General features: G+C 38.0%; 1 protein-coding gene and 1 pseudogene across 1 annotated transcript; one reads left to right on the plus strand and one right to left on the minus strand.

The window, feature by feature from the left end:
* Positions 1–2,304: 2,304 nt before the first annotated feature.
* CR1L (complement C3b/C4b receptor 1 like) lies at positions 2,305–66,507 on the plus strand. The gene is given in 13 exon segments (XM_061383789.1): positions 2,305–2,604; positions 13,774–13,883; positions 13,885–13,943; positions 14,377–14,408; positions 31,477–31,549; positions 58,181–58,466; positions 58,612–58,709; positions 63,233–63,316; positions 63,319–63,400; positions 63,478–63,588; positions 64,701–64,786; positions 66,224–66,332; positions 66,334–66,507. Coding segments are annotated over 13 exon segments (1,587 nt in total). The 3' UTR covers positions 66,491–66,507.
* Positions 66,508–75,059: 8,552 nt separating this feature from the next.
* On the minus strand, positions 75,060–75,902 carry LOC133228275 (chromobox protein homolog 1-like; annotated as a pseudogene).
* Between the last annotated feature and the right edge of the window lie 68,277 nt (positions 75,903–144,179).

Raw genomic sequence — 144,179 nt, forward strand, 5'->3', positions numbered from 1 at the left:
GCTGGGATTCCTTGGCTTGTGGTGGCATCACTCTAACTCTGCTTCAGACATTGCCTTTTCCCTCTCTGTTCTGCTGCCTTACTCTTATAAGAATCCCTTTGATTAAACTGCCCACCAAGATAATAGAGGATAACCTCCCCACCTCCAACTCCTTAAGTTAATTACACCTGAAAAATCCTTTTGCCACATAAGGTTACATAGCACAGGTTGTGGGGAATAGGACAGGGGCATCTTAGGACATTCTTCTGCCTACCACACGTCCCCACTTCTCTCATCTTTTAATTCTTACTTGTCCCTCCCCCGTACTTCTTATTTCAATAAACACCTTTATCATTCATTTTGAATCCTAAAGCTAACTATTGATTCTCTTCTTCTTACCAGTAACTTTAAGAAATTTGCCAAAATCCAATGCTTGAGCAAATTTTGCTCATTCTATCTCCAATATCTTTCTTTTTATTTTATTTTTTAACTTTACAATATTGTATTGGTTTTGCCATATATCAACATGAATCCGCCACAGCTATACACGTGTTCCCCATCCTGAATCCTCCTCCCTCCTCCCTCCCGTACCATCCCTCTGGGTCGTCCCAGTGCACCAGCCCCAAGCATCCAGTATCGTTCATCGAACCTGGACTGGCGACTCATTTCAGACACTGATGTATAGAACAGTCCAATATCTTTTTTAATTATCTACTTTAATCCCAGTCATGTTGCAGCTGCTGCTACTGCTAAGTCACTTCAGTCGTGTCTGACTCTGTGCGACCCCATAGACGGCAGCCCACCAGGCTCCCCTCCATCCCTGGGCCCCATAGACGGCAGCCCACCAGGCTCCCCCATCCCTGGGATCCTCCAGGCAAGAACACTGGAGTGGGTTGCCATTTCCTTCTCCAATGCAGGAAAGTGAAAAGTGAAAGTGAAGTCGCTCAGTCGTGTCCAACTCTTAGCGAATCCCAGTCATGGTTACCACCAAATATCATCCTGATGATGGTAAAAGCCTCCTTCTTGGTATCTCCATCCACTATTCCTTTATTCCTATCTAGTCTCTAAACTACAGGCAAAATCATACTTTTTTAAATTTATTTTTTTAACTTCTTATTTTGTATTGAGGTGAAGTGAAGTAATAGTTACTCAGTCGTGTCTGATTTTTTGCGACCCCATGGACTCGTCCTGGCCAGAATATGGGGTGAATAGCCTTTCCCTTCTCCAGGGTATCTTTCCAACCCGAACCCAGGTCTCCCGCATTGCAGGCGGATTCTTTACCAGCTGAGCCACAAGAGAAGCAGAAGAACACTGGAGTGGGTAGCCTAACTCTTATCCAGGGGATCTTCCCGACCCAGGAATCAAACCAGGGTCTCCTGCATTGCAGGCAGCTTCTTTACCAACTGAGCTATCAGGGACATAGCCAGTTAGCAAAGTTGTGGTAGTTCCAGGTGAACAGCAAAGAGACTGAGCCATGCAAAGGGACTGGATACATACACATGTATCCATTCTCCCCTAAAGCCCTCTCCCATCCATGCTGTCCCATAACATTGAGCAGCAGTTCCATGTTCTATACAGTAGATTCTTGCTGATTATCCATTTTAAATATAACAGTGTGTACATGTCCATCCCAAACGTCCTAAGGATCCCTTCTCCTGCTCTAACCAGAAGTTTCTTCTCTAAGTCTGTGAGTCTTTTTCTGTTTTCTAAGTTCATTTGTATCATTTTTTTAGATACCATACATAAGGGGTGTCATATCAGAATCATACTTTTAAAAATGCAAATTTGATTAAGTCACTCTCTTTCAAAAGAACTTTCAATGGCTTGGTGTATCTCAATTCAACATAAAGACATTGGATTTTCATTTTCTGTACACTGTACACGTTGCCTGCAACAGTCTCTTAGGCAGAGTGCAGGCATTTCTTTAGCTGACCTACTACCCACGTGGATTCTTGAGAAGGGAAAAATCGTGCAGGGGTGTATGAAAGCGAAGCTGTGAGAATCCACCGCTTTTGTCCCTAGCTGCCCATCCTCATACATAGAACACGTCAAGGAGCTGAAAGCTCTGCCTAATTTTCTTTCTGTACCAAGATCTCTAAGGTGTTCCTTGGGAGCGAGACTTGTTAGAAACAAGGGAAACCCGGAGTAAACAAGACCTCGCTCACCAAAGGGAAGTTGTGGTCAACAGTTTTCTGGGAGGAACCTTCGCTGCACTTCCCAAACCTTGGGAGTTACATCCGGTGTGTGGTCCTTTTCTCCGCGGCCCTTTCCCCGACTTCGATTTTCTCCGAGACCGTCTCTGGTTACTAGAGGCGCTTGGGACGGATGGGAACCTCTGTTCCGTGGAAACGGGACCCTCTCCGGCTGCCGAAGCCCCGCTCTCCGGCTCGGGAGGAGCCCTGCGGGCGGTTCTGGCGCTACTCGCGCGCCGGGCTGCCGGGGGTGAGGTGCGCGCGGGCGCGTTGTCCTCGCTGGCACCCGCGTCGAGAGTGTATCTTTCCAAGGGCTAAGCGCGCGAGAAGGCAGGTCGGCTCTGGGACTCCCCGCTGTGTTCCGGCCTCCTGGTGGCACTGCTCCACCTCTCTTCGTGGGGCTTATGCTGTGCTCAGTGCAGATGATGACTGGGTGCCGCACGGAATTCCTTGCGTTTACCTTATTTGTACAGAGACTGTCTATAGCAGAATGTGGCGAAGGTCATAGGGAAAGAAAAGGGTGTTGGGGGATTCAACTGAGGTGAGTTCTAACCCTTGAAACATGTTAACTGTGAGGAAAATTACTCCTTGTGTTTCTTCGTCACCCATCTCTGCACCTCATGGAATTGCTACCTGACTGGCAGAGAGCCTGTCAAAGTTTTAACACGGTGCCTGCCACTTAATATCTATCCTCATTACTTCAGCCCTTCCTACACGAGGGTGTTTGAACAAGCAGACCCGGGGTGCCAATTATCACCTGCAAAGTGCTCGCATCTGGTTCTATTCACTCCCCATTCAGCACCCTAAACAACCACTGTCATCATTAACATGCATTTACTGAGCACCTGTGCTAAGACAAATGCCAGGTGCTTGGGGTTAGAAGACCTAGCTGAACTGCAGAACCCTCACTCAGTGTAATGACTGCAGGTAGGAGTGGAGAGTAATATTTACATATTGTCCCAGTTTAGTCAAGTCATTTACAACAAAACAAAGCCTATTATAAGTGTTATGAAAATTTTGAGGTGGTGTCCTCTCTTCTTTCCTTTCACTTCAAATAGGCAAACAGAGATTAGAACCCTTCTTATTTTTGGCTTCCCTAGAAGTCTTCTTAGTTGGGTCAACTCATTCAAGTGGACATCTTGGTTGAAGTGACAGTCTTTTTCTTTTTTGTCGAGCCTCTTCTTGACAACTCAGTTTGCTCTTTGTCATCGCTAGGCATTTTGCATTCAGTATTTGATCATGCCTTCCCTTCTAAGAGAGTAAACTAAGTTTCCACAGAAATTGTTATTAATATTTTATCTCTTTAGATGCCATAGGCTTCCCTGGTGACTCAGTAAAGAATCTGCTTGCAATGTGGGATACCCCAGTTCAATCCCTGGGCGGGGAAGACCCCCTAGAGAAGGGAATGGCAACCCACTCCAGTATTCTTGCCTGGAAAATTCCATGGATAGAGGAGCCTGGTGGGCTACAGTCCATGGGGTTCTAAGAGTCAGACTCGACTGAGCAACTAACGCTTACTTACTTAGATGTCATAAAGAAACTGTCAAGTGAAGAAATGGGGTAAAACCTAAAGCTTTATTTTCAGAAGAGTAGCATGCCAAGAAATTTAAGCAATCTGTATTTAGAATTTTTGTGGACTTTGTGGGTACCCGGTTCCCATCTTATTGAAATGTTGTTATAGCTTGTCTGTGTTTATTAAGTTTAGCATCGTAGTACACTCCCAGATACTATTAATTGCAAAAAAATTTTTACTAGGATTATTATAATAACTTCAAAGTGTGAAACAGCCTAAACTATCTAGCAATTTACTTGCTAAAAGTAATTTAGAAAATGCTGATGGAATGCTGACAGTGTACACAGCACTTTGGAGTTTGTAAGAAATGGAAGAGAGAGCTGTGCCTTCAAGATGTGTGCATAAAGTAGGGTGGTGGGATTTTAGGACATCTGAACTAAAAGGCCAGGGTTCTGGTTTGTCCAGCCTCCGCTATCTACTAGCTGGAAGCCTTGGACAAGCAAGTCAGTAACATCCCTGATCTCCAGAGTCCACATATATACAATAAACATAATTAATATTCTGCTATCTGAGAGGGTTAGTGTGAAAGTCAGATGACTTACTGTATGTGACAGTGTTTTGTAACCTGAAAATCCCCACGGGGATCTACAAAACCATGACTAAAAAGTCATACAAGAGTCTGAGGGCCTCGGAGTGATTGAAAAGGGAGAGATCTCAGCTTCAGTGATCTTAGGCTTAGTGGAAGAAGCATGGCTTTAACAGCAATTGAAGAGTGAATAAAAAAAAAAAATGTAAAGGATGTTTCATGAATATATTTATTTTAGGTAAAAATTAGCATAACACAAACCTTGCTAGGACTGTGTTGAAGATAGAGCCGACTCTAGTGCCCTCACTTGGCCCTCAGGTCAGATCTCACTGTTACCGTGTTGTGTAAAGATGTGGGGTAGAAAGGAGTTGGCTTTCTATAATTCCTGACTTGTTTCAGTTTATATATGCTCAGATGAGAAGATTTATGCTTGTGTTACCTGGTTTTATCTAATATAACTTTCACAATTGGACAAGTAACTTCAAAATTTTCCTATATAGAGATAATGAATAAAATAATTCTAATAGGGCCAACTCAAACAAGCAATTGAATGACATGGCTGACTGTCCTCTCCACACAGACATTAAGAGGAAGAAATCCTGTTGGTTTAATCACGATTGACCAAAAGTTGACAAAAATGAAAAAAATCTAGAAAGAATTAAGGAGACAAGTTGAAATATAGCTTTACATTCAATATATATTATATAGCATATATAATTATTATATATAGCTTATATAATAATTGTAAATAACTTGCATAATAATTGTATATAATTATTGATATTAATATAATTAAGTTATATTAGTATAATTAAACATAGATGTAATAGCTTTATTATGTCATATAATATATTATAATTTAACATCTACTATTGACTTCTTATAGTTTGTATACATAGTTTATATATAACATGTTAATCTATATAATGTATATTATGCATACTAAATATTATATATTATTTAATACCAAACTATACCAAAGTAGATATTATATTATACCATCTAGAAAATACAATATATATTATGCATTATACCAAAGTATGTGCTGCATAATATTAAATGTTATATAGTACACCAAATGCATAGCATATAATATACATCATAAAATATATGAATATATTTAAATATAAAATAAATAAAAATGTTTAAGTGCATGCTCTTTTTTTTTTAAATAATAGAATTACTTAAGTAAAACATTTTCAGGTCCCTTTATAAAGAGCAGAATATGAGGAATGAGGAAGAGAGTATACTCTAGGTTGACAGCTCATGTTTGAACAGACATGAAAGAAATAATGGGTAGTTTGTGCTTATAGTACAGAATAAATCAACCTGGCTTAAGTAAGTTTGAATCAGGTGTATTTCAAAGTGGACAGTGACACCCAAGACAAAAATAACAATGAAATGACACTATACACCCACTTCTGCTACTGCTGCTAACTCACTTCAGTCATGTCCGACTCTGTGTGACCCCATAGACGGCAGCCCACCAGGCTCCCCCGTCCCTGGGATTCTCCAGGCAAGAACACTGGAGTGGGTTGCCATTTCCCTCTCCAATGCATGAAAGTGAAAGTGAAGTCACTCAGTCGAGGCCGACTCTTAGCGACCCCAGGGACTGCAGCCTACCAGGCTCCTCCGTCCATGGGATCTTCCAGGCAAGAGTACTGGAGTGGGTTGCCATTGCTTCCTCCATACACCCACTAGAATGACTTAAATTTCAAAAACTGACTATACCAAGTATTAGCTATAAGGTAAACTGTAGTTATCAAGCATTCTTCGTTGTTAAAAGGATACAACCACTTTGGAAACAAAATTTTGACAGTTTCTTAAAACGTTAAATACACATATATCTAAGTATTTTACACCTAGGTATCTACTCAAGAGAAATGAAAGCATATGTTCACATAAAGACTTGTTCAAGAATTTTTATAGTGGCTTTATCTGTAATAGCCAATAACTAGAAACAATACAAATGTCCTTCAACAGCTAAAAGGGTAAACTAAATTAAGGTGTATTTTTACAACTGAATGTTACTCAGTAAACAAACAAAACCACTTAAATTTTTATGTGTAACAATCCAGATGATTTGCAAGACATTTATGCTTTGTGAAAGCTAGATAAAAATAAAAAGTACAAACTGAGTAATTCAGTTTATCCAAAATTCTAGGAGTCAGATCAACTTGTGTAACAGGAAGCAAGTTGGAATTTGTCTAGAGAAGGAGATAAAGAGATGAACGGATTACAAATAAACATTGGAAACTGTAGATAGATACTGTGATGGAAAAGTTTGTTGTCTTGACTGTGGTGACCATTTCATAGTGTATACATATGTCGAGTCAACAAATTGTATAGTTACTGTATGTAATATAGCTTAATGCATGTTTGCATGCATGCTAAGCTGCATCAGTCATGTCTGACTCTTTTTGACCCCATGGGCTGTAGCCCACCAGGCTTCTCTATCCATGGGATTCTCCAGGCTAGAATACTGAAGTGAGTTGATTGAACCGGCATCTCTTTTGTCTCCTGTATCGGCAGACAGGTTCTTTACCACTAGCGCCACCTGGGAAGCCCAATATATACTAATAAAGCTATAAATTTTTTTTTTAAAACTATGGTAGATCTTGAGCTTATAGAGTTTATATAAATATGTTTGTTGTAGGAACAAGCCCTAATTTGAGGGATTGACAATGAAGAAGGGAAAAGAAACTAAATCAACCTTTCTCAGATTCATATATTCCTTTTTATTTGGGATATTATCCAAGTTTTCAGGCTTCCGTGATAGCTCAGTTGGTAAAGAATCCGCCTGAAATGCAGGAGACTCCAGTTAGATTCTTGGGTCATGAAGATCCAATGAAGGGATAGGCTACCCACTCCAGTGTTCTTGGGCTTCCCTGGTGTCTCAGCTGATAAAGAATCTGCCTACAGTGTGGGAGACCTGGGTTTGATCCCTGGGTTGGGAAGATCCCCTGGAGAAGGAAAAGGCTATTCACTCCAATATTCTGGCCTGGAGAACTCCATGGACCATGGAGTTGCAGAGAGTTGGACATGACTGAGTGACTTTCACTTTCACTTCATCCAAATTTTCATTTTTAGTTATTATATATACTGTGCCAGAACACAGGTGAATTTTAGGTAATTAAAGGAAGGGTCATAGCAAACACCCTCTTCCAACAACACAAGAAAAGACTCTACACATGGACATCGCAAGATGGTCAACAACAAAATCAGAGTGATTATATCCTTTGCAGCCTAAGAGGGAGAAGCTCTATACAGTCAGCAAAAAAAAAAAAAAAAAAAAAAAACGACCAGGAGCTGACTTTGGCTCAGATCATGAACTCCTTATTGCCAAATTCAGACTTAAATTGAAGAACATGGGGAAAACCACTAGACCATTAAGATATGACCTAAATCAAGTCCCTTATGACTATACAGTAGAATTGAGAAATGGATTTAAGGGACTAGATCTTATAGAAAGAGTGCCTGATGAACTATAGATGGAGGCTCATGATGTTGTACAGGAGACAGGGAGCAAGACCATCCCCAAGAAAAAGATATGCAAAACAGCAAAATGGCTGTCTGAGGAGGCCTTACAAATAGCTGTGAAAAGAAGAGAGGTGAAAGGCAAAGGAGAAAAGGAAAGATATACTCATTTGAATGCAGAGTGCCAAAGAATAGCAGGGAGAGATAAGAAAGCCTTCCTCAGTAATCAATGCAAAGAAATAGTGGAAAACAACAGAATGGGAAAGACTAGAGATCTCTTGAAGAAAATTACAGATACCAAGGGAACATTTCATGCAAAGATGGGCTCAATAAAGGACAGAAATGGTTTGGACCTAACAGAAGCAGAAGATATTAAGAAGAGGTGGCAAGAATACATAGAACTGTACAAAAAAGATATTCACGACCCAGATAATCATGAAGGTGTGATCACTCACACTTACCTAGAGCCAGACATCCTGGAATGTGAAGTCAGGTGGGCCTTAGGAAGCATCACTATGAACAAAGCGAGTGGAGGTGATGGAATTCCAATTGAGCTATTTCAAATCCTACAAGATGATGCTGTGAAAGTGCTGCACACAATACACCAGCAAATTTGGAAAACTCAGCAGTGGCCACAGGACTGGAAAAGGGCAGTTTTCATTCCAATCCCCAAAAAAGGAAATGCCAAAGAATGGTCAAACTACCACACAATTGCACTCATCTCACACACTAGTAAAGTAATGCTCAAAATTCTCCAAGCCAGGCTTCAGCAATACGTGAACTGTGAACTTCCAGATGTTCAAGCTGGTTTTAGAAAATTCAGGGGAACCAGAGATCAAATTGCCAACATCCTCTGGATCATGGAAAAAGCATGAGAGTTCCAGAAAAACATTTCTTTCTGTTTTATTGACTATGCCAAAGCCTTTGACTGTGTGGACCACAATAAACGGTGGAAAATTCTGAAAGAGACGGGAATACCAGACCACCTGACCTGCCTCTTGAGAAACCTGTATGCACGTCAAAAGCAAAAGTTAGAACTGGACATGGAACAAGAGACTGGTTCCCAATAGGAAAAGGAGTACGTCAAGGCTGTATATTGTCACCCTGCTTATTTAACTTCTATGCAGAGTACATCATGAGAAATGCTGGGCTGGAAGAAGCACAAGCTGGAATCAAGATTGCCAGGAGAAATATAAATAACCTCAGATATGCAACTGACACCACCCTTATGGCAGAAAGTGGATAAGAACTAAAGAGCCTCTTGATGAAAGTTAAAGAGGAGAGTGAAAAATTGGCTTAAACTCAACATTCAGAAAAGTAAGATCATGACATCACTTTATGGCAAATAGATGGGGAAACAGTGGAAACAGTGACTGATTTTATTTTTCTTGTCTCCAAAATCACTGTGGACAGTAATTGCAACCATGGAATTAAAAGATACTTGCTCCTTGGAAGGAAAGTTATGACCAACCTCATTTCAGTTCAGGTCAGTTGCTCAGCCATGTCCGACTCTTTGCGACCCCATGAATCGCAGCACACCAGGCCTCCCTGTCCATCACCAACTCCCGGAGTTCACTCAGACTCACGTCCGTAGAGTCAGTGATGCCATCCAGCCATCTTATCCTCTGTCGTCCCCTTCTCCTCCTGCCCCCAATCCTTAGTTTAAAATGTATGTAGAATTTAAATACATGATAATGATAGAACAAAAGACAGGCGGGGAGTAAATGAAGTTAACATTTTCTGTGATTCTTGCATTGTTGGGGAAATTATAACTGTTAATTACCTTTCCTATGTTAAGGATGCACATTACCTTTAAATAACAATAAAATAAAATTATTAGTATACTAACAATTTAATAATAAAGAGAAATGAGTAAAATAATAAATATAATTAATAACAAGAAGGCACCATAGAAGAAAATAAAGAACATAGAAAACATAGGACAAATTAAAAACACATAGTAAAATGATTGCTAGAATCTCAAATATATCAATAATTATATTAAATATGAACAGACAATTCTATTTTAAAGATGAAGATTGTCATAGTACTGCATTTCCAAAACTGTGGACTGAGGTGCCATGGGGGCTTTTATAAATTCACAAGGGGCCTATGGAATATTTTAAATGTTCAGTGGAAACACAGCAATATTTGATATCTCTCACGTATTTTGCAAACTGCTAGCTCAGAGTAACTCCCAGTTATGTTAGATTGCAGGAAGTTCTATTGGATGATGTCAAATCTTTGCAAAGCTGGGTTTTCAGCAATGACTGTGATAAAGAAAAAGTACCAAGTGAAAGTTAATCTGGAATCAGAAATTAAATGATGGTTTGCAATCTGATTTCAAGGTTTGCAAAGCTGAGCAGCATTTGACATTCTGTTATTAAGAATTATGGGGGGCACAAGACTTACTGAGCTGTTTGGGCCTAGTTATTTAGTAAATAAACTGTTAGGTATTTTTCCTTTGGCTAGAAATGACATGAAAAAATTACTAAGACTCTAAGAGTGCTGTGAACTTATTAAGTTTGGGGAGTCTATCATAATTAAAAATAAAAACTATAGAATAGCACTGACACATGTATATTACCATATGTAAAATAGATGACTAGTGCAAGTTTGATGTATGAAGCAGGGCACACAAAGTTCGATGTATGGTGCTCTGGGACAACCCAGAGGAGAGGGTAGGGAGGGAGGTAGGAGGGGGTTCATGTTAGGGGGATTCATGTGCACCCGTGGGTGACTCATATCAATATATGGCAAAAACCAGCACAATATTGTAAATAAATTATCCTCCAATTAAAATAAGTAAGTTAATTAAAAAACAAAAAAAAACTATAGGGAATTCCCTGGTAGTCCAATGGTTAGGACTATGTGCTTTCGCTGCCTGGGCCCATGTTCAACTCCTGGTCGAGGAACTAAGATCCCACAAGGCATGCCAACCAGCCTGCCTAAATAAATAAAAAATGAATAAAAGTAAAAATGAAAACTATTTGTTCCATATAAAACAAAAATAATACACATGTTCAGAGACAGAATGAAAGAGAAAGTTGCTCATTCGTGTCCTACTCTTTGCAACCCTATGGACTATACAGTGCATGGAATTCTTCAGGTCAGAATAGTAGAATGGGTAGCTTTTCCCTTCTCCAGAGGATCTTCCCAATCCTGGAATCTAACCCAGGTCTTCCACATTGCAAGAGAATTCTTTACCAGCTGAGCCACAAGAGAAGCCCCAGAGACAGAATGAATGAATATAAAAAGATGGAAAAGTATGTTATGCAAAAATGAACCAAAAGAAAGCTTATTTGACAAATGTGGCATTATGACAATCTTCATCTTTGAATTATCATTCTGTGTTTATATTTAAAACAGTGATAGGAACTTCCCTGGAGGTCCAGTGGTTAAGACCTGACCTTCCAATGCATAGGTGTGAGTTTGATTCTTGGTTGGCAAGCTAATATTCCACAAGCCACATGGCCAAAAAACCGAAACATAAAACAGAAGCAGTTCAGTTCAATTCAATTGCTCAGTCGTGTCCAACTCTTTGTGACCCAATGGACTGTAGCATTCCAGGCTTCCCTGTCTATCAACAACTCCTGGAGGTTGCTTAAACTCATGTCCATAGAGTTGGTAATACCATCCAACCATCTCATCCTCTGTCGTACCCTTCTCCTCCTGCCTTCAATCTTTCCCAGCATCAGGGTCTTTTCCAAGGAGTCAGTTCTTCACATCAGATGGCCAAAGTATTAGAGCTTCAGCTTCAGCATCAGTCCTTCCAGTGAATATTCAGGACTGATTTCCTTTAGGATGGACTGGTTTAATCTCCTTGCAGTCCAAGGGACTCTCAAGACTCTTCTCCAACACCAGAGTTCAAAAGCATCAATTCTCTGGTGCCCAGCTTCCTTTATAATTCAACTCTCACATCCACATATGACTACTGGGAAAACCGTAGCTTTGAGTAGACAGACCTTTGTTGGCAAAGTGATGTTTCGGCTTTTTAATATGCTGTCTAGGTTGATCATAGCTTTCCTTCCAAGGAGCAAGCATCTTTTAATTTCATGGCTGCACTCACCATCTGCAGTGATTTTGGAGCCCCCCAAAATAAAGTCTGTCACTGCTTCCACTGTTTCCCCATCTATTACCCATTAAGTGATGGGACCAGATGCCATGATCTTTATTCTGAATGTTGAGTTTTAAGCCAACTTTTTTACTCTCCTTTTTCAATTTCATCAAGAGGCTCTTCAGGTTTTCTTCACTTTCTGCCATAAGGGTGGTGTCATCTGTGTATCTTAGGTTATTGATATTTCTCCTGGAATCTTGATTCCAGCGTATGCTTCATCCAGCCCAGCATTTCGGATTATGTACTCTACATGGAAGTTATATAAGCAGGGTTACCAATATACAGCCTTAATGTACTCCTTTCCCAATTTGGAACAAATCTGTTGTTCCACGTCCAGTTCTAACTGTTGCTTCTTGACCTGCATACAGGTTTCTCAAGAGGCAGGTAAGATGGTCTGGGATTCCCATCTCTTGAAGAATTTTCCACAGCTTTTTTTCTTTTTTTTTGTGATCTACGCAGTCAAAGGCTTTGGCATAATCAATAAAGCAGAAGTAGATGTTTTTTTCTGGTATTCTTATGTGGTTTTTTTTTTGATGATTCAATGGATCCATTGAAAACAGAAGTGATGTTGTAAAAAATTCCATAAAGATTTTAATAATGGTCCACATTAGAAAAACAAAACAAAAAAAAATATAGATATGTTGTTGTTCGGTCACCAAGTTGTATCTTACTCTTTGCAACCCCATAGACTGCAGCATGCCAGACCTCCCTGTCCCTCACCATCTCCCTCAGTTTACTGAGGGTTAAATCTGTAAACTTGTTTTTTGTTTGTTATTTGCCTTACAAGTAAAGTATAGAAAATATAATTTGAGGCAAGATTCATTACTAGAGATAAGGAGATATATATTGTAATAATAAAAGAGTCTATTTACTAGGAAATATAATTTTAAAATATATAAAGGTACATCACTATACATATATAAAAACATTAAAATATGTATAGTAAAAAAAAAGAGCAGAGTTAGAAAAATAAGAAAAATGTACAATAGATGGAACATTATCTGGTACAATAAGCAGACACCCACAAATCAGTAAGTATCCAGATGATTTAAACAAATATGATTTTGCCTCACTGATACACCTACAGCACTGCACCCATTATCGCAGATACACAGTTTTTACAAATATATACACATACAATTGTCTCATTTGATCATATACTAAACCATAAAACAAACTCAATTAACCTCAAAGTTTGGTAATAAATATATATCTAAAGACATTTCCTCAAATGTGTGTAAATTCTGCAAAACTATTCTAAGTAAACCGTGGGTCAATGAAGAAACAATGGTCATTATCAAATGTTTAAATTGAAAAAAAACACATTATAACTCATGGAATACTGTCAAACTGTTAAAAACACTGCTTTCTTTGTTTAGAAACTATGAACAGCTGAAAATTTTAAAAAGTCTGAGTAATTGTCTCAGAGTGTTAGTATCTCTAACACTCTGGCTCAGTGTTAAAGAATCTTCCTGCCAATGCAGGAGATGCTGAGTCCTTGGGTTGGGAAGATCCCCTGGCATAGGAAATGGCAACCTATTCTAGTATTCTTTGTGGAAGATTCCATGGACAAAGGAGCCTGAGGGACTACATTGCGTGGTGTCGCAAGAGTTGGATGTTACTGAGTGACAGAGCGCATGCACACAGACACACGCACACATGCCTGAGGTTTTAAGGTATAGTAACTGAGTCCAATATTTAAAATATGCATTAAAATATTGCTTCATATTTGTTGAGTTTTGTCTACAAACTAAGTGCTGAAATTTCTTTGTGCCGAATCATTGACTTGGCAACAGACTTTCAACAGTGGTTACTGCTATACCTATGAAACACACTGGAGAGAAAAAAAGATAAAGTATACTAGAAGTTTCTCCACTAACTTTGATGTCACTGTGGTCTTTCTCTCCAGGTCAATGCAAAGCCCCAGTGGAGCCCCATGCTTACAGAACTGATGGACAAAGATGAGTTTCCTGTTGGAACAACTTTGAAGTATAAATGCAGCCTTGGTGATTATGGAAGTGTTCTCTATCACCTGCCTACAAAACTCTATCTGGCCAAGCCCTGAAAACAACTGTACATGTAACAACTGAATACAGGGATTTCCTTTATCTCTATCTGGATTGAGAACTCCTCTGTATCAGTCAGTAATCCTTAAGATCTGATCAATTGTTCAAATTTTGAAACGAAGACACAAGTCTTGGTAACTTTGCCTAAAGTATAATAGATGTGAGATTTATTTTTGTAGATTGTATCTTCCTACTGCTTTGAGTCCCTATCATGCTCATTACAAATTCATTTCACAGGAAATGACCATCAGAAGGCATGACTGAGGGAAAATTTGCTAGGGGATGTCCCATTTATACAACTGAAACTAACTAATGAATGACTCAGGAAAGGAAGAAAAAGTGTAGGTGGGGAGAGAATCCCAAACTTCAAGTCTTTCGATTTATATTGGTTGAATTACAGAGTCAGCATTTTAGTAATAAAGTTTACATTTTTTTTTTTTTGACAGGCAAACAATATGAGGATGAGACAGATCTGGAGGTGAGATCTTTTTGAAAACGATGGGTGGAAGGTACCTGATTCTGAGGCAGTCTTGTGAGTTTCCTCAAGGTAGCAAATCTGTGGAACTACAAATGCCCTTCAGTAATCTATGGCCAGGTTGAGATCTTATGTATTATTAGAAGTTCAGAGTATTTTACACCCAAGTTCCCATGTTCTGCTTCTTTCCCATAGGTAAATCATGTGGATCTTTTCTAGAGCCCATAAAGGGCAAAATGAAGATCAACAAAGTCACTTGGTTTGGATCAACTTTTAATTATTTTTGTAATAAAGGGTGAGTTGGCAGTAGCATTGTTTTGGATAACAGTTCTAGAATTGTAACAGTAGCCTCTAAATAATAGTCTCAGAGTCAAACTACTTATTCACTCAAAATATAACTTTAAGGTTTCTAAGTAGAGGTGGTGACTTGAACCCAGGCATTTAACTACCCTTGGCAATGACTAAACAAATATTTGAAAAAAATAGGAAAAACCTGTATCCAAGATAGAAATTAGAGGGGTGAGGATAGTCTTTTCATACTGAATTAAGGTACCTAAAGCAAAGTGAAACATTCACTAGATGAGATTGACCAGCATTCTAAAAATATAAATGAAACAAACATACCTACATTCTTAAAACAATAAGGCTTAGAAATGTTGGAATCAGGAAAAAGTAGGAAAGACCTCTTTATTTGGGATGATGGAGCAGATGTGATGGATGGGCTAATCTTAATTGTTCTAGCACCCCTACAGAAGTGTACACTATGCAGGTATCATGCAGCGGACATACTCTTGGCTTATTGCTGCAGGAGACAACCAATTAAGGAAAAAGAAGGAGGACCTTATATCTTAAGTTCTGATCTGCTTTTATTACTTATTGCTTACTTACAATACATACAAAATAATATAACTGAAACATAAAAATAGTAATAAAATGAAATGAATTTCAGTGCATATGCCACCAGCCTTAAAAACATCACTAGTCCCTTTGATTACTAAGTACTTGAGTACTATGGAGAAAAGGAAAGATATACCCGATTGAATGCAGAGTTCCAAAGAATAGCAGGAAGAGATAAGAAAGTCGGCCTCAGTGATCAATGCAAACAGATGGAGGAAAATAATAAAATGGGAAAGACTAGAGATCTCTTCAAGAAAATTAGAGATACAAAGGGAACATTTCACACAAAAATGGGCTCAATAAAGGACAGAAATGGTATGGACCTAACAGAAGCAAAAGATATTAAGAAGAGGTGGCAAGAATACACAGAACTATACAAAAAAGATCTGAATGACCCAGATAAGCATGATGATGTGATCACTCACCTACACCCAGACATTCTGGAATGCAAAGTCAAGTGGACCTTATGAAGCATCACTATGAACAAAACAAGTGGAGGTGATGGAATTCCAGTTGAGCTATTCCAAATCCTAAAAGATGATGCTGTGAAAGTGCTGCATGAAATACACCAGCAAATTTGGAAAACTCAACAGAGGCCACAGGACTAGAAAAGGTCCGTTTTCATTCCAATCCCAAATAAAGGCAATGCCAAAGAATGCTCAAACTACCACACAGTTGCACTCATCTCACATGCTAGTAAAGTAATGCTCAAAATTCTCCAAGCCAGGCTTCAACAATACGTGAACCATGAACTTCCAGATGCTCAAGCTTGATTTAGAAAAGACAGAAGAACCAGAGATCAAATTGCCAACATCCATTTGATCATGGAAAAAGGAAGAGAGTTCCAGAAAAACATCTACTTTGGCTTTATTGACTACATCAAAACCTTTGACTGTGTGGATCACAACAAACTGTGGAAAATTCTGAAAGAGATGGGAATACCAGAACACCTTACCTGCCTTCTGAGAAGTCTGTATGCAGGTCAAGAAGCAACATTTAGAACCGGACATGGAACAATGGACTGCTTCCAAATCAGGAAAGAAGTACATCAAGGCTGTATACTGTCACCCTGCTTCTTTAACTTCTATGCAGAGTACATTATGCGGAATCCTGCATTGGATGAAACACAAGATTGAAGCACAATCCCACAAGATTGCTGGGAGAAATATCAATCACCTAAGATATGCAGATGACACCACCTTTATGGCAGAAAATGAAGACAACTAAAGAACCTCTTGATGAAAGTGAAAGAAAAGATCTTTTTTTAAAATTTATTTTATTTTATTTTTTAACTTTACAATATTGTATTGGTTTTGCCATATATCAACATGAATCCGCCACAGGTATATACGTATTCCCCATCCTGAACCCTCCTCCCTCCTCCCTCCCCATACCATCCCTCTGGGTCTTCCCAGTGCACCAGCCCCAAGCATCCAGTACAGTTCAGTTCATTGTTTCAGTTGTGTCTGACTCTGCAACCCCATGGACTGAAGCACACTAGGCTTCCCTGTCTGTCATCAACTCCTGTAGTTTACTTAAACTCATGGCTATTGAGTTGGTGATGCCATCCAATCATCTCATCCTCTGTTGTCTTCTTCTCCTCCCGCCCTCAATCTTTCCCAGAATCAGGGTCTTTTCAGATGAGTCAGTTCTTCTCATCAGGTGGCCAAAGTATTGGAATTTCAGTTTCAGCATCAGTCCTTCCAATGAATATTCAGGACTAATTTCCTTTAGGATGGACTGACTGGATCTCCTTGCAGTCCAAGGGACTCTCAAGAGTCTTCTCCAACACACAGTTCAAAAGTATCAATTTCTTCAGCGCTCAGCTTTCTTTATAGTCCAACTCTCACATCCATATGTGACCACTGGAAAAACCAAAGCGTTGACTAGACAGACTTTTGTTGGCAAAGTAATGTCTCTGCTTTTTAGTAAGCTGTCTAGGTTGATCATAGCTTTTCTTCCAAGGGGCAAGTGTCTTAATTTCATGGCTGCAGTCACCATCTGCAGTGGTTTTGGAACCCCCCAAAATAAAGTCTTTCACTGTTTCCATTGTTTTCCCATCTATCTGCCACAATGTGATGGGACCAGATGCCACGATCTTACTTCTCTGAATATTGAGTTTTAAGCCAAATTTTCACTCTCCTCTTTCACTTTCATCAGGAGGCACTTTAGTTCTTATTCGCTTTCTGCCATAAGGGTGTTGTCATCTGCGTAGCTAAGGTTATTGATATTTCTTCCAGCAGTCTTGGTTCCAGCTTGTGCTTCCTGCAGCCCAGTGTTTCTCATGATGTACTCTCCATATAAGTTAAATAAGCATTTTGACAATATACAGCCTTGATGTACTCCTTTCGCAACTGGAACCAGTCTATAGTTACATATTCAGTTCTGACTTTTGCCTCCTGACCTGTATACAGATTCCTCAAGAGGCAGGTCAGTTACTCTGATATTCCCATCTCTTTAAGAATTTTCCACAATTTGTTGTGATCCATACAGTAAAAGGCTTTGGTATAGTCAATAAAGCCAGAGTAGGAGTTTTTCTGGAACTCACTTGGTTTTTTAATGATCCACCGGATGTTGGCAATTTGATCTCTGGTTTCACTGCCTTTTTAAAATCTAGCTTAAACATCTGAAATTTAACAGTTCATGTAATGTTGAAGCCTGGCTTGGAGAATTTTGAGCATTACTTTACTATCGTGTGAGATGAGTGCAATTGTGTGATAGTCCGAGCATTCTTTGGCATTGCTTTTCTTTGGGGTTGGAATGAAAACTTACCTTTTCCAGTCCTGAGCCCACTGTTGAGTTTTCCAAATTTGCTGTATTGTGTGCAGCACTTTCACAGCATCATTTGAAATAGCTCAACTGGAATTCCATCACCTCCACTAGCTTTGTTCATAGGGATGCTTCCTAAGGCCCACTTGACTTCCCATCCAGGATGTCTGGCTCTAGGTAAGTGATCACACCATCATGATCATCTGGGTTGTGAAGATCAAAGTTGGCTTAAAACTCAGCATTCCAAAAAGTAAAATGTTGGCATCTGGTCCCATCACTTCATGGCAAATAGATGGGAAAGCAATGGAAACAGTGACAGATATTTTATTTTCTTGGGCTCCAAAATCATTGCAGATGGTGACTGCAGCCATGAAATTAAAAGATGGTTGCTACTTGGAAGAAAAGCTATGAGCAACCTAGGCAGCATATTAAAAATCAGAGACATTACTTTTCCAACAAAACGCTATGGTTTTTCCAGTAGTCATGTGTGTATGTGAGAGTTGAAGTATAAAGAAAGCTGAGCACTGAAGAATTGGTGTTTTTGAACTGTGGTGTTGGAGAAGACTGTTGAGGTCCATTGGACTGCAAAGAGATCCAGTCAGTCCATTCTAAAGGAAATCTGTCCTGCATATTCATTGGAAGGACTGATGCTGAAGCTGAAACTCCAATACTAGGCCACCTGATGTGAAGAACTGACTCCTTGGAAAAGACCCTGATGCTGTTAAAGATTGAAGGTGGGAGGAGAAGGGGACAACAGAAAATGAAATGGTTGGATGGCATTACTGACTAGATGGATGTGAGTTTGAGTAAACTCTGGGAGTTGGTGATGGACAGGGAAGCCTAGCATGATGCAGCCATGGGGATGGACAGTGTCAGACATGACTGAGCGACTGAACTGACCTGAACCTATATCTTTAATGCTGTGTGCTCTTTTCTATTTTCTTTCCTTCACCCTTCAAAACTTCTCCAAAAGTAACCACCATCATGAATTTTGTCTATCCCTTACATTTGTTTTCTATTTCTCTCATATGTAGTCCTAACCATTATATTTTTTATTATACATATTTTGAACTTTATATAAATGACATGATTTTGTATGTACTTTTATGCATCTTGCTTTTGATTTAATGATTTTTTTCTGACATTCATTCAGGTGATTGTGGTTAACTCATTTTCATTTAGATTGGTACTCTCTTTTACACATACAATTTATTTTTTTGTTCTTTTTATTAGATATTTGGATTATTTCTATTTTGTTTTGCTTTGTTTTGTTTTTATAAGCATCTTTGATATAAACTTTCTTATACAGGTTTCCTAGTGCAAATGGGCAAAAGCTTCTATAAAACAGTGGTTTTCAAACATTTTATCATGATCAACAACTAAAAATATATTTCTATAGTATACAAACACACATAGAGACACATGTATACCACATCACATACACATTTATATAAATTCAAAGTGTCACACAACTATTCAACATTAAACTAGAAATTTTAGCCAGGACAGTTAGTGAAGAGAAATAAATAAAAGGCATCTATATTGGAAAGGAGAATTAAAGCAATCTCTGAAATTAAGATAGTCTTTTGGCCTCTGTGGGAGAGGGAGGAGGGGGGGTGATTTGGGAGAATGGCATTAAAACATGTATAATATCATATAAGAAACAAATTGTCAGTCCATGTTCAATGCAGGATACAGGAAGCTTGGGGCTGGTGCACTGGGATGACCCAGAGGGATGGTATGGGGAGGGAGGTGGGAGGGGGGGGTTCAGGATTGGGAACATGTGTACACCCAAGGCCGATGTATGTTGATGAATGGCAAAACTAATACAATATTGTAAAGTAAAAAAAAAATAATAATAATAAAAGAAAAAAAGAAAAAAAAATAAAACTCAGGGGAAAAAAAAAAAAAAAGTCTGTGTTTGGAGGCCCGATCAAGATGGTGGAGTAGAAAATTTCTAAGCATGCCTTTTTTTGCTGCTGCTGCTGCTGCTAAGTCGCTTCAGTTGTGTCTGACTCTGTGCGACCCCATAGACGGCAGCCCACCAGGCTCCCCCGTCCCTGGGATTCTCCAGGCAAGAACACTGGAGTGGGTTGCCATTTCCCTCTCCAATGCATGAAAGTGAAAAGTGAAAAGGAAGTCGCTCAGTCATGTCCGACTTTTAGTGACCCATACCAAGGCTACAAATATATATAGAATAATTATCTCTGAAAACTAATGGAACAGATTGTCAACAACTGAATATATATATATATATATATATATATATATATACATGGTCACATTGAGATGCAGAGGAGGAGAAGAGATGTGATCTCATCAGAACCCACATCCCCAGTACAGTGACCCACAGCCAGAAGAAAATCACAACCATAGGGTTCCCCTCTGAGGAGTGAGGTGCCCAAGCCTCATGTTGAGCTCTGCAGCCTATGGCATCTGCACCAGAAAGAAAATTCCCATGGTGTCTGGCTTTGAAAGACAGCAGGCTTATGTTTGGGAGATCCAGAGGGCAGTGGGAGACTATTCTCTTAAAGGGTTCACTTGCTCTGAGTCCCACACAGACAGAGCAGCAGTTTAAAAATGCCTGGTTTTATAAGAAGGTGATTTACTGTCTAGTTTTAGGGCACTAGGGGATGTACCAGGGGTTCATGTACCAGGGGATGAAAGTGCTGGTAGGTGCCATTTTTCTCTCTCCTTCCATATAGCTGGCCCAGTGCTGGTAGGTGCCTTTCTGTCACTCTCCATAAACATAAGTAACACTGTGTGCCCTATCCCAACATTCCATTAAGAATCTGCTCTACCCAACCCTCCAGCTTCAATCAGTTTCTCTAAAGATGCTCCCACCCCATCCTACCCATTGCATGTCTCTGGTCAGGACAAGTGACCCTCCAAAGTGATTCACATTCTGGGGGCCTAGCCCCTCCCATCAGCAAGCCTACAGTAATTGCAACTAGGCCTCCCAGACACCTGGGCTGGGGATCAGTCCTTCCCACCAGTGTGTTTGTAGAAGTCATGACTTAACACAACAGAAGGATGCGGGTAACCCATGCAGGGGATAGCCTTGAGTGCCTGGCTCTGCTGACCAGGAGGGATTATGTCACTGGGCTCTACAGGACACCATCTACATGAGGCCACTCTTTTAAGATTGGCACATGTAGCCAATGTCCCTAATATATAAAAACAAATGCAGAGAGGTAGGCAAAATAGGAAACAAGGGAATACCTTTCAAGTGAAAGAGTAAGACAAAAGCCCAGAAAAAGAACTATACAAAATGGAGATAAGCATTTAGCAGATAAAGAGTTCAAAATAATAGTCATAAAAATGCTCATCAAATTCAGGGGAAGAATGGATGAACATAGTGAGAATTTCAATAAAGAGACAGAAAATACAAACAAGAAATATCAGAACTGAATAATACAATAACTGAAATGAAAAATTAATGAGAGGGACTCAATTACAGAATAGAAAATTCAGAACAAATCAGTGATCTGAAAGACAAAATAGTGGAAATAGACCCAAATTTGTAAAAGGGAATCATGTGATATGAAGGTATCATGTAGCGTTTCAAAGCATAAGCAGACTAGTATTTTTTAATAATATTAAATACTTATTGCATTTTATGTACCACAATAAATTTCATATTGATAAAATAAATAAATGTTATTATATATGACTCCTAGATAAAATTAAATAAAAAGGAATAAATGTGTCAAATTTAAGAATATTCCAAGTCAGTGGGTTGATCTCAAGCAAAGGCAGAATCCAATGAGAGATTAATAGAATTGAGACATATATTACTACTAAAAACAAATGAAATGGAAATGAAAAAAAATACATGGAAAGACCTTATAAACAAAACATGAACATCTAAATACAGAAATGATCAAAAGATACAAAGTGGCAATTAACAAAAGAAAAAGGTATAAATTGTCAATAGGTGTGGAAGGGTCTAGCCTTGCTATTAATAGAATACAAATGAAAATAACAATAGTATCCTATTTGACATACTTGAGAAATTTGTATGCAGGTCAGGAAGCAACAGTTAGAACTGGACATGGAACAACAGACTGGTTCCAAATAGGAAAAGGAGTATGTCAAGGCTGTATATTGTCACCCTGTTTATTTAACTTATATGCAGAGTACATCATGAGAAACGCTGGACTGGAAGAAACACAAGCTGGAATCAAGATTGCTGGGAGAAATATCAGTCATCTCAGATATGCAGATGACACCACCCTTATGGCAGAAAGTGAAGAGGAACTAAAAAGCCTCTTGATGAAGGTGAAAGTGGAGAGTGAAAAAGTTGGCTTAAAACTCAACATTCAGAAAATGAAGATCATGGCATCCGGTCCCACCACTTCATGGGAAATAGATGGGGAAACAGTGGAAACAGTGTCAGACTTTATTTTTCTGGGCTCCAAAATCACTGCAGATGGTGACTGCAGCCATGAAATTAAAAGACTCTTACTCCTTGGAAGGAAAGTTATGTCCAACTTAGATAGCATATTCAAAAGCAGAGACATTACTTTGCCAACAAAAGTTTGTCTAAGCAAGGCTATGGTTTTTCCTGTGGTCATGTATGGATGTGAGAGTTGGACTGTGAAGAAGGCTGAGCACCAAAGAATTGATGCTTTTGAACTGTGGTGTTGGAGAAGACTCTTGAGAGTCCCTTGGACTGCAAGGAGATCCAGCCAGTCCATTCTGAAGGAGATCAGTCCTGGGATTTCTTTGGAAGGAATGATGCTAAAGCTGAAACTCCAGTACTTTGGCCACCTCATGTGAAGAGTTGAGTCATTGGAAAAGACTCTGATGCTGGGAGGGATTGGGGGCAGGAGGAGAAGGGGATGACAGAGGATGAGATGGCTGGATAGCATCACTGACTTGATGGACATGACTCTGAGTGAACTCCAGGAGTTGGTGATGGACAGGGAGGCCTGGCATGCTGTGATTCATGGGGTCGCAAAGAGTCGGACACGACTGAATGACTGATGTGATGTGATCTGAATACAAAAGTATTTATTCAGAGCCCACAAATACTAAGAATAGCAATAAACAAAAGAGGAAAAATCCTTATGTACAGCTGCTATTGATGAAGTTCAGTGTAATGGGTATTGACATAACTTCTAATAACAGTACTGTTGTTATTGTTTAGTTGCCCAGTCATGTCCACCTCTTTGTGACCCCATGGACTGCAGCATGCGAGGCCTCCCTGTCCTTCACCATCTTCGGGGTTTGCCCAAGTTCATGTTTATAGCATCAGTGATGCCATCCAGCCATCTAATCCTCTAATGCCCTCTTCTGCCCTTGATCTTTTCCATGATCAGGGACTTTTCCAATGAATCATCTGTTTGCATCAAATGACCAAAACCCTGGAACTTCAGCTTCAACATCAGTCCTTCCAATGAATATTCAGCGTTGATCTCCCTTAACATTGACTGGTTTGATCTCCTTAGTAAGAGTATAAATTGATACAAATTTATACCATTTAGCACAATTTAAGCAATATATTTTTGCCAAGAAGTTAAACTTATCAGAAGAGTCTGTGTGTGCTGTGCTTAGTCGCTCAGTCGTGTCTGACTCTTGCAATCCCATAGACTGTAGCCTGCCAGGCTCCTCTGTCCATGGGTTCTCCAGGCAGGAATACTGGAGTGAGTTGCCATTTCCTTCTCTAGGGCATCTTCCCAACCCAGGAATCAAACCTCGGTCTCCTGTATTGCAGGCTGATTCTTTACCAACTGAGCTACAAGGGAAGCCCTTTGAAGAGTCTAAAAGAATCTAAAGGTTTGGAAAGGTTGGAAAATAACCTAATATTCACAATAGGGGATTGTTTGAGTAAATTGTGGTCCATTTTAGGTGATGGAATGGGCTTCCCTGGTGGCTCAGAGATTAAAGCGTCTGCCTGCAATGTGAGAGACCTGGGTTCAATCCCTGGGTCGGGAAGATCCCCTGGAGAAGGAAAAGGCAACCCACTCCAGTATTCTTGCCTGGAGGATCCCATGGGTGGAGGAGCCTGGTAGGCTGCAGTCCATGGGGTCGCAAAGAGTTGGACACGACTGAGCGACTTCACTTTAAGTGATGGAATATTATTCTGCAGTAAAATATTGGGGATTGATCATAGTATATTTGCTAGAGCTTGCAGGAAGGATTCCAATGAGCAATTCACATATTTTCACCACCAAATTTCTGGACCAACTGAGGAATCAGACAGACGAAGCTCAAATTATATCTTTATTGCTGAAAGGGATTGGTAGAGAATATAACTTTAGGTCAGGGATCAATGAACTAATTTTTAAAATCCTGCAATTAAATGTACTTTCCTGTTCTTGGGCACAGATGAATAACAGTCAGCTTCCCCCACCCACCCCCACTCACCACAGGGGTAGGAGAGGCACTTTAGCATATGGCTGGGAATGAACCAGAATGCATCCTCTCTGCAGGCATGAAGAGTGAGAGTGTGGTGCAAGATGAAGAAGTTTGAAATTAATTGCCCTTATCCTTCTCCCAAACTCACCAGTCTGAGAATTCATGATGGGCAGGTAGAGATAAAGAGAGAACCCAGGAGTATCAGTCTCAATGAGGCCCCAAAAGGAAATCTGAAGAGCAAATGTAGGTGTGCTACCCAGCAATATTGTATATAATGAAAACAGTTTTAGGATAGAGGTTATATTTAAAAAAGGCGCGACTCCAAACTCAGGACTAAGGCAACTCCAAACCAAAGCAAGGAGAGAAAGTTGCTTGTTATTTCAGAGGAGAAGGAGGAGAAAGACAAGTGAGGGATGGAATAAAATCACTGATGGCATTCACTTCCCAGGGTAACACTTTCTAAAACTCACCCAAAATGCAACAAAAATTCTTTGCACAAGTGGATTTGGGGGAGAAACCCACAAAGTCCTGGGTTTTGCTGCTAGATGAAATGTAGTACAGAACCCAAAGCCAGCAGGGACAGACACAGCAGAGTGGAAGCAGAAAGAAGTGTGGGAAAATAAGCCCTAAGACACACAGACATCATGCGGGTGAAGGAGGACTCTCCTACGGCTGTGAAATATAGGTCCCAGTCCAGTTTAACCACAACCACCTGACAGCTAACATTCATGTTACACATGTATTTCTTCACATAAGAGACTGAAAGAACTTCCTCTAAGTTCTGGACCCAAAGCACAGTGCACAGACCAGCAAGGTCAGCATCCCCTGGAAGCTTGTTAGAAATGCAAAATCTGCATACCCACTGAATCAGAATCACATTTTCACAAGATCCCCTGGTGATTTCCATGCAAATGAGAATTTTGAGAAGCTCTTCTCTAAACCATTAACTATGCTGAAAGAGAGATTTTAGGTAATTTTTTGTCATTACTGGAATTTTCTGTGTCTTTCACTTTTTTCTACAATGACTGATTATTAACTTTTATAGACGGTTTTTAAAGACCTGTTACTGAACTTCTAGTTCCAGCTTCGCTTTTCCCTGCTTCTCTCTCTGCATATGAATAAATACCCTGGAAACTGTTCAACATACAACCATAAGATAACCACAAAAGGTAGAAAGAAAGTGGGCTGGTTAGGGGCCCCAGACCTTAAAGAATGATCCTGTGGTGAGTTCCCTGGATTTTCCTTTTATCTCAAAAGATAAGTGCTATAGAAGACTGTAAGCCAGAATAGTCAACAAGCAGAGAGAAACAGAAGGCTACTCTCCCATTAAAGGACTGGAGGAGGGGAAGCTCAGCAGGGATGTAGTGAAGAAACCCATCCTTAGGGATAGCATTGGCCCAGTCTGCCTAGCACAATAGGGAGCAATCAGGGAGGGGGGAAGCCTGTCCTTCCCATATCCCACCCATCAGAAACAGCACATCTCAGTCCACCAGCAGCCATGTCAATAACAGAACCTGGGTGACTGACATATCTCATGCCCTACAATGGCCAACAGCAGTGAGTTTATTTTCTGCTTCCAATAGCACCAGAAGAACCTGGTTGGTGAGACCTAGACTTCAAGATAGCAGCAGGAAGACTCCTCCACTCACATCAGACATGCCAGAAGGCCCAGGGTGCCAGCCTTCTACACTGTAGCAGAAAACAGACCAGAATCAGTATCTCTTGACCCTACACCCATGGTAGTGTACCATTAATCCAGCAGCAGCAGATGAACCAGTCTCAGGGTCTCTTGATCCTCCACATGGTGGGAAAAAGCGCCCAGACTCAAGTCTCCTAGTCTTCCGCATACTAAGATGTTCCAGTCATGTCTGACTCTGTGCAACCCTATAGACTGTAAACTGCCAGGCTCCTCTGTCCATGGGATTCTCCAGACAAGAATACTGGAGTGGGTTGCCATGCCCTCCTCCAGGGGAACTTCCTGACCCAGGGATAGAGCCCGAGTCTCTTATGTGTCCTACATTGGTGAGTGTGTTCTTTATCACTAATGCCACCTGGGAAGCCCTAGTATTCTACCCAGCAGCAAAAAGCAGCCTCATTAGATGCTTCCCTCCCTTGGTGGCACCAACTCTGGTGAAGTGGGAATCCCACCCTTAGAAAGTAGCCAGAGAGCAGGCCAGAGAATTTACTCTCTATCTCAAGGTTTGAATATCCCCCATTCCACACCTAGCAACAGCAGGCAGCCCAGGGAAGCAGTTTTATTCTTACAGGCAGCATCAACAGAGATACACTGAAGATTTAAGTGGGAGCCAGAAAAATAAAGCAGATCAGAATACCATTGAGAGACTTAGAAAACTAAAGCTAAACTGGAACTAAATCTCATAAAATTAGTCCAGAATCTACACACTAACCTAAAGAAGATGGTTGCCTGATAAAATAGGTTTAAATAAGATCGAGAATCTTATAGTATTCAACATGTTTAGGATACAGTAGAAAACTGTCACATCAAGAACCAGGAAGCTCACAACTTGATTGATAAAAGATATCGACTGATGCCAATACCAAGATGAATTAGATGTTGGAACTATTATATATACTTTAAAGCAGCCATCACAAAATTATTTAAACAAGTTATTATAAACCCTCTTGAAAAGAAATCTTTGAAGCAACCAGAGAGAAAGGACACCTTATCTCTAGGGGAACTCCAGTTGGAATGAGAGTGATGGCATTTTCTTATCTGAAAATGTGGATATAAGAGGGATTTGGCACAACCTATTTCAGCTACTGAAACAAAAGAACTTATCAAATATGAATTCTATGTCTATAAAAAATGTCCATTGCATGCCTGAAAACTGCTATTTCTGCCTCTATCTCCCATGGCTTTGCCTCTCTATATATATTAACCCCATCTTCCTTCTGTGCCCAGATTTACCTCTTCTTCCTGAGGACACCAGTCCTTGTGGATGGGGCCTACCTAACCAAAGCCTTAACATATTACATCTGTGAAGACCTTATTTCCAAGTAAAGTCACATTCTGAGGTTTCAGGTGGACACAAATTTGGAGGCACACTGTAAAACCCAGTACAGACACAAATATATATTTCACTGAACAGAATATACACTTGGAAAGCAAGCACATGAAAAGATATTCGACTTCATTAGCCATTAGGAAAGTGCAGATTAAAACAACAGTGGGACAGCATTGCACATCTATCTGCATGAATACTACAAAAACAGTAAAAATACCAAATGCTAGCATGGATGTGGAGGAAACAGATGACTTATACATTGTTGATAGAAATTTAAATGGGAAATTCACTCTGGAAAACATAAATGAGCTATCATGAAAAGCTATCATGAAAAGAAAATGGAAGAAACTTACATGTATTTTCCTAAATGAAAGCAACTGATCTAGAAAGGCTAGCTACTGTATGGTTCTGTTTATATGACATTCTGGAAAAGGCAAAACTATGGAGTAATAATATGGTTTTCAGAGACTGAGAGTAGGGACGGATGAATCAGCTGAGCTCAGAAGTTTTTCGAGCAGTGAAACTAGTCCGTGTGATACTACACTGGTGAGCGCGTGTCACTCTACACTTATCCAAACCCATGGGATGCATAGCAACCTCTGAGTGAGAATGATGTATCAGTGTAGGAATGCACAGCTCTGGGGGAGTGAGTGAGAGTCGCTCAGTCGTGTCTGACTCTTTGTGATCCATGGACTATAGCAACCTCTGAGTGATAATGATGTATCAGTGTAGAAATACATAGCTCTGAGGGAGTAAGTGAGAGTCGCTCAGTCGTGTCTGACTCTTTGTGACCCCATGGACTATACAGTCCATGGAATTTTCCAGGCCAGAATACTGGAGTGGATAGCCATTCCCTTCTGCAGTGGATGTTCCCAACCCAGAGATCAAACCCAGGTCTCTCACATTACAGGAAGTTTTTTGTTTTTTTGTTTTTACCAGCTGAGCCATCAAGGAAGCTTGCACAACTCTAGTGGAGATGCTGAAAATGTGGGAGGATATGCATATGTCAAGGCAGGGAGTCTATTGTAAATCCCTGTACCTTCTGGTCAGTCTTCCTTCAACTGCTCTTAAAAATAGTCTACTAAAAATTGCATAGATATAAATGCACATGCAAGCATGTGCATTCATGCACACAAATTAATACAAATAAAACAATAAATATAAATAAAATTAATGGATCATATCTATGTCAATATCCTGGTTTTAACATAATACCATAGTTTTGCAAGATGTTACCAATGGGAAAAAATGAGTAGAGGGTGCCTGGGCTCTCTCTGTATTATTTCCTACAACTACATATGAATCTATGATTATCTCAAAATAAAAAGTTTTTCTTTAAGTTACTATGAAGTTGCTAAAGAGAGGTTCTTCTTACCAAAGATTTCAATGTCCTAATCTAAATAATTCACAAAGATTTTTTTTTTCTTATTTTTTTGCTAACTCATCTATCTGGTTCATGTATGCATAGATTTAGGACATTCTTAAAAAATAAAAAATTATCATTCTGAAAAAAAAATAAAAAAGGAAGTGACACAAATATTGAAAGGTCTCTCTGTTCTACTCTTGGCTCTATGTAGAAGATTATCAAATATCTAGACACATTTACTAACAGACTGCTTGTGGCTTCTGGCATTGAATTTGTCATGACTTTTCCTGAACCGTGGCTTAGCTGATATGACCCTACAACTCCCTCTTCCCCAGGTGACCCGAGAAGGTAGGATGGATGTAAAGGCTACAGACTGTTGAAATGGATATAAAAATTCTGGATTCCTCTTTTAAAAAGAAGCGTGAGTTTTACCTCTCTTTCTTTCTCAACATCATGAAAGGGAAGAAATCTGGCTATTATTTACTCACTTGTTTAATGTATTTTTGGGAGACAAATTTAGTACATGAAAACATTCTCTAAGGGTCCCCATAACCAACGAAAACAAGGTTACATTTTGATTCATTCTGTGTTCATTATGCAACACTAAACAATAGTAGTAAAAGGAGAACTGTGGACTCAAGTTAGAACTTCACCATTTTTATCCCCAATGTCATGATTAGAAAATAAAAAGAGCACTTTGAGAAATAATCTCTGTGAAGTCAAAAGCCAGAAGCGTCTCCGTGGTTTCTGCCTCTATGGCAAACAGATAGAAGGAAGGGCACACATAGTGGGAGGACTGCAGCCTTCCTTTCCTCCATTTGTTGTCTATTTGTGTTTCTGCGAATTAGCGGTGCAATTTAGAATATGTTCATTTCTGAAGATGTTCCGAAAGGCATTAAGAAACCTGAAAACAATCCTGAAGGCATTAATAAAGACAACACAATCACTACTTCAACGTAACAATGCTTCAGGTTTTTCCAAGAACTTCCACAGCTGTCACTCTTTTCATTTGATCTCTATTTGATCTATTTTGTTGTTTGAAAAAATTTTGTGCCATAGTCTCTTATATATTCATAAGACAATATTCTAAGCTACACCAAAGAAACACTTGACTGTTATTTGACACTATTTCTCATAACCTTTAGTAATATCCAATCTTATTCTCCACCAATTTTCATGAACAATGCAGCCCAACAGTCCATGAGTACACAGAATTTCAGTTGAAACAGAAATAAATGTCATCAGTTTTTCTAAATTGTATGGCAAGCTTTGAACACCTTTTGGCATACTAATTGAGAATTTTTGCCTGTAACGTTTATGATATGAAATAAGTGCTCAACTAATTTTATCTTCTTTGGATTTCCTTTGATTCTAATTTGATGAATCATTTATCTTAGATGTATATAAAAATGTGCCTTAACCTAATAAAGAAGAGATATCTAATTTAGAAGATCTGAAGAAGAAAATTTGTTGTTCAGTCGCTCAGTCATGTCTGACTCTCTGTGACCCCATGGACTGCAGCATGCCAGGCTTCCCTGTCCTTCATCATCTCCTGGAGCTTACTCAAATTCATGTCCATCGAGTCAGTGATGCCATCCAACAATGTCTTTCTCTGTTGCCCCCCTTCTTCTCCTGTCATCAATCTTTCCCAGCGTCAGGGTCTTTTCTAATGAGTAGGCTCTTCGCATCAGGTGGCCAAAGTATGGAAAGAGTCATCTCCTAGCTAGGTTGATAAGAAGTCCAGGGTTCCTGAGGAGAAGAAAGGAGTCCAGAGCCCTCAAGAAGGAGAAAGAGGTCTGGGGCTCTCAAGGAGAAAAGGACAAATGTTCTTTTCTACACTGTTTTGTCTTACTCAATATAACAATGTATCTTGCTTGAGGACATGTTTCTCCTTAACAAGAAATTTCTGACTAAACTTGTCATGTTAAAATGTATATTATGGAAGTGGGTCTGGTAAGATCTTTCTATCGTTCATTCTAATCTTGTTAATTTAAAATGTATGTTGTGGAAGTGGGTCTGAAAAAAGTATATAAGGCCTTGATAAGACTAGCTGGGGGCATTCTCCATCCCCCTTCTGATATCCATGTCAGAAGCTTTCTCTTTCCCTTTTCTTACTTTAATAAAACTCTGCTACACAAAAGCTCTTGAGTGATCAAGGCTGGTCCCTGGTCCTGAAGCTACATCTTCTTTGGAGATCATGAATCCAACATTGTTCACCTATCAGTATTGGGGCTTCAGCTTCAGCATCAATTCTTCCAATGGATAATCAGGGTTGATTTCCTTTAGGTTTGACTGGTTGGATTTCCTTGCAGTCCAAAGGACTTGCAAGAGTCTTCTCCAACACCACAGTTCAAAATCATCAGTTCTTCAGTGTTCAGTATTCTTTATGGTCCAGCTCTCACATCTATGCATGACTACTGGAAAAACCATAGCTTTGACTATACGGACTTTTGTCAGCAAAGTAATGTCTCTGCTTTTTAATACACTTTCTATGTTAATGTCCAAATAAAGGCATAGCATTTGGGAAAGTGATAGTACTTTGATAAATGGAAATTGTCTTTCTGAATTTTCCAAGATTGTAGTTTAAGCAGGATTAAGTGTTTATTTACAATACAGTATTCATTATTCTTTGTCTCTAGATACCGAGTAGAGTCAATCCTCTGCTGCACTCATCATCTCTGGCAACTCTGTCACCTGGGATAATGACCCACAGATTTGTGAGAGTGAGTTAAATATTCTTGTCCGTTACTTTACCAAGAGATTCTCAATTTTCCCCTGAAGTTATAAAAAATCTTAATTGATTTTTGAATCCTGTCAATCAGATAGCTGAATATAGTTATAATGGTCTCAGAAATACATGTGAGGTTCTGGCAACTGTTTTTCAAAGTACTTCTTTATTCTGGGTTGAGAGTTTCTGAACCTAGGGACTTAAATGCATAAAAGCCTTCAAATTTCATTTTCATGTCTATTAATTTGAAATTATGTTGGTTCTGCCAATCCCAGTATAATAACCATTCTGCATAGACAATTAGTAAAAAAACTTTTTTGAGTCTTTCTAAAACACTCGATTTATTTATAAAATTAAATTTTTTTTTTTTTTTGGTCACACCACACAGCCTGCAGGGTTATTGAACCAACCACGCCACCTGCAGTGGAAGCTTGGAGTCTTTTTTTTTTTTTTACACTTGTTCCTCATCCAGAACCCCTCTCCCTCCTCTCTCCCCATACCATCCCTCTGGGTCGTCTCAGTGCACCAGCCCCAAGCATCCAGTATAATGCAATGAACCTGGACTGGTGATTTGTTTCATATATGATATTATACATGTTTCAATGCCATTCTCCCAAATCATCCCACCCTCTCCCTCTCCCACAGAGTCCAAAAGACTGTTCTATACATCTGTGTCTCTTTTGCTGTCTCACATAAATTTTTAAACTGATACTCTCCAAGGCTGATGAAGCTATGGAGTAATTTGCTTTCATGTACCAAATGTTTAACACACTTTCTTGAAAGTCATAATGTAATATAAGCTTCAAAAATGAGCTTGTATTTTGATCTGCTACATAGAATTTATGTTGTTGTTCAGTCGCTAAGCTGTGTCTGACTCTTTGTGACCACATGGACTGCACACTAGGCTTCCCTCTCCTTCACTATCTTCCAGAGTCTGTTAAAATTCATGTCCATTTAGTTGGTGATGCTATCTATATAACCATATTCTCCTCTTATAGACTCTTTGCAACCCTTTTAGACTGTAGTCTGCCAAGCTACTCTGTCCATGGGATTTTTCAGGCAAGAATATTGGAGTGTGTTACCATTTCCTCCTTCAGGGAATCTTCCTGACTTAGGGATTGAACCCATGTCCCCTGTGTCTCCTGCATTGCAGATGGATTCTTTACCCTTTGAGCCATCGGGGGCCCTAGAATTTATACTTAGGAAATAAAGCAGATTGTAAATTTTTATTGCAGTATACATTATAATGGCAAGCACATTAAACTAACCTAAATGCATTTCATGGTTCAAATTATGGTTTGGAAATAACTACTGGAAGGAAAAAGACTTATTAAAAATGACTACAGAGAGTCCCCTAAGAAACATAAAATATCCATGCATAATTAGAAGAAATACCTCCATACATTGGAATTATATTCAGTCATAACAGAATATCATGAAGAAACAGTAATATAACGATGACTATAAAAGTAGTATATCTAGACCTATTTTTATATTTTCATCTCTATAATTCTGTAACTTTTTCTATATTCAACCCTGGTAAATGGCTTTAAGCCTCCTTGATGAAGGGTAGCAAGGAAACAACGGTATACGTTTTGGCTGTGTAGCATATGCTTCCTCAAGAAGAGCTAGTCAGTCTCCCATTTATTGAAGCTGCTCTAGGTCTCCACATTGGTCTCAAGTCTTAGAATTGGTTGACAAATAACTACCGCTTTCTTTTGTACTGATTCAATCAGACTTCTGTTCACTAGATCTAGATCTTCTCTAAAGCTCTAGTACTTTGGCCACCTGATGCAAAGAGCTGACACATTGGAAAAGACCCTGATGCTGGGAAAGATTGAGGCCAGGAGGAGAAAAGGTGGTTGGATGGCATCACTTCCTTAATGGACGTAAGTTTGAGCAAACTTCAGGAAATAGTAAAGGACAGGGAAGCCTGGTGTCCATGGGGTACCAAAAGTCAGACAGGACTTATTGACTGAACAACACCATCTTCTCTGCTCATACAAATCAAATAATACTTTAGACCACTATACATCTGCTTCAGTTTTAGAGATTCCATGATCAACTAGCCAATGCAAAGATCTTTGCAGGAAAATCATTCTGATTTCTCTTTCAATTGTCTCTGGTAGCTAAGTGCTACTACGTGACCTCTGTGATCCTGAAGTCCTTTCATCTCCATTGGATTCAGAGAACCTCATTTAGTAGCTACCATTCCCACTGTCATTCCTGTCCTACAGAGAATAGCCAGCACAGAGTTCCTCAAGAATGCTGAAACTTCTCCATAAATGAGTTTCCCAAAGCCTTGGATAAAAGGTCTCACTTTCAGCCTATGCGCACCGTGGAGACAGGGAGTAGATAAACAGGTCTCCATGGGGTCGCAAAGAGTCGGGCACGACTGAGCAGCTAAGCACACACATGCAAATGATAAATTCACTCTTGTGTTCCTAAGTCCCCATGCCACAGGGTGTCTTCCTCTGTGGTACAATGATAGTGTCCTGGTATTTCCGTTTCATTCTGTTAAGCCACATTCAAGCTAACATATTGAATTCGGAATCTCAATTCTTTTGGTGTATTTTGTTCTGCTCACAAGTCATAAGTGTTATTTCCCTTACTCTCCCTGGTCCTACCAAGGCTCAAATCTGGTTAAAGGACTAGAAACAGTGCAAAGAGGTAGGGGTATGTTCTGAGGAGAATTAGCAGTCCTTGCAATTTGGGTTGCCAGAGTTAGCAAATAAAATTACAAGATGCCCAGTTAAATTTGAATTCAGAGAAGCAACAGATATTTCTATAGTATAAATATGTGCAATGCAATATTTGGCATATACTTCTATACTTAGAAAATTTTCATTATTTTTTCTGAAATTCAGATTTAACTGAGCAGTCTGATTCCATAGCAATACTTCTTCAGGAAATAGAAAGCATGTCTCCTCAGACCAAGGAGGAATGGCTGCTCCTTCTAGTAAAGGAGGCTCAGTAGAATTTCCAGGTTCAAGGTGTTCAGTTTAATTAGAACTTTTCCATATATCTCCATCTCAATTTTCAGTCAATCCTTCTTCTAATCAATGGCCAAACTTTAGTGTAAGAAACTCTGTGAATTTGTGAATTCAATTTGTATTGCAATTCACTCCCAGTATTATGTAGTGTATTTGGTTTTCAAAAATCTTGGTCCTGTGGCTACAGGATACAAGTGTTTCTTTTTTTTTTCTTTAATAGAAAATTATTTAATTAGTATACATGTGTTCCCCATCCTGAACCCTCCTCCCTCCTCCCTCCCCACACCATCCCTCTGGGTCGTCCCAGTGCACCAGCCCCAAGCATCCAGCATTTTAGGGTAGATATAGAAGCTTTCCTATCCAAACCTTGAGCAGTAATTGAAAGCTTTATAACTCACCATTTTCTTTCTCTTAAGTTCTCTGATGCACTTAGAAGCAAGCAGCAATCCCATTATATGCCTTCCCTCAAATGTTATAGGACAGCAGCCACTTGGTCATCCCAAATCTTAATTCTGTTGATTGTATGTGTCAGTGGGTGTTGACTGAGGTGATTTTCTCCTACATTCCATAAACTACATGTGTGCCTTTTTCTTGGGCAGCTTTAATTCCTTTAAATCTAATTGTATCAAAAAACCAATCCCAGACTCCACTGTTACTCTGGGATAAATTTTGGTTCAAATATGAAAGCAGAACTATTATTCTTATTATGCAACAAGAGATTTATTATGGAATTAAACTTTATCCAGTTTCCTGAGGAGTTGGTCTAAAAAGATCAGAGGAGTCACTAACCAGCTGTCTTGGAGTTGAGGCTTTTAGCAAACTAAGCACATCTGACAGCTGGGATAGACCTGGGAAGAGGACTGGTGTAGAAATCTATGAAAGATTTTTGCTTTTCCTGATTACTGCTTCTGTAAGCTCACAGTGAAGCATCTGAGAGTGGGATGGAATCACTGTAGGGAAGCAGGACAGCAGTTGAAGTGAGCTGGGTGTAGAAGGAGAGCAAGGACAAATGGGAACCTGACCATTTGTTCTGTGCATTTATCCCCTTGCCTCCACTGACCAAGGACGACCTTCAGAGTGGAATGACTGTTGCTTCATTTCTGCCTCAGAATTTCATGCTGACTTCTAAAGCTCTAACCCCAATCTAGAACCTTCCAAACAAAGTAAGTCTGGGAAAACCAGCTCCAATTTGACCTGAATGACATTTCAGAAAAACACGAGATAACTGTAAGTTTCCTATTTCCCTCCCTCCTTTTACTCCTACTTCTTTCTTCTCTTTCTCTGTCCCTTCCTTCATTGCTCTTTCTTTCTGTTTTGCCGTTGCTTTACTTTCTTTCTTTTTTTTTTTTTTTTAAATTTTTGGCTGTGCCACATGGCTTCCAGGATCTTAGTTCTTTAACCAGGGATTGGACCTGGTCTCATGTCAGTGAAAGCACTGAGTCCTAACCACTGGATGTCAGGGAATGTCCCTCCTTTCTTTCTTCTTACCTTTTCTCTCTCTCTTTCTTCCCTTCTCTTCCTTTTGTCCCTTCTCCACCTTTTGTTTTTTCTTTCTTTCTGTCTCCTTCCTACCTCTCTTCCTTTCTTTCTTTCTTTTGCTAGGTAGGACTGCTAGTATGTTTCACACTGGTGGAATCCTTGTCTTGTTCCTCATCTCAAAGGGAAAAATTCAACAAAATAATTCATTATTAATCTGATATTTGTTGTAGGCTTTTTGTAAATAGCCATTTTCAGATTAAGGAAGTTTCTTTATATTTTATATTTTTCATAACATGTTAAAATTTTTATTTGTTATTTAATATGCTTTTGTAACACATATTATATATTTTTGATGTATAATTCACATATTAAAAAGCCTTTTGAAGTATCGAGTTCAATGATTTTTAGTAAAATCACATTTGTATAACCAATACCATTAATTTTAGAACACTTTTATTACTCTATCCTTAATATCTTTTAGGGAGATTAGACTGTAATTTTCTTTCTCATAATTTAAAAAAATCACATTTCAGTATTAAACTTATGGTAATCTCATAAAATCATCTTGTAATGTCCCATGTATTTGTTTTCCTATAGAATTTAGGTGAGATTGGCATTACTTCTCTTTTATTTATTATTTTTTTTAGAATCATCGTATTTATTATAAAAAGCTGTGTGTATACAAAAATCAAAAGGAGTTTACACTGAACATCTGTATATTTTTCGTTTAGATTCTACGTTTAAAAGTTTGCTAGATTTTTTTAAAAAATTATTTATTTTATTTTATTTTTTTACTTTACAATATTGTATTGGTTTTGCCATACATCAACATGAATCTGCCACGGGTGTACATGTGTTCCCAATTCTGAACCCCCTTCCCACCTCCCTCCCCATATCATCCCTCTGGGTCATCCCAGTGCACCAGCCCCAAGCTTCCTGTATCCTGCATCAAACCTGGACTGGTGATTCATTTCTTATATGATGCTATACATGTTTCAATGCCATTCTCCCAAATCATCCCCCTCCTCCCTCTCCCACAGAGTCCAAAAGACTGTTCTATACATCTATGTCTCTTTTGCTGTCTTGCATACAGTGTTATCATTACCATCTTTCTAAATTCCATATATATGCGTTGCTGCTGCTGCTGCTGCCAAGTCGCTTTAGTCATGTCTGACTCTGTGCGACCCCATAGATGGCAGCCCACCAGGCTCCCCCGTCCCTTGGACTCTCCAGGCAAGAACACTGGAGTGGGTTGCCATTTCCTTCTCCAATGCATGAAAGTGAAAAGTGAAAGTGAAGTCGCTCAGTCGTGTCCAGCTCCTAGCTACCCCATGGACTGCAGCCTACCAGGCTCCTCTGTCCATGTGATTTGCCAGCCATGAGTACTGGAGTGGGGTGCCACTTATACTGTACTGGTGTTTTTCTTTCTGGCTTACTTCACTCTGTATAATCGGCTCCAGTTTCATCCACCTCATTAGAACTGATTCAAATGTATTCTTTTTAATGGCTGAGTAATACTCCATTGTGTATATGTACCACAGCTTTCTTATCCATTCATCTGCTGATGGACATCTAGGTTGTTTCCATGTTCTGGCTATTATAAACAGTGCTGCAATGAACATTGGGGTACACATGTCTCTTTCAATTCTGATTTCCTCTGTGTGTGTGCCTAGCAGTGGGATTGTTGGGTCGTATGGCAGTTCTATTTACAGTTTTTTAAGGAATTTCCACACTGTTCTCCATAGTGGCTGTACTAGTTTGCATTCCCACCAACAGTGTAAGAGGGTTCCCTTTTCTCCACATCCACTCCAGCATTTATTGCTTGTGGACTTTTGCATTGCAGCCATTCTGACTGGCATGAAATGATACCTCATTGTGGTTTTGATTTGCATTTCTCTGATAATGAGTGATGTTAAGCATCTTTTCATGTGTTTGTTAGCCATCTATACGTCTTCTTTGGAGAAATGTCTATTTAATTCTTTGGCCCATTTTTTGATTGGGTCGTTTATTTTTCTGGAATTGAATTGGAGGCTAATTACTTTACAATATTGTATTGGTTTTGCCATACATTGACATGAATCTGCCTCGTGTGAACTCATGTTTCCCGTCCTGAACTCTCCTCCCACCTCCCTCCCCATACCGTCCCTCTGGCAATCTATAGCCTCAATGCAATCCCTATCAAGCTACTAACAGTATTTTTTCACAGAGCTAGAACAAATAATTTCACAATTTGTATGGAAATACAAAAAACCTCAAATAGCCAAAGCAATCTTGAGAAAGAAGAATGAAACTGGAGGAATCAATCTGCCTGACTTCATGCTCTACTACAAAGCCACAGTCATCAAGACAGTATGGTACTGGGACAAAGACAGAAATATAGATCAATGAAACAAAATAGAAAGCCCAGAGATAAATCCATGCACCTATGGACACCTTATCTTTGACAAAGGAGGCAAGAATATACAACAGAGAAAAGACAATCTCTTTAACAAGTGGTGCTGGGACAACTGGTCAACCAGTTGTAAAAGAGTGAAACTAGAACACTTTCTAACACCATACACAAAAATTAACTCAAAATGCATTAAAGATCTAAATGTATGACCAGAAACTATAAAACTCCTAGAGGAGAACATAGGCAAAACACTCTCCGACATACATCACAGCAGGATCCTCTATGACCCACCTCCCAGAATACTGGAAATAAAAGGAAAAATAAACAAATGGGGCCTAATTAAAATCAAAAGCTTCTGCACAACAAAGGAAACTATAAGCAAGGTGAAAAGACAGCCTTCAGAATGGGAGAAAATAATAGCAAATGAAGCAACTGACAAACAACTAATCTCAAAAATATACAAGCAACTCCTACAGCTCAATTCCAGAAAAATAAATGACTCAATCAAAAAAATGGGCCAAAGAACTAAACAGAAATTTCTCCAAAGAAGACATACAGATGACTAACAAATATATGAAAAGATGCTCAACATCACTCATTATCAGAGAAATGCAAATCAAAACCAGAATGAGGTATCATTTCACGCCAGTCAGAATGGCTGTTATCCAAAAGTCTAGAAGCAATAAATGCTGGAGAGGGTGTGGAGAAAAGTGAACCCACTTACAGTGTTGGTGGGAATGCAAACTAGTACAGCCACTATGGAGAACAGTGTGGGGATTCCTTAAAAAACTAGAAATAGAACTATACAGACTTTTTATTGAAGTTTAACACATATATAGTAAGGCATACAATCTTATTCATTCAGTTCAATGAATTTTTACACAGTGACTCACCCATGTAAATAGAATTCAGATAATATATAGAACATTATCAACAGCTCAGGCTTCCCCTATTGCCTTTTCTAAGTTATTATCTTTTCAAGGTAACTATTATTCTGACTTCTATCACCAAAGTTTAGCTTTGCCTCCTCTTAAGTTTTATATAAAAGGGATCAAAAAATGTTTATTCTTGTGTCCAGCTTCTAATCAGTGTTATACTTAGAGACTCATTCATGTAAGATTAATTGGATCTTTTCTGTTGCTCTATATTTCATTGTAAGAATTTAATTAATTTCTAAATTTAACTTTAAATATCAGCAGTTTTTTTTGCAAGTACATATGGAAATCTATATAAACTTGCAAATCTTTGTATATGTCCAAATCTATGCATGCAAAATGTACAAATTTTTTATATTTCTATATGTGGAATTGCTGAGTATAAACCTATTCAGTTTTAGTAAATACCGCCAAAAGATTTTATAAAATGGTTGTACAAATTTACACTCCTATCAGAAGCATATGAATTGTCCAGCTGCTCCACATCCTTGGAAACTATGATGAATGTGCATTCTAATTTATCACTCTTCATCTATTGAGATAATCACATGTTTCTCATTTATTGATATTTTCTATTGTACTGATTGATCATTAGAAAGCTAAAATAGAGTTACTAGAGTAAATCCATCTTTCTAATAATGTGTTATAAATGATTGTTGTGTATGATGTGTGTGTGGTTGCTAATATTTTTACTGCAAGATTATAGCATTGGATTAATATTTCAAATTTGTTAATAAAAATTCTATTTGACCATTATACTATCCTTTATAAATACTTCTACATTCAATTTCTTAATATTTTGTTTAGAAAACTTGAATTTATGTTCTCAAGAGATGTTGAACTCTAATTTTTTTTTTCTCTCTTTTAATGCCATTGTCAGTTTGGGGTATCAAGATTATGCTGGCCTTACAAAGTGTTTGGAAAGTATTCATTCTTTTCTCTTCTCTGGAATTATTTATATAACAATATTATTTTTCTTTATATCTTTGGAATAATTCAGTAGTAAAGTAATCTGGATGGGAGTTTTTGTTGTTAGGCTTTTAATTACTGATTTAACTTCTTCACTAGCTGTGATCTTTTAAGATTTTTAATATCTTATTTAATAAGTTATGATAGGTTGTATTTTTCAATGAATATATTTCATTTACATTTGCTAAGGTATTGGTATAATATTGTTTATTACAGCTTCTTATTATGCTTTAATAGCTATGAGATATGTAGTGATATTCCTACTTTATTTCTTGCTAATGACAATATTTAACGTTTACTTTTTCTTGATTATTTCTACTGAGTTTATCAAGATTTATTGAAAAACAACTTTTAATTTTCTATAGTGTATAATTATTTTCTATTTTATTGACTTATGATTTATTCGTTCCTTTCTGATACTTTTTTTGAGCTTAATTTGGTATTCTCTGTTCATTAATTCTTGATATACAAGCTTAGATACTTTTGTTTTTGACTCATTTTTTTATAAAAGATACATTTAAATATATAAATTTTTCTCAAAAATTTCTGTATTTGCATCTCACAATCTTTACATTTTCATTATCACTATATGAAAAAATTGCCTAATTTCCCTCTTGATCTCTTCTTCTATCAATAGTTTATTTAGAAGTCTGTTACATAATTTTCAATATACACAATGGAGATTTTTTAGTTATTGATATTTTTGTTTAATTCTTTGAAATTTATTGAAAAGTGTTTTATAGCCCCAAATATTAACAGTTTTGGAAAAAAGTTATGTATGCCCTAGAAAAGAAGGTGTAGTTGTTTTATGACATTTTCTATAACTGTCTCTTAGGGAAATATGATTTACTATGCTTTTTTTAGTATAGTAAAAATACTGTAACCCATACCTGTGAGTAGGCTCCTTAGACGCGGGCCCAACAGTTCTGTGTGGTCAAGCATTGAGCTGACCTAATTAAAAGCTCATTACACCAGCACATCCCCATTAACAGGCAGACCCATGTGCAAATCCTTCAGAGCAGGAGCTCTTTTTTTCCCCAGACACAGGGCCTGGAAACTCTGGCCAGTTAAGGGATCTCCACTTCTGTGACCATCAGTTTATAATATAAACCCCACGTTCAAGGAGCTGTGGCTGCGTGGGCGCAGGAGGGCCTAGAGGAGCTATCCCACATTGAAGGTCACGAAGGGCGGCGGTGACGAGATACCCCTCATCCAAGGTAAGGAGCAATGGCTGTGCTTTGCTGGAGCAGATGTGAAGAGATACCCCACGCCCAAGGTAAGAGAAACCCAAGTAAGACGGTAGGTGTTGCAAGAGGGCATCAGAGGCCAAACACACTGAAAACATACTCACAGAAAACTAGTCAATCTAATCATACTAGGACCACAGCCTTGTCTAACTCAATGAAACTAAGCCATGCCTGTGGGGCAACCCAAGATGGGAGGGTCATGGTGGAGAGATCTGACAGAATGTGGTCCACTGGAGAAGGGAATGGCAAACCACTTCAGTATTCTTGCCTTGAGAACCCCATGAACAGTATGAAAAGGCAAAATTATAGGATACTGAAAGAGGAACTCCCCAGGTCAGTAGGTGCCCAGTATGCTACTGGAGATCAGTGGAGAAATAACTCCAGAAAGAATGAAGGGATGGAGCCAAAGCAAAATGAATACCCAGCTGTGGATGTGACTGGTGATAGAAGCAAGGTCTGATGCTGTAAAGAGCAATATTGCATAGGAACATGGAATGTCAGGTCCATGAATCAAGGCAAATTGGAAGTGGTTAAACAAGTGATGGCAAGAGTGAATGTCGACATTCTAGGAATCAGCGAACTGAAATGGACTGGAATGGGTGAATTTAACTCAGATGACCATTATATCTATTACTGCGGGCAGGAATCTCTCAGAAGAAATGGAATAGCCATCATGGTCAACAAAAGAGTCCAAAATGCAGTACTTGGATGCAATCTCAAAAATGACAGAATGATCTGTTTGTTTCCAAGGCAAACCATTCAATATCACAGTAATCTAAGTCTGTGCCCCAACCAGGAATGCTGAAGAAGCTGAAGTTGAACGGTTTTATGAAGAATCTTTTAGAACTAACACCCAAAAAAGATGTCCTTTTCCTTATAGGTGACTGGAATGCAAAAGTAGGAAGTCAAGAAACACTTGGAGTAACAGGCAAATTTGGCCTTGGAATACGGAATGAAGCAAGGCAAAGACTAACAGAGTTTTGCCAAGAAAATGCACTGGTCATAACAAACACCCTCTTGCAACAACACAAGAGAAGACTCTATACATGGACATCACAAGATGGTCAACACCAAAATCAGATTGATTATATTCTTTGCAGCCAAAGATGGAGAAGCTCTATACAGTCAGCAAAAACAAGACCAGGAGCTGACTGTGGCTCAGACCATGAACTCCTTATTGCCAAATTCAGACTGAAATTGAAGAAAGTAGGGAAAACCACTAGACCATTCAGGTATGACCTAAATCAAATCCCTTATGATTATACAGTGGAAGTGAGAAATAGATTTAAGGGCCTAGATCTGATAGATAGAGTGCCTGGTGAACTATGGAATGAGGTTCATGACATTGTACAGGAGACAGGGATCAAGACCATCCCCATGGAAAAGAAATGCAAAAAAGCAAAATGGCTGTCTGGGGAGGCCTTACAAATAGCTGTGAAAAGAAGAGAGTGGAAAGCAAAGGAGAAAAGGAAAGATATAAACATCTGAATGCAGAGTTCCAAAGAATACCAAGAAGAGATAAGAAAGCCCTCTTCAGTGATCAATGCAAAGAAATAGAGGAAAACAACAGAATGGGAAAGACTAGGGATCTCTTCAAGAAAATCAGAGATACCAAAGGAACATTGCATGCAAAGATGGCTCGATAAAGGACAGAAAAGGTATGGACCTAACAGAAGCAGAAGATATTAAGAAGAGACAGCAAGAATACACAGAAGAACTGTACAAAAAAGATCTTCATGACCCAGATAATCACGATGGTGTGATCACTGACCTAGAGCCAGACATCCTGGAATGTGAAGTCAAGTGTGCCTTAGAAAGCATCACTACAAACAAAGTTAGTAGAGGTGATGGAATTCCAGTTGAGCTATTCCAAATCCTGAAAGATGATGCTGTGAAAGTGCTACACTCAATAGGCCAGCAAATTTGGAAAACTCAGCAGTGGCCACAGGACTGGAAAAGGTCAGTTTTCATTCCAATCCCAAAGAAAGGCAATGCCAAAGAATGCTCAAACTACCGCACAATTGCACTCATCTCACACGCTAGTAAAGTAATGCTCAAAATTCTCCAAGCCAGGCTTCAGCAATATGTGAACCATGAAATTCCTGATGTTCAAGCTGGTTTTAGAAAAGGCAGAGGAACCAGAGATCAAATTGCCAACATCCGCTGGATCATGGAAAAAGCAAAAGAGTTCCAGAAAAACATCTATTTCTGCTTTATCGACTATGCCAAAGCAGTTGACTGTTTGATCACAATAAACTGTGGAAAATTCTGAAAGAGATGGGAAAAGCAGACCACCTGATCTGCCTCTTGAGAAATTTGTATGCAGGTCAGGAAGCAACAGTTAGAACTGGACATGGAACAACAGACTAGGTTTCAAATAGGAAAAGGAGTATGTCAAGGCTGTATATTGTCACCCTGCTTATTTAACTTCTATGCAGAGTACATCATGAGAAATGCTGGACTGGAGAAACACAAGCTGGAATCAAGATTGCCAGGAGAAATATCAGTAACCTCAGATATGCAGATGACACCACCCTCATGGCAGAAAGTGAAGAAGAACTAAAAAGCCTCTTGATGAAAGTGAAAGAGGAGAGTGAAAAAGTTGGCTTAAAGCTCAACATTCAGAAAACGAAGATCATGGCATCCGGTCCCATCACTTCATGGGAAATAGATGGGGAAACAGTGGAAACAGTGTCAGACTTTATTTTTCTGGCCTCCAAAATCACTGCAGATGGTGATTGCAGCCATGAAATTAAAAGACACTTACTCCTTGGAAGGAAAGTTATGACCAATCTGGATAGCATGTTCAAAAGCAGAGACATTACTTTGCCAACAAAGTTTCGTCTAGTCACGGCTATGGTTTTTCCTGTAGTCATGTATGGATGTGACAGTTGGACTGTGAAGAAGGCTGAGCACCGAAAAATTGATGCTTTTGAACTGTGGTGTTGGAGAAGACTCTTGAGAGTCTCTTGGACTGCAAGAAGATCCAACCAGTCCATTCTGAAGGAGATCAGCCCTGGGATGTCTTTGGAAGGAATGATACTAAAGCTGAAACTCCAGTACTTTGGCCACCTCATGCGAAGAGTTGAGTCATTGGAAAAGACTCTGATGCTGGGAGGGATTGGGGGCAGGAGGAGAAGTGGACGGCAGAGGATGAGATGGCTGGATGGCATCCCTGACTCGATGGACGTGAGTCTGAGTGAATTCCGGGAGTTGGTGATGGACAGGGAGACCGGGCGTGCTGCGATTCATGGGGTTGCAAAGAGTCGGACACGACTGAGCGACTGATCTGATCTGATCTGATCTGATGCTTTTTTTTCTTTCCACTTGCATTCTCTGTTATTGAGAGGAATGTGTAAAATATATGTTACCTTCCTAGGACTGCCAAAACAAATTACCACAATTTTTGTTGTTGTTGTTCAGTTGCTAAGTCAGGTCTGACTTTTTCTGACCCCATGGACTGCAGCATGCCAGGCCTCCCTGTCTATCACTAACTGCCTGAGTTTACTCAAACTCATGTCCATTGAGTCGGTGATGTCATTCAACCATCTCATCCTCTGTCATCCCCATCTCTTCCCGATTTCAATCTTTCCCCGCCTCAGGGTCTTTTCAAATGAGCCAGTTCTTTGCATCAGGTGGCCAAAGTATTGGAGCTTCAATTTCAGCTTCAGTCCTTTCAATGAATATTCAAGACTGATTTCCTTTAGGATGGCCTGCCTTGATCTCCTTACAGTCCAAGGGATTCTCAAGAGTCTTCTCCAACACCATAATTCAAAAGCATAAAATTTTCAGTGCTCAGCCTTCTTTATGGTCCAACTCTCACATCCACACATGTCTACATGAAAAACCATAGCTTTGATTTTACAGACTGCTGTCGGCAAAGTAATGTCACTGCTTTTTAATACTCTATCTAAGTTTGTCATGATTTTTCTTCCAAGGAGCATGCATCTTTTAATTTCATGGCTGCAGTCACTGTTGGAGTGATTTTGGAGCCCAAGAAAATAAAGTCTGTCACTATTTCCATTGTTTTCCCATCTATTTGCCATGAAGTAATGGGACCAGATGCCATGATCTTCGTTTTTTTTTTTTTTTAATGAATTTTAATTGGAAGTTAATTACTTTAAATATTGTGATAGTTTTTGCCATACATCAGCATGAATCAGTCATGGGTGCACATGTATCCCCCATTCTGAACCTGCCTCCCACGTCTTCCCCACCCCATCCCTCTGGGTTGCCCTAGAGCACCAGCTTTGTGTGCCCTGCTTCGTGCATTGAACTTGCACTGGTCATCTATTTTACATATGGTAACATACACGTTTCAATGCTATCCTCTCAAATCATACCACCCTTACCTTCTCCCACATAGTCCAAAAGTCTGTTCTTTACATCTTTGTCTCTTTTGCTATCTTGCATATAGGCTCATTGCTACTGTTATTCTAAATTTCATTAATATGCTTTAATATACTGTATTGGTGTTTCTCTTTCTGACTTCACTCCGCATAACAGGCTCCAGTTTCATCCACCTTATTAGAACTGACTCAAATGCATGTTTGTTTGTTTGTTTTTTTTTTAATAACTGAGTGATATTCCATTATGTCCATGTACCACAACTTCCTTATCCATTCATCTGCCAATGAACATCTAGGTTGCTTCCATGTCCTAGCTATTGCAAACAGTGCTGCAATGAATGTTGGGGTGCATGTGTCTCTTTCAATTCTGGTTTCCTCAGTGTTTACGCCAACAGTGGGATTGCTGGGTTGTACGGCAGTTCTACTTCCAGTTTTTTAAGGAATCTCCATATTGTTCTTCATAGTGGATGGATTAGTTTGCATTTCCACCAACAGTGTAAGAGGGTCCCCTTATTTCACAGCATCTCCAGGATTTATTGTTTATAGATTTTTTGATGGCAACCATTCTGAATTGTGTGAGATGGTACCTCATTGTGGTTTTAATTTGCATTTCTCTAATAATGAGTGATGCTGAGTATCTTTTCATGTGTTTATTATCCATATGTATCTCTTCTTTGGAGAAGTGTCTGTTTATTTCCTTGGCCCACTTTTTTTTAGGGTCATTTATTTTTCTGGTATTGAGCTGCTTGTATATTTTGGAGATTAATTCTTTGTCAGTTGTTTCATTTGCTATTATTTTCTCCCATTCTGAAGGCTGTCTTTTCACCTTTCTAAAAGTTTCCTTCATTGTTCAAAAGCTTTTTAGTTTAATTATGCCCCATTTGTTTATTTTGTTTTTTATTTCCATTATTCTGAATGGTGGCTCATAGAGGATCTTGCTGATATTTATATCAGGGAATGTTCTGCCTATGTTTTCCTCTAAGAATTTTATAGTTTCTGGTCTTACATTTAGATCTTTAATCCATTTTGAGTTTATTTTTTGTGTATGGTGTTAGAGAGTGTTCTAGTTTCATTCTTCTCAGGTGATTGACCACGTTTCCCAGCACCACTTGTTAAAGAGCTTGTCTTTTCTCCATTGTATATTTTTGCCTCCTTTTTCAAAGACAAGGTGCCCTTAGGTGCATGGATATCTCTGGGCTTTCTATTTTGTTCCATTGATCTAAATTTCTGGCTTTGTGCCAGTACCATACTGTCTTAATGACTGTAGCTTTATAGTATAATCTGAAGTCAGAAAGGCTGATTCCTCCAGTTCCATTCTTCTTTTTCTAGATTGCTTTGGCTATTCGAGGTTTTTGTGTTTCCATACAAATTGTGAAATAATTTGTTCTAGTTCTTTGAAAAATATCCTTGTTAGCTTGGTAAGGATTGTGTTGAATCTATAGATTGTGTTGTACTCATTTTTCACTATATTGATACTTCCAATCCTTGAACATAGTATATTTCTAAATCTATCTGTGTCATCTATGATTTCTTTCATCACTGTTTTATACTTTTCTGTGTATTATTCTATATCCTGCAAAGTTACTATATTCATTGATTATCTCTAGTAGTTTTTACTTGGTATCTTTAGGGTTTTCTAAGTAGGGGATCATGTGAAATGGTGAGAGTTTTACTTCTTCTTTTCCAACTTGGATTCTTTTTATTTCTTTTTATTCTTTGATTGCTGCGGCTAGGAATTCCAAAACTATGTTGAATAGTAGTGGTAAGAGTGGGCATCCACGTCTTGTTCTTGATTTTAGAGGAAATGCTTTCAATTTTTTGCCATTGAAGATAATGTTTGCTGTGAGTTTGTCACACATGGCTTTTATTATGTTGAGGTATGTTCCTTCAAATTGCCAACATCCGTTGGATCAATGAAAAAGCAAGAGAGTTCCAGAAAAACATCTATTTCTGCTTTATTGACTATGCCAAAGCCTTTGTGTGGATCACAACAAACTGTGGAAAATTCTGAAAGAGGTGGGACCTGACCTGCCTCTTGAGAAATCTGCATGCAGGTCAGGAAGCGACAGTTAGAACTAGACATGGAGCAACAGATTAGTTCCAAATTGGGAAAGGAGTACATCAAGGCTGTATATTGTCACCCTGCTTATTTAACTTATATGCAGAATACATCATGAGAAACACTGGGCTGCAGGAAGCACAAGCTGGAATCAAGATTGCTGGGAGAAATATAAATAACCTCAGATATGCAGATGACACCACCCTTATGGAAGAAAGAGAAGAACTAAAAAGCCTCTTGATGAAAGTGAAAGAGGAGAGTGAAAAAGTTGGCTTAAAATTCAATATTCAGAAAACTAAGGTCATGGCATCTGGTCCCATCACTTCATGGCAAATAGATGGGGAAACAGTGGAAACAGTGACATACTTTATTTTGGGGGGCTCCAAAATCACTAGAGATGGTGACTGCAGCCATGAAATTAAAAGATGTTTATTCCTTTGAAGGAAAGTTATGACCAATCTAGACAGCATATTAAAAAGCAGAGATATTACTTTGCCAACAAAGTTCCATCTAGTCAAGGCTATGGTTTTTCCAGTAGTCATGTATGGATGTGAGAGTTAGACCATAAAGAAAGCTGAGCACCGAAGAATTGATGCTTTTGAACTGTGGTGCTGGAGAAGACTCTTGAGAGTCCCTTAGACAGCAAGAAGATCCAACCAGTCCATCCTAAAGGAAATCAGTCCTGAATATTCATTGGAAGGACTGATGCTGAACCTATAACTCCAATACCTTGATGTGAAGAACTGACTTCTTGGAAAAGACTGCAATGCTGGGAAAGATTGAAGATGGGAGGAGAAGGGGACGAAAGAGAATGAAATGGTTGGATGGCACCACCGACTCAATGGAAAAGAATTTGAATAAACTCCAAAAGTTGGTGATGGACAGAGAGGCCTGGCGTGGACAGAGAGGCTTGGCATAGACAGAGAGACCTGGAGTGGTGCAGTCCATTGGGTCACAAAGAGTCAGACATTACTGAGCGACTGAACTGAATTGAATTGATGTTCCTTCTATGCCTGCTTTCTGGAGAGTTTTTGGTCATCAATGGGTGTTGAATTTTGTCATAGGCTTTCTCTGCATCTATTGAGATAATCATATGGCTTTTATCTTTCAGTTTGTTAATATGGTGTATCACAGTGATTTGGGAATATCGAAGAATCCTTGCATCCATGCATAAAATCTCACTTGGTCATGATGTATGATCTTTTTAATATATTGTTGGATTCTGTTTGCTAGAATTTTGTTGAGAATTGTTGCATTTTTGTTCACCAGTGATATTGGCCTGTAGCTTTCTTTTTTGGTAGCAACTTTGTTTGGTTTTGGTATTAGGGTGATGGTGGCCTCATAGAATGAGTTTGGGAGTTCACCTTCCTCTGCAATTTTCTGGAAGACTTTGATTAGGATGTGTTAGCTCTTCATTGAATTTTTGGTAGTATTCAATTGTGAAGCCCTCTTGTCCTGGGCTTTTGTTTGTTGGAAGATTTTTTGTTACAGTTTTGATTTCTGTGCTTGTGGTGGGTTTGTTAAGATTTTCTATTTCTTCCTGGTTCAATTTTGAAAGGTTATACTTTTCTAAGAATTTGTCCATTTCTTCCAAGTTGTCCATTTTATTGGCATATAATTGCTTATAGTAGTTTCTTATGGGGAGAAGGAAATGGCAACCCATTCCAGTATTATTGCTTAGAGAATCCCGTGGATAGAGGAGCCTGGTGGGCTACCATCTATGGGGTTGCACAGAGTTTGACACGACTGAAGTGACTTAGCATCAGCAGCAGCAGCAGCAGCTGAGGTCTCTTATGGTCTTTTGTATTTCTGTGTTGTCTGTTGTAATTTCTCCATTTTCATTTCTAATTTTATTGATTTGGTTTTTCTCCCCTTTTTTCTTGAGTCTGGCTAATGGTTTGTCTATTTTATTTTTTTTTAAATTTTATTTTATTTTTAAACTTTACATAATTGTATTAGTTTTGCCAAATATCAAAATGAATCCGCCACAGGCATACATGTGTTCCCCATCCTGAACCCTCCTCCCTCCTCCCTCCCCACACCATCCCTCTGGGTCGTCCCAGTGCACCAGCCCCAAGCATCCAGTATCGCGCATCGAACCTGGACTGGCAACTCATTTCTTACATGATATTCTACATGTTTCAATGTCATGTAGACATTGAAATCTTCCCACCCTCTCCCTCTCCCACAGAGTCCATAAGACTGTTCTATACATCAGTGTCTCTTTTGCTGTCTCGTACACCAGGTTATTGTTACCATCTTTCTAAATTCCATATATATGCGTTAGTATACTGTATTTATGTTTTTCCTTCTGGCTTACTTCACTCTGTATAATAGGCTCCAGTTTCATCCACCTCATTAGAACTGATTCAAATGTATTCTTTTTAATGGCTGAGTAATACTCCATTGTGTATATGTACCACAGCTTTCTTATCCATTCATCTGCTGATGGACATCTAGGTTGCTTCCATGTCCTGGCTATTATAAACAGTGCTGCGATGAACATTGGGGTACACGTGTCTCTTTCCCTTCTGGTTTCCTCAGTGTGCATGCCCAGCAGTGGGATTGCTGGAGAAAGCCCAGAGATAAATCCATGCACATATGGACACCTTATCTTTGACAAAGGAGGCAAGAATCTACAATGGATTAAAGACAATCTCTTTAACAAGTGGTGCTGGGAAATCTGGTCAACCACTTGTAAAAGAATGAAACTAGACCACTTTCTAACACCATACACAAAAATAAACTCAAAATGGATTAAAGATCTAAACGTAAGACCAGAAACTATAAAACTCCTAGAGGAGAACATAGGCAAAACACTCTCTGACATACATCACAGCAGGATCCTCTATGACCCACCTCCCAGAATATTGGAAATAAAAGCAAAAATAAACAAATGGGACCTAATTAACCTTAAAAGCTTCTGCACATCAAAGGAAACTATTAGCAAGGTGAAAAGACAGCCTTCAGAATGGGAGAAAATAATAGCAAATGAAGAAACTGACAAACAACTAATCTCAAAAATATACAAGCAACTCCTACAGCTCAACTCCAGAAAAATAAATGACCCAATCAAAAAATGGGCCAAAGAACTAAATAGACATTTCTCCAAAGAAGACATACAGATGGCTAACAAACACATGAAAAGATGCTCAACATCCCTCATTATTAGAGAAATGCAAATCAAAACCAATATGAGGTACCATTTCACACACCATTCAGAATGGCTGCGATCCAAAAGTCTACAAATAATAAGTGCTGGAGAGGGTGTGCAGAAAAGGGAACCCTCTTACACTGTTGGTGGGAATGCAAACTAGTAAAGCCACTATGGAGAACAGTGTGGAGATTCCTTAAAAAACTGGAAATAGAACTGTCTATTTTATTTATCTTCTCAAAGAACCAGCTTTCAGTTTTGTTGATTTTTATTATAGTCATCTTCATTTCTTTTTCATTTATTTCTGCTCTGATTTTTATGAGTTCTTTTCTTCTACTAACTTTGAACTTCTTCCGTTCTTTTTCTTGTTGATTTATGTGTAAAGTTAGGTTGTTTATTTGATGTTTCTCTTGTTTCTTGAGGTAAGCATGTATTGCTATGACCCTCCCTCTTGGCACTGTTTTTACTGAATCCGATAGGTTTTGGGTTGTTGTGTGTTCATTTTCATTCATTTCTATGCATATTTTGATTTCCTTTTTGATTTATTCCATGATCTGCTTGTCATTCAGAAGCGTGTTGTTTAGCCTCTATATGTTTGTGTTTTTAATAGCCTTTTCCCCCCCCTGTAGTTGACATCTAATCTTACCACATTGTGATCAGAAAAGATGCTTGAAATGATTTCAATTTTTAAAAAAATTTACCAAGGCTAGATTTATGGCCCAGAATATGATCTATCCTGGAGAATGTTCCTTGTGCCCTTGAGAAAAAGGTGAAATCCATTTTTTTTAAGGGGGTGAAAAGCCCTGTAGATATCAATTAGGTCTAACTGGTCCATTGTATCATTTAAAAGCTCGTGTTTCCTTGCTAATTTTCTGTTTGGTTGATCTATCCGTAGGTGTGAGTGGGATATTAAAGTCTCCCACTATTATTGTGTTACTGTAATTTTCCCTTTCATACTTGTTAGCATTTGCATTACATATTGTGGTGCTCCTATGTTGGGTGCATATATCTTTATAATTGTTACATCTTCTTCTTGAATTGATCCTTTGATCATCACGTAGTGTCTTTCTTTGTCTCTTAACATGATCTTTATTTCAAAGTCTATTTTATCTGATAGGAGTATTGCTACCCCTGCTTTCTTTTGGTCTCATTTGCATGAAATATCTTTTTCCAGCCCCACACTTTCAGTCTGTATATGTACCTAGGTTTGAGGTGGGTCTCCTGTAGATGGCATATATAGGGGTATTGTTTTTGTATGCATTCAGCCAGTCTTTTCATTTTGGTTGGAGCATTTAACCCATTTACATTTAAGGTAATTATTGATAAGTATGATCCCATTACCATTTACTTTGTTGCTTTGGGTTTGTTTTTATAAACCTTTAGTCTTTCCTGTCTAGAGAAGATCCTTTAGCATCTGTTGAAGAGCTGGTTTGGTGGTGCTGAATTCTCTCAACTTTTAGTTGTCTGTAAAGCTTCTGATTTCTCTTTCATATCTGAATGAGATCCTTGCAGGGTAGAGTAATCTTGGTTGTAAATTTTTCTCTTTCATCACTTTAAGTATGTCTTTCCATTCCTTTCTGGCCTGAACAGTTTCTATTGAAAGATAAGCTGTTATCCTTATGGGGATCCACTTGTGTGTTATTTGTTGCTTTTCAATTTCTGCTTTTAATATTTGCTCTTTGTGCTTAATTTTTGTTAGTTTGATTAATATGTTTCTTGGGGTGTTTTGCCTTGGTTTATCTATTTGAGACTCTCTGGGTTTCTTGGGTTTGGTTGGCTATTTCCCTCTCCATTTTAGGGAGAGGGAAATAGCCTCATATATTTATTTCATGCCCTTTCTTTTTGTTTTCTTCTTCTGGGACACCTATGATTCGAATGTTGGGGCACTTAACATTGTGCCAGAGGTCTCTGAGGTTGTCCTCATTTCTTTTAATTCTTTTTTTTTCTTTTCCCTCTCTGCTTCACTTATTTCCACCATTTTATCTTCCACATCACTTATCCTCTCTTCTGCTTCAGTTCTTCTACTATTGGCTCCCTCTAGAGTGCTTTTAATCTCAGCTATTGCAGTATTCATTATTGATTGAATCTTCATAATTTCTTCCAGGTTCTTGTTAAACATTTCTTGCATCTTCTCAGTGCTTGTCTCTGGTCTGTTTATCTGTAACTCCATTTTGTTTTCAAGATTTTGGATCATCTTTACTACCACTATTCTGAATTCTTTTCAGGTAGACTTCCTATCTCCTGTTCTTTGGTTTGGTTTGTTGGGTTTTTATCATGTTCCTTAACCTGCTGAATATTTCTCTGCCCTTTCACTTTGTTTAGATTGCTGTGTTTGTGGTACCCTTTCTGCAGTCTGGGAGTTCATGGTTAATCTTAATTGTGGAATCTGCTCCCTGTGGGTGGGGTTGGATCAGTGGTGTGTCAACACTTTCTGTTTGGAGGAGCTTGCATCTGTGTTCTAGTGGGTGGAGGTGGATCTCTTCTCTCTGGAGTGCAATGAAATGTCCAATGGTGAGTTTTGGGGTGTCTATGTGTTTGGGATGGTTTTGGGCAGCCTTTCTCTTAATGCTTGGGGTTGTGTTCCTGTTTTGCTGAAGAATTAACATGGTGTGTCTTGCACTGGAACTTGTTGGCTCTTGGGTGGAGCTTGGTTTCAGTGTAGGTATGGAGACTTTTGAGTGAGCTTTTGTCTATTAACATCCTCTGGAGTCAGGAGTTTTCTGATGTTCTAAAGTTCTGGAGTTAAGCCTTCTGTCTCTGGCTTTCTGGCTTTCAGTCTTTTTCTTATAGTAGCCTTAAGACCACTCCTTTTGAAAAGGTTGGGTTGCCTTTCTGGGTGCCTGGTGTCCTCCACCAGCGTTCAGAAGCTGTTTTGTGGAATTTGCTCAACATTCAAATGATCTTTTGATGAATTTTTGGGGAGAAAGTGGTCTCCCTGTCCTATTCCTCTATCATCTTGGAACTGCTTCAGATCTTAGTTTTTTGAATGTTTAGTTTTATGCCAGCTTTTCCACTCTCCTCTTCACCTTTATCTCAAGGCTCTTCAGTTCCTCTTCACTTTCTGCTCTAAGGGTGGTTTCATCTGCATATCTGAGGTTATTGATATTTTCTTCTGGCAATCTTGATTCCAGCTTGTGTTTCACCCAGCCTGGCATTTCACATGATGTACTCTGCATATAAGTTAAATAAGCAGTGTGACAGTATATAGCCTTGATGTACTACTTTCCTAATTTGGAACCATCCCATTGTTCCATGTCCAGTTCTACCTGTTGCTTCTTGACCTGCATACAGGTTTCTCAAGAGACAGGTAAAGTGGTCTGGTATTCCCACTTCTTGAAGAATTTTCCAGTTTGTTGTGATCCACACAGTCAAAGCCTTTAGTGTAGTCAAATTTAATAGGTTAAAATGAAAATTTTGTCTCACAGTTCAAAATCCAGAAGTTTAAAATCAACATGTCAGCAAGATTGATTCCTTTTCCTGGGAGGAAAAAAAAAAAAAAAAAAATTGTCCTATCCCTCTTTCCCACCTGTGGTGGTTGATGCAATCCTTGGCATTCCTTCACTTACAGATATATTTCTCCACTATTTGCCTCCATTGCACATGCTTTCCTCTGTGTATGTCTACCCTTCTCTTCTCTTACAAGCTCACTTTAGATTGAAGATCCACTCTGTTAATCCAAGTTGATCTCATTTCAAGATTCTTTACTTAATTATATCTTCAAAGACTCTTTTTCCAAACAAATTCTCATTCACAAGTTCCATGGATTTGGACATGAAATATCTTTTTAGGGAGTTGCCATTCAAACCACTATGATTACTGAATATGACTAGATTTGTCTATCTCTGTTATTTTTCCTTCTTGCTGAATTGACTCTTTTATCATAATGAAATGTCCCTCTTTACCTTTCATAATATTTCTTTCATTAAAATCTATTTTTATAATATTAATATGGAAATATTGACCTTTCTTTTCTGATTTTGTATTACATATGTTTCAAATCTTTTACTTTCATCCATTCTTTGTCTTACATTTAAAATTTATCAGGGTATACCCTGGAAGTTCAGTGGTTAGGACTGTCTATTCTCACTGCTGAGAGCCTGAGTTCAATCCCTGGTTAGGAAACTAAGTAAGAGCTTGCAAGCTGCCCAGCATGGCCAAAATATAATTAAAAATAAAATAAAACTTATCTCTTGTAAACATCATATACTCAGATTTTGTTGTTTCATTCACTCTGAAAATCTTTGCCTTTAATTGAAATGCTTAGAATATTTCAAACTAATATAGTTACTTATATAGTAAAGTTTAAGTCTAGCATCTTGGTATTTATTTTTTGTTTAAGTTTTTCCTTTATTCTTCCTAACATTTTTAAATTAATCATTTTTATTACCCTATTTTTTCTCCTCAAGCAAATTTTGTTATTTTATTTATTTGTATATTTTATTTATTATCCTAGAGACTGCAGTATAGATCCTTGATTTATTATAATTGAATTTATCTTAATTATAACCTATTATAATTATATAATCTATTATAAATAATGATTTTACCACATCCCAAACAATGCAAGAACCCATAGCAATCTTAACTCCATTTATGTCCTCCTGCCATTTCCTACTATTTTTTACATACATTTTGTATCTCATGAGACATTATAGTTGCTGCTTTTATAAAAGTGGTATTTATTTATATTTATCCACATGTTAACTCTGTTATACTTCTTCCATATTGCATTTCTATCAGTTCTATGTGACACTATTTTCCTTCAGCCTAAAGAATAATTTTTAAGCATTTCTGTATTATAAGTCTTCTGGCAATAAAGGTTTTAAACATTATTCTAAGTATGATTCTTTGAAAGTTATCCTGTTTTCTGACTGCTTTTAAAATTGCTTCTGATATTTTACAATATTAATAATGCATCTAGGTAGGGATTTCTTTGTATTTGTTTTTTTGGGGTTTGTATTGTGTTTTGAATTTGTGGTTCGATGTCTTTCAACAGTTTTGGAAAAATCTCTATCATTATTTCTTCACATGTTGTTTATGCACTATTATCTCTCTCCCTTCATTGTGGGATGCCTTATTTTTCTATCTTAAACATGTGCTTATCCTTATTCCTCTATTCTACAAGACTGTTACTCTCCTGTCTGTATTTAGGTTTCTTTTGTTGCCCTGTGTTCTTGATGTTTTCTTCTATTCTAATTTCCAATGATTAAATTTTCAACTGTATCTAAACTGCCACTAATCTTATCCAAATTCAGAATTTCAGTTAACTGCATTTTATAATTGTAGAACTTCTATTAGGTTCTTTCAAAATTTGCCCTGTCACTTCAATTGTTTTTAATTTTTACCAAAAATTTCCATTTTGTGTATTTTATCCTTTATTATTAATAATGATATAGTTTTATAAAATCTGATAACAAAAATTCCAATATCTGGAGTACTAATGGGTCACTTTCTATTGTCAGTGATTGTGCTAGGTTTTGTTCTTGTTATTTTACTTGTTCAAGTACCTGGATACCTTTAATTGTGTATCAGGAATGATATTTGCAAGCTTTTCTGTAGAAATAAATTCAAGGTTTTGGATGACGAATTTTCTTCCAGAGAGGGATTTTATTGTTGCTGTTGTTCCTGCCAGGTACCTGGGGACCCTAGCAATCTGACTTTAATTCAATTTCAAAAACTAATTTTTCTGGGCCACCAGCACCTGAAGAATAATTCCAATAATCTTGAGTCACAGAGCCTGGTTTTTTAAAGTCTCAGTACATATCAAGAGATATTAATAAAATTTCTAATTTGAAGGCCCTGAACTGCAATTTTTGTCCTTTGACTCAAAGAGAAAGTGAAAGGCGCTCAGTTGTGTCTGACTCTTTGGGACCCCATGGACTATACAGTCCAGGAAATTCTCTAGGCCAGAATACTGGAGTGGGTAGTCTTTCCTTTCTCTAGGGGATCATCCCAACCCAGGGATTAAGCCCAGGTCTCCCACATTGCAGGCGGGTTCTTTACCAGCTAAGCCACAAGGGAAGCTCATGAATACTGGGGTGGGTAGCCTATCCCTTCTCCAGCAGATCTTTCCGACCCAGGAATGGAACTGAGGTCTCCCATATTGCAGGTGGATTCTTTACCAACTGAGCTTTCAGGGAAGCCCTGATATCAGGAAAGCCTTTGACTCAATAAGCCTATCAAATGCCCCCTCCTGAATCAACTAATTTTCCCAAGGGAAAAGCAGCTCAAATGCTAGATTCTTTCCTGGATTTTTATCTTCTATGAGACCATAGTCCCTCATTTGTTAGCACCCTGATACATATTTTATATTTTTACATCATTTCTAGTTTTTCTCCAGAGGTAAGTGGGAAATGGGTGGAGAGATAATTAATGTCAATTATTGAAAGTACCAGAAGCAAAGACTTCCTTAAGAATTTTCATTTTTAATTTTGTTTTAGAAATTTGGTTGATATTATTTACTCCAGTTATATAGTGTTAGAAAAATACAACTTTTTCCATGTCCTGTCATGTGTTATGTCCTACTTTTACATTTAAAACTGTGTCTGACATTTCTTGTAGGCTACTCTGTGGTCACTTTTACAGGTGTACACTATTATGAAATCAAACTTAGGCTTGATAAAATGAATTGGTAAGTTTTATCCTTTATATCTTGTGAAACATTCAAAATTACATTTAGAAGTATATACTACATGAAACTATGATATAACTTTTTTGTGAATTTTTTTTCTATTTTTACAATTTCTTGGTCTATACTATCTTTCTATATCTACTTTAGTGAATATTAGTAATTTATATTTCTATTTACATCATTTGGATTTTCAAAATATTCAGCATAGTCTACAGCTTCATAAATCTTCTCATGCTTACCCAAATATACTCAAATTGTATTTAGGCATGATGATGTAAATTAAAACTTTGTAAAAGCTTATCTAGGTTAGCAAAGATTCAAATCTAATAATAAAGGTAAAATAAAGATAGTTGCCATTTAGTGACTCATTTGATTTCTCTCAATAGTCATTTTAATTCACTGCTTTCCATTTCCCTAGGCATTCTTTGTGGGCCACTCCCAGGCATTACCAATGGAGATTTCAATAGCGCCAACAGGGAATATTTTAAGTATGAAACAGTGGTGACCTACCACTGCAATCTTGGAGAGAGAAGGCAAAAGCTGACTGACCTCATGGGTGAACTGTCAATATATTGCAACAGCGAAGACAATCAAGTGGGCATCTGGAGCAGACCTCCCCTTCAGTGCATTATATCTAATAAATGCACACCTCTAGTCATTGAAAATTTAATAAAGATGTCTGAGAACAATGGACATGAGTCTGAGTGAACTCTGGGAGTTGGTGATGGACAGGGAGGCCTGGTGTGCTGCGATTCATGAGGTTGCAAAGAGTCGGACACGACTGAGCAACTGAACTAAACTGAACTGAGAACAAAAGTTTTTTTTTTTTTTTTTATATGAAATCATGAGTTTTATGTGTCAATCTGGCTTTACCATGAAAGGACTCTCCATTGTTCATTTCCAGGCCCAAAATATGTGGGATTTGGAGCTGCTCAGTTGCTCCAGGGGTGAGTCTGACTGAGGCCATGAAGGTGCCTACAAATGACACGAGTTGTAGGAGGCTAAGGAGATTTGTTTTTGTCCCGGGGGGGGGAGATGTGTAATGAGCAGTGTGTAAGAGTACATTTTCTTGGGAGGAAACATGAAATAAAGCAGGTATGTGCATATGTGTACATGTTCAAACTCAGAAGCAAAGATAAATCAGGGCAAAGAATGCACAATCTCCTTGCGATTTTTATAAACAAATTTTCTGCACATATCACCACTGATACTCTCTATAATCTTTCAGTTACTTCTTCTTTTAAGTTAAAATAATATTTTTTTAAAAATGCATTAGTTACTCTTGAGTACTGTAAGTGCTAATACATAATGAGTCCTCTTGTTAAGCACCATTATGTAGTCTAAGTGAAGTGAAAGTGAAAGCTGCTCGGTTGTGTCCAACTCTTTGCGACCCCATGGACTATACAGTCCAGGGAATTCTCTAGGCCAGAATACTGAAGTGGGTAGCCTTTCCTTTCTCCAGGGGATCTTCCCAACCCAGGGATCAAACTCAGGTCTCCTGCATTGCAGGTGGATTCTTTACCAACTGAGTCACAAGTGAAGCCCAAGAATACTGGAGTGGGTAGTCTATCCTTTTCCAGCGGATCTTCCAGACCCCGGGACGGAACTGGAGTCTCCTGCATTGCAGGCAGATTCTTTACCAACTGAGCTATCAGGTCAGCCCTTGCACTTAATTCTTAAAATAAAGGCATGAGGTAATTAATATTCTTTTCATGTTTTACAGAGAAACTGAGTCTTAGACAGGTTAGATAACTGTTCAAGATTATTAAGATAGCAACTATGGGGCTGACTGTGGTTCAGATCATGAATTCCTTATTGCCAAATTCAGACTTAAATTGAAGAAAGTGGGGAAAACCACTAGACCATTCAGGTATGACCTAAATCAAATCCCTTAGGACTATACAGTGGAAGTGAGAAATAGATTTAAGGGACTAGATCTGATAGAGTACCTGATGAACTATGGACAGAGGTTCATGACATTGTACAGGAGACAGGTCTCAAGACCACCCCCAAGAAAAAGAAATGCAAAAAAGCAAAATCGCTGTCTGAGGAAGCCTTACAAATAGCTTTGAAAAGAAGAGAAGCCAAAAGCAAAGGAGAAAAGGAAAGATATACCCATTTGAATGCAGAGTTCCAAAGAATAGAAAGGAGAGATAAGAAAGCCTTCCTCAGTGATCAGTGAAAAGAAATAGAGGAAAATAATAGAATGGGAAAGACTAGAGATCTCAAGAAAATTAGAGATACCAAGGGAACATTTCATGCAAAGATGGGCTCAATAAAGGACAGAAATGGCATGGGCCTAACAGAAGCAGAAGATATTAAGAAGAGGTGGCAAAAATACAGGGAAGAACTGTACCAAAAAGATCTTCATGAGCCAGATAATCACGATGGTATGATCACTCACATTCACCTAGAGCCAGACATCCTGGAATGTGAAGTCATTCACATTAGGGCCTGAGGAAGAATCAGTACAAACAAAGCTCGTGGAGATCTTGGAATACCAGTTGAGCTATTTCAAATCCTAAAAGAACATGGTGTGAAAGCGCTGCACTCAATATGCCAGCAAATTTGGAAAACTCAGAAGTGGCCATAGGACTGGAGAAGGTCAGTTTTCATTACAATCTCAAAGAAAAGTAATGCCAAAGATTGGTCAAAGTACCACACAATTGCACTCATCTCACATGCTAGTAAAGTAATGCTCAAAATTCTCCAAGCCAGGCTTCAGCAATATGGGAACCGCGAACTTCCAGATGTTCAAGCTGGTTTTAGAAAAGGCAGAGGAGCCAGAGATCAAATTGCCAACATCTGCTGGATCATCAAAAAAGCAAAAGAGTTTCAGAAAATCATCTATTTTTGCTTTATTGACTATGCCAAAGCCTTTGACCGTGTGGACCACAATAAACTGTGAAAAATTCTGAAAGAGATGGGAATACCAGGCCACCTGATCTGCCTCTTGAGAAACCTGTATGCAGGTCAGGAAGCAACAGTTAGAACTGGACATGGAACAACAGACTGGTTTCAAATAGGAAAAGGAGTATGTCAAGGCTGTATATTGTCATCCTGCTTATTTAACTTATATGTAGAGTACATCATTAGAAATGCTGGGCTGGATGAAGCACAAGCTAGAATCAAGATTGCCAGGAGAAATATCAATAACCTCAGATATGCAGATGACACCACCCTTATGGCAGAAAGTGAAGAACTAAAGAGCCTCTTGATGAAAGTGAAAGTCGAGAGTGAAAAAGTTGGCTTAAAGCTCAACATTCAGAAAACTAAGGTCATGGCATCCGGTCCCATCAGTTTGTGGCAAATAGATGGGGAAACAGTGGAAACAGTGTCAGACTTTACTTTTTTGGGCTCCAAAATCACTGCAGATAGTGATTGCAACCATGAAATTAAAAGACGCTTACTCCTTGAAAGGAAAGTTATGACCAACCTAGATAGCATATTAAAAAGCAGAGATATTACTTTGTTAACAAAGGTCCATCTAGTCAAGGCTATTGTTTTTCCAGTGGTCATGTATGGATGCGAGAGTTGGACTGTGATGGAAGCTGAGTGCCGAAGAATTGGTGCTTTTGAACTGTGGTTTTGGAGAAGATTCTTGAGAGTCCCTTGGACTGCAAGGAGATCCAACCAGTCTATCCTAAAGCAGATCAGTCTTGGGTGTTCATTGGAAAGACTGAAGTTGAAGCTGAAACTCCAATACTTTGGGCACCTGATGCGAAGAGCTGACTCATTTGAAAAGACCCTGGGAAAGACTGAAGGAAAGATTAAAGGCAGGAGAAGAAGGGGATGACAGAGGATGAGATGATTGGATGACATCAACAACTCAATTTAAATGGATTTTGGTAGACTCTGGGAGTTGGTGATGGACAGGGTGGCCTGGCATGTTACAGTTCATGGGGTCTCAAAGAGTTGGACACGACTGAGCGACTGAACTGAACTGAACTATGGGGAGGACCAGAACCTAAGTCTACCTGATTTTAGAGCCGTGAAAACAAACAAACAAACAAACAAACTAGTCTATATATTTGAAGGAGTGAGGGGTTTAGTGCAGGCAGTAAGTGTTAAAAGGGCAAGAAGAGCTAAAGGAGGCAGGAAATGTTACCAGAGCTCAGAAACCTGCCATTTCCTCTGGACTAGAGCACAGGTGCCTGAAACTGTCAGTGAACAGGTATTTCCTTCAGCTGCTCATGTTGCAGAAGCCGCCACTGCTGCCAGAAGGTAGCTGAGGTTGCTGGAGCATGCAGTCATTGCCATTGCTGGAATTAAAGTTGCTGCTACTAAGAAAGAGCCATCAATTGCCACTTCCTGAGCCCGTCTACAAGAATGACTTCTATCATCTTCCTGCCTTTTAATTTAGTATATATGCCTTCAACTGTCAGCTTAACCAGGACACAGCTGGCAAGAAAGACAATCAATTTTAGCTTTCAGGATTGTAGCCTCAGCAGTCAAAGGAGAATGCAGAAGTGTGAGGCTTAGTCAACAGAGATTTAACAGCATGGTACTTAAATATCACACCACAGTGCACTTATTAATCAAGGGAAACAAGGGACTGATGAGCCCTGAAATTCGATATTACAACATCAGAGTATTTACAAAGTCCTTAAAGGGGTAATTTATTCTAGTGCAATGCCCCATTTTATTCTTGAGAAAGCTAAAGTCTAGGCTGAGAAACTGACCTGATTTAAGCCAAGCTGAAATGACTTTTCACGTTACTACAGTTTTACGTAATTTAAGAGATTCAAATGTATTCTGATTCTGGGTTCAAATCAACTGTATATAGAGACAGAGACTCAGATACGAATTATGGTATAGAATATGCAGCCTTATTGTGAGGACTGTAGGCTTTTCAGAAGATTTCACTCAATGATTCTCTTTTCATTGGAATGAAATGAATGGTTGAGGAGGACTTGGCTCTATAGAGTGCAGAAAGGAGACTGATTTTCTCTGCCAAAACATGGCAGGTGGCCACTGCAGAGTTGGAAAGAGATGTCTGAATTTTGTTGGTCACAGCATAGTGTGATAGGTGATTGGGCAACATGTTGGATGAGATTTGAGCACAAGCAATTCTTATTGCCAAGAAGGTGGATGTAAATTGGTGATGCCATTCTAGAAAGGAGGTATGAAGATATAAAAATCCATCAATCTAACAACTGTGTATTGAGTGAACAGTGATATCAATAGAACAAAATGTGGATGGGAACTGTCTGCTATGTCATTTCAGAAGTATACTTTAGGTGGAAAACCATGAACTGAGGATGTCTCAGTTCTAGTCACTGTGCTGCAATGTATCAGTTCTTTTAACAAGACTCTCTTTCTCTCTCTGTTTAAATTTGCCATCAATAAAATGTTAGTCTACCACAACTGTTAAAACTATAGACATATGGTTATGAGTCTCTTGGCTAGCTCATCAATGAGGAAAAGTTATTTTCACACAATTCAGAGGACTTTGTTTCTCTTTCTCCAGTATGTCAGCCACCTCCAGAAATTCTGCATGGTAAACACACTCCAAGCCACAAGGATGACTTTTCTCCTGGACAGGAAGTGTTCTATAGCCCAGCTATGATCTCAGAGGGACTGCTTCTCTGTGCTGCACATCCCAGGGAGATTGGGGCCCGGCAGCCCCCCAGTGTGCCTATACTCTCTGGTTTGCAGATCAGTCTCTTTGTCCCTCATGGGAAAATCTCATTCCTGGTGTTTTTTTTTTCCCCTAGTGAAATTTTGTGCTGACTTTCTGTACTAATTTCCTAATGGAAGTGTACTCTTTGCACTTAATTTCCACCTTGGAGCAAAAGTATCCTTCATTTGTGATGAGGGATGAGTGTGAGCTGATTGGCCTGCTGAACACTGAAAGTGAACTTCATTTAAAAAAGGGTTTAGTGTGATTTGGAAAAAAATAAAGGAAATATTCAGAGGTATTAAGTTTGGGAAGTGTATATGGAAGGTAAGAGTGAAGAACAGGTGGAACTAGTAACATGAGATATGAAGGAAAACCTGAAACATAAATTAAATGGCAAGTTCAAAAACACAAGTACAGCTACTAGTTATGAACATATATAGGTGACACATTAAGTGAAGAAATCATAGTCTCCAAGCATTAAAGAAAAAGAGCAATTTTCAGAGATCCAGAAAAAGATTGATATGTGGGAAAAGCTTATTAAAAATAACTGAGATCATTTAAGAATTATTTCAGAAATCTTTTAACCATCAAAAGTAAATTTTGTAGTAGGAGTGAAGGTATAATTATAGTTCTTCCAATCATATTTTGCCAGGGAAAATCCCATGGACAGAGGAGCCTGATGGGCTACAGTCCATAGGGTTGCAAAGAGTTGGACATGACTGAGTGGCTGAGCACACACACACTCAAGGGTTCAACATACATTGAGAATTTTGGAGGATTTTCCAATCTCCTTTCATTTTTGCTCCCAGGATATTCACAGTTACTCTTTTGTAGCCCAACATGCTGTTGTGAACTTTCTACATCACCACCACAAATATAGAGATAAATGAATAGTCATTGTTCTCTTTCCAGATGTTCTTTGCTTTATTAATCCAAACTGGCAGTTGCTTTATTAGCTGTTCCAGTGCCTACACTTGGAGGATGTTTTATTCTAACAATGACTATGAGACGATTTATCAGCATGGGATGCTAAGAGAGAGACTGATTTCTCTGAGTCTGGATCCAGGATCAAGGAGATGGCAGCTATGCTACAAATGCCTTCTTCATCTTTGGCTGGGTCTGTATAATGTGACCATTCAACTGTGCTTTGCTGTTATCCCTCACCATTCCGGAAGCTGTGACTTTTCAAGTCTGATGTGGTCTCCGCACCCCTGCCACCTGCTGGTTTCGGATCCTCAAAATGATGAGATTTTTGCAAATAAAATGGCATTTTGGTTGAAACTGTTCCCATATTCACAAATATTTACTTCCTTAGATTCCAATTAAAAGGCAGTTCTGCTAGTTACTGTGTCTTGGTTGGAATGGAAAGCCTTTGAAATAGCAGTGCTTCAGTGAATGTGCGTAGAAGGGATAACAGGGAAGGCCTATCTCTCCCTTTAATCTGTTTGTAACTTGACTCCTGGCCTCTCCAGTAGTTGTTTCTCTGTTTTCTAATTCTAATTATTGACAAGTATTTGCTTGTTTTATGAGTATTTTATTGTGATTCAATTTTTTGTAATTCACTTTCAAGTTCATCACATGTTTTGGGAACCATCTGACCAGGCTCTGCCATTTAGAATTCTTTGTTTAACATGATAAACCCTGCTGTAGTTTGCCTCTAAATCAGGAAAGATTAGCTAATGTGAAGCTTTGACCAATTTGTTATTTTCTTCTTTTTTTGTTTAATGTCATTGAAGTACTCTATGGTTTTTGCATTTGCTAATATACAAGTATAAAACATTCATTCATTTAATTCAATTTATTGAGTGTATACTCTGTGTTTGCTGTTCTTCCAGGCACTGGTGTTATAGCAGTGAACAAGAGGAGCAAACTCCCTGTCCTGTGTTATTTATACTTTAAGTGGAGAGGAGGCACAAGAAAGAGAAAAAAAAATTAAAGTAATTTTTATGGAGATGGTAGATCAAAGCAGTGCAGGAATAAGGGGAAAATGGGGAACAACATTACACAGGCTGAGCTGTTTGCTGCTGCTGCTGCTAAGTCACTTCAGTCGTGTCCGACTCTGTGCGACCCCATAGACTGCAGCCCACCAGGCTCCCGTGTCCCTGGGATTCTCCAGGCAAGAACACCGGAGTGGGTTGCCATTTCCTTCTCCAATGCATGAAAGTGAAAAGTGAAAGTGAAGTCGCTCAGTCGTGCCCGATTCGTAGCGACCCCATGGACCGCAGCCCACCAGGCTCCTCCATCCATGGGGTTTTCCAGGCAAGAATATTGGAGTGGGTTGCCATTGCCTTCTCTGGGCTGAGCTGTTTAAGACTCCTTAAATTTTCAGAACTTGCATCTAGGTAATTATGCTGAAAGATTCAGCAACAATAAGCTGATTATGAGTTTCCAATATGCAATGATTAGATGATTAGTATATGTGGAATATATATGCAGAAATCTTTCCTGAGAATGTAAGCTCCTTGGAAGACAAGGAATTTATCTATGTTTTTCGCCATTTTATCACCAGACCCTGATGAATGGCTTACACAGAATAAGTACTCAATTAATATACATTGAGTAAATGAATGACTTATCCTCCAAGAGATTCTTTTGCTTCTTTAAAAGTTTTGGTACTTAACTAAAGGTGTAAATTTCTCTATTCAGAATACTTAAAAGCCTGGACTATTCAGGACAAACAAATTCTTTTATATAGTTTTGATTAAAAATTGAGATTAAAATCTCAGTTGATCTAGTCCATTCTTTGTTTTTAGGTAGTACCAACCATAGCACCCTATGACTGCAGATTACCTCTGGTGAAAACTCTTCAATAAAACATACCTTTTACTTTCTTTCCAGAAATTTTATGTCCAAATCAACCTGATATCCTTAGTTGGAGACACAGAGGAAAACCTCTGGAAGCCCTTCCTTTCAGAAAAGAAGTAAGTTATATGTGTGACCTGCATCTAGAAAGGGATGAGCTTCAGCCTCACTGGGGCAAGCACCATCTGCTGCACCAGTGACAGTCAGGGGAAAGGAATCTGGAGAGATCCTGCCCCTCGCTGTGCACTTCCAGCTTACTGCACACTACCTCACATTCCAAAAGGCTTCAGAATATCTAAATAAGACTCTCCAAATTTTTGTAATTACAAGGTGGTGCTTATTTGTGCACTTGACAAAATTAAATGCCAAATCAATCATAAATAGTTTTAAGAGACATCAACATGTAAGATTCTGATGATCTTTGGTTTTAGTCACTCAGTCGTGTCCCTCTGTGACCCCATGGACTATAGCCCACCAGGGTCCTTTGTCCATGGCATTCTCCAGGCAAGAATACTGAAGGGGATTGCCATTTCCTTCTTCAGGAGATCTTCCTGACCCAGGGATCGAACTAGGCTTCCTGCATTGCAGATTGAGGAAGCAGGTGTTGTGCTATACAATACGTCCTTTGAGATGATTTTATTTATATATTTAACTTTATCAGGTGTTGGTTGCAGCATGAGGAATCTTTGTAGGGTCAGGTGGGGTCTTTTTCTGCTGTGCACAAGCTGTTTAGTTGTGAAGCCACGGCTCAATAGTTGCTATGCTTGGGCCCCAGAGCACAAGGTTTCAGTAGCTGTGGTATGCAGTCTTTCTAGTTGTGGCACGTGGGCTCCAGAGACACATGCTCAGCAATTTTGGTGTTCAGCCTTGTTGTTTCATAGTATGTGGGATCACAGTTCCCCAATCAGGGATGGAACCTGAATCCCCTGTATTGCAAGGACAATTCTTAACCACTAGACCACGAGGAAAGTCCATCTAATTATAATTAGAAGCAAAATGTTGTCAAAGAATAGGAACTGAAAGAAAATATCATTGAACCTAAATTGGGGTAAATTGACCATCTTCATAGATTTTGGAGAGAAACACAGACAAGCAGAAAACAAAGCATGCAAAATTGCTATATATAGCCTATTTGGCTGGAGAATGCTGTGCATTCCCTATAGAAATTGGGCTATGTTGTAAACTAAACACAAAGATTGTTTTAGCCAATATGGGCTATGTGTGTGCATGCTCAGTCATGTCTGACAGACTGAGCCAGACATTCTTCTGTCCATGTAATGTTTCAGGCAAGAATACTGGAGTGGGTACCCATTTCCTTCTCCTGGGGATCTTCCTGACTCAGGACCAGAACCTGAGTCTTTTGCATCTTCTGAGTTGGCAGGCAGGTTCTTTACCATCTGAACCAAATTCTAAGTGAATAGAAGGCTGACTTGCCTCTTGCTGCTGCTGCTGCTGCTGCTGCTGCTGCTGCTAAGTCGCTTCAGTCGTGTCCGACTCTGTGCGACCCCATAGATGGCAGCCCACCAGGCTCCCCCTTTCCTGGGATTCTCCAGGCAAGAACACTGGAGTGGGTTGCCATTTCCTTCTCCAATGCATGAAAGTGAAAAGTGAAAGTGAAGTCGCTCTGTCCTATCCGACTCTTAGCAACTCCATGGACTGCAGCCCACCAGGCTCCTCCATCTATGAGATTTTCCAGGCAAGAGTACTGGAGTGGGATGCCATTGCCTTCTCCAGACTTGCTCCTTAGCTTTACACTAATTTCAGATGTTGAAGTTTTCCTTCTCTGGTGAAAAGAAAAAACAAAAAACAAAGAAACATAAACTGAATGAGAATATGCAAAAGAGTGTATTTCTAAGGTCTGGAGAAGGTTTCCTAAGGTAATCAACACCACAAAGACATGAACGTTCAGAAAGTGAAGACAGAAGGAGAAAGGAAATTGTTGAAGTGACTCTTTCACATAACATATTCACTGCTGGAAATCTCTGAAAGAAAAGAGCGGTTCTCGAAAGAAACAGACCAAGAACAGACACTCAAGTCATTTTTGTCCTCACTCTTCTCCAGAAACACCATGGTTTCAACTTGGAGTTTCCTAATGTGCCTGTTTACAAATACAGAGACCTAGTTTAGATTCACTGAATTAACAGAGAGAGGCAATCATCTAAATTCTGAGATTTTTTTTTTTTTCACCAGACTGAGGGCAAAAGGAGGAGAGGGAGTTGGAGTATGAGATGGCTGGATGGCATCACTGATGCAATGGACATGAACTTGGGCAAACTTCGGGAGATGGTGAGGGACAGGGAGGCAAAGAGTCAGACATGACTGGATGGCAGAACAACAACAACCTGTACTGAGATGGCAGCCATAATTTTATCAGGGAGACTTTTTAGACTGGAGATCTGCCATACCATCTTCATATTCATTTGGTCTTTGGTAGTGGTGGTTTAGTCGCTAAGTCATGTCCGATTCTTGTGACCCCATGGACTAGGAACCTACCAGCCTCCTCTGTCCAGTAGGTTTTATTTATAAGGGGAAACTCCTTGAGCTAGAATCTAGTTATATCTAATATTCAAGTTCTAAGTTAAAAAAGAAACTGGCAATACAGATCAAAATATATCCTGTAAAGGGTAAATAAATTGAAATATATTGAAAATGAATCAAATTTTCATATTGAGGATAAGTATTTAATTATGTTGAAGAGAGGATAAATTGGTTTGCAAATCAGACAGAGTTGTCTGGGTGCAGAATTGTATCTAGCATAACTTTCACTCTATGAAAAAAAATTGAAAGGGAAGAAGAGGAGAGCTCAATAGAAACTAAAGGATAAATTATCAAAACAAAGTGGAAATGATTTCTATTTTTCAAAGTATATATATATTTTTTGATTTCCTGCTAAGTGAATACAAAATGAGTCTTTACTCATTGAGCCTAGAGCTATAAGCACAGGGTTTTAAAGCTAAAGCTAGACTTTTATTCAACATACATGTCAAACCATGTTTTCTTATAATAACTGTAGATTTGTTGTTGTTGGTTTCATTTTGAGGAGATATTTATTACCTCATTGTTTTGCAATGCCCTTCCTAGGAATCAGACCTAGAAAGCTAGTGATTGCTTCTAAGTTTCAGAAAATATCTTGAGTTCTGCATTCATGCTTATAAGCCCTCTACTGGTTTTTTTTTTTTTTTTTTAATTTAAATTTATTTTACTGGGGTTTTGATGCACTGAAGTACACAGACACCAAACCAAGTGGAAGCTGGGCAGAAACACTCTCTCTGTCTCCCTGAAAATGTGAAATATTGAATGGAAGCTGTCTTTTACAGTAAATGCTATAAATAGAAGGTCCAGATAGCAAAATAGACTTCCAGATAGTTTGCTTTCTAATGGATACATGCTAATGGAAATTTCCCTTCAAAGATTACAAGGACATTATCTTTCCAAAATAAAAGTTTATTTTGTGTGACCTCAAATCTAATACTAGAGAAAGAAGAATGGCATTAGATATCTTTTTTTAACTCTTATGTTCTTGAGTTTTTGGTCCCTAGGTCACTGTAATGCCCTAGATCATTTCCAATTTGCTAAATTGAATATCCAAACCAATGAAACTGAGTTTCCCATTGGGACATCATTAATATATGAATACTATCCTGGGTACCACAGGAAATCATTCTCTATCACGTGTCTACAAAATCTCACATAGTCAAGTGCCAAAGATGTCTGTAAATGTGAGTAAACCCATCACTGGAGTGTTCCCACGGTGTCAAAGTATCAATAAGATCATATATAATTTTTCCAAATTTTAGTGATAAGGCAATTTTGTCAAACATGGGCAATCAGGCAGATGTAAGAGTTGGTCTTACAGGTTATCTCTAATAATTGGTTGAAATGCTTATTTCATAAGAAAGTTTCAAGGAATATTTGCAGGAAAACTCCATTTGTTACAGGGAAATAAATAATGAATTACTCAAGATAAGGAAAAAAAAATATTTTAGGAGATGCAAACTGTTTGAATAACCAAGAAAGAAAAATTATACTGGTGGGACACAAGTCCACAAGTAACTTTATATTTTAATAAGAAATTAGAGGCAAATCTAGAGTGGAGATCTCTTTGAAAGTGATGCTTAGTGGGTGGCTAATTCTGAGGCAGTCTGGTGAGGTTCTGCAAAATGTAAAAAATCTACAGAACCATCAGAATTGCATGTGCTCTTCTGAAAGTAATAGTCAAATGGGAATAACTTGTTATACACTATCAAAAGTTCAGATTAGTCTGCTGCTGCTGCGAAGAGTCGGACACGACTTTCACTTTCAGATTAGTCTACCTGACTCCAATTCTGTTTCTTTCCCAAGGAAAATCATATTAAACTCCCATGAATGGTGTGGCTCACATAGATATAGACAGCTACTTGGATCCAGAGTCAATTTTTCTTGTAATAGAGGGTGATTTGCAAGCAACAGCTCTTGGTTCAAGAGTTGCAGGACAGAAATTCTACTTTCTGGGCATATCCCAGAAAGGAGGACTAGGCTGTTTCCATTTGCTCTTAAAAAGGTTGAAGACAGATTTTCAACGCCTAATTGAAATGAAGAAAGGTATGATAAGATCTGAGGAAAATTCTGTATCCTTGCCGGAAACCAGAGCAGTGCATACAACAAAAGATAGGTATTCACTAGGTAGAAAGTAAGAAAATGAGAAAATGTGGAGAGGGTACAGGCAAACCACACATGGAGCCAGAACCCAGAGAAGACATTGCTGTAAGAAAGAGATCATGAAGCAGCTGTGTAGAAAGCAGATCTTAAAGGTGATGTCACTGCTTGTTTGCTAGGGCTGCCATAACAACATGTGACAAACTGGGTAGCTCAGAACAACAATAAATTTTATTCTTCTACAGTTTTGAAGTCTAGAAGTAAAAAATCAACATGTCAGCAGAACATGTTCCCTCCAAAGCCTCTGAGGCAGGATCCCTTCTTGATTTTTTTTCCAGATTATATTAATCTCAGGCCTTCCTTGGCCTTTTATACATCACTCAGGTTTTTGTCTCTGTCTTCCCATGGCCATCTTTTCTCTGTGTCTCTATCGTCACCTGGCACTCTCCTCTGTGTGGGTCTTGATGTCCAAGTTTCTTTTTTTTTAATAAGTACTCCAATCTTTTCAATTAGGGCCCGTCCTAATGACATCATATTAATGTGATTATGTCTACAACTATCTTATTTCCAAATAATGTCACATTCACGGGCATTGGGGATTAGATTTTCAACACACACTTTTAGGGAACACTATTCAACCCACAACAGAGATCCCGTGAAAATGTCAGACTTTATGTTTACTGGGCAGCAGCCCCACCTTTGGTGTTCACTGTTGCTCAGCATATGGTGCAAAATCTCAATCTCACTCCCAGGGGAGCCACTGAACTAGTTAGAGAAAATTGGTGAATCTATACTGTCCTGATGAACACCCCAAAATAGCTTATGGCCTTCAGCAACTTCGTTAACAAAGACTTTACCGATCATAGAATCTATAACCCAATAAAATAAAATTAGGATAAATGTAAACACTTCTTTCTCCGAGTGCAATGTATACATTCTCTGACAGTACTCTCTTTTTTTCGTGTGTTAGTGAATAAGAGTGACCTTCTCAATGGTATAAAATAAAAATCATTGATCTTATGATATATTACAGGTTTGCATATGAACAAAATGCACAAATATCAGACTAAAATCTGAATAAACACACTGAATATGGTAGAAAATTGGAGACTAATAAAAAAATTAATCAAATTCTCCTAGAATTAAGCAAAAGGAGAAAGAAGAAAAGAGAAGTTATGTATAAAAGAGTAAGATGATTCAAAATATATGTAACAAAAGTTCCAGAAGGGAAAACAGTTAAGTCCATACCTAGCCATTACTAGAGAATATTCTGTATCTCAGGGAAAAATGAGAAAAAAAATTGAGTGCAGATGGGAAATTAATAAGAATAATATCTGCAAAAGAAATTAATATACACTGACATCACATCAATCCTTCACAGCACTAATTTGCAGAAGATAGATTTTCTAATGTTTTATTAACATCTAGAGACTACACATGTACATTAGAATATAAGCAAGGACCCAAAAATAACACCTGTATACTTTCCAGGAAGCATACTTCCTGGGAGAAAGAAAGATAAATTCATGCAATCATAAGTATTTTTAAAGGATACTGGTGAGGTACAAAATTGGCAAAAACAAAACTGGCAGAAACAAATTTCGAAAAATGTTATATTTTCAACAAAGTTGTAGAAGTAAATACAGTAACAGAACTAGTTGTTAAATAGTGAAACTTTGCAATGTAATAATAATTTAAAAACAATTTCTAAAGTCATAAACTATATCCATAAAACTAGAAAATGAAAGAAAAAAAACCCCACAGGCTACACTTTTATTATATAAGAGATGGATTGTTGCTGATGTTCAGTCACTAAGTCATGTCTGACTATCTGAGACTCCATGGAGTGTAGCACACCAGGCTTCCCTATCTCTCATTATCTCTCCGAGTCTGAACAAGCTTATGTCCATTAAATTGGTGATGCTATCCAACTATCTCATCCTTGGTCACCCTCTACTCTTTTTGCCTTCAATCTTTCCCAGCATCAGGGTCTTTTCCAATGAGTCAGTTGTTCTGCTCAGGTGGCCAAAGTACTGGAGCTTCAGCTTTAGCTTAAGTCCTTCCAATGAGTATTCAGTGTTGCTTTCCTCTGGGGTTGACTGGTGTGATGTCCTTGTTCTGCAGGAAACTCTCAAGAGTCTTCTCCAGCACCACAATTCAAAATAACATCAATTCTTTGGTGTTCAGCCTTCCTTATGGTCCAACTCTCATGTCCATATATGACTACGGGCAAGACCATAGCTTTAACTAAAATGGACCTTTGTCAGCAAAATGATGTCTTTGCTTTTTAATATGCTGTCTATGTTTGCTCGTTTTCTTTTTCTTTGTTTTCCCTTTTTAAAAAAATTTAAATTTATTTATTTTAATTGGAGGCTAATTACTTTACAATATTGTATTGGTTTTGCCATACATGAACATGAATCATTGTCTATGTTTGTGTAGCTTTCTTTCCAAGAAGCAAGTGATTTTTAAATTTCATGGCTGCAGTCACCATCCACAGTGACTTTGGAGCCCAAGAAGAGAAAATCTGTCATTGCTTGCACTTCCCCCCCTTTTATTTGCCATAAAATGAAGGGACCAGATGCCATGATCTTTTTTATTTGAATGTTGAGTTATAAGCCAGGTTTTCATGCTCCTCTTTCACTTTCATCAAGATGCTCTTTAGTTCCTCTTTGCTTTCTGACATTACAGTGGTGTCATCTATATCTAAGGTTATTGATATTTCTCCAAGCATTTTTTTATAAATCTATATAGCTTTATTAAGACAAAAAACTGACAGTGTTGATATGAAGTTTACTTTTAAACAAAAGTTTTCACAGAAACCTAACACACATTGCTCAGATGGTAAAGCATCTACCTGCAAGATGGGTGACCTGGGTTTGATCCCTGGGTTGGGAAGATCTCCTGGAGAAGGAAATGGCAACCCACTCCAGTACTCTTGCCTGGAGAATCCCATGGACAGAGGAGCTTGGTAGATTACAGTCCATGGGGTTGCAAAGAGTCAGACACGACTGAGAGACTTCACTTTTCACTTTTTTTTTCCTTTCTAGATGCAGCTCTAGACGATGTCAAGAACTGATGGATCTCATGATTCAAGACAGCATTTTGAATTTTAGTTCATTCTTAGGATTAAAAAAATTGTTTTGTTTTAAAGTCAACCACTGCCCCAGTATGAAAATTAAATCTTCTCCTGAGACCAGGGCTTTTGAAACTCTTGAACTTGTGCTGAACCCTGCCACCAATAGTTTCAAAGTTAAAAAAACAGAGACTCCAAGAGTTTTCGAACCTATGAGCAATGGCCCTTGTCTTTCCCTATTCACCTCCCTCCTATACTACTCTCTACCCTTCCCTAAATACTTCACCAGTGGCTTGGATGGAGAAGCTGATATTTATAACTTCAAAATAGGAAAAGAAAGGCTTGTCAATTTCATGAATTAATACCTCTAAGACAGAATGATCTACCTGTGTATACACTCCAATAAGACTTTTTCTCCTCAACCAATTTCCATCCCCCAAATGGCAGCTTTGGTAGCTTCTTAGTCCTTTGTTGGGAGCAGCATTAAGCTCAGGCAGGGAATACCTTGGCTTCTAAGTTTCAGGCATTCACAGCTTTTAAACAGTCTCTCACAGTCCTCATTTAGGTTGCCAATGACATTTTTTGAAAGGATACAATATTATGGACACAGAACCCAATTATCATTAGTTGTTCTTGCCTTTGCTTCACCATTTCCCCAAATCTTAACAAGAATTATCCTAACCCATCTCCCTTCTTTCCCACCCCATCTCACCCATTCCAAATAATACACCAGTAATAGACAAAAGATACACACATGCCACGCTGTAAAAATGTGGAGTTAACATTATCGGGAAGAAGGCTGTGTGGGTTGTGGAGACACTCTTTGAAGATCTACAGTGTCTCTTGCTCTCCCATATCCCATTCTGCATTTTGTCCTTCATAGGAGGCCCTCTGCTTTTTTCTTTTTTCTTTTTTTAATTTTATTTTATTTTTAAACTTTACAATATTGTATTAGTTTTGCCAAATATCGAAATGAATCCGCTTTTTTCTTAAGCAAAGTTCAGAACAGGCTGCCTTGAAACACCGACACTCCTTCCCCTCCACCAGGATGTGTGTGCAAACTATACAGCACTGAATGGCTTTAAAGCACTTGGGCTGCTGTAGGGCACAGAAACTATACTGGCTCTTCAAAGGACATCTTCTCAAGCCACCTTTATGGTGTCAAGACAAGTAGAACTCCTTCTTTCCCCGCTTGAAACCCACAGTTGGATGTGACAGGGGCTGGTATTCAAGAGAGTTAATTCTTGTCATTTTTTTGTCATCATCCTCTTAGGGGTAAGAATGCCATGTCAGCCTTTCCTCATAGAAGGGTATGACAACTTGTGCACACTTGACATTGGCTTCCTTGGCAGGGACCAGGTCATCCTCATTTGAGTTCATTTCATCAGGAACATGAGTTCTCCACTGGAGTCTGTGTCTCCAGTAATCCACTCTGGTTTCAAACCCCAGCCAAAGCCTTGTGGCTTTTCTGACTCTTTTTTTTTTTCTTCTTTGGTTTGCTCTCCTCCCCCTTATCTTCCGAATCAGAATCAGCTTTGTGCTTGCCTCCCTCTGATTTATCTGTCTTGTGTTTTTTTGTGACTGCAGAAACTCAGCAATGAGGTCAGGGCAATCTGGGTTCTCTTCTGGCTCCCAATGTGTTATCCTCATCTGAGAACCCCTTCCACTTTAGGAGATACTCCTCTTTGCCCTTTTCCACTTGACGGTCTAGAACTTTTTCCATCACATATTCTTCTTCTTCCTCTTCTTCTAGCACCTCCTCCACTTTTCTTCTTGTTTTTTTTTTTTTTTCCCCATAGTTCCTGCCAGCTTTCTGGTATAAAGGATGCTGCTGCTCGGGTCTTGCAGTCATCAACCCTCCCTACACTGGTTCAAGCATCCAGACTGTCCCGTCCATCCTCTTCCCAATTTACTATGTCTCCTCTCCAGCCCAATCCCCCAGCTGTCCAGCCAACCCAAGTAGTATTGTCTTAGTCTATTCAGGCCAGAGAGCGGCCCTCCTTATCCCGGCAATCTTGATTCCAACTTCTAACTCTTCCAATCTGGCATTTTGCATGATGTACTCTGCATATAAGTTAAATAAACAGGGTGACAGCACACAGCCTTGTTATACTGCTTTTCCAATTTGTACCAGTCAGTGTTCTATGTAGGGTTCTAACTGTTGCTTCTTGATCTGCATACAGATTTCTCAGAAGACAGGTAAGATGGTCTAGTATTCCCATCTCTTTAAGAATTTTCCGGTTTGTTGTGACCCATAGTCAAAGGCTTTTACAAGTCAATGAAACAGAAGTAGATGATTTTCTGGAATTCCCTTGCTTTTTCTATGATCCAACGGATGCTGGCAATTTGATCTCTGCTTCCTCTGCTTTTTCTAAACCCAATTTTTACATCTGGAAGTTCTCGATGCAAGTACTGCTGAAGCCTGGCTTGAAGGATTTTGAGCATAACCTTACTAGCATGTGAAGAGAGCACAATTGTTCATTAGTTTGAAAAATCTTTAGCACTGCCTTTCTTTGAAATTGGGATTAAAACTGACTTTTCCTGGTCCTGTGGTCACTGCTGTGTTTTTCAAATTTGCTGACATACTGAGTGCAACACTTTAACAGCATTAGTAGTATATAATACTTTTAGTATTATATCTCAGTGGGAATTCCATCAGTTCTACTAGCCTTATTCATAGTAATACTTCCTAAGGCACCCTTAACTTCACAATCCAGGATGTCTGGCTCTAGGTGAGTGATCACATCATTGTGTGTGGTCTTTAACACTTTTCTGTATAGTTCTGTGTATTCTTGCCACTTCTTCTTAATCTCTTCTGCCTCTTTTAGGTCCTTACCATTTCTGTGTTTTATTATGCCTGTCCTTGCATGAAATGTTCATTTGATATCTCCAATATTCTTGAAGAGATCTCTACTCTTTCCCATTCTATTGTTTTCCTCTATTTCTTTGCATTGTTCATTGAAGAGAGCCTTTTTATCCCTCTTTGCTTTTCTCTGGAACTCTGCATTCAGTTGGGTATATCTTTCCCTTTCTCCTTTGCTTTTCACTTTTCTTCTTTCTTAATCTATTTGTAAAGCCTCCTCAGGCAACCACTTGCTTTCCTGCATTTCTTTTTCTTTGGGATGGTTTTGCACATCCTGTACAATGTTATGAATCTCCACTCATAATTCTTCAGGCACTTTCTACCAGATCTAATCCCTTGAAACTATTTGTCTCATATACTGTATAATCATAAAGGATTGATTTACATCAAACCTGAATGGCCTAGTGGTTTTCTCCACTTTCTTTGGTTAAGTCTGATTTTGCCATAAATAGCTGATAATCTGAACCACAGTCAGCTCCCGGTCTTATTTTTTTCTGACTGTATAGAGCTTCTCCATCTTCAGCTGCAAAGAATATAATCAATCTGATTTCAGTATTGATCATCTGGTGATGTCTGTTTGTAGAGTTGTCTCGTGTTGTTGGAAGAGGGTGTTTGCTATGATGCATGTGTTTTCTTGGCAAAACTCTGTTAGCCTTTTCCCTGCTTCATTTTGTACTCTCAATCCAGATTTGCCTGTTACTCCAGGTATCTCTTGACTTTCTGCTTTTGCATTCTGATCCCCTATGATGAAAAGGATATTTATATATTTTACTGTTAGTGGTTGGGGTGTAGACTTGGATTACTGTGGTGTTGAATAGTTTGCCTTAGAAATGAACCAAGATCATTCTGTCATTTTTGAAACTGCACCCAAAAGTGTATATTTTGTCTTGTTGTCTTGTATATAGTTGTCTTGTTCATTATGAGTGCTACTCCATTTCTTCTATGGGTTTCTTGTCCACAGTAGTAGATTTAATCATCATCTGAATTAAATTAGCCCATTAAATTCCCATCCATTCCCCATTAACCCATTAGTTCACTGATTCCTAAGATATTGATGTTTACTCTTGCCATCTCTGGCTTGACCACATTCAATTTGCCTTGATTCATGGACCTATCATTCCAGACATGAATAGAAAACAAATATTTGGACACCAAAATGGAGAAAATACATCAATACCTGTGTCATTTGTGTATATAACATACATGAAATAAATTCCTAATGGGACAAAACATTGGTTATTTATCTTTCAAATTATTAGAGCAACTAAAAGAGGTTCACCTATTTGCTTCAGGTAGGAAATAAGAAGAAAGAAAAGAAAATAGCATGGATAGTATCTGTCACTTTTGCCAGAAATAAACCCCTTTATTATTTGGGGACAAATCTGCTTTTCATCGTTACAAGCTTACCATTGACTGTTATTCAGGAGCGTAATGAAGTGATGACAAAATCAAGGTAAAACATATTTAGTTCAGTATATATGTATGGTTTAAAATCATTTTTGAAAAACAAAATTTTCAAATAGGATCAGAAAAGCATCACAAATCTTGTTGCATTTACAAGAAACTTGCCTAAAATCAAATGATATAGCAGTGTTAATATACAACATATCCAGAACATGCCAAAAAGAAAAAAAAAAATAGTGGCAATTCTACTGTAAGAAAAAATAGATTTTAAGGAGAAAATTATCAGAGAGGTCTATCTACAAAAGGATTGTTTTATTTTGGAACTGGGTACAATTCAAATGAAACCAAGAAATTAAGAAACAGAGTGAGCCATAAGAAATTAAAGATGAAATATTTCTTTCAGTAATGAGAGGATAGAAAAAGAGAAATAAGAAAAGCCAGATAAAATACATGGAGTTCAGTCTAGTCCTTGAACTTCTTTCAAACTGTAGCCTTTCACATTTGTCATGGAGTTATGCATGCTGAGGAAGTTAATGGAATGTGTACAACATAGTTATTTTTTATCTTTGCCTCTAGCAATCAACTTATTGGCCCATCAGCTGCTGAATGTATTCTCTCAGGCAATACTGTCTTTTGGGATTCGGAGACACCAATTGTGAACATGAGTTGAAACCCCTAGCCCCTTTTATTCCATGCTCTATTCTAGAGTTTCCCTCTTGGATTACAAAAAATAAATTTCATTCCTTTTGGTAATAATATCTTTCTGATATTTGAAGAAAACACTCACATTCTTAAAGGTGCTCACAATGTCCCTAGCATCTAGTTCCTCCTGTTTTTTTTTTTTTTTTCCTACATTTTGTGGTATCATTTATTTTAAACAAAGTCTTGAACTTATTTAGAACAGTCCCCAAATTCCTGTTTTGTTGGTTTAACACCTTCCAGTTTGAAACTTATTCTCTCTAGTGAAGGAAATGAATCCAAGATTAGTGAAACTGTCTTGCCTCCTCTCTGTCAACTCTTAACCCCAAGTCATCTGTTCAAGCCCTGGGCTCTCCCTGCTCTCTTATTCTTTGTCTAAACAGTGACATGATATCTCTCCTATGAGCTGTTTGAAGTATGAACTCTTTACACTTTAATACATACAAAGGAAGAAGTACTTAGCAAATTTACAAAGGGTATAAAGAGGATATAAGCCTGGGCTTGGTGATAATGTAAAGAAATCAACATTATCTAACTCATCTGGCAGTAGAATGATTGGTGAATAATTTTCTAACAGACCAGGACACAGTATATATCAAAAACCTTAACTGTATGCCTGCTGTTAATCCAGAAATTCTACAATCTATAACTTTAAGAAATTGCTATGAGTTTTTACAAGGACTAATGTACAAATTTTACCTTCATTATTATTTTATGATAATGAAAAATAAACAGAATTGAAATATTGTGCACATTCTAAACAATGTCTGGAAATGATCTGCTAGAAGAAACAATGCACATGTTCTAATAAAAATTAAAATATATATGTATGTCTGTGTCCCTTCACTGTTCACCTGAAACTACCACAACATGGTTAATTGGCTATACCCCAATATAAAATAAAAAGTCTAAAGTTTGGAGAGAAAAATAAATAAATAAAAATGAGACTTTAGAAGCAGCCCTTAAAAAAATGAGAAAATTCGCTAGACGAAAGAGAGAACTATTCCAAATGTAATCAGACAGTATGATTGTACTCTTAAATAGTACACCAGTTCAGTTCAGTTGCTCAGTTATGTCCAACTCTTTGCGACCCCATGGACTCCAGCACTGCCAAGTTTCCCTTTCCATCACCAACTCCTGGAGCTTACTCAAACTCATGTCCATTAAATTGCTGATGCCATCCAACCATCTCTGTCGTCCCTTTATCCTTTTGCCTTCAATATTTCCCAGCATCATGGTCCTTTCCAAGGAGTCAGTTCTTCGCAAAAGGTGGCCAAAGTATTGGAGTTTCAGCTTCAGTATCAGTTCTTCCAATGAATATTCAGGACTGATTTCCTTTAGGATTGACTGGTTGGATCTCCTTGCTGTCCACAGAACCCTCAAGAGTCTTCTCCAACAGCACAGTTGAAAAGCATCAATTCTTCGGTGCTCAGCTTTCTTTCTAGTCCAATTCTCACATCCATACATGACTACTGGAAAAACCATAGCTTTGACTAGACAAACTTTTGTTGGCAAAGTAATGTCTTTGCTTTTTAGTAGTCCTTAGGTGAAAAATACATTTTAAAAAATATGTTATCTGTATATGTTTGTCTACTTAAGATTACACATTTATATATATATATATATGATATATAAATAAGACTGCACATTATGTAATATGATATAATAGTTAGCAATGGTTCTGTCTAGACAATGGACTTAACATTGATTTTTATTTAAATTAAAAATAATTCAACAGTAATTATGAAATTTTTTCACAGTATAAAATATTTTCTTAACCAAAAATAAACGTCTACTTTAAGATATTCATACCAAATGTGATAGAAATATTTTATATGCTCTTGAATAATTTAAATTAACTAAGAATTGCCTGTTACTTAAATATTACGTGAAACCTGTTCATAGTCATATCTGTGTTTCATATCTTTTCAGCAGTAGTTTTTGATGTAGTTTTTTCTGTCTTTTTATATGCTACCTTATCTTGAGTCAATACTGGCAAAATATATTTTTATTTCTAACATTCTTATTTTGAAAATTAAGCAGAGTAGAAACATTCAATCAGTTTTATAATTCTGAATCTATGATTGTTGTGTTTGTCCTGTATAATGTTGTGTATTTGTGCTTTATCTATTTTTATTAGTTGTGCTAGAACTTTTGATTTTTATTTATTTGATAATCTATCCTGTATGTTATACATATTGAATTTTAAAAAGTTAACATATAAATTCTCACTTAAAATAAGAAGTATATGGACTATAATAATATGTGGACCCATTTATTGAAACAGCAATACTTGAGAGGATCAGAGATCACAATATTGAGGTTACCTATGACTGCAGCCGTGAAATTAAAAGACACTTACTCCTTGGAAGGAAAGTTATGACCAACCTAGATAGCATATTCAAAAGCAGAGACATTACTTTGCCAACAAAGGTCCATCTAGTCAAGGCTATGGTTTTTCCAGTGGTCACATATGGATGTGAGAGTTGGACTGTGAAGAAAGCTGAGCGCCAAAGAATTGATGCTTTTGAACTGTGGTGTTGGAGAAGACTCTTGAGAGTCCCTTGGACTGCAAGGAGATTCAACCAGTCCATTCTGAAGGAGATCATCCCTGGGATTTCTTTGGAGGGAATGATGCTAAAGCTGAAACTCCAGTACTTTGGCCACCTCATGTGAAGTGTTGACTCATTGGAAAAGACTGTGATGGTGGGAGGGATTGGGGGCAGGAGGAGAAAGGGACGACAGAGGATGAGATGGCTGGATGGCATCACTGACTCAATGGACGTGAGTCTGAGTGAACTCTGGGAGTTGGTGATGGACAGGGAGGCCTGGCGTGCTGCGGTTCATGGGGTTGCAAAGAGTCAGACACGACTGAACTGAACTGAATCTGCAATCTTGTAAAAACATGTCTATACATTAGCAAATATTATACAAGTGCAGAAAGGTTCTCAATATTGACATTTGATCATTTTTTAAACTAGTTACCCAAATTTGTAATTAAATATAGCAACAACAACAACAAAAACCCATGAAGTTTTAACTTGCCTTTCCATTTCCTAGGCATTCCTTGAGGGCCACCCCCAGCCATCACCAATGGAGATTTCATTAGCCCCAAGAGAGAATATTTTCAATACAGAACAGTGGTAACCTACTACTGCAATCTTGGAGAGAGAAGGAAAACACGGTCTGACCTGGTGGATAAGACATCAATGTATTGCACCAGCGAAGACAATCAAGTAGACATCTGGAGTGGACCTTCCACTCAGTGCATTATACCTAATAAATGCATACATCCAGTCATTGAGTCTGGACATGGACATGAGTTTGGGCAACCTCCAAGAGTTGGTGGTGGACCAGGAAGAAGCCTGGTGTGCTGCAGTCAACGGGGTCACAAAGAGTTAGACACGAATGAGTGGCTGAACTGAACTACTCATTGAAAATGGAATAAAGATGTCTGAGAACAAAAGCTTATTTTCCTTACATGAAACTGTGAGTTTTAGGTGTCAGTCTGGCTTTACTTGAATGGTCTAGTGATTTTCCCTACTTTCTTCAATTTCAGTCTGAATTTGGCAATAAGGAGTTCATGGTTTGAGCCACAGTAAGCTCCTGGTCTTGTTTTTGCTGACTGTATAGAGCTTCTCCATCTTTGGCTGCAAAGAATATAATCAGTCTGATTTCAGTGTTGACCATCTGGTGATGGCCATGTGTAGAGTCTTCTCTTGTATTGTTGGAAGAGGGTGTTTGCTCTGACCAGTGCATTCTCTTGGCAAAACTCTGTTAGCCTTTGCCCTGCTTCATTCCATATACCAAGGCCAAATTTGCCTGTTACCCCAGGTGTTTCTTGACTTCCTACTTTTGCATTCAAGTCCCCTATAATGAAAAGTATATCTTTTTTGGGTGTTAGTTCTAAAAGGTCTTGTAGGTCATCATAGAACCATTCCACTTCAGCTTCTTCAGTATTACTGGTTGGGGCATAGTCTTGGATTACTGTGATATTGAATGGTTTGCCTTGGAAATGAACAGAGATCGTTCTGTCATTTTTGAGATTGCATCCAAGTACTGTATTTCGGACTCTTTTGTTGACCATGATGGCTACTCCATTTCTTCTGAGGGATTCCTACCTGCAGTAGTAGATATAATGGTCATCTGAGCTAAATTCACCCATTCCAGTCCATTTTAGTTTGCTGGTTTTTAAAATGCCGATGTTCACTCTTGCCATCTCCTGTTTGACCACTTCCAATTTGCCTTGATTCATGGATCTGATATTCCAGGTTCCTATGCAATATTGCTATTTACAACATCGGACCTTGCTTCTATCACCAGTCACATCCACAAGTGGGTATTGTTTTTGCTTTGGCTCTATCCCTTCATTCTTTCTGGAGTTATTTCTCCACTGATCTTCAGTAGCATATTGGGCACCTACTGACCTAGGGAGTTCCTCTTTCAGTATCCTATCATTTTGCCTTTTCATACTGTTCATAGGGTTCTCAAGGCAAGAATACTGAAGTGGTTTGCCATTCCCTTGTCCAGTGGACCACATTCTGTCAGATCTTTCCACCATGACCTGCCATCTTGGGTGGCCCCACACGGCATGGCTTAGATTCATTGAGTTAGACATGGCTGTGGTCCGTGTAATTAGATTGACTAGTTTTCTGTGATTATGGTTTCAGTGTGTTTGCCCTCTGATGCCCTCTGGCAACACATACCATCTTACTTGGGTTTCTCTTACCTTGACCGTGGGGTATCTCTTCACAGCTGCTCCAGCAAAGCACAGCCACTGCTCCTTACCTTGGACGAGGGGTATCTCCTCACTGCCGCCCCTCCTGACCTTGAACATGGAGTGGCTCCTCTCAGTCCTCCTCCACCCATGCAGCCACCGCTCCTTGGACGTGGGATTGCTCCTCTCAGGGAAACATCAAACCTCTAGCCTATTTCCCCAGAGAAATTCACCAGCTCCTCCTGCAGTAGGAAGTAGAGAGCCTTCGGCTCTAAGTGAGTGGGCTGAAAGGTGGGAGTAACCTAAAAAAAAAGATGTTTTTAACTGACAGTGAACTGAGGTATAGAAGAATTGCATTATTTCTTTGATTAAACAGGGATACAAATATATCTACCAAACAGTAGGTAAGGAGAAAATAAGGACCCTAAAAACCTCCTAATGGTTAATCAGATCAGATCAGATCAGTCGCTCAGTCGTGTCCAACTCTTTGCAAGCCCATGAATCGCAGCACGCCAGGCCTCCCTGTCCATCACCAACTCCTGGAGTTCACTGAGACTCAAGTCCATCGAGTCAGTGATGCCATCCAGCCATCTCATCTTCTGTCGTCCCCTTCTCCTCTTGCCCCCAATACCTCCCAGCATCAGAGTCTTTTCCAATGAGTCAACTCTTCGCATGAGGTGGCCAAAGTACTGGAGATTCAGCTTTAGCATCATTCCCTCCAAAGAAATCCCAGGGATGATCTCCTTCAGGATGGACTGGTTGGATCTCCTTGCAGTCCAAGGGACTCTCAAGAGTCTTCTCCAACACCAATGGTTGACAGTGAAGGAAATTCCAAGTGGAACCATGACCACTGGAAAAGGACCTAAATCAAATCCCTTATGATTATACAGTGGAAGTGAGAAATAGATTTAAGTGACTAGATCTGATAGATAGAGTGCCTGATGAAAATGGATGGAGGTTCGTGACATTGTACAGGAGACAGGGATCAAGACCATCCTTATGGAAAAGAAATGCAAAAAAGCAAAATGGCTGTCTGGGGAGGCCTTACAAATAGCTATGAAAAGAAGAGAAGTGAAAAGCAAAGGAGAAAAGGAAAGATATAAGCATTTGAATGCAGAGTTACAAAGAATAGCAAGAAGAGATAAGAAAGCCTTCCTCAGTGATCAATGCAAAGAAATAGAGGAAAACAACAGAATGGGAAAGACTATAGATCTCTTTAAGAAAATTAGAGATACCAAGGGAACATTTCATTCCAAGATAGGACAGAAATGGTATGGACCTAACAGAAGCAGAAGATATTAAGAAGAGATGGTAAGAATACACAGAAGAACTGTACAAAAAGATCTTCACAACCAAGATAACCGCGATGGTGTGATCACTCACCTAGAGCCAGACATCCTGGAATGTGAAGTCAAGTGGGCCTTAGAAAGCATCACTATGAACAAAGCTAGTGAAGGTGATGGAATTCCAGTTGAGCTATTTCAAATCCTGAAAACTGGTGCTGTCAAAGTGCTGCACTCAATATGCCAGCAAATTTGGAAAACTCAGCAGTGGCCACAGAACTGGAAAAGGTCAGTTTTCATTCCAATCCCAAAGAAAGGCAATGCCAAAGAATGCTCAAACTACCGCACAATGGCACTCATCTTACACGCTAGTAAAGTAACGCTAAAAATTCTCCAAGCTAGGCTTCAGCAAAATGTGAACCGTGAGCTTCCAGATTTTCAAGCGGTTTTAGAAAAGGCAGAGGAACCAGAGATCAAATTGCCAACATCCACTGGCTCATGGAAAAAGCAAGGGAGTTCCAGAAAACCATCTATTTCTTCTTTATTGACTATGCCAAAGCCTTTGACTGTGTGAAGTGAAGTGAAGTGAAGTGTAGTCGCTCAGTCATGTCCGAATCTTTGCGACCACATGGACTGTAGCCTAACAGGCTCCTCCGTCCATGGGATTTTCCAGGCAAGAATACTGGAGTGGGTTTCCATTTCTTTCTCCAGGGGAACTTCCCGATCCAGGGATTGAACCCAGGTCTCCCTCATTGTAGGCAGACGCTTTACCGTCTGAGCCACAAGGGAAGCTGTGTGGATCACAACAAACTGTGGAAAATTCTTAAAGAGAAGGGAATACCAGACCACCTGACCTGCCTCTTGAGAAACTTATATGCAGGTCTGGAAGCAACACTTATAACTGGACATGGAACAACAGACTGGTTCCAAATAGGAAAAGGAGTACGTCAAGGCTGTATATTGTCACCCTGCTTATTTAACTTATATGCAGAGTACATCATGAGAAATGCTGGGCTGAAGGAAGTGCAAGCTTAAATCAAGATTGCCAAGAGAAATATCAATAACCTCAGATATGCAGATGACACCACCCTTATGGCAGAAAGTGAAGAACTAAAGAGCCTCTTGATGAAAGTGAAAGAGGAGAGTGAAAAAGTTGGCTTAAAGCTCAACATTCAGAAAACTAAGATCATGGCATCTTGTTCCAACACTTCATGGGAAATAGATGGGGAAACAGTGGAAACAGTGTCAGACTTTATTTTGAGGAGCTCCAAAATCACTGCAGATGGTGATGGCAGCCATGAAATTAAAAGATGCTTACTCCTTGGAAGGAAAGTTATGACCAACTTTGATAGCATATTCAAAAGCAGAGACATTACTTTGCCAACAAAGTTCCATGTAGTCAAGGCTATGGTTTTTCTAGTAGTCATGTATGGATGTGAGAGTTGGACTGTGAAGAAAGCTGAGTGCCGAAGAATTGATACTTCTGAACTGTGGTGTTGGAGAAGACTCATGAGAGTCCCTTCGACTGCAAGGAGATCCAAACAGTCCATTCTAAAACAGATCAGTCCTGGGTGATCTTTGGAAGGAATGATGCTAAAGCTGAAACTCCAGTACTTTGGCCACCTCATGTGAAGTGTTGACTCATTGGAAAAGACTCTGATGCTGGTAGGGATTGTGGGCAGGAAGAGTAGGGGACAACAGAGGATGAGATGGCTGGATGGTATCACCAACTCGATGGATGTGAGTTTGAGTGAACTCCAGGAGTTGGTGATGGACAGGGAGGCCTGGCGTGCTGCGATTCATGGGGTCACAAAGAGCTGGACACGACTGAGGGACTGAACTGAATTGAACTGGCTTTACCATGAAAGGACCCTCCAAGGGAGCTAGAGTTGCCCAGTTGCTCCAGAGGTGAGTCTGACTGAAGCTGCTAAGGGCCTAGGAATGTAATAAGTTGTAGGAGCATTGGGAGATTCTTGTTTGCTCTGGGGTACAGATATATGGTAAGCAGTGAGAGTAAGTGTGGGGAGAAGAAGAATGAAATTAAGAAAACTAGTGCACTTATGTGTAAATGCTTTCATTTTTTGAAGCAAAAGCTCAATTAATCAAAGCGGGGTTTATTTGGGGAGTATCATATTGGGGAATTCTCAAGGCAAAGTATCAATGCAAATATCTCTCAGTTGTGTTGAAGAACGATGTGGACATTCTGGTCAGCCTCGTAACAAATAATCTTGTCTACTCTTTACAGGGATTCCCTGGCGGCTCCATGGTAAAGAATCCCCCTGACGATGCAGGAGACTCAGGTTCAATCCCTGGGTTGGGAGGATCTCTAAAAGGAGGAAATGGCAATCCACTCCAATAATCTTGCCTCGGAAATCCAATGGGCAGAATAGCCCAGCCAGTTATGGTCCATAGGTTCACAGGAGAGTTGAACTAACTTAATGACTAAACAACAAAAGCAACTCTTTACAACACCTCTTTGAAATCAGTTCAGTTCAGTTCAGTCACTCAGTCGAGTCCAACACTTTGTGACCCCATGGACTGCAACACTCCAGGCCTCCCCGTCCATCACCAACTCCCAGAGTTTATTCAAACTCATGTCCATTGAGTCGGTGATGTCATCCAACCCTCTCATCACCTGTTGCCCCCTTCTCCTCCCACCTTCAGTCTTTTCCAGCATCATGATCTTTTCAAGTGAGTCAGTTCCTTACATCAGGTGGCCAAAGTATTGGGATTTCAGCTTCAGCATCAGTCCTTCTAATGAATACTCAGGACTGATTTCCATTAAGATGCACTGGTTGCATCTCCTTGCAGTCCAAAGGACTCTCAAGAGTCTTCTCCAACACCACAGTTCAAAAGCATCAATTCTTCAGCACTTAGCTTTCTTTATAGTCCAACTCTCACATCCATACATGATTACTGGAAAAACCATAGCTTTGACTAGATAGACCTTTGTTGACAAAGTAATGTCTCTGCTTTTTAATATTCTGCCTACATTGGTGATAACTTTTCTTTCAAGGAGTAAGGTCTTTAATTTCATGGCTGCAATCACCATCTGCCGTGATTTTGGAGCCCACCCAAAAAAGTCTGTCACTGTTTATACTGATTCCCTATTTGCCATGAAATGATGGGACCAAATGATAGTCTGTTGTTCCATGTCCAGTTCTAACTGTTGCTTCCTGACCTGCATACAGAATTCTCAACAGGCAGATCAAGTGGTCTTTTAATCCCATCTCTTTAAGAGTTTTCCACAGTTTGTTGTGGTCCACATGGTCAAAGGCTTTGGTGTAGTCAATAAAGCAGAAGTAGATTTTTTTCTGGAACTCTCTTGCTTTTTTGATGATCCAGTTGATGTTGGCAATTTGATCTCTGGTTCCTCTGCCTTTTCTAAATCCAGCTTAAACATCTGGAAGTTCACAATTCATGTGCTGTTGAAGCCTGGCTTGGAGAATTTTGAGCATTACTTTACTAGCATGTGAGATGAATGCAATTGTGCCATAGTTGGAGCATTTTTTGGCATTACCTTTCTTTGGGATTGGAATGAAAACTGACCTTTTCCAGTCCTGTGGCCACTGCTGAGTTTTCCAAATTTGCTGGCATATTGAGGGCAGCAGTTCCACAGCATCATCTTTCAAGATTTGAAATAGCTCATCGGAAATCCATTACCTCCACTGATGCTGCTGCTGCTGCTAAGTCGCTTCAGTCGTGTCCGACTCTGTGCGACCCCATAGATGGCAGCCCACCAGACTCTGCCATCCCTGGGATTCTCCAGGCAAGAACACTGGAGTGGGTTGCCATTTCCTTCTCCAAAGCATGACAGTGAAAAGTGAAAGTGAAGTCGCTCCGTCTTGTCTGACTCTTTGCAATCCCATGGACTGCAGCCCACCAGGCTCCTCCATCCACGAGATTTTCCAAGCAAGATTACTGGAGTGGGGTGCCATTGCCTTCTCCATCACCTCCATTAGCTTTGATGAAACAGTGCTATTCTTTTATCCACACAGCAAAATTAGCTTCAACATTCAGAGATTAAATAAATTATCTCAATTATATGCCCTTGGATTGCAAGGAGATCCAACCAGTCCATTCTAAAGGAGATCAGCCCTGGGATTTCTTTGGAAGGAATGATGCTAAAGCTGAAACTCCAGTACTTTGGCCACCTCATGTGAAGAGCTGACTCATTGGAAAAGACTCTGATGCTGGGAGGGATTGGGGACAGGAGGAGAAGGGGATGACAGAGGATGAGATGGCTGGATGGCATCACTGACTCGATGGACATGAGTCTCAGTGAACTCCAGGAGTTGGTGATGGACAGGGAGGCCTGGCGTGCTGCGATTCATGGGCTTGCAAAGAGTCGGACATGACTGAGTGACTGATCTGATCTGATCTGATCTGATCTGAAGTGGCATACCCAGGAATAGAATTCAGTGTGTTAGCCCCTGGAAGTTGAATCCTCTTGTTTTGGAAATGTTTTTATTGGAATCTGTCACAGAAAGAAACTGGCTTATGAAAAAAGATATCATATGCTCAGAAGAGTGACAAGGATTTAGAAATTCTCTGTTTTGGTCTGTTTCCTACATTATATCATTAGGAGTCTGAAATAGAAAGTGCAAGTAACTTCCTCAAAGATAAACAGATTTTTCCATTCATCTTTAATGAGATACAGGTTAAATGAAATTCAAATATGTTCTAATGCCCTGAAAACACATTGAAAAGTCTGTGAATGGAGACTGCTACATTTTGACCTGACTGGTCTCTAAGAAATTTGTCCTCTCATTATAATGACTGGCTTAATTAGGGGCTTTTGTTCTTAATGCCTGGTTTTATCTTTATATGCCACAATAGCTGGCATAAGGAAAACTTGTGGAAATGGATTGGTAAATGTTGTGGTTGATACAAGGGCAGAGAGCGATCTTACAGTTTTTCCACCAACCCATATTAGCCTTGTACAGCAAATGAGAGGGCACTGAGGACAAAAATCTAGATATAATATACATTATTACTACACTTTTGTCATAGAAGTGCAAAAAAAGAAAGTGTTAGGGGAAATCTATCAATAGACTGAGGCTCAGGAAATCTTCCCTACTTGTATGAAGAAGGTATAAATTGGGTTGACTTTCTAGTAAATATGTGAATGTGTTCAGATCAGATAAGCCACTCAGTCGTGTCCAACTCTCTGTGACCCCATGAATCACAGCATGCCAGGCCTCCCTGTCCATCACCAGCTCCCGGAGTTCACTGAGACTCAAGTCCATCGAGTCAGTGATGCCATCCAGCCATCTCATCCTCTGTAGTCCCCCTCTCCTCCTGCCCCCAATCCCTCCCAGCATCAGAGTCTTTTCCAATGAGTCAACTCTTGGCATGAGGTCAAAGTACTGGAGTTTCAGCTTTAACATCATTCCTTCCAAAGAAATCCCATTAGTTTTTTTTTTTTTTTAATTTTATTTTATCTTTAAACTTTACAATATTGTATTAGTTTTGCCTGATCTTCAGAATGGACTGGTTGGATCTCCTTGCAGTCCAAGGGACTCTCAAGAGACTTCTCCAACACCACAGTTCAAAAGCGTCAATTCTTTGGCGCTCAGCCTTCTTCACAGTCCAACTCTCACATCTATACATGACCACAGGAAAAACCATAGCCTTGACTAGACGAACCTTTGTTGGCAAGTAATGTCTCTGTTTTGAATATGCTATCTAGGTTGGTCATAACTTTCCTTCCAAGGAGTAAGCGTCTTTTAATTTCATGGCTGCAGTCACCATCTGTAGTGATTTTGGAACCCAGAAAAATAAAGTCTGATACTGTTTCCACTGTTTCCCCATCTATTTCCCATGAAGTGGTGGGACCGGATGCCATGATCTTTGTTTTCTGAATGTTGAGCTTTAAGCCAACTTTTTCACTATCCACTTTCACTTTCATCAAGAGGCTTTTGAGTTCCTCTCCACTTTCTGCCATAGGGGTGGTGTCATCTGCATATCTGAGGTGATTGATATTTCTCCCAGCAATCTTGATTCCAGTTTGTGTTTCTTCCAGTCCAGCGTTTCTCATGATATACTCTGCATATAAGTTAAACAAACAGGGTGACAATATACAGCCTTGACGAACTCCTTTTCCTATTTGGAACCAGTCTGTTGTTCCATGTCCCGTTCTAACTGTTGCTTCCTGACCTGCATACAAATTTCTCAAGAGGCAGATCAGGTGGTCTGATATTCCCATCTCTCAGAATTTTCCACAGTTTATTGTGATCCACACAGTCAAAGGCTTTGGCATGGTCAATAAAGCTGAAATAGATGTTTTTCTGGAACTCTCATGATTTTTCTATGATCCAGCGGATGTTGGCAATTTGATCTCTGGTTCCTCTGCCTTTTCTAAAACCAGCTTGAACATCAGGAAGTTCACGGTTCACATATTGCTGAAGCCTGGCTTGGAGAATTTTGAGCATTACTTTACTAGCGTGTGAGATGAGTGCAATTGTGCGGTAGTTTGAGCATTCTTTGGCATTGCCTTTCTTTGGGATTGGAGTGAAAACTGACCTTTTCCAGTCCCGTGGCCACTGCTGAGTTTTCCAAATTTGCTGGCATATTGAGTGCAGCACTTTCACAGCATCATCTTTCAGGATTTGGAATAGTTCAACTGGAATTCCATCACCTCCACTAGCTTTGTTTGTAGTGATGCTTTCTAAGTACTAATATTAATACTGATAATTCTATACTGGATAGCCAACAGTGAAAATAAGAGACCAACTAAAGGATTCCAATAAGGTCCTTAGCCTCCAGATATAATACCTCAAATGTCCAGAATACAGTTGAAAATCACTCATCATACCAAAAGCCATGAAAGCCCCAACAGAAAGAAAACAATCAACAGAAGACAACACTGAGATGACATAGATTGAAATTATTGGATAATGATTTTTAAAAATCTAATTCAATTGATAGACCTGGAAAATAGATTAATTTACTAATAGACCATATGGGATGGCTCAATAATATATTGCAAGTGGCAGAAGGATAAATAAATTTGAATATAAGCTAACTTTGAAAATAGTCTGAAAGGAAAATGTACAGAGCTTCAAGGACCCATGAGAAATACGATTCTGAAAGCAAATGTAAAGAAAATGAGATAAAAGAATAATGGCTGAGTCCCCTGTGCCTGTGATGACCTAAATGGCAAAGAAAAGAGCAGATATATGTATATTTATAGCTGATTCACTATAATGTACAGTAGAAACAAACACAACATTGTAAAACAAATACTTTTTAAATTATTAAAAATAAGTAATGGCTGAAATTTCTCAAATAGGGCATAAGGTACAAATCTATATATTCAAACTGCTGAGTGAATTCCAAACAGGATAAATCCTAAAAATTAATGTCAAGATACATCATAATTAGCACCAAACTCTTTTGATGATTAGAGCTTTGTAGTATAGTCTCAAGTCAGGACGTGTCATTCCTCCAACTCCATTTTTGTTTCTGAAGATTGTTTTGGCTCTTTGGGGTCTTTTGTGTCTCCATACAAATTTTAAGTTTTTTTGTTTGTTTGTTTGTTTGTTTTAGTTCTGTGAAAAATGCCATGGATAATTTGATAGGCATTGCATTAAATCTATATAGGTTGCCTTGGGTAGTATAGTCATTTTGACAATATTGATTCTTCCAATTGAAGAACATAGTATATCTTTCCATCTTTGTCTTCTTTAATGATTCCATCAGTGTCTTGTGGCTTTCAGATTACAGGTCATTTGTCTCCTTAGGTGGGTTTATTAGTAGATATTTTATTCTTCTCCAAAGAAGACATATAGATGGCCAAGAGGTACATGAAGATATTCAATATCACTAATTGCTAGAAAAATTCTAATAGAAACTACAATACAATATCACCTAACATCAGTCAGAATGATTATCATAAAAAAGCCACCAACAATATGCTGGAGAAGGTGTGGAGAGAAGGCAACCCTCCTACACTGTTGGTGGGAATATAAATTGGTACAGCCACTATGGAGAACAGTATGTAGGTTCCTTAAACAACTAAAAATAGAAGTACTATGTGACCCTGCAATCCCACACCTGGGCATTTATCTGGAGAAAAACATGGCCCAAAATGTCATATGTTCCCCAGTGCTCATTGCAGCATTGTTTACAATAGCCAAGACATGAAACATGGAATCAGTGAAAATGTCCATCAGCAGAGAAATGGATCAAGAGGATGTGAGATGTATATGTATATATATATATATGGGGATTCCCTGATAGCTCAGTTGGTAAAGAATCTGCCTGCAACGCAGGAGACCCCAGTTCAATTCCTGGGTTGGAAAGATCTGCGGGAGAAGGAAAAAACTACCCACTCCAGTGTTGTGGCCTAGAGAACTCCATGGACTGTATAGTTCATGGGGTCATATTGTCACCCTGCTTATTTAATTTCTATGCAGAATACATCATGAGAAATGTGTATCTTAATAACTAAAAATGTGTATCTTAATAACTAATATATATATATATATATATATATATATATATATATATATAATGGAATATTAGTCAACCATTGAAAGAAATGAAATAATGTCATTTTCAACAATATGGATGGACCTAGAGAGTATTATACTAAGTGAAGTTAAGTCAGACAGAGAAAGAGAAAAATCATATGATATCTCTTATAAGTGGAATCTTAAAAGAAATTATACAAATGGACTTATTTACAGAACAGAAACAGATTCATAGGCTTAGAGAAGGAACTTACAGTTGCTGGGATAAATGATGGGGGAAGGAATAGTTAGGGAGTTTGGGACAGACATGCACACACTGCTATATTTGAAATGAATGACCAGTAAGGACCTACTGTATAGCCAGGGAACTCTGCTCAATGTAATGTGACAACCTGGATGGGAGGGGAGTTTGAAGGAGAATGGATGCATATAGAGCCCCTTTGCTGTTCACCTGAAGCTAGCACGACTTTGTTAATTGGCTATACAGTAATACAAAATAAAAGTTAACAAAGGTACATCATAATCAAATTGCCAGAAATTTCAGGGGAAAATCTCAGTAACTTTTGATACATATTATGCCATACGTTTTTGGGAAAAGTGTTCAAACATCAGCATCAGTAGAGTTTTCATCCATGACCATAGAGCCAGGAATAAGTGATAACAGTTTTCCAATGCTGGATGAAAAGAACTGGAAACTCCAAATTCTATAATGAATGAACTATCCTTTAGGAATAAAAGGAGAAATAAAGTCATTCTTGGGCAAAAGAAAACTGAGAGAATCTTCCTCCAGCAGATCTGTACTTGAAGAATTCTTCAAATAGCAAACAGAAAAAGGATTGAGACTTTAGGAAGGAAAAAACAATGGAATTGATTTCTTTTAAATATGGGCAAATATAATAAGACTATAATTTCCCTACTGATTTTATTAGATTATGATTGTGCAAAATTATCATTTGATATGGTGCTCTATGGATATAGAGAGAGTACTACAGACATTTATTTTAAAAACTTGGGGAGAATAAATAAATGCAAATGGAAGTAAGCCACCCGAGGTGGTAAAATGTCAGCAACAGTAGGGAGTGATAAGCTACCTTTGTGTATCTTAATAACTAATGTAACTACTAATAAAACCATGCAAAACAATGCAGATGTATCACAGTTAAATTATTTTATAATATTCAAAAATTCACAGGGAGGACAAGAAAACAAAGTGGGATTGAGAAACAGAGAAAACACATATAAAGCAACAGTAAAATGGCAGACGTTATCCCTAAAATAGTTAATAGTTACTTTAAATGTAAATGGTCTAAATAGATCAAATAAAAGACTGAAAATCGCAAGGTGAACACATAAACAAATCTTAGCTGTATGCTGTGTACAAGAAAGTCACTTCAAACATGAAAACATGTCAAGTGGAAGACTGCAAAAAATATACACCAGGCAAAAGTTAACTTGAAAAACTAGAAGTGGGTAATGTATTTCTTGGTTGGATTTCCTCCCTTCCTGAACTCTAAACACTGAAGTGTTCCAGGACCAAGATTCAGACTCTTTATGTTTATGTGTACACTAATTCTCTGAATGAGTTCAGCTAGTTACATACTTTTAAATATCACCCATATGTGAAGAGCCCCAATTTATGTCACATTCTGTGACCAGGTCCTGGCTGCCTATTCCATGTCTCAAAGCAGAATTTCTTGAGCTATATATATATATATATTTTTCTTTTAAAAAATTATTATTATTATTTTACTTTACAATATTGTATTGGCTTTGTTGGGCTATATTTAAAATGGATGGGCTCCAATTTCCAGCACTGGAAAACTGTTGTCACTTCTTCCTGGCTCTATGGTCATGGACGAAAATGCTATTCATCCTGATATTTGAGCACTTTTTCCAAAAAAATTATGGCATAATATCTATCAAAAGTCAAATGTACTTATACAAGTCAAATGTATCTTTAACACTTTTATTCTTCAAGAAGTAACTGTCTTAATATTTATGATAGGAAATGTTCCATGATGCCAACTTTTCAAATCTTGCTAACTCTTTCAGGTGAAGTGTAGGGAAGTGAAGTGAAGTGAAAGTTTCTCAGCCATGTCTGACTCTTTGTAACCCCACAGACTATACACATTCCATGGAATTCTTCAGGCCAGAATACTGGAGTGGGTAGCCTTTCTCTTCTCCAGGGGATCTTTCCAACCCAGGAATCAAACCCAGGTCTCCCGCATTGCAGGCAGATTCTATATCAGCTGAGCCACAGAGGAAGCTAAAGAATACTGGACTGGGTAGCCTATCCCTTCTTTAGCAGATCTTCCCAACTCAGGAATGGAACCAGGATCTCCTGCATTGCAGGCTGATTCTTTACCAACTGAGCTATCAGGGAAGTCCAACTCTTTCATAAAATAAATGTCAAATACTTATTCAGTTCATAATAGAACTAGATTTGGGTTCAGGATGGGGAACACGTGTACACCCATGGGGGATTCATGTTGATGTATGGCAAAACCAATACAATATTGTAAAGTAATTAGCCTCAAATTAAAATAAATAAGTTTAAATTAAAAAAAAAAGGAAAAAATAGAAAAAAAATAAGCACCATCTTTAAATAAATAAAAAAAATAAAATTATTACAGAAAAGCTACTTCATCATATATTTATAATAACAGATTTTTGTCCCTAATATGTATTCTAAATTGATTATTGGGATGGATAAGATACTCTACTTTTGCACTGAGGTTGTTTTACCCAAGTTCCATTTAAACATATCACATCTATTTCCCCCAGAATGTCATAATTCCCAATGTATTCATAATATACTCTCTCACCACTCTGATATCTAGACTCCTGATTTTGTATAATATCTTTTTCCACTTGAGGTGGATTCACACAGGAAGCATCTGAATAGAAAGGAAAGAAAAGTATCTCTAATATAATGATCATCATGAACAGCAAGGAGGAAATGGGATGTCAAATATATTCCATGGTCATTTAGATTCAATATTTAATCTGTTATGAAAGACTGCTAGTTTTAATCAGTTTACATGTAAGATTAAGGGAAAGGAAATAAAGCAATGTTTTTCAGTATGAATTAAGTTTCTGTATCTTAAATCTCTCCCTTATCCTTCACTAGAAATGTGATGCACATTTTCTAGGCCAGCAAAAATAAGAGCTTTTCTAGACATCTCTTTCTTAAGGATAGTAACATAATAATTATAAAGTATATAAATTCAATATGAATTTATAAGCCATAAGAAAAACATAATAAAAATATCATTTGACATTAGGATTTGGTTTACATTCATCCTGTTTAAGAGCTGTAACTTAGTACAGTCACTATGGAGAACAGTTTGAAGATTTCTTAAAAAACTGGAAATAGAACTGCCATATGACCCAGCAATCCTACTGCTGGGCACACACCGAGGAAACCAGAATTGAAGGAGACACATGTACCACAAAGTTCATTGCAGCGCTGTTTACAATAGCCAGGACATGGAAGCAACCTGGATGTCCATCGGCAGACGAATGGATAAGAAAGCTGTGGTGTATATACAACAATAGTATATTACTCAGCAATTAAAAAGAATGCTTTTGAATCAGTTCTAATGAGGTGGATGAAACTGGAGCCTATTATACAGAGTGAAGTAAGCCAAAAAGAAAAACACCAATACAGTATACTAATGTATATATATGGAATTTAGAAAGATGGTAATGACAACCCTGTATGTGAGACAGCAAAAGAGACACAGATGTATAGAATAGTGTTTTGGACTCTGTGGGAGAGGGAGAGGGGGGATGATTTGGGAGAATGGCATTAAAACATGCAGGATACAGGAAGCTTGGGGCTGGTGCACTGGGATGACCCAGAGGGATGGTATGGGGAGGGAGGTGGGAGGGAGGTTCAGGATGGGGAACACATGTACACCCATGGTGGATGCATGTTGATGTATGGCAAAACCAATACATTGTAAAATAAAGTAAAATAAAATAAAATAATAATAAAAAAGAAAAACACCAAAACAGTATCAGTTCAGTTCAGTCACTCAGTCATGTCTGACTCTTTGCAACTCCATGAGCCGCAGCACGCCTGGCTTCCCCGTCCATCACCAACTCCCAAAGTCCACCCAAACCCATGTCCATTGATGGCATCGGAGATGCCATCCAATCATCTCATCCTCTGTCATCCCCTTCTCCTCCTGCCTTCAATCTTTTCCAGGATCAGTGTCTTTTCCAGTGAGTCAGCTCTTTGCATCACGTGGCCAAAGTATTGGAGTTTCAGCTTCATCAGTCCTTCCTATGAACACCCAGGACTGATCTCCTTTAGGATGGACTGGTTGGATCTCCTTGCAGTCCAAGGGACTCTCAAGAGTCTTCTCCAACACCACAGTTCAAAAGCATCAATTCTTCAGTGCTCAGCTTTCTTTATAGTCCAACTCTCACATCCATACATGACCACAGGAAAAATCATAGCCTTGACTAGACGGACCTTTGTTGGCAAAGTAATATCTCTGCTTTTTAATATTCTGTCTAGGTTGGTTAAAACTTTCCTTCCAAGGAGTAAGCATCTTTACTTTCATGGCTGCAATCACCATCTGCAGTGATTTTGGAGCCCAGAAAAATAAAGTCAGTCACTGTTTCCACTGTTTCCCAATCTATTTCCCATGAAGTGATGGGAGCGGATGCCATGATCTTAGTTTTCTGAATGTTGAGCTTTAAGCCAACTTTTTCACTCTCCTCTTTCACTTTCATCAAGAGGGTCTTTAATTCTTCTTCACTTTTTGCCTTAAGAGTGGTGTCATCTGCATATCTGAGGTTATTGATATTTCTCCTGGCAACACTAATGCATATATATGGAATTTAGAAATATTCTTTCCTCCTATATGCGAGACAGCAAAAGAGACACAGATGTAAAGAACAGTCTTTTGGACTCTGTGGGAGAAGGCGAGGGTGGTGTGATTTGAGAGAATAGCACTGAAACGTGTATATTATCGTATGTGAAACAGATCGCCAGTTCAGGTTCAATGCATGAGACAGGGTGCTCAGGGCTGGTGCACTGGGATGACCCTGAGGGATGGGATGGGGAGGGAGGTGGGAGAGGGGTTCAGGATGGGGAACGCATGTACACCCATGGCTGATTTATGTCAATGTATGGCAAAAACCACCACAATATTGTAAAGTAGTTAGCCTCCAATTAAAAGAAATAAATTAATTAAAATTTAAAAAAGAGCTGTAACTTAGGCCCTTAGAAAAATAAACACAGTAAGTACTTCTTTAGAGACTTAAGAATTAACACACTGAATAATACCATATTTTAAGGAAGAAGATGATTAATTAAAAGTTCCAAACATAAGATATAGAAAAATAAGTGTAAATTTACAAAACTACTCTTTAATGATATTAATGAACTTAATGACAAATGCTTAAGGACACCCTAGTGAGTGATGTGTAACTCCTCAGTGAGATTCAAAGCATGTAAGGTACAAGAGGCTGTTGCCATGGCTTCTAGACTGAAATGTGCACAGAATCCCTTGAGAATCATTAAAATAGTGCTAAAATTGCAGTCCCAGTGGTTTTGATTCATTAGATCTCAGTGAACCTGTGAATCTGCTTGCATATCTAACAGTTTACAGAATATGCTGAGATTGCTGTGCATGGAACACGTACTGGGCTACAGAATTATTTGGCTATAGACTGACCACTGAGTACACAATTCCATCCTTTTTTATGTGTGTGAGCATGCTCAGATGCTCAGTGGTGTCTGACTCTTTGCGACCTCACGAACTCTAGCCCACCAGGCTCCTCTATTCATGGAATTCTCCAGGCAATAATACTGGAGTGGGTTGTCATTTCCTCCTCCAGGGGATCTTCCCAACCCAGGGATCAAAACCATGTCTCATTCACTGTCAGGTGTATTCTTTACCACTAGTGCCACCTGGGAAACTCCCATCCCTTTTTATGCTCAGGCATAAACCTTCTTTGACCTGGCTTAAGAATAATCTATGTCTTTCTAATCATGGTGGAGGCAATTTTCCTCACTGTGTTTCTTAATATATTTTAATACATAAATTTAAAAATTTTACCTAAGTACCTCTGCATGCTGGCCTTCCTGTCCATTTTCTCTTAATATACTGTATAATATTGGATCCATCCAACTGATAATATGGTCAACATTTAAAAGCCACTTGTTCTCCTGACCTACATAATTTTTTCTCTCAGCCTACGAGGACTGCATATTCAAAGCTGGGCAAGTTAACACAATCTGTATCTGAAAGAAAAAGAATGTATTTGTTTAATACATCTTTAAAAATACATACCACCCAATAATTATATTCCAAAAAAATAGGTACATATCAAACCAATAAATATTGTATAACATTTTTCTTATAACTTAAATGTCAGAAGTCTTGAGTCAGTCACATTGACTGTCTCTATATTCATCAAAATTATGATATGGGAATGGTGATGTTCTAAGAGAGAGGAATGCATACTTCTCACATTTAAATTATTTTCCCCAATTTCAAGTCACCTACATTATGAATGTGTTTCTATTTCTTGCTTCTTTCAAAATCTGTTACCTTGAACTCTGTTAAATATCTTAGAAAACTGCATGTTATAAAGAAATAATTGATAAATTGATAGCAAATGGAGTAGTGATAAGACTGATGAGCAGAGGTCAGCCATGATAAAGGAACAGAGACAAGAAATCTGAGAATGTATATTAGAGGATGTCCAAACTACATCCAAGATGATGTGAAAGGGAGATAATTTAGCTCGTGTTACCAAACTTTTACTATTTAGCTTCTTAAGATGAGACAATTTGAGACAAACAAACTTTTACAATTACTAGAGTTATTAATTCAGTTCAGAACTTTCCATAGATACCTTGTTAGATTCTAGATTTACTGGTTAATTTCATATTTATACCATTTATGCTCTGAATTAAAGATATTTGTCAGCTTTAGAATAGACTGAAAAACACTATACTTATGCATTCTGGTGAACGGGAGCATTTCCCTCCTAAATGTCCTATAGATGCATGCGAGTCCCTCTATCCTAAACCCCTCATCGCTGTTGTTAAGTAACTTCTCCATATTGGTAACTGTCTCTCTAATGAGATATAGCACCATTCTATATATAAGGTGGAAGTCCACAAGTGAGTCCTAGGAATACATAAAACAACGATTTCATGTTTCACTAACTCTGAAACTTACTTTGATGAACTGCTCATCATATTTGGTAGTTTTATTTGAACATAATGAATGATTATACTATAACTTCTAGAAAATCAGAAAGAAGTACAAGAATATGTCCTAAAATTACCATTCTGGTGTTTGTCCAACTATCCCCTTGAGCACAAACTTGAAACCAACAACACTGATATATAAAAGAGACTATCAGTGCTTCTCTAATCAATCATGAGTAATAAAAATAAACACGTTAGGACTTCATCACCTTAGGAAAAGTACTATATATTGTAAGAAATTAAAAGGGACATTGTAGGAAGAACGTAAGAAATTGTTCAGAAAAGAACTTGGTGGCAATGCAAATGCTGCAAATTCTATGAATAGGTAGTACTATGAATATGTTTACATATATGAATAGTTAGGTTTAATTTTATTACACATGCAGTTGCTAACATTACAAAAAAATTGCCAGATTGAAAACTGATTCTACATGGAACAAATTAAATTAACACAAATGATTAATTGGAGTATGTAAAAATCAATTAAGTGTATAAATATAGAAATTACATATTAAAACCTAAAAGTGTTAGTCATTCAGTCATTTTCAACTCTTTGCGACTCCATAGACTGTAGCCCACCAAGTTCCTCTGTCCATGGAATTTGCCAGGCAAGAATACTAGAGTGGGTTGCCATGCCCTTTTCCAGTGGATTTCTCGACCCAGGGATTGAACTTGGGTCTCCCACATTGCAGGCATATTCTTTACTGTTTGAGCTACCCTGGTACATTAATTCCTAAATAACTTATAAATAAATAAATTATTTGATATATTTAGAAATCTAAAGGAACCTGTCTCATGACTTTGATTGCAATTGATCATTTTCAATGAATGATACTTAATATAGAAATTTGGTTTGCATACTGTCCTCACCTATACACTGAGGGGAAGAGCTCCACTTTCCTATATAGCATGTTATTACATCTTCTTCAAATATCCTGAAGCCTTCTTCACAAATATAACTTAACTTGGTGCCATGTGCATACAGCTTTGGTCCATGTCATGTATTTCTCTCCTTTCTTCTACAGAGCTAGATGATTTAATGGTCTATTTGAGGTGGTTGAAAACATGGAATTTTTTTCTATATGAAGAACAGAGATCAAAGGGTGAAGTATAAATATAATGTTTAAATTAAAATAGAATAAGTTGAACAAGTTAAAGGGTTTTAAGACTGACAAATAATTGAAACTTGCAATCCAACTGTCTCTATAAATACTCTTGTACTATCCACTTGTTCAGTATGCCCCTGCATTCTTTTTTTTTAATGAATTTTTATTGAAATGTTGGATGTATAACAGTATGTTAACCTCAGGTGTGCTACAAAATCATTTGGTTTTTCATACATTATAAAATGACTACCAGGATCTAGTAAAAATCTGTCCCTATACAAAGTTATTACAATATTATTGACCATATTCTGTATGCTGTATACTATATCCCCATGGCTTCTTTAATGCATAACTTGAGTTTGTACCTCTAAATCCTCTGCATCTATTTTGCCAACCCCCACCTCCATTCTTGCAACAACCCATTAGTTCTGCACCTGTGTGAGCCTGTTCCTTTAATTTTGTTTGTTTTATATTTATGTTTCACATATAAGTGAGAACATGTGGTATCTGTCTTTTTCTATCTGACTTACACCACTTAGCATAATACACACTAGACCCATTCATGTTGTTCCAAATGGAAATATATCCTATTCTACGGCTCAGTAATAGTTCATTTTGTGTGTGTGTTTATCCACTCATCTTCCTATCCTTGCCTACTGCATATAATGCTGCAATGAACACTAGTGCTTATATCTTTTTGAATTAGTGCTTTTGATTCCTTTGAACAAATGCCCAGAAGTGGAATAGATAGATCATACGGGAGTTCTACTTTTAACTTTTTAAGTAAACTCCATACTCTTTTCCACAGTGGCTCTATCAATTTATAATTCCACCAACAGTGCACCAAGACACCCTTTTGGCCACATTTAGCCAATACTTGCTATTTTCTTTTTTATATTACCCATTGTTACAAGTGTGAAGGGACATCTCACTATGGTTTTAATACATTGGCCTGAAGATTAGATGGACCTTTGTTGGCAAAGTAATGTCTCTGCTTTTGAATATGCTATCTAGGTTGGACATAACTTTCCTTTCAAGGAGTAAGTGTCTTTTAATTTCATGGCTGCCATCACCATCTGCCATGATTTTGGAGCCCCCAAAAATAAAGTATCTCACTGTTTCCTCTATTTCCCCATCTATTTCCCGTGAAGTGATGGGACCAGATGCCACGATATTCGTTTTCTGAATGTTGAGCTTTAAGCCAACTTTTTCACTTTCCTCTTTCACTATCATCAAGAGGCTCTTTAGTTCTTCTTCACTTTCTGCCATTAGGGTGGTGTCATCTGCATATCTGAGGTTATTGGTATTTCTCCCGGCAATCTTGATTCCAGCTTGTGCTTCTTCCAGTCCAGTGTTTCTCATGATGTACTCTGCATATAAGTTAAATAAGCAGGGTGACAATATACAGCCTTGACGGACTCCTTTTCCTATTTGGAACCAGTCTGTTGTTTCATGTCCAGTTGCAACTGTTGCTTCCTGACCTGCATACAGGTTTCTCAAGAGGCAGGTCAGGTGGTCTGGTATTCCCATCTCTTTCAGAAATTTCCACAGTTTATTGTGATCCACACAGTCAAAGGCTTTGGTATAGTCAATAAAGCAGAAGTAAATGTTTTTCTGAAACTCTCTTCCTTTCTCCATGATACAGTGGATGTTGGCAATTTGATCTCTGGTTGCTCTGCCTTTTCTAAAACCAGTTTGAACATCTGGGAGTTCACGGGTCATGTATTGCTGAAGCCTGTCTCGGAGAATTTTGAGCATTACTTTACTAGTGTGTGAGATGAGTGCAATTGTGCAGTAGTTTGAACATTCTTAGGTATTGCCTTTCTTTGGGATTGCAATTAAAACTGACCTTTTCCAGTCCTGTGGCCACTGCTGAGTTTTCCAAATTCGCTGGCATATTGAGTGCAGCACTTTCACAGTATCATCTTTCAGGATTTGAAATAGCTCAACTGGAATTCCATCACCTCCACCAGCTTTGTTCATAGTTATGCTTTCTAAGGCCCACTTGACTTCACATTCCAGGATAGCATATTCAAAAGCAGAGACGTTACTTTGCCAACAAAGGTCCATCTAGTTAAGGCTATGGTTTTTTCAGTAGTCAAGTATGGATGTGAGAGTTGGACTGTGAAGAAAGCTGAGCATCGAAGAATTGATGCTTTTGAACTGTGGTGTTGGAGAGACTCTTGAGAGTCCCTTGGACTGCAAGGAAATCCAACCAGTCCATTCTAAAGGAGATCAGCCCTGAGTGTTTTTTGGAAGGAATGATGCTAAAGCTGAAACTCCAGTACTTTGGCCACCTTGTGCGAAGAGTTGACTCATTGGAAAAGACTCTGATGCTGGGAGGGATTGGGGGCAGGAGGAGAAGGGGACGATAGAGGATGAGATGGCTGGATGGCATCACCAACTCAATGGACGTGAGTCTGAGTGAACTCCGGGAGTTGGTGATGGACAGGGAGGCCTGGCGTGCTGTAATTCATGGGGTCGCAAAGAGTCGGACATGACTGAGCAACTGAACTTGGAACTTGGCCTGAAGATTAATGATGTTGAGCATCTTTTCATGGGTCTGTTGGCCATCTCTATGTCTTCTTGGAAATATAATCTACTTAGGTCTTCTGGCCTTTTTTTTTTTTTTTTTTTTAGTTGAGTTGGATTTCTTTTCTTTTTTTTCCTGATGTTGAATTGCATGAATTCTTTGTGTAGTTTGAATATTAATTGGATATATCCTTTGCAAAATATCTTCTCCCATTCAGTAGGCTGCCTTTTTTCATTTTATTGATAGTTTTCTGTGCTATGGGAAAGATTTTTAGTTTGATGTACTCTCATTTTCTAACTTTTACTTTTGCTTGCATTACCTGAGGAGACATATCCCCTCCAGTTCAATTCAATTCAGTTGCTCAGTCATGTCCAACTCTTTGCAACCCCATGGACTACAGCATGCCAGGCTTCCCTGCCCATCACCAACTCCCGGAGCATGCTCAAACTCATGTCCACCGAATCGGTGATGCCATCCAACTATCTCATCATCTGTTGACTCCTTCTCCTCCCTCCTTCAATATTTCCCAGCATCAGGGTCTTTTCAAATGAATCAGTTCTTCACATCAGGTGGCCAAAGTATTGATGTTTCAGGTTCAGCATCAATCCTTCAGATGAATAATCAGGACAGATTTCCTTTAGGATTTAGTGGTTGGATCTCCTGGCAGTCCAAGGTACTCTTAAGAGTCTTCTCCAACACCACACTTCAAAAGCATCAATTCTTCAGTGCTCAGCTTTCTGGTAGTCCAACTCTCACATCCATACATGACTACTGGAAAAACCATAGCTTTGATTAAACAGACCTTTGTTGGCAAAGTAATGTCTCTGCTTTTTAATATGCTGTCTAGCTTGGTCATAGCTTTTCTTTCAAGGAGCAAGTGTCTTTTAATTTCATGGCTGCAGTCACCATCTGCAGTGATTTCAGAGCCCTCCCCCCTCCCCCCGCCAAATAAAATCTCTCACTGTTTGCATTGTTTCCCCATCTATTTCCCATGAAGTGACGGGACTGGATGCTGTGATCTTAGTTTTATGAATGTTGAGTTAAGCCAACTTTTTCACTCTCCTCTTTCACTTTCATCAAGAGACCCTTTAGTTCTTCTTCGCTTTAAAACTGATGTCAAAGAGCATATTGCCCATGATTTCTTGTAGGAGTTTTATGGATTCAAGAGTTACAATTAAGTCTTTAACTCATTTTTAGTTTATTTTTGCATATTGTGTGAGAAAGTTAGCCAAGATCGATTCTTTTGAATGTAACTCTCCAGTTTTCCCAACACCAGTTATTAAAGAGGCAATAATTTTCCCATTATATTCTTGCCTCCTTTGTCATAGATTAATTGGCCATATAATTTTGAGTATATTTCTGGGCTGTCTATTCTGTTCCCATAGATATATGTATCTGTTTTTGTGCCAGTGTCATACTATTTTAGTTATCACAGCTTTGTAATGGAGTTTGAAATCAAGGAGTCTGATTCCTCCAATTCCATTTTTCTTTTGCAAGATTGCTTTGGCTATTCTGGTTCTTGTGTGCTTCTGTACAAATTGCAAACTTTTTTTTTATTCTAATTCTGTGAAAAATGCCATTAGTAATTTAAGAGGGATTGCATTGTCGTAGATTGCCTTGGGTAGCAAGCTTATTTTAACTATACAAATTCTTCAAATTCATGAACATTATATCTTTCCATTTGTTTTGTCATCTTTAGTTTTTTTCATCAATATCTTACAGTTTTCAGAGTACAAGTCTTTTACCTCCTTGGTTAGATTTGTTACTAGCTATTTTATTCTTTTGATGCAGTTGTAAATGGGGTTGTTTTCTTGATTTTCTTTTCTAAAAATTTGATGTTCAAGCACAGAAATGTGACATATTTCTGTATATTAATTTTTATCCTTCAAATTTAATGAATTCATTTATTAGTTCTAATAGCTTTTGATGATGTTTTTCTATGTACAGTTTTATGTTATCTATAAATAGTGACAGTTTTACTTTTTTTTTTCTTCTGCAATTTGAATTCCTTTAATTTATTTTCTTGTGTGATTGCTGTGTCTAGGACTTAGAATACCATGTTTTTTTTATTTTTATTTTATTTAACTTTACAATATTGTATTGGTTTTGCCATATATCAAAATGAATCTGCCACAGGTATACATGTGTTCCCCATCCTGAACCCTCCTCCCTCCTCCCTCCCCATACAATCCCTCTGGGTCGTCCCAGTGCACCAGCCCCAAGCATCCAGTATCGTGCATCGAACCTGGACTGGCGACTCGTTTCATATATGATATTATACATATTTCAATGCCATTCTCCCAAATCATCCCACCCTCTCCCTCTCCCACAGAGTCCATAAGACTGTTCTATACATCAGTGTCTCTTTTGCTGTCTCGTATACAGGGTTATTGTTACCATATTTCTAAATTCCATATATATGCATTAGTATACTGTATTGGTGTTTTTCTTTCTGGCTTACTTCACTCTGTATAATAGGCTCCAGTTTCATCCACCTCATTAGAACTGATTCAAATGTATTCTTTTTAATGGCTGAGTAATACTCCATTGTGTATATGTACCACTGCTTTCTTATCCATTCATCTGCTGATGGACATCTAGGTTGCTTCCATGCCCTGGCTATTATAAAGTGCTGCGATGAACATTGGGGTACACATGTCTCTTTCCCTTCTGGTTTCCTCAGTGTGTATGCCCAGCAGTGGGATTGCTGGATCATAAGGCAGTTCTATTTCCAGTTTTTTAAGGAATCTCCACACTGTTCTCCATAGTGGCTGTACTAGTTTGCATTCCCACCAACAGTGTAAGAGGGTTCCCTTTTCTCCACACCCTCTCCAGCATTTACTGCTTGTAGACTTTAGGATCGCAGCCATTCTGACTGGCATGAAATGGTAGCTCATAGTGGTTTTGATTTGCATTTCTCTAATAATGAGTGATGTTGAGCATCTTTTCATGTGTTTGTTAGCCATCTGTATGTCTTCTTTGGAGAACTGTCTATTTAGTTCTTTGGCCCATTTTTTGATTGGGTCATTTATTTTTCTGTAGTTGAGCTGTAGGTGTTGCTTGTATATTTGAGATTAGTTGTTTGTCAGTTGCTTCATTTACTATTATTTTCTCCCATTCTGAAGGCTGTCTTTTCACCTTGCTTATAGTTTCCTTTGTTGTGCCAAAGCTTTTAAGTTTAATTAGGTCTCATTTGTTTATTTTTTCCTTTTATTTCCAGTATTCTGGGAGGTGGGTCATAGAGGATCCTGCTGTGATGTATGTCAGAGAGTGTTTTGCCTATGTTCTCCTCTAGGAGTTTTATAGTTTCTGGTCTTACGTTTAGATCTTTAATCCATTTTGAGTTTATTTTTTGTGTATGGTGTTAGAAAGTGCTCTAGTTTCATTCTTTTACAAGTGGTTGACCAGTTTTCCCAGCACCACTTGTTAAAGAGATTGTCTTTTCTCCGTTTCTTGCCTCCTTTGTCAAAGATAAGATGTCCATATGTGCATGGATTTATCTCTGGGCTTTCTATTTTGTTCCATTGATCTATATTTCTGTCTTTGTGCCAGTACCATACTCTCTTGATGACTGTGGCTTTGTAGTAGAGCCTGAAGTCAGGCCAGTTGATTCCTCCAGTTCCATTCTTCTTCCTCAAGATTGCTTTGGCTATTCGAGGTTTTTTGTATTTCCATACAAATTGTGAAATTATTTGTTCTAGCTCTGTGAAGAATACCGTTGGTAGCTTGATAGGGATTGCATTGAATCTATAAATTGCTTTGGGTAGTACACTCATTTTCACTATTGATTCTTCCAATCCATGAACATGGTATATTTCTCCATCTATTAGTGTCCTCTTTGATTTCTTTTACCAGTGTTTTATAGTTTTCTATATATAGGTCTTTAGTTTCTCTAGGTAGATATATTCCTAAGTATTTTATTCTTTTTGTTGCAATGGTGAATGGAATTTTTTCCTTAATTTCTCTTTCTATTTTCTCATCATTAGTGTATAGGAATGCAAGGGATTTCTGTGTGTTGATTTTATATCCTGCAACTTTACTATAGTCATTGATTAGTTCTAGTAATTTTCTGGTGAAGTCTTTAGGGTTTTCTATGTAGAGGATCATGTCATCTGCAAACAGTGAGAGTTTTACTTCTTCTTTTCCAATTTGGATTCCTTTTATTTCTTTTTCTGCTCTGATTGCTGTGGCCAAAACTTCCAAACCTGTGTTGAAAAGTAATGGTGAAAGTGGGCACCCTTGTCTTGTTCCTGACTTTAGAGGAAATGCTTTCAATTTTTCACCATTGAGGATAATGTTTGCTGTGGGTTTGTCATATATAGCTTTTATTATGTTGAGGTATGTTCCTTCTATTCCTGCTTTCTGGAGAGTTTTTATCATGAATGGATGTTGAACTTTGTCAAAGGCTTTCTCTGCATCTACTGAGATAATCATATGGTTTTTATTTTTCAATTTGTTAATGTGGTGTATTACATTGATTGATTTGCGGATATTGAAGAATCCTTGCATCCCTGGGATAAAGCCCACTTGGTCATGGTGTATGATCTTTTTAATGTGTTGTTGGATTCTGATTGCTAGAATTTTGTTAAGGATTTTTGCATCTATGTTCATCAGTGATATTGGCCTGTAGTTTTCTTTTTTTGTGGGATCTTTGTCAGGTTTTGGTATTAGGGTGATGGTGGCCTCATAGAATGAGTTTGGAGTTTTACATTCCTCTGCAATTTTCTGGAAGAGTTTGAGTAGGATAGGTGTTAGCTCTTCTCTAAATTTTTGGTAGAATTCAGCTGTGAAGCCGTCTGGACCTGGGCTTTTGTTTGCTGGAAGATTTCTGATTACAGTTTCAATTTCCGTGCTTGTGATGGGTCTGTTAAGGTTTTCTATTTCTTTGGTCCAGTTTTGGAAAGTTGTACTTTTCTAAGAATTTGTCCATTTCTTCCACGTTGTCCATTTTATTGGCATATAATTGCTGATAGTAGTCTCTTATGATCCTTTGTATTTCTGTGTTGTCTGTTGTGATCTCTCCATTTTCGTTTCTAATTTTATTGATTTGATTTTTCTTCCTTTGTTCTTTGATGATTCTGGCTAACGGTTTGTCAGTTTTATTTATCCTTTCAAAGAACCAGCTTTTGGCTTTGTTGATTTTTGCTATGGTCTCTTTTGTTTCTTTTGCATTTATTTCTGCCCTGATTTTTAAGATTTCTTTCCTTCTACTAACCCTGGGGTTCTTCATTTCTTTCTTTTCTAGTTGCTTTAGGTATAGAGTTAGATTATTTATTTATTTTTCTTGTTTCTTGAGGTATGCCTGTAGTGCTATGAACTTTCCCCTTAGGACTGCTTTTACAGTGTCCCACAGGTTTTGGGTTGTTGTGTTTTCATTTTCGTTTGTTTCTATGCAAATTTTGATTTCTTTTTTGATTTCTTCTGTATTTTGTTGGTTATTCAGCCACATGTTGTTCAGCCTCCATATGTTGGAATTTTTAATAGTTTTTCTCCTGTAATTGAGATCTAATCTTTCTGCATTGTGGTCAGAAAAGATGCTTGGAATGATTTCAATTTTTTTTCAATTTACCAAGGCTAGATTTATGGCCAGGATGTGATCTATCCTGGAGAAGATTCCGTGTGCACTTGAGAAAAAGGTGAAATTCATTGTTTTGGGATGAAATGTCCCAAATTGATGATATCAATTAGGTCTAACTGGTCTATTGTGTCATTTAAAGTTTGTGTTTCCTTGTTAATTTTCTGTTTAGTTGATCTATCCATAGGTGTGAGTGGGGTATTAAAGTCTCCCACTATTATTGTGTTATTGTTAATTTCTCCTTTCATACTTGTTAGTATTTTCTTACATATTGCAGTGCTCCTGTGTTGGATGCATATATATATATAATTGTTATTTCTTCTTCTTGGATTGATCCTTTGATCATTATGTAGTGACCTTCTTTGTCTCTTTTCACAGTCTTTGTTTTAAAGTCTATTTTATCTGATGTGAGTATTGCTACTCCCGATTTCTTTTGGTCCCTATTGGCATGGAAAATCTTTTTCCAGCCCTTCACTTTCAGTCTGTATGTGTCCCCTGTTTTGACGTGGGTCTCTTGTAGACAACATATGTAGGGGTCTTGTTTTTGTATCCATTCAGCCAGTCTTTGTCTTTTGGTTGGGGCATTCAACCCATTTACGTTTAAGGTAATTATTGATAAGTATGATCCTGTTGCCATTTCCTTTATCGTTTTGGGTTCGAATTTATACACCGTTTTTGTGTTTCCTGTCTAGAGAATATCCTTTAGTATTTGTTGGAGAGCAGGTTTGGTGGTGCTGAATTCTCTCAGCTTTTGCTTGTCTGTAAAGCTTTTGGTTTCTCCTTCATACTTGAATGAGATCCTTGTTGGGTACAGTAATCTGGGCTGTAGGTTATTTTCTTCCATCACTTTAAGTATGTCTTGCCATTCCTTCTTGGCTTGGAGAGTTTCTATTGAAAGATCAGCTGTTATCCTTATGGGAATTCCCTTGTGTGTTATTTGTTGTTTTTCCCTTGCTGCTTTTAATATTTGTTCTTTGTGTTTGATCTTTGTTAATTTGATTAATGTGTGTCTTGGGGTGTTTCGCCTTGCGTTTATCTTGTTTGGGACTCTCTGGGTTTCTTAGACTTGAGTGATTATTTCCTTCCCCATTTTAGGGAAGTGTTCAACTATTATCTCCTCAAGTATTTTCTCATGGTCTTTCTTTTTGTCTTCTTCTTCTGGGACCCCTATGATTTGAATGTTGTAGCATTTAATATTGTCCTGGAGGTCTCTGAGATTGTCCTCATTTCTTTTAATTCTTTTTTCTTTTTTCCTCTCTGATTCATTTATTTCTACCATTCTATCTTCTAATTCACTAATCCTATCTTCTGCCTCTATTATTCTATTTGTTGCCTCCAGAGTGTTTTTGATCTCATTTATTGCATTATTCATTATATATTGACTCTTTTTTATTTCTTCTAGGTCCTTGTTAAGCCTTTCTTGCATCTTCTCAATCCTTGTCTCCAGGCTATTTATCTGTGATCCCATTTTGATTTCAAGATTTTGGATCAATTTCACTATCGTTATTCCGAATTCTTTATCAGGTAGATTCCCTATCTCTTCCTCTTTTGTTTGGTTTGGTGGGCATTTATCCTGTTCCTTTACCTGCTGGGTATTCCTCTGTCTCTTCATCTTGTTTAAATTGCTGAGTTTGGGGTGTCCTTTCTGTATTCTGGCAGTTTGTGGAGTTCTCTTTATTGTGGTGTTTCCTTACTGTGTGTGGGTTTGTACACGTGGCTTGTCAAATTTTTTTGTTTACAGAAGCTTGTGTCAGTGTTCTGGTGTGTGAAGCTGGATTTCTTCTCTCTGGAGTGCAATGAAGTGTCCAGTAATGAGTTATGAGATGTCTATGGTTTTGGGATGACTTTGGACAGCCTGTATATTGGAGCTCAGGACTGTGTTCCTGTGTTGCTGGAGAATTTGCTTGGTATGTCTTGCCCTGGAACTTGTTGGCCCTTGTGTGGTACTTGGTTTCAGTGCAGGTATGGAGGCATTTGATGAGCCCCTGTCAATTAATGTTCACTGGAGTCAGGGTTTGGACTTAAGCCTCCTGCTTCCAGTTATTGGTCTTATTTTTACAGTAGTCTCAAAACTTCTTCTATACAGCACCATTGATAAAACATCTAGGTTAAAGATGAAAAGTTTCTCCACCGTGAGGGTCACCCAGAGAGGTTCACAGCGTTACATGGAGAAGAGAAGAGGGAGGAGAGAGTTAGAGGTGACCCGAATGAGATGAGGTGGATCAATAGAGGAGAGAGTGGGCTAACCAGTAATCACTTCCTTATGTGCACTCCACAACTGGACCACTCAGAGATGTTCATGGAGTTATACAGAGAAGAGAAGAGGGAGGAAGGAGACAGAGGTGGCCAGGAGGATAAAAGGGCAGAATGAAAAGGAGAGAGACAGGTCCAGCCAGTAATCAGTTCCCTAAGTGTTGTCCACCGTCTGGAACACACAGAAATTCACAGAATTGGGTAGAGTAGAGAGGGGTTAGGGAGGAGACACAGGCGACCTGGTGGAGAAAAAGGAGAGTCCAAAGAGGGAGAGAGCAGTCAAGCCAGTAATCTTGCTCCCTAGTAAAAAAATGGGTATTGAAGATTGGGTTCTTAAAGGTACAAAATTGGTAACAAATACCTAAAAGCATAAATTAAAAATCTAGAGTAGAGTTTTGAATTTCAAAAATACAATGTTAAAGAAAAGAAGAAGGAAAAGAAAGAGAGAAAAAGAAAAAGAAAAAAAAGTCACAAAAATTATAAAGAAAATATAGGTACAAAATTGATAACAAATACCAAAAAGCAAAAGTTAAAAATCTAGAGTAGAGTTTGGAATTTCAAAAATACAATGTTAAAGAAAAGAAGAAGAAAAAGAAAGAGAAAAATTAAAACAAAAACAAAGTCACAAAAATTATAAAGAAGACATAGGTACAAAATTGATAACAAATACCAAAAAGCATAAATTAAAAATCTAGAGTAGACTTTGGAATTTCAGGAATACAATGTTAAAGAAAAGATGAAGAGAAAGAAAGAGAGAAAAAAAAAGTCACAGAAGTTATTAAAAAATAAAGGTACAAAATTGATAACAAATACCAAAAAGCTAAATTAAAAATCTAGAGCAGAGTTTGGAATTTCAAAATACAATGTTAAAGAAAAGAAGAAGAAGGAAAAAAAAAAAAACAAGGTCACAAAAGTTATAAAATATATATATATATATATATATGAAGTTTGCCTTTTTAAAAAACAAAAGGGTCTCTTGTTTTTTTTTTTTTTTTTTTTTGCAAAGTAAAAAAGTGAAAAAGTAGGTTATAAAAGTGAAAATCAAAGGAGTAATAGAGGACTTAAAATTTTTTAAAAATTTAAAAAAAAAGAAAGAATGAATGATCGTAAATGTAGTAAAAATATATATAGGACTTTCTCTGATGTTGTTGTGGGTATTGTAGGGTCAGTTCATTTTTGGCTAGTTCCTTGTTCTGGCTTATATTTCTCAAGATCTATAGGCCCCTTCCTATGTAGTCAGTACTAACCATGGGGTTTTAATCTATTGCCTGTTGCTTCCAAGGCGGTTCCCTCTGTTATAGCTTCTTCTGTTTGCCAGTCTCTTCAGTGTCTGATTTCTGCCCTGATACAAAGGGGGCAGTGGTGGACACTTTTTTTTTTTTTTTTTTAAGGCTCACGTGTTCAATCGTGCTGTGGAGAGGGAGGGACGCTGCAAATAAGTAACACTGGTGTGTGCTCCCAGTGCCTCAGCCACACTGGGCCTGCCCCTGCTCACGGTGCGTGTAGCGTCCATTCCCACACTGCTCAGGCTCTAGGTTGCTCTGCCGGGAACCATCCGCAGCTGGCCCTGGGCTGCTTGCACCTCCCAGATATAAGCTGCTCAGGTTCAGGCACTCGGGTAGTCCTCAGAGGCACAGACTCAGTTGGGCCTGAGTTTTGTGCCCTTCCCAGGTCGGAGCAGCTCAGGTGATGAGGTGTTTGGTGAGCACGGTTGCTGCGACTTATCGCCTCCCCGCCGCTCGGTTATCTGGGTGTACAACTGGCGCACCTTCTCAGGTGGATGTTGACTGTCCAGAACCCCAAGAAGTTTTAGTTAGCAAAGAAGCCTGCTTACAGTTTTGTAGATAATGTCTCTCTGGGGCTGCGATTGCCCCCTTCCGGCTCTGGCTGCCTGTCACTGAAGGGGGATGGTCTGTAGCCGGCTATCTCTGTACAGTCCTTTGTTCTGTGCACGGGCCTGGCAGTGTCTTAGGTTAGGGCTGGCTTTTTGCGTGGTAGATATCCCACAGTCTGCTTTGCTAGCCCAAATTATTTCGCTCAGGTAGCGCTCGGGGTATTCAGGCCAGATCCTTACTCTAAGCGATGCAGCCCATGCAGCACATCCCTGCCCAGCCCCCGCTTGCTAATGGCGGATGCAGGCGTCTGTGCTGCTTCTCTGCTGGGGGAATTACCGTAGGGCTGGTTATCTGTGGGTTTTAATTGTTTATTTATTTTTCCTCCCTGTTATGTTGCCCTCTGTGCTTCCAAGGCTTGGCACAGACTCGGCAGTGAGAATGTTTCCTGGTGTTTGGAAACTTCTCTCTTTTTATGATTCCCTTCCCGGGATGGAGCTCTGTCCCTCCCTCTTTTGTCTCTTTTTTTGTCTTTTATATTTTTTCCTACCTCCTTTCAAAGACAATGGGTTGCTTTTCTGTGTGCCTGATGTCCTCTGCCAGCATTCAGAAGTTGTTTTGTGGAATTTACTCGGCGTTTAAATGTTCTTCTGGTGAATTTGTGGGGGAGAAAGTGTTCTCCCTGTCCTATTCCTCCACCATCTTAGCAGAATACCATGTTGAATAAAAGTGGAGAGACTGAGCATCCTCATCTTTTCCCTGGTTTTTAGGAAATGACCCTCAGCTTTTCACTGTTGAATGCAATGTTGGCTGGATATTTCTTGTATGTGGCCTTTATTATGTTTAGGTATGTTTCCCCACTACATGGAGAGCTTTAACATAAACAGATATTGAATTTTATCAAAAGTTTTGCTTGCATCTATTGAGATAATAATATTATTTTTATTTCTCAATTTGTTGGTGTGTATAACATTGATTCTCTGATATTGAAACATACTTGAATCCCTGAGAAAAGTCACAGTTGCTCATGGTGTGTAATCCTCTCAATGTATTGTTGAATTTGGTTTGCTAATATTTGATTGAGAATTTTTATACCTATTTTCATAAATGATATGGACTGTAATTTTTTTTTTATGTAATGTCTTTGATTTTGGCATCAGGATGATACTGACCTTGCAGAATAAGTTCAGAAGTGTCCTTCCTCTTCAATTTCTTTTGGGACTATTTTGAGAAGAATAAGTGTTAACTCTTTTGTAAATGGCAGAATTCACCTGTGAATCTGGCTATGGATTTTTATTTCTTGGGTTTTCAAGATACTGATTCAGTTTTAATATCAATAATCAGTCTGTTTGTATTTTTTACTTTTTTCCTGATTTAGTTTTGAGAAATTGCATATTTCAAGGAATTTATCAGTTTCTTCTTGATTGTCCATTTTATTTGTGTGTAATATTCACAGTAATCTCTTTTAATTCTCTATATTTCTATGGCCTTTCCTCATTTGTTTCTGATTTATTGATTCAAACCCTCCTCTTTTTCTTGATGAATCTTTCTAGAGGTTTAGGAACTGTGTTTATCTTTTCAAATGATTAGCTCTTGGTTTCATTGATATTTTCTATTTTGTTTAGTATCTATTTCATTCATTTCTCTTCTGATCTTTATTGTTTCTTTCCTTCTACAAATTTTGGGTTGTGTTTATATTTATCATTCTAGTTTCTTTAGATTTATATTAGATTGCTTATTTGAGATTTTTCTTTTTTTCTGAGATAGGCCTGTATCACTATAAATTTCCCTCTTAGAATTGCTTTTGTTGAGTCTCGTACATATTGGATCATTTTATTTCCATTTTCATTTGTTTGCAGGTATTTTTTATATTGTCTTTGATTTCTTCAGAGACCCCTTGGTTGTTTTGTAACATATTGTTTAACCTCTAGCTATTTGTACTTCTGGCAGTTTTTTTTTTTTCCTGATAGTTGATTTTTAGTCTTGTACATTTGTACAACAAAAGACTCTTGTTATGATTTCAATGTTCTAATAACTCTGCATTTTTGTTCTCCACCTCATATTTTATATACTTTTGTTTTGTGTTTCTATTAACTACTTATTGCTGATACAGATAATGTTACTGTTTTTATTTTTTAATCTTCCCACTAGCACCTACTACCTTTACTGTAAGTTTGCTTTTACCAGTAAACTTCTTTCTTCTGTAATTTTCTTATGTCTAATTGCAGTCTTTTCTTTTCATCTTAGAAAGTCCCTTTCATATCTCTTGTAAAGTAAGTTTAATGCTGCTGAACACATTATTTGCAGATCTCTAAAACTGGTGATCTATCCTATGATAGTCTTGCTGGATATGGTAGTTTTGGTTGTATTTTTTTCCCCCCCTTTCATCACTTTGTGTATGTTGTGTCACTCCCTTGTGGCCTGCAAACTTTCTGCAGTAACTGCTGATGGTCTTATGAGTCCCACTGTATGTAACTAGTGGCTTTTCTCATGATGCTTTTAAGATTCTTTATTTATTTATTTTTCCTATTTAAATTACAATGTGCTTTGGTTAGATCTCTTTTGGTTCATCTTATTTGGGAATCTGATTTCCAGGCCTGGAAGTCTGTTTTGTTCTCTAGGTTAGAAAGTTTCAGCTATTATTTCTTCAAATAAGACTCTGTCTCTCTCCATTTGGGATTCCTATAATGAGAATTTTGCTGCATTTGCTGTTGCCCAGATATCTCTTAATATACTCATTTTTAAAAATTCATTTTTTCTTTTTCCTGTGCTATTTGGGTGGTTTCCACTACCCTGTCTTCAGATCACTGATCTATTCTTTTGAATCCTCTAATCTGCTGTTGATTTTATCTAGTGTATTTTTCATTTCAGCTATTACATTCTTTAGATCTATTTAGTTCTTCTTTAAATGTTCTACCTTTTTCTTAAAACTCTCACTTTTTTCATCCGTTCTTCTCCAGAGTTTATTGAGCATCTTTATGGTCATTACCTTGAATGCTTTACTTGGTAGATTGCATACCTCCATTTTGTTTAGTGTTCTTTTCTGAGATTTCATTTTGTTCCTTCTTTTGAAATGTATTTCTTTGTCTCCTCATTTTACCTAATCCTCTGTGCTTTTTTCCTAACATTAGGTATATTCCTGAGCTTGGAGAGGTAGTCTTATGTAGGAAAAGTCTTTGGGGCCCTGAAGCATGTAGGGTACATCCTACCCTCTGTAGGATCTGTACATCAGATATAAATGCTATAGGGATGTCCTTCTGTTGTAGCAAGCCCAACTACTGTGGGGACACTGGTAAGCAGGGCTAGTACCCCAACCTGGTCAGCTGTAAGTGCATTATGCAGTGGCTGCAGCCTACTATTTGGCAAGATGACGTCCTGGGAAAGCTGGCTGCAGGGCCCAAAGGTACCTGGGCTGGTGCTATCATATACAGGAGCAGGATGAGATCCAGGTGTAGCAGCTGGGGCCCAGTGGGGCCTGGAGTTGGTGCTGTCATACTCATGGGTTGGTAAGCCTCTGGTGCTAGTAATCTATAAGGAGGACTCCAGTGTGGCACTTGGCAGTGGCATTTACATAGTAAAATGAACTTTCATAATGGCTCACACCAGCATCTATGTCCCCAAAATTGCCACCCCCCCCAACTCTCTGAGAGGTTCACAAAGACCAGCAAGTCAGTCTAATCCAGGCTTCTTTCCAATTATTGCCTTTGCCTTGGGACATGGAGCATGTGAGATTTTTGTGTGCCTATTAAGAACAAAATTTCTGTTTCCTATAACCCTACACTGTACTTTTATGTCAGATATTCTGGGGACTCATATTCCAGATCAACAACTCCCATACTAAGGAGACAAATTGGTCCTTTATTCTTGTCCTTTTGATCATTAAGAAAAAAAATATGCATAAGTGCCGGGGTCCAGCCTCGGTTGATCGAGGGAGTTCGAAGCGGGGACGGCGTTGGCGAGGATCAGGATACGATAGCTTCAATTAGATATTAATTAGAGATGTAAGGAGAAATAGAATGAGGATAGCTCAGTAGGAAAATTCAGTGGAGAAAAGAGGCTGAGTAGCTTGGTTTACGCGGGGGACCAATAAAACTTCAAGACAAGAAGCTTGCACCACTTACATAGGCCGCAGGCGTCCTTCTGTTCTCCCAAAGGAGAGGAGACACTGAGGCCTCCCTGGTCGGATCTTAGAAGCCCAGGCAAAATTAGTAAGCTTGGTGGGTTCCGTGCTCCAGATGGAGACTCAGCCAGAGTGAGAGAGAGACATGGGGAGACCAGTATTTCGAGAAACTGATCCCAATTCTTTATTTTCCATGGTCTACTTTTATACACTGAGATGTTATGCAAAAGTCATGCGGGGTCAGCAGTCCTGACTTTTAACAAAGTCAGGTGCTTCATACAAATGTATACAGAGGTCTTAGGGGTGTTACATCATCTTCTGGCCAGGGGGGCCTGCTGACAATTTACGACCCTCTCCTTGTGACAGCGGTCAGTCAACCAGGACACTTATTTCTCCAGGGGTGATTATTCTCAAAACAGACGCCACCCAAATAAAGTTACATTCCTACAGGGTGAGGGTATAGTGGGTTTTAGTTAAGGAAAGAATTTACTTAGCCTAAGGTCTAACGTGATTAATATCAAAGGTTAATACTTATTCCTTCTATATATTCATTAATGTGTGTAAGGGCAGGGGATATGGAGACTTAGCAACAAACATTGGCTCAACAAATGGAAAACCCTTCACCAACACAATTTCTAATCAGCCCACTATACTTATACTTATAGTTTTCTAACTTCTCTAAAGAACCTGTTTTTAGAGGGTTTAAAGCATCTCGTGCCTTTCACGGTCGGGAGGCTGTGAGCAATCACATGTGGCTGGATAAGCCTGTCAGGCAGGCTAGAGAAACTTCAGAGGAGTTTGTAGGTTAAAACACTCTTGTCATGCCCAAGAGTTTTTATTGACTGGAGCTCTAGGTTAACTCCTTCTCCGAAAGAGGTGGTGGGGGACAGCCCCCCGTAAAGTCAGAGGTGTAGGTGAGAGCACAAAGTAGTAAAGTAGGCAGGCTCTGGTTATGGGGGTAGACGCTCGAGGATTTCCAGGGGGACTCCTGAGGCTGGATCCCACCTTTGCGTATGCCGAGCCTCCTTCCTCATGACCTTTGACACGGGCGGAGTACCTCACTCTGGCCCCCAACACATAAGTGTATTTGACCTGGTATTTACATAGTAGCACCTAAATGTTTCCCCTATTTACTATTAAGAACAGGATCTCTGTTTCCTATAACCCTACACTGTACTTTTATGTCAGATATTCTGGGGACTCATCTTCCAGGTCAACAACTCCCATACTAAGGAGACAAATTGGTCCTTTATTATTGTCCTTTTGATCATTAAGAAAAAAAAAATATGCATAAGTGTAAATTTTACCTGGTATTTACATAGTAACCCCTAAATTTTCCCCCTATTTACTTCATACTAGAAGTAAAAGACGGAGAAGGCAATGGCACCCCACTCCAGTACTCTTGCCTGGAAAATCCCATGGGCAGAGGAGCCTAGTAGGCTGCAGTCCATGGAGTCAGACATGACTGAGTGAATTCACTTTCACTTTTCACTTGCATGCATTGGAAAAGGAAATGGCAACCCACTCCAGTGTTCTTGCCTGGAGAATCCCAGGGACAGGGGAGCCTGGTGGGCTGCCATCTATGGGGTTGCACAGAGTCGGACACAACTGAAGCGACTTAGCAGCAGCAGCAGCAGAAGTAAAAGAATGTTCATTAATATATATATTTAAACTGTGATTTATTGTTTCAAGGTAAAGAGACCTTCATCTTTGATCCATACAAAATTTCAGTTCAGTTCAGTTGTTCAGTCATGTCAGACTCTTTGCAACCCCATGGACTGCAGCACGCCAGGCCTTCCTGTCCATCAAGTCCTGGAATCTACCCAAACTCATGTCTATTGAGTTAGTGATGCCATCCAACCATCTCATCCTCTGTTGTCCCCTCTGCTCCTGCCCACAATCTTTCCCAGCATCAGGGGCTTTTCCAGTGAGTCAGTTCTTTGCATCAGGTGGCCAAAGTATTGGAGTTTCAGCTTCATCAGTCCTTCCAATGAAACCCAGGACTGATCTTCTTTAGTATGGACTGGTTGGATCTCCTTGCAGTCCAAGGGACTCTCAAGAGTCTTCTCCAACACCTTAGTTCAAAAGCATCAATTATTTGGCGCTCAGCTTTATTTATAGTCCAACTCTCACATCCATATACGACTACTGGAAAAAACCATAACCTTGACTAGATGGACCTTTGTTGGCAAAGTAATGTCCCTGCTTTTTAATATGCTGTCTAGGTTGGTCAAAACCTTCCTTCCAAGGAATGAGCAGCTTTTAATTTCATGGCTGCCATCACCATCTGCAGTGATTTTGGAGTCCCCAAAACATAAAGTCCCACACTGTTTCCAATGTTTACCCATCTATTTGCCATGAAGTGATGGGACTGGATGCCATCATCTTAGTTTTCTGAATGTTGATCTTTAAGCCAACTTTTTCTCTCTCCTTTTTCACTTTCATCAAGAGGCTTAGTTCTTCTTCACTTCTCCCATAAGGGTGGTGTCATCTGCATATCTGAGGTTATTGATATTTCTCCTGGCAATCTTGATTCCAGCTTGTACAAAGCATAGAGGAATATATATCTTATTTAAAAGAATGTTATAAAGCAAGTTATGTACTGTTGACCAACACAATGTAAGATTTACTGCCATCTACCATCTTTGCACACAATTTCTTCTGCATCTTGAATTGGTAATTTTCTTCACAGAGAATAGATATGTTTTCTCCATCCTGATATTTCATTGTAGTTGTCATATCTTGAGTATTGGGGATCTGAGATGGAGGTGAGCGTTGTTGTATTTGTGCTTCTAAAAGTATTAAAATCTGACTTATTGATTAAAAATCCTGTTAAAATAGTAAAGGCATAATTTTCAATAAAAAGGCACTAATAATATAACATAAATGATAGAACAATAATGCTTATATATGTATCATATTCTTAAGCTTATTTAGCACCCTAGTATATCATATTTGGTTTATAGTGTCATGGTCTTCCTTTTATGTTCTTCCTTTGGTCCATTTTGTGTCATATGTGTAAAACTGATTTTAATTATTTCTAATCATTAGGATGTTCTGAGTGAACTTCTCACTCAGTTACAGGCACTAAATGAAATCTGATATCAGGGTCCTTAAATAAAAAACTAAACAGGTATCTATGATCAGATATATTGGTATTGGATTAAAACTCTCACAAGATTTTCTGTCAGTGGGAGCTGATTATCTAAAGGAGAAATTACACTTAGTTTATAATCAATTAATTTAAAACAGATTCTTGAAGAAGGTAAGACCTGGATTTGTTCACTGGTACTGTTCACAGAGTGTACTGTTTACAGTTTAGAACTATCATGGAGGTACAGTTTACTAACTCGCCTACACTGTTAAGGGATATACACATTGCTGAACGCACCTGCTTTAACAGGTTAGAGATCCAGGCTTTAGTTGTGTGACCAGCAGGGTATAAATGATCCTTCAGTGAACTGTGGGGTTCACAGGCGGCACTAGTGGTAACGAACCCTCCTGCTAATGTAGGAGACACAAGAGCTGCAGGTTCAATCCATGGGTAGGGAAGATCCCATGAAGAGGAGAATGGGAACCCACTCCTGTATTATTTTCTGGAAAATTCCATGGACAGAGAAGCGTGGTGGGCTGTACAGTTAATCGGGTGGCAAAGAGTCAGACAAAACTGAGGAACTGAACCATACATATAGATCAGTGTTTTTCATTTTATAAAAAATATTTTTCTTACTCCATTGTGTATATGTACCACAGCTTTCTTATCCAATACATTTGAATCAGTTCTAATGAGGTGGATGAAACTGGAGCCTATTATACAGAGTGAAGTAAGCCAGAAGGAAAAACACCAATACAGTATACTAACGCATATATATGGAATTTAGAAAGATGGTAACAATAACCCTGTATACGAGACAGCAAAAGAGACACTGATGTATAGAACAGTCTTTTGGATGTTGTGGGAGAGGGAGAGGGTGGGATGATTTGGGAGAATGGCATTGAAACATGTATAATATCATATATGAAACGAGTCTCCAGTCCAGGTTTGGTGCACGATATTGGATGCTTGGGGCTGGTGCACTGGGATGACCCAGGTGGATGGTACAGGGAGAGAGGAGGGAGGAGGGTTCAGGATGGGGAACGCATGTATACCTGTGGCGGATTCATGTTGATATATGGCAAAACCAATACAATATTGTAAAGTTTAAAAATAAAATAAAATTTAAAAATACTTTTCTTATTTATCTTTTAGATATCTTGCCATATTTTTTCAGTGTATTCTCAAGGATTTATTTTCTTCTATGTCTAGCTATTTTTGTCTAAATAATCTTAATTTGTACTTTCTTTTACATCTTTCCAGAAGCTGAACTAGCTACTAAATTTCCTTAAAAGCTGTCATTATGCAGACAAGTTGTTTATGTTCTTATGTTTTTAAAAATAATAATTGGTGCTTTAGTTATTTTTTCTTACATGTTCTTTGAGTTATATTCTTTTCTAGATTCTAGACTGTAATGCCTATTTATTTTAGTTTGCTATTTCTTTATAGCATGGTTTAAAGCTATAAACATCGTTGCTCTTTTCTGTATGCCATTGATTTCAATGTGTACTGCTATTATTGCCATTTTCTTTTTCTGTTAGTAAATAAATTTGGTTTCCCCAGATTTGCGAGATGAGGGAATAAGCTTGTAGCTAGTCTGCTTTTATTATTTTATTTTTGCCTCTAATTTAGAAAGAATGATTTTAGAAGATTAATTACTTCAAATATCAGGAGAATTTATTACATAAAAGAAATCCACTCTTTTAAATTAACTGTATTATTATAAGACAATGTAGACTTCAAGACAAGGAATATTAAAAATTTTAAAGAAATAGTTTATACTTATAAAAAGATTAATTCACAAGGATGAGCATTCATAGAAGTATATGTATCCAAAAATAAATGAAGGAAAGATGGATAGAACTAAAGGAAGAAATAGACAAATTCACAATCCTGGTTAATCATACTGAGAGCCTTCTTACTTTGATTGATAGAACAATTAGAAAAATATTTAAAGACATAGATGAATTTGAAGAACATATGAATCTTTTTAACCTGATCCAGCAGATGGAGTATATATATGCTTTTATCTAAAAATGGAACTTTCACGAAGATAGAAAGTATGCTGTGCAATAACAAAACATGAAAAAAGGCAAAATATTGAAATTTTACAGTGTGTTCTGTGACAACAGAATTAGATTAGAAATGATTAAGAATAAATTATTTCTGTGAACATCTACTATACTCATTAAATTGGAAACAAGAAATATGTGTAGTAATTTATATAATGATCATACTGCAAAAAAGCTCTTTAAAAGAGAGCAAATGATTTTACATAGATTTAAAGAGAAAAAAATGGATGTAAAGTTTTCTGAGATACAACTAAAGAGTACTTAAAAGTATAATTTACAGGTTATATTTTTAAAAGAATTGTTTAAATGCATGTGTTAATTTTCTATCTTAAGATATGAGAAAGTAATATTTTAAAAAAAGCAAGTAATTTTAAGGAAGGAAATAATAAGTCCACAGAATATAAAATGTTGTATACCATCTACCAGTGTAAGGAATAGGACAAAGATGGTTATAGTCACTACTTTCTTCAACAGTTTAAAGTCTTGACCCATATAATAAGAAAGTTTAAGAAATCAAAGTAAAAATGAATTGGCAGAATAAAAATCTTGTATTTACAATGATATAATTGCCAGGAGAAATACTGTTAACAGATCCACAAAACGATTCCTAATATGAATAAGGCAATATAGTACACAGTATAAAATCTATATACAAAAATCAAGTGCATTAATTCATATTTGCAACAAATCAGATAGAAAATGTAACATTGAAGAACTGTATTTGTGATGTTATAAATAAAATATGAATAATTTTTAGAAGTGTAATTTTCTATATTTAAGACATTTCTAGGAAAACAGGAGTAGAAGCAAATGATTGAAGAGATATATCATGTTTATGGATTGAACACTCCATATGGTTAACATGTCAATTCTCCCTAACTTGTCTTTCCTTATACAATACCGTCCCTTTAATTATATAAACGGATATTTTATAGAAATTAATAAGCTTTCCTTAACATTTCTATGTTACTGAAAAGACCTGAATAACTAAAACAATCTTGAATAAGAACACAATTGAAAATGTGCAACATACTCCAAGACTTACTATAAAACTGTAGTTATCAAGGCAAAGTGGTTAGAGTAAGAAGAGATGGACAAATGGACTAAATAGAGAACCAGAAATAAATCAGCATTTCCATAGTGAGTTGATTTTCATTTCAAAGTCTATTCCATTCATGTTGTTAGAACTGACTACTCATAATTTTAAAAATGACACTAAACCCCACTTACTCAAAAATTAATATAAGGTAGATGGAATACATAAATAGATATTCTAAAACTATAAAGCTTCCAGAAGAAAATGTAGTACACATGCATTTTACTACATATAAATGTGACTTGCTTCCCTTTAAAAAGAACTGTAAACATGTTGAATGGTACACAGTAGATTTCTTTTTGTATTGAAATGAAGCTACTTTCTTAGGTTTTTTTTAGGTATTTCTTAGGTTTGTAGAGATTGATAAAAGTATTGAAGATAGTGAGTCAAGGTATCCTGCAGTTGCAGAAGAGAAATAACGTGTGTGAAAAGCGAAACAATTCAGTTGGAATTGGTGGTGTCAGTGCAACTCAGAATTTTTTAGACAACTATAAATAAATAGATGTCTAGATAGATAGATGCATAGGAAGATAGATGCATAGATAAATATATAATAGTTTCAGGCATAGGCACAATTGTGTGTAATATGTCAAATAAGAAACATTGATTTTCCTATAGTAATGAGCACACTTACTGCCCAGATGTTAATTTAAAGCCACCAAATTTCTGCATGGTTCAGTACATAATTAATTGACTAGTGCACATGATGCAGTTCATATTTAGAGACAGTGTTTTGGAGTTTCTAAATTATCTTCCAGCTTGATAAATAACTAGATGTCTTTAAAAGACACAAAGACACTACTTGTAAAAGTTAGAAAGAAATAGAATGAATTTTTGTAAATATTATATGCAAGAGCTTACCTCTACAGGTTACCTCAGGGTCCCACCATTTATACAGATTGAATGTTTATGTTTTCCTCGACATCTGTACCTTATTTTGGTATTATGATCAAATTCATCTCATTTGACCAGCGTGCCTCATGTACACTTAATCTTAATGGTTTACACTTCTGAAGTTCATCTGTTGCTATAAAAGGAAAATATCCCTTGAAAGGACTAACCAAAGCATCTATTGCTACAAAAAGTAACTATGGAGTAAAGAGTATGATTAAATTAGAATGTTTGTCTATAAAGTCCACCAACCAAGTTTTTCTTGATCATAATGCATGAAATGGGATATTAAGTGTGCACATAAGTACTGCATTCAGTCTGTGAAGTTTCAGAGAAAGTACCCATTATAAAGATATTGTGCACTGTGGGGCTGGAAAAGCATCAGAGATTCACTTTTGGGATGATCTACACAGTAAATAGTCATCATCTGACCAAATTTGGTCCTACACTTGATTCTGTGCAAATGTTCACATTCATTTGTTTTTTGATCTCAGGCAGTTCTGCATTATTTTTAATTCACAATCTTAAAACATTAAAAATGATTATAGAAATAAAATATATAGTTTCTTATTTAAATGTATTTTTCACGAAAGATGATGTAATTTAATAACAAAAATACCTATATTATATTGAATATATTTAAGCAGATCTCTTGCATGATTCCCCAAAAAACAAGAAAGACCTGAAATAAGAAACTAGGGCTTAAAGTTGCCACCTTTTTTCCAGTATATAATCTGAGACTGTTAGAAACTGTTTTTCACTCCAGGTTATCATATAACTTGGGTTTCCCAGGTGGTTTAGACGTTAAAGAATCTGCCTGCAATGCAGGATACCCAGGTTTGATCCCTGGCTCAGGAAGATCCTCTGGAAAAGTGAATGGCAACCCACTCCAGTATTCTTGCCTGGGGAATCCCATGGGCAGATGAGCCTGGTAGGCTATAGTCCATAGGGTCGCAATGAGTCAAGACACGACTGAGCAGCTAACACTAACTAACAAGAAATTTTTGCTGGCCTTTGCAGGAGTTCAGTATGGTCTATGAAAGCATTTTATATAGCTATATATTTCAAATATTCAATACATCTTGGAGTTCTTTTAGAATTTGACAAAATATCAGTGTAGGTCTTTGGTAGTGTTCCTGCATTAAACTGTTAATGATCAGAGTCAAGGGAGGATGAACAGCATAAAGAAAAAGTCAGGTGACTGGCCAAAGAAAGTAATGATTTCAAAATGCAACCCTGGAAAAATAAAATAAGGAGATGAATTCAAAACACACTAGAGGCTTGAGAATTCACCCTGCTTTTAGGAGTGGTCCAGAGTACTGAGGGAAACAAAACAAGGTAGCAATCTTCAAGAAGTGGTAACTGAAAGCAGATAGAGTTGTTTCTGGAAGGAAAACCAATTTGCTTCTTCAGAGAAAATAAACATGAGAAGAGTGAAAAGCTAGACTAGAGGGAGGTACAAAATAAAAATAGAGAGGATAATAAGGCCTGTTATAGCTGAAAGAGATTGTTTTACACTAAATACAGTTATAGGATTAATCTTAAGAAAGAAAACTCTGAGATCTGAAAATTCTGAGAGTAATGATTGAAGCAGAAGTTGCGGTAGAAGGCAGAAAGAACAGCTGAGAATTTTCTTGCCTAATGTTACCCTGGGTTTTTCTGACAGGAAATGAGGTGAGCTCATTTGCAGAGAGAGAAGAGGGGAAAATGCGGTTTGATTTTGAAAAACTGGAAATATCATTGACAAGAATGTGTTTAGGAAAAGCAAAGATAAATAAGCACTGAAATTTATTGACTAACTCAATAAATCCCTATTGAATATCTCCCATCTGTCAGCCTGTTTTGGGGTATAGACAGTATGTCATGGAACAAAACAGCTGTGAGTCCTCACTCTCACAGAGACTGAGCCTAAGCCCTACCTTCTTCTTGGAATAACTAATGACTAGAAATCTGATGAGTAAATAAGTCTGGACAGCCAGGGCTTTCTTTGAATGCAGAAAACCATGAATATGGAAAACCACAGGAAAGAATTTATTCTAAGAGAAATGTGAAAGAAGGTAACTAAGATTCTTCTGGTCAGTCATCAAGATGGTCACTCAAAGGTCAGGACAAGTCACTTACAGGGAAATATGTCAGTCAGGGCAGATTCCTGGCCCCACCCCAAGTGCCTCCAATGACGGAGTTACCTACTGACAGGGAGGGCTTGAACCCATCCTCCCCCAGCATAGTAAATTCTCTTTGCTGAATTTGAAACAGACTGAGAAATTATAGTTATCAGAAGGTTTGAGAGACGTAAAACTCCTACAGGAATGTATCAAATGGATATTTTCTCAACTGTAATTCCTGGTTTCAAAGGTCTTAAAAGAAAGAGTATCATATAAAAACAAAAATGGTATTTCTGCAATGCTAGTTATATTTTCCTGGTAACTACTACTCACAGTTTGATCACATGAGTATTTATCAATCAGTAAGATATAGCTTCACACTTGTCAAGATAAATGATGTTAATATCAAGACAGAAAGATTCATAAAATTCTATTACTAGTTTATCTTTTTCCTCTTTAGACACATATTAAACTATAAACAACATGCTTACAATGATTATAATTTAAGATCTTACATTTTCAAGGGTAACTCTAAATTTCAACATTATGGCTGCAAATACTAAATAAATTTAAATATGAAACAAAATGAGTAAACACATTCAAGGCCACATAGGCAAATTCTAAGTGTCTTTATTATGTATATGATATATACATATCTTTATATTTAATGATATATGAGATATAAATATCTTCTTGCTGTACCTGTAAGTATTGGAGAAGGAAATGGCAACCCACTCCAGTGTTCTTGCATGGAGAATCCCAGGGACGGGGGAACCTGGTGGGCTGCTGTCTATGGGGTCGCACAGAGTTGGACATGACTGAAGTGACTTAGCAGCAGCAGCAGTACCTTTAAGCATCTTCTCTTGCTGTACTTTAACTATTAATACATTTTATTTATTCTGATTCAATTTATTATTATTTTATTTTTATTTTATTTTTCAACTTTACAGTATTGTATTGGTTTTGCCATATATCAACATGAATCTGCCACAGGTATACACGTGTTCTCCATCCTGAACCCTCCTCCCTCCTCCCTCCCCGTACCATCCCTCTGGGTCGTCCCAGTGCACCAGCCCCAAGCATCTTTGTCTCTGAAATTTTTTTAAATTTATGAAATTCGTGACATTGTTACATATTATCAACAATTGCATTATTCTTATTTAGAATCTTCCATTTTGTTAAGTAATTTATAAAATCCCAAACTGGAATTTAAAAATTAGATTCTTTCCAAAATAGAACATTCATGCTATCTAAAAGTCAATGATTGTTATCTAATCATGGGTTTGAGTAGACTCTGGCAGTTGGTGATGGATAGGGAGGCCTGATGTGCTGTGGTTCATGAGGTTGCAAAGAGTTGGACACGACTGAGCTACTAAACTGAACTGATCACCTAATCATAAAGTTGCTGTTGTTTAGTCTCTAAATTGTGTCCAACTCTTTGTGACTGCATGGACTGTAGTCTGCCAGGCTCCTCTGTCCATGCAATTTCCCAGGCAAAAATATTGGAGTGGGTTGCCATTTCTGTCTCCAGGGGATTCCCCCAACCCAGGGGTCAAACCTGAGTCTCTTGCATTGGCAGGTGGATTCTTTACTACAGAGCCATAAGGGAAGCCCAATCATAAAGCTAGATGTAAGTTAATGACTTTTTAAAGTAATGCCACAAAAAATAACTCAATAAATTTGTTTTTTAAAAAATTTTAAATATAAATTTATTTATTTTAATTGGAGGTTAATTACTTTACAATATTGTATTGGTTTTGCCATACATCAGCATGAATCTGCCACAGGTATACAAGTTTTTGTTTTAATGCTGAGTTTTGTAACTTAGTTGAAAAGATCACTCTTGATGAGAACCTTTGGGATTCCTTTCCTAAAATGTTATCCCAAAGTTCCACATAGCAATACTTCTATTGGTATGTGTTTTCCTTTATATATTTTGTGCTTATCTTTAGAAAAAAATTCATTTATTTATTTTTGGCTGTGCTAGGTCTTCGTTGCTGTGCACAGACTTTCTCTGGTTGCGGCAAGTGGGGCTAGTTGTGATGCTCAGGCTTCTGATTGAAGTGCTTCTTTTGTTGAGTAGCATGGACTCTTGGCATGCAGGCTTTAGTAGCTGCAACATTTGGCTCAGTAGTTGTGGCACATGGGATTAGTTGCCTCACAGCATGTGGAATCTTCCAGGACCAGGGACCCAACCCAGGTTTCCTGCAGTGGCAGGAGGACTCTTATTCACTGGTCCTCCAGGTAAGTCTTTTGTGCTTATCTTATATAAAATTCTTATTTTATTGTAATGTATTGTATTTATTCTTATTTGTTGCAATTCTAACAAAAACAAGACTAGATCTTGGCTGTAGGGGATTTTCCAACTGTTGTCTTCACATAAAGAGAGTGCCTGTAAGAAAGCCATTATGATCTGAAAAGCTTCCCCTTAGAATAAATTTCAAATTTTATAATATCAATTTCTTACCTACATGTCCAATGTCATCCATCTCCCCCTGGAATCCATTCATAATTTTTGAAAGAGGTCAGTTTCTTTGGTGCCTCAACTGCTGCACAGACTCCTGTCTTTATGCTGATGAACAGTTTCCACCCTTTCTTTAATAGATATCTTCCTACATGAACTAGAGCCTCAGCCCCTCCTACTTTGAAGTGCTTGGATATTTTTGTTCTTCAAATACACTTGTTTGAAAAAATATAGAAGTATTGTTACCTTTCCATTCATTATTTACCTTAATTCATTGTTTTGTTTTTCATACTAGACTGATAATTCTTGAAAGGCAGATTCCTGGCTTGTGTCTTTCACCATTTTCTCTTGGTCTAGTTAGTTAGTTCAGTCGATCAGTCGTGTCTAACTGCAACCCTATGGACTGAAGTATGCCAGTCTTCCCTGTTCATCATCAACTGCCAGAGGTTACTCAAACTCGAGTCCACTGAGTCAGTGATATCAGCCAACCATTTTATCCTATGTCATCCCCTTCTCCTCCTGCATTCCAACTTTTGCAGCATCAGGGTCTTTTCAAATGAGTCAGCTCTTCTCATCAGGTGGCCAAAATATTGGAGTTTCAGCTTCAGCATCAGTCCTTCCAATGAATATTCAGGAATGATTTCCTTTAGGATGGACTGGTTGGATCTCCTTGCAGTCCAAGGGACTCTCAAGAGTCTTCTCCAACACCACAGCTCAAAAGCATCAATTCTTCAGTGCTCAGCTTTCTTTATAGTCCAACTCTCACATCCACATATGTCTACTAGAAAAATCATAGCTTTGACTAGATGAACCTTTGTTGGCAAAGTAATGTCTCTGCTTTTTAATATGCTGTCTAGGTTGGTCATAACTTTTCTTTCAAGAAGGAAGCATCTTTTAATTTCAAGGCTGCAGTCACCATCTGAAGTGATTTTGGAGCCCCTCAAAATAAAGTCTGTCACTGTTTCCACTGTTTCCCCATCTATTTCCCATGAAGTGATGGGACCAGATGCCATGATCAAAGTTTTCTGAATGTTGAGCTTTAAGCCAACTTTTTCACTCTCCTCTTTCACTTTCATCAAGAGGCTCTTTATTTTTTTTTTAATTTTATTTTATTTTTAAACTTTACATAATTGTATTAGTTTTGCCAAATATCAAAATGAATCCGCCACAGGTATACACGTGTTCCCCATCCTGAACCCTCCTCCCTCCTCCCTCCCCATACCATCCCTCTGGGTCGTCCCAGTGCACTAGCCCCAAGCATCCAGTATCGTGCATCGAACCTGGACTGGCAACTCGTTTCTTACATGATATTTTACATGTTTCAATGTCATTCTCCCAAATCTTCCCACCCTCTCCCTCTCCCACAGAGTCCATAAGACTGTTCTACACATCAGAGCTCTCTTTAGTTCTTTGCTTTCTGCTATAAGTGTGGTGTCATCTGCATATCTAAGGTTATTATTATTTATCCCAGCAATCTTGATTCCAGCTTGTGTTTCATCCAGCCCACCGTTTCTCATGATGTACTCTGCATATAAGTTAAATAAACAGGGTGACCATATTCAGCCTTGACGTACTTCTTTCCCTATTTGGAACCAGTCTGTTGTTTCATGTCCAGTTCTAACTGTTGCTTCTTGACCTGCATACAGACTTCTCAGGAGACAGGTCAGGTGGTCTGGTATTCCCATTTTTCCAGTTTGCTGTGATCCACACAATCAAAGGCTTTCACATAGTCAATACAGCAGAAGTAGATGTTTTTCTGGAACTCTCTCCTTTTTTCCATGATCCAACAGATGTTGGCAATTTGATCTCTGGTTCCTCTGCCTTTTCTAAATCCAGCTTGAACATCTGGAAGTTCATGGTTCATGTACTGTTGAAGTCTGGCTTGGAGAATTTTGAACATTACTTTGCTAGTATGTGAGATGAGTGCAATTGTGCAGTAGTTTGAGCATTCTTTGGCAATGACTTTCTTTGGGATTGGAAAGAAAGCTGACCTTTTTCACATATGAGGTGTTTGCTGACAGCCTGAAAAGTGAAATTTACCTGGGCTCTAACATTGTCGAATAAGCCTATCTCATTTCTATAATAAACTCACCCTGTGTGTTTGTCTGAAATCTCTATTTTCAGGCTTTTCTTCTCTACCCAGAGTTCCTTCTCCTTCTTTGCCTGTGCACCACTCAGTCTCATGTGAGTTTGTTTCCTTCCTCAAAGGAAAACAGGAACCATCAGCACCTGTTTCTTTTCAGCATTAGATTTACATACCCATTTCCCTTCCTTCACCTGACAGAAAGTGGAAAGTAGAGCAGTTGTCACCAAAGCCCAGAACTTTCTCAGCCCCACTGGTTCCTCTCCCACCTGTGTTCTGTCTCTGCCCACTTCCCTTTCTAGCTCACCCGCTTCACACTTGCATCTTTCCCATTAAAACAATACTTCATTCAGTGCATAATTCTCCAAGCAATATCTCCTGAACCTCCTGTTCTCTGCCACAACCAAACCTTTGAAATAGTTATGCCTGCATGCTATAGTAAGTTTCTTTTTTCTTTTTTGTTTTTTTTTTTTTTTTTTTTTTTTACTTACGGTTATGGTTTATTACAGTGAAAAGCTACAGTTGTTTTTTTTTTTATTTTTATTTTTTTAAATTTTATTTTATTTTTAAACTTTACATAATTGTATTAGTTTTGCCAAATATCAAAATGAATCTGCCACAGGTATACATGTGTTCCCCATCCTGAATCCTCCTCCCTCCTCCCTCCCCATACCATCCCTCTGGGTCGTCCCAGTGCACCAGCCCCAAGCATCCAGTATTGTGCATCGAACCTGGACTGGCAACTCGTTTCATACATGATATTTTACATGTTTCAATGCCATTCTCCCAAATCTTCCCACCCTCTCCCTCTCCCACAGAGTCCATAAGACTGTTCTATACATCAGTGTCTCTTTTGCTGTAAGTTTCTAAATCATTTTCTCAGCAGGTTCTATGCAGGTTTTGCTGTATTTACTCCATCCAAAACAGTCTCTATTACATTTATTGCTGGCCTCTATATAGCCAAATTCATCACATTTTTGTAGTCTTCTAACTGGACATATCAACTGAATTAGAACTATTTACCACTGTTCACTTTTCTAATGATGTAATTACGTTACAGTTTTCTTAGATTGATTGTATGACATGAGCATGTGTGCTAAGTTGCTTCACTCGTGTCCCACCCTTTGCAACTCCATGAACAGTAGCCCACCAGGCTCTTCTATCCATGGGATTCTCCAGCCAAAAATACCGTAGTGGGTTGCCATGCCCTCATCCAGGGGATCTTCCAGGGTTGGAACGCTGATCTCTTTATGTCTCTTGCCTTGGCAGATGGGTCCTTTGCCAGTAGCACCACCTGGGAATCCTAGTTGTATGACAGGCATTGCCAAAATAATTTTACATGAATAATTTATTAACTAAAAAATCCTTTGAAATATTAGAGCGTTTGTAAATATAAAATCATTTTACAGATTAGGAAGAATGAAAAAGCTTAAAATAAGCTTGGTTGTTACCCTAAGATAGCAAGAGTCATTTCAGCCTGATTCCTCAAGAACCAGTGTTAATCAATCTACTGTACTTTGTCTTTCTTAAATCATTTTCTTCTCTCCACATTTATGAAACATTCACTCTCACATGTTTACCCTAAATTCTCTGGGTCCTCCATTTTTCTGTCTACTTTGCCATCTATTCCTCTTCTGTTGGACACCTCAGTTTCGGAATGCTTCAGGGCTCAGTCTTGAGCTCTTTTCTATTTTCATTCCACGTTCTTTTCCAACTCAATGTCACCTTTTACAGAGTGATAATCTCCCATGCATATCTCCTGAGTAGATTCATGTATTAATACTGTAGTTGGCATATCCAGTGTTTATGGTCCAAGGGCAGCCCAACCACAAGATGTTCAAGTCAAAGTTGTGATGCTTTTCCCAAAGTCTTCTCTGTCCTGCCCACCTACAAAGTTATTTCCATTTACTTTCTTGCTTATTTATAAATGGTAAACAAGTATGTAAATTCCTTCACCTTTTAGTCTCTCTGACACTCAGTGTTTAGTGACATTATCTATGCTTTCTACCAGGGAAATATATACCAAATCCCCTCTCTGCATCTCTTCAGTCATGACCCTATCTAATCCCCACTCTTTCTCACCTTGTATGAGTCTTCTCTTGTCCATCATAAGTATATCATACAGAAAAACGTTGAAAAACCCAAATAAAATTATATCACTCCTTTCCTTAAAATTCCTTATGGCTTTTCATCAATCATAAAATCAATCCAAATGTTAATATGCCTTGAAATAACCCAGATAATCTTTCCTTTGCTTCCTATCAGCCTCAGCTCATAAAATTCTCCCACATCTTGAGTAGAATCCATTCACCTTGACATTTTCCAAATATTGGTTTGTTGCCAAAGCTCTGCACAAAACTCTTCCCTTGCCTTGGGATGCTTATCATCGACTCAGCTTCCCAGAGGCTGAACCTCTGTTTCTAGCTGATTGGCAAACATAAAAGAGATCCATATCATTGTCCTCAATTTTTGTCCAAGATGGAAAATGAAGAGTTACTCTCAGGGCCTGCAGAAATTAACATTCAAAGTAGGAGGCATAAACAGAAACTCAGGATCAAAATAATTCAAAAGGTTGTAAGACACTATCATTCTTGTAATGAGTGAGTTTTGGACTTCAAAATATCCCCTCCTTCCAGTTTACATCAAATTAGAAGGAAAAACCTTAATTTTAATAATCATTCCTTAAAAATGACTTTAGACCAGTCAAATTTATTAAAAAAATAAAATATTTCTGACAATTAATGTTAATCCTGTTCATCTTGAAGAAAAGAACATCTGAAAAAGAGCACTTAGCATAAGATGTATGTTTATCAGGCCAGCTGTCCTCACCACACACTATGGAGACTGTGGTGCCTCCATCTCAGTTCTCATACTCATCCAGGTATTAGTAATTCAGCCTGAACCACATGCCATCACTCTTGACTCAGTTCAGTTCAGTCACTCATTCTTGTCCAACTCTTTGTGGCCCCATGGACTACAGCATGCCAGACTTCCCTGTCTATCACCAACTCCCAGAGCTTACTCAAACTCATGTCCATTGAATTGGTGATGCCATCCAACCATCTCATCCTCTGTTGTCCCCTTCTCCTCCTGCCCTCAATCTTTCTCAGCATCAGGGTCTTTTCAAATGAGTCAGTTCTTCACATCAGGTGGCCAAAGTATTGGAGTTTCAGCTTCAGCATCAGTCCTTCCAATGAATATTCAGTACTGATTTCCTTTAGGATTGACTAGTTTGATCTCCTTGCAGTCCAAGGAACTCTCAAGGGTCTTCTCCAACACCACTTTTCTTGGCTCCGGAATTCTCAAATACTGGCCTGTCACTGGACTCTAAGGGATAATGGGATCAAAAATTCATTTCTAATATTAATTAGTTGGCAGTCTGACTGAGTCCCACCTCAAGGGGAAAGGGACTTTCCAATTAGTATGTACAAAGGATTGAAAAAATCCAAGAATACCAGTTATAGATTACTGTTCTGAATTAATTATACAAAAGAAAAAAAAAAACATTTTCTCAACACTTAATGTCTCTGAAATATTTATTTTTTGACTATTTTTCTTAATTTAATTATACTTATGCATTTTCCCATGCTAGTAATAAAATAAGCCACTACAGATGTGTTATATTGTTTTATAGCAGTATTTTCTGAATTAATATGCAAAACTTAGAAGCTGTGACATATACTCCAAAGAAAACTTGATTGGGAAAAATAATAATTTTCAACAAGGCAAGTCAATTTTTAAAGATTAAATAAAATTCTACTGTAAAACACACTAATTTTTAAAGTTCATATGCTGAGTTTGCTTTCCCAAATATATTTCTAATGGTTGTATATTCTTTTATTCTTATCAAGATCAAATGCAGAGATAGTTCTATTGTTTATAACTAGTTACAAGAAAGTAAAATGTTAAAGAATGGTCTTAATTTTCACTAATACTGCAATAGAGTGATAGTAACAAAGATTTAAGTAATTTATTTCAAATTTCATAATGTATCACATAGCCAGCTAGCTTAAAACTTTAAGAAATTAAAGCAAAACTATACTAGTTAAAAAATAATAATAGACACCTCCTCTCTTCTATAAAAGAGGGTTAGAGTGAATTGATCACAAATTAGTATAAAATGAGTTTGATATGGGGTCAAAGTACCCCAACTTCAAAAATACCACTGTGTGACTTTGCGATGAATAAGATAAACTCAGCAAGTTGTTTGTAGAAAATCTTCATAAACATCTGTGTTGTGGTACAGGAAAACTTTCAGCGCAGCCGAATTTGTCCCACTCTAGAAGTGTTTCTCTATCTCCATTAACTAGAGGTTTATGAGGACTTCATAAGAGAATTTTTCACAAGTTCATCTATCCTAGAGTTTCTAACATATAAATCATACATCATATTATTTGAAGATTATGCACTATGGACTCATGCCTTTGCTTAAGAACATAACTTTTAGGCTTAGGAGAAAAGACTCTGACATAAAACTCTCCTAAGATAGAAGTAGATACAATTAGCATAAAGGTCTCAGCTAGAAATAAATGAGTTTATATCAGAAAACTGGTAAGACTCCTAGCTAAATTAGTTTTTAATCACAGGATGTTTTAAAGTGAAAAAGCCTTGAACTGAAGGGTGTGATGATATTTTAACCTACTAGTAATTAATCTGGGAGGAGGAGACCAGCCTTTCTCTGTTCAGCTTATTGTGTTCTAATTATTTTGAAGTCTGTAGCCATCATAGCAGAAAACCCTTACAGTTTTACCCTATAAATAATTTTCTTTACGACTTGGGTTATATCCATTTTCCAAAGAATTGAAAGTACATTTTTCCTAAGGATCATAAAAATAATATGAAAGAAAAATTAACATGAATTTGGTAAAATAACACATCTAAAATTAACTTTATAGTACTTACACAAGAATGTATTAGTATTCAAATATAACATGTAACTTAATAGAAATGAAAACTATTACCACATGCTTGTTAAAAATTAAATATCAACATTTCATGTTATTTATCTTCAGTTTTTATGATTAAAATATGTATAAATGATGCAGATATTATTGTCATGTGATTTCCATGAAGAGCTCCTTATGAAAGGAAGAACTACTTGAGGGTTTTTGCTCATAGAACTTATCCCTTGGCCTTATTTTTCTTTTGACAATAGTATAAACCCACATGTACTGTTGTGTCTCTCTGTTTGAAAGATTTATACATAGAAAATTAAAATGATTTACTTGTTGAGGCATGGTACTTATGTAAACCAACCTTATGCTATGCAAATCATGAAATCACAGGAAATTTGTGAAGTCACAAAATATTGATCACAGCAATAAGAAAACTGTTTACCTACACAAGCTGGAAAGTATCCTCTATATACATAATATAGTCTTCCATGTTTTATTACTGGAAAATCACAGGATTTCATGTGGAATAAAAATTAAAGTATGAATAATGGTTTACCTTACTAAGCAATCAAATTAGAAATTTTTTCGCCTATTAATATACTCTCTTATTAACTTAATTACTCATTGCATTAGGATTTCTAGGTAAAGAAAAGTTATAGAAAATTCAGATGACTGAATTTTTTCAGTTATCTGATTTTTTTAAACAAGTACCTGAATTGGAGGTACTTATTAATGAATATTAAATTATGTCTTGTGGGTTGTATTATGTAAAATTATGTAATTTTGTATGTGGGCTCTCTTGAAAGAAAACTATACAGACGTATTGAATGAATTCTCCATGGTCCTAGCCTTGGTTGACTAAATTAATATCCTAACAGATGAAAGTACAGATTTATCCTACAACTCATCTGCTTTCTTTTTCTTTCTTTCCCATTCTCCTCAGAAACCAGAATCCTGATGTCTATTTTCAGATCAAGTCAATTGTCAGAAGAAAACAGGTTTTTGTTTTTTGAATAATATCATTCTATTAACTAGAAATTTATGATAAATACAGAGAAGCACAATTTTCCATTGATGACATCACACAGAAAAATAACATCCTTGTTTATCCCTCAAACTAGACATTAAGATATATTTTACCTTCTTACCCAACCAGAGAAACAAACAATGAATAATTCTTAATATCCAAATGATTGAGGTCAGGGGAACCATTTGAATGTTTATATCTAAATTTAATTGGAGAATGATGCATTTTTCACTATTTCTTATTAATATTTAAAATGAGATGTAGTATAATTACATTTTACTGTTATTTTTACTGAGTAATTTTCAAATGTATGCTTGCTTTGTGAATTATAAACTTTGAATTTTTGCATATCTTAATCCCTTTCTTTAACAAAGACCGGGACCTTTAACAAAGGTCAATGATACCTTCTCTGGTCCTATACTCTTATTTCTTTCATCACTGATAGAGTCTCTAAACTTTTTTGAAGCTTCTCCACATTTTTAAGTTTGAAATGCTTATTTAGTCTCATTCCTTTTAAAGTAACAGTCTAGCATGTTTTTGTTTTTGTTTTTTTTAATTAATTTTGGAGATTTAGGATATTTTCTCTTCATCCTTGGATTTTGCAAATTTTATCATGTATGTCAAGATATGTGTATTTAGCAATAATTCTATGTTGGGCAAGCTTGAGTCTTTGTATCTGCAAGAACCAAGTCTTAATGAACTCAGTTAACTTTACCATTAAGATATAGAGAAGAAATTTGAATCCTGTTCTTCTAATTCCAGAACTAGTATGTTTTTCCACCTCATGATGTTTCATAGAATATGCATACAGTAAAATAATCCACAGTGATTCATTTCCAAAATGTGTAATAAATATTTGTTTATAAAAAAAGGCACAGGGCTGGACTTTACCTGGGGGTATAGTGTGCTACCCCTGGACCTAGCCTTTTCTGATTTAAGCTTTAATCAGTTATTTACATGAACCTTGTTATATTGCAACAAGGAACAATTTGCATTATTTTTAAAATAAGATACTATGCCTTTTTTATTTTTTTAAAAATTTTATTTTATTTTTAAACTTTACAATATTGTATTAGTTTTGCCAAATATCAAAATGAATCCGCCACAGGTATACCTGTGTTCCCCATCCTGAACCCTGCTCCATCCTCCCTCCCCATACCCTCCCTCTGGGTCATCCCAGTGCACCAGCCCCAAGCATCCAGTATCGTGCATTGAACCTGGACTGGTGACTCGTTTGATACATGATATTATACATGTTTCAATGCCATTCTCCCAAATCTCCCCACCCTCTCCCTCTCCCACAGAGTCCATAAGACTGATCTATACATCAGTGTCTCTTTTGCTGTCTCGTACACAGGGTTATTGTTACCATCTTTCTAAATTTCATATATATATGCGTTAGTATACTGTATTGGTGTTTTTCTTTCTGGCTTACTTCACTCTGTATAACAGGATAAATGCCCACCAAACCAAACAAAAGAGGAAGAGATAGGGAATCTACCTGATAAAGAATTCCGAATAATGATAGTGAAACTGATACCATGCCTTTTTAAAAAATAAGATACCATTGCAGAAATGTGACATAGCCATAGCCATTTTTTTTTTTTTGAGATTAAACAGGCAAGTTTTACTATCAAATGTAACAATTCTACAAAAATTCAGTAGTATTGTAGTATTACTGCCTATCTTAAGGTCTTTCAGAGCTCTGGGCAAACAGCATCTTAAGGCAGCCAAGTATAAAGAACTATTTTTATGATCTTAAGTGCCAGTTATCACCAATTTTCACACAACATGTTTTTTTTTTTTTTTTCCTACTGCAGTTAAAGGGCCATTACTGGTCAGTGAAGAGGGAATGCTTGGCTTTCCATTTAAGATATTAATCAAAATAATGCAAAGTAAATAAAAATAGCAGCCACATAAATTTGTATGGCATTGCATTCAAGCTAAGGACATTAAGAGTAACTTAAAGGAACATGTGCACTCGGTTAATCAAATTCTGTTTTTCTCTTTGGAGTTAAACGAGGCAGCAGTACTATCTAGCTAGTGTCTAATATTGCATTTCTGGAGCATAAACACAGCTAAACACATAGTGCTAAACACTGACAGCATCAGTACCTGTTCTCATCACATCAGTGTTTACCTTTCAGTCTAGCATGCTGACTATAACCCTAGGCTGTTTAAAAGTTTTAATTATTTGACAGTTAAGGCATTAGAGAAAAAGGATTAAGGCTATTTTATTATGTACAAGCATTCACTTTAGTTAATATATTGTTTTCTAGAATACATTGTTCAAATATTCTCATTTGTGATATTAAAAACTATGGAATTTCTTATTAAAGTCTGAATCATCAATAATGGGAAAAGTACAGTATAAAATAATACATACGAAGCCACAGTATTCAGTTACAGTTCAAACTAGAAATTAATAACTACACATAGCTGCTTCATTTTTGGTTTTATATTTTGGCCCCTAGTTCATTTTTATTTACAACTGATACCCACTGAGAAAAAAAATGCAACTTTTAAACTATGTATGTTTTGTGATGGGTGTGCCATTTCTTCTCACTTATTCCAAGGTGTTTTAAAAATAGTTTTTGGTGGCTTTTAACTGTAAGACATTGTGATGGCCAAGAGCCTGGGAAAATAATAGCTTTATTTCTTTTTGTAAGTCTGGGACTTACGTACTCCAAGACCTTATTCTTACTTCACAAGAGCACGTGATTGTGCAGAAGATTGTGCATCTATATTGGTGCCATGTTGTACCTTGGCCTAAAAACTTGTGAAGGACATTCAACATTGCCTGAAACTCACTTATATGCTTGCAATTTACTTTTGTTTCCATTTCCCAACGTCAATGATGCACATTCTCCTCACTTTGCTCAAGGCACCTAACACAATTTCTCCTTCATCAAGATAATAAGTCCTTGCATTCACAGTAAACAATTGAGACAACCAGTAGTGAGTTCCCTAGATTTCTATCCTGCATTCTTTCAATTTTACCTGTATATGTGAGTGTTCAGTTAGTCACTTGTGTCCAACTCAGTGTGACCCCATGGTCTATAGCCTTCCAGGCTCTTCAATCCATGGGATTTTTCAAGCAAGAATACTGGAGTGGGTTGTCATTTCCTACACCAAAGGATCTTCTCAAGACAGGGATTCAACCCAAACCTCTTGCATCTCCTGCCATTGACAGGTGGATTCTTTACCATTGATTCACCTGGGAAGCCCCTCCTTTGATTTTAACTGCATCTATTCTGGACATAAGCTTTTCAACTGGTTTCTGATAGTAAGGTATTTTTATTTTTGTTGTTTGTTTCTTTGTTCAAAGTCAAGATAGCTTCTCAAGCCACTCATTTACCACAGATGTTGCACTACTATTTATTTCTCCCCTCTCTCACATTTGCTCAGCCACTCTGTCTTAAATGGACATGCAGGTTTCTTCAATTCTAAACTCCTTCTCTCTACCCTTTGTCCCAGTTTAGGCAATTGATGTAGCATTCCCAGCCTACCCTAGTGACGCTGTCACTGGGCTGTCTGAGGCACCCATGTGGGATGTAGTACTTGTGTGGAACCCCCACAGATTTTTCCGGATAGGAGTCAACACTGTGGTTGTCAGGCCTGTGGTTCTTATTATGCTCGTAAGAAGCACCATGGCAACAAACATCAGGAAACTTATATGTTTTTGGAGTAAAATCTTTGTTTTTAATATGATTTAACTACTTAATATATTTATATAATTTAATTTTTTGCTTTTTATTAGTTTTTATTGGAGAGTAGTTGCTTTACAATGTTGTGTTAGCTTCTGCTGTACAGTAAATTCAATCAGTTATATGTTATATCCCCTTTTGGGGAGATTTCCCTCCTATTTAAGTCACCAGAGAGCATTGAGTAAAGTTCCCTGTGCTATACAGTAGGTTCTCATTAGTTATCTATTTTATGTACAATAGCCAGGACAGGGAAACAACCTAAATGTCCATCAACAGAAAAAAGGATACATAAGAAGTGGTACATATATACAATTAAATATTACTCAGCCATAAAAAGGAATGGTGTCACTAATATAATGAAATTAGAATTTGTGCTTACAAATTCCACCAAGCAAGTTACTACTGATCAAATTACATGAGATGAAAAATTATATATGAACCTGAGTTCTGCACACAATTTTTGAAATTTAGGAGAAAGTACCCATCCTAAAGATTTCTGCCTTTTGGATTGGAAAAATTTGCATGATCTACATAGCAATAGTCAACACATGAATGAATTTAGTCCCAAACTTGAAACCTGAGCAAATGTTCACATTCATTTGCTTGTTGAATTTAAGCATCCCTGCATTATTAATTCACAATCTTAAAACATTAAAATAAAAACAATTATCTGTGGACATATAATTCCAAGTTGCTAGTTAAAATATTTTTTCAAGAAATGTAATGAAACATTAGAAAACTAAATCCAAAGTGCTTTGTAAATAATTTTAACTTTTAAGCAAATCTTTTTCCTGATCACCAAAAATCAACAAATACTTGAAATTAGAAAATAGGTACTTAAAGTTACAACATGTTTCCTATATATACACATAGAATCTTTGAGACACTATGTTGTATAAGAAATCATTTTATAATCCAATATAATGCCATGATAACAATTTTTTTCTAGCTCTAGGATAAGTTAAATATTGACTAAAATAGCATTTTATATCAGATCAGATCAGATCAGTCGCTCAGTCATGTCCGACACTGTGACCCCATGAATCACAGCAAGTCAGGCCTCCCTGTCCATCACCAACTCCCAGAGTTCACTCAGACTCACGTCCATCGAGTCAGTGATGCCATCCAGCCATCTCATCCTCTGCCATCCCCTTCTCCTCCTGCCCCCAATCCCTCCCAGAGTCTTTTCCAATGAGTCAACCCTTTGCATGAGGTGGCCAAAGTACTGGAGTTTCAGCTTTAGCATCATTCCTTCCAAAGAAATCCCAAGGCTGATCTCCTTCAGAATGGACTGGCTGGATCTCCTTGCAGTCCAAGGGACTCTCAAGAGTCTTCTCCAACACCACAGTTCAAAAGCATCAATTCTTTGGTACTCAGCCTTCTTCACAGTCCAACTCTCACATCCATACATGACCACAGGAAAAACCATAGCCTTGACTAGATGGACCTTTGTTGGCAAAGTAACGTCTCTGCTTTTGAATATGCTATCTAGCTTGGTCATAATTTTCCTTCCAAGAGGTGTCTTTTAATTTTATGGCTGCAATCACCATCTGCAGTGATTTTGGAGCCCCCCAAAATAAAGGCTGACACTGTTTCCACTGTTTCCCCATCTATTTCCCATGAAGTGATGGACCAGATGCCATGATCTTCGTTTTCTGAATGTTGAGCTTTAAGCCAACTTTTTCACTCTCCTCTTTCGCTTTCATCAAGAGGCTTTTGAGTTCCTCTTCACTTTCTGCCATAAGGGTGGTGTCATCTGCATATCTGAGGTGATTGATATTTCTCCCAGCAATCTTGATTCCAGCTTGCATTTCTTCCAGTCCAGCGTTTCTCATGATGTACTCTGCATATAAGTTAAATAAGCAGGGTGACAATATACAGCCTTGACGTACTCCTTTTCCTATTTGGAACCAGTCTGTTGTTCCATGTCCAGTTCTAACTGTTGCTTCCTGACCTGCATACAAATTTCTCAAGAGGCAGATCAGGTGGTCTGGTATTCCCATCTCTTTCAGAATTTTCTACAATTTCTTGTGATCCACACAATCAAAGGCTTTGGTATAGTCAATAAAGCGGAAATAGATGTTTTTCTGGAAGTCTCTTGCTTTTTCCACGATCCAGTGGATGTTGGCAATTTGATCTCTGTTTCCTCTGCCTTTTCTAAAACCAGCTTGAACATCAGGAAGTTCACGGTTCATGTATTGCTGAAGCCTGGCTTGGAGAATTTTGAGCATTACTTTACTAGCGTGTGAGATGAGTGAAGTTATGTGGTAGTTTGAGCATTCTTTGGCATTGCCTTTCTTTGCGATTGGAATGAAAACTGACCTTTTCCAGTCCTCTGGCCACTGCTGAGTTTCCCAAATTTGCTGGCATATTGAGTGCACCTATTTCAAAAATTCAGTGTAAGTGGATGTTCTTTATGAATTTGACAAAATATCAGTATAGGTCTTTGGTAGTATTTGTTAATGATTTATTAGTGACAATAGTTAAGTGAGATGAACAGAGTAAGGAAAAGTCAAATAGTTAGTCAAAGAAAAGTGATGATTTCAAAATGAAACTCTGAAAAGATAAAATGCAATAAGGAGATGAATTCAAAACACACTAGAGGTTTTAGAATTAGCCCTATTTTTAAGATTTGTTCAGAGTGTTGAGGGAGACAAAAACAGTAGTATTCTTCAAGGAATAGTGGCTGAAGGAAGATGTATATTTAAAAGGAGAAGGGGTGGCTGCTGGAAACATTCTTTGATG

Source organism: Bos javanicus, chromosome 16 (genome assembly GCF_032452875.1).
Source record: "Bos javanicus breed banteng chromosome 16, ARS-OSU_banteng_1.0, whole genome shotgun sequence".
In the NCBI taxonomy this organism is placed as follows: domain Eukaryota; kingdom Metazoa; phylum Chordata; class Mammalia; order Artiodactyla; family Bovidae; genus Bos; species Bos javanicus.